General features: G+C 44.8%; 2 protein-coding genes across 8 annotated transcripts; both read right to left on the minus strand.

The window, feature by feature from the left end:
* Positions 1-24692: 24692 nt before the first annotated feature.
* Positions 24693-36663, minus strand: SPP2 (secreted phosphoprotein 2). 5 transcript variants are annotated; one of them, XM_027796731.2, is made up of 7 exons: positions 36499-36663; positions 36270-36394; positions 34783-34905; positions 33127-33237; positions 31443-31497; positions 30973-31049; positions 24693-24995 (listed from the first exon to the last, which is right to left on the minus strand). In XM_027796731.2, exons 1-7 carry the CDS (start codon positions 36545-36547, stop codon positions 24993-24995), a joined length of 543 nt encoding a protein of 180 aa, XP_027652532.2. In that variant the 5' UTR covers positions 36548-36663; the 3' UTR covers positions 24693-24992. The 5 variants fall into 5 exon arrangements, with proteins under 5 accessions (XP_027652532.2, XP_027652528.2, XP_027652529.2 ...); XM_027796727.2 differs by having other exon boundaries at positions 24693-24992; positions 36499-36662; XM_027796728.2 differs by having other exon boundaries at positions 24693-24992; positions 30973-31080; positions 36499-36662.
* Positions 36664-54573: 17910 nt separating this feature from the next.
* On the minus strand, positions 54574-103766 carry TRPM8 (transient receptor potential cation channel subfamily M member 8). Of its 3 annotated transcripts, XM_055812991.1 has the most exons (26): positions 103725-103766; positions 98231-98335; positions 96621-96694; positions 93654-93810; positions 89672-89849; positions 89142-89314; positions 87773-87947; positions 86634-86701; positions 84552-84749; positions 82151-82253; positions 81058-81176; positions 80466-80756; positions 79242-79337; positions 78270-78399; positions 75539-75684; positions 74688-74800; positions 73995-74211; positions 70316-70407; positions 69214-69355; positions 67657-67828; positions 67247-67424; positions 64410-64600; positions 61992-62091; positions 60378-60411; positions 58373-58459; positions 54574-56452 (listed from the first exon to the last, which is right to left on the minus strand). In XM_055812991.1, the coding sequence occupies exons 1-25, from the start codon at positions 103764-103766 to the stop codon at positions 58409-58411; spliced, it is 3345 nt and encodes a 1114-aa protein (XP_055668966.1). In that variant the 3' UTR covers positions 54574-56452; positions 58373-58408. The 3 variants fall into 3 exon arrangements, with proteins under 3 accessions (XP_055668966.1, XP_055668964.1, XP_055668965.1); XM_055812989.1 differs by lacking the exons at positions 81058-81176; positions 82151-82253; positions 84552-84749; ... (6 more) ...; positions 98231-98335; positions 103725-103766 and having other exon boundaries at positions 74004-74211; positions 80466-80845; XM_055812990.1 differs by lacking the exons at positions 54574-56452; positions 61992-62091; positions 81058-81176; ... (8 more) ...; positions 98231-98335; positions 103725-103766 and having other exon boundaries at positions 58372-58459; positions 80466-80845.
* Positions 103767-144179: the final 40413 nt, after the last annotated feature.

Genomic DNA, 144179 nt, shown 5'->3' on the forward strand with positions numbered 1-144179 from the left:
AACATTCTGCAGATTTCTGCAAGCAATAAATCTACTGATGCCGGCCTGGACAATCAAGAGAGCCAAAGCCTGAAGAGCCCCGTCCTACAGACCCGACCGGTCCCCTGCAGTGCATCGCTGGCTCCACTGCTCATCCTCCTAACACACCTGCTCACTCGAGTCCGAGTCACTGAACCTGCCAGCAAGGAAACAACCTTGTACCAACGTGCTGTCTGCAGGGGGCTCTCCCTTGACACACCAGCTCTTCTGGCAGCCTTAAGTTTGATAAAGGTCAAGTTTTTCTTGCTAGCCCAGCCATTTCCATGAGCTGGGCCACCTGCACCAGTGCTAGCAGAAGGAGAAAAAATCTCAAACCAACCAAAAGCCCCAAAGCCACAGGCAGTAGACACACAAGCATCTCTTCCTTCTTCCCCCAGTATCCCAACGCCCCTTTTGTGAATACAAAAATGATGTTGCCCCTGTACAGTGAGAAACAGAGCAGGCGACCTCACCTTGCAGGTACCTCCTGACTGGCAAAGGGTAAGCAGCTGTAGGCAGGGCTCATCCCTAATCTTTGAGTGGAAGACAGGAGGGAAAGAGTCCTGTAAAAAATAATTTTATGTTAATGACCTTAATGGCTCAGGTTCAGTTACCATTACCCTCACCATCCAAGTTCACATGTATTTGCCTGATTTCCATGCAGTCTCACACGGTCCTGTCTGCTCCACCAACACGTAGCCCAAGCCTCCCTTGTCACCATTTCAAAGCCCAGGCATTATTTTTTGCTCTGTGAAATGCAAGCCAAACAAGGGAAATCCAAACTTCTACATGATGAAGCAGAAAAATGGAGCTCTCCACAGACCCATGAGCCTTGCACCAGTGTGTGTCTTTTGCAAGATGCTGCATGGGACTCTCCTCAGAAAACAGAATGCAAGGAGTTTCACCACATTTCTGGCAGGTGTTTGTGAGCTTAGGGAGTGCCATTCCAGAACGTCAGGCTGCCTGTAGAAAGACTTTAACACTAGAGCATTCAATCAAGAGATTAATTTCAAAATCCATTTTTCCTAGCCCAACAGTTATCTCATGACCATTTGTGGGGACAACATAAAGTTGCTTTGGGGAGAAGGAAGCAACACAGCATCATAGCCACGGGCAAGGTACATGAATATCTGTACAAATATCTGTAATATCTTCCAGGTGCCTTGCAGGACCGGCAAGTACTGCTTAAAAGCAACACAGCCACCACCTTCTGCCACCTCTTTGTCACCAACAAAACAAGACAGGACTCATTGTTACCACGGTCTGAAGCTTGTCATATTTTCTATATTAGGGCCTGATTATTTGGTCAGCCTCAAATAGGAGAAGTTCCCGAGCAAGAAATGCCAAAGAAAGCCCATAAGGCCAGGGTAGATTTTGTCCTGCATTTATTAGGTTTGATTACCAAGGCACTCATTGTAAGGCAAGGCAGAAAGACAAGGGGTGATGTTCTCTGCTGCCGACTCCAGCACAGAAAGTGGTATTTCCTTCCCTGTGCTGCCTCCTGCACTGCTTGGCTTTCCCTGTTTGGGTCAATAGCCTGGTATTTCTGTGGGTTTTTTCCCCCGAGGCCCTTATGGCAAAGGTTCTTCAAAACTACTCTCCCACTTGCCATAGGGAGCTTAAAGGCTTTCTAACCCTCCCAGCCCACCACTTGCATCGCTGTCTGGCTGGGAAAATGATGTCTCCAGGCAAGCCACAGCAAAGGTCTGTAGATATTTCCTCCAGGAGAAAGGAAAGCAAGGGGAGGGAAACACTGATATCAAAGAAGACAGCCAGCTCATATAGGCATCTCCGTCCGTTTCCCGCTTTAAGTACACACCTGACATAAATATGCCTTGCCCTACAGACAGCATTTTAGATGGAATAGAGAAGAAAGTTTTTCTTCTCACTACTTTGCGCCCAGAAGGCCAAAATAAAAATATCCCTGAAAACAGACTGGCACAGGTACTAAACAGCTGACGAATGTACTTTCCCCCTAGGCTATGTATGTCTAAATGACATTTGATTCTGCTAATGGCGGGCTCATTAGTATTTAGAAAAGCAAGTGTGGAATGTGAGCTTATTTTGAACAAAATCAGCTCATTAATTATGAATTTTATCAACTACTCACTGAAATTTGTTCTCTTAGCACAGCATAATTGCCTGCAAAAGTGATGCTTCTGAATGAAGAAATACCACGCTACAAAATAACCCACAACCTTCCTTTTCCAGCACCTGGATTTGTTCCAGAACAGTTACAATGCTGGGAGAATCCTTGAGGTACTTTAAGCATCTTAATCAGAGTAATTGCTGCAGCAAGAAGCACCAAAGGGCATAATTGGGCAAAACATGGATGGGGAGCACTGGAGTGAGCTCGCCTGGCTGCACAGTAACAGCTGCACAGATGTGCTGCACACAGGCGCCGTGGAGAGCCGGGTCCCAGCAGGCTGCTTGACACAGAAGTGTTCCACCAAGAAACTTGTCACTGAGCCTTCCCAGATGTGAAGCAGAAGAGATACTTGGTGCTGTTCTGCCACAGCTGGACTTTGGTACAAGGACTATATGCAATACCAGGTTATACCCCGCCAGGCTATGCACAGTGAGTAAGCCAAACTCAAACACAAATGCTATGCTCATTCTTCAGACTCCCATTTAAGCGCTGAACTAACAGCAAACATCAACCGACAACTCTGCGGGGCACAGGCAGTGCTTAAAATTAGAATTATTCATAGACGCTGATTTTAATCAGCAAGCAAACCATCCCTTCTTAATTTTGTTTAACATGTACACGGGGAGGTGTACGCATACACACATGCAGACCCACCTTTACAAAGGGAGATCAGCATTTTGGTGATGGAAAGGATCGCCCTCAACAGAACAGCATCTTTACATCAGGTGCTTTGTGAACACACAAGTACGTGGCTGTGCCCTGCAGTGGGACTATTAGAGACAGCTGCGACCTTCACAGAGACCCCCCTGCAGCCCCCCCCTGCCCCGGACATCAGCACCAATCACTTATCACAAAGGGTTCGGTAAGTGATTCATCTGTATTCAAAGAGCGGGCGTTGGTCTAGAACAAACTACCTCCATCTCGGAAATAATAAAGGATATTATATGGTGTTATCCCAACAGGTGCTGGGGAATTGAAACTAACCTGGGTAACAATGACGGGGGAGTCCTGGAGGAGTTGGCCAAGACCTTCGTTGTCCGCTTAGGGTCTTAACACCAGCAAAGCCCCAAGTGCCTCGCTGGTGTGACAGCACCATTCAGATTAGGCAACTGAGAGGACGACCTTCACAGTTAGATTTCTGTTAAGACAGAAACACTGAAAATGTGCTGTGAGATTTGACTTGCCTCCTTTGTTAGCCTAATGAAAGCATTAACACAGTTGATTATTAGAGAGGCCTCAGTCAGCTGTGTTCATGACTATGTAAAGAGTTTCTGTTAATCAATTGTCAATGAACAACGATATTTCTAGGATCATTTCCAGATGCAGAGCTGTTAAAGAATATTCTCATCGATGATCTGCATTACATTTCCTCCTAATCAAGTTTCCAGTGATATTTTGATTGGGATGAAAGGAGATGCTGAAGCATTACTCAAGCTGAAAGATCTATTTGTTCTGTTAAGTGGAATCCCTTCAAATAAAAGACATTTAAATGGCATGAGAGCTGGCCACAAGGACACACATTGTGCCCCAACACGGGAGAGAAGCACAGTGGGGAATCAAATTTGAGCTGCCAGTCCTGTGTCAAGGTAGAGAACTATGGCAGTCCTTGCCTGGTGAGAGCATGAGACATAATACGTGCTAAAACGAGATAGATTCACAAAAATACCACCAGGCTACGAATACTGCGTACTTGAAGGAAGTGACTGCAGAATGGGCAGCCATCTGTGCTTGGCTTCAAATACACAGCCTGCCAAAGACTGTGATTAATGCTGTCCAGACAGATCTTCTCCTATCTGCTGTCAGCAGCGCTGTCTGTTCCAGAGCCTGCCCATGGCACTAACAACAGATGTCCCTAGCAGTTCAAAAGCTTGCACAAAGCTCCGAGTTTGCATTGCAATTTCTACAGTGTAAGCTGCGCCACTGGAAGATATGGGAAAGGTGCGCTTAAAAAAAAAAAAATCTAAAAAAATTATAAATTTTTCTTCCTAGTGTTTTAATAAATAAGCCAAAAACATCCACTTGGCATCTTCTCCACACTGGAGGAAACCTCAGCAGTTACCACCAGGTGGGACACTGAGGAGAGCAGCACAGAAAGGCAGACAGGGCTAGAGCTGAGCTGTCAGCTTGAAGTTGGATCCTCCCTGACAGACAGCTCCCAGCAACGTTCCCTACCGCTAGTTTGGTAAGATTACAAAGGCTGTGCCTCTTGGTGTCCATCTAGGATTTCTTGCAGTTATTCCTATAAGGTACCGTACATCCCATTGGCATTATTGTTGAAATATAGGAAATAATCTCAAAAATCTCCCAGGAGATATTTTTCTAATTACAGTCCTTTCAATTAATGTTTTTCAATTTGTTGACGCAGCTTCAAGCCCAGCCAGGTTAGATGATTTGTTCAAGCCCATATATCAAGCCGGCGATGGGCAGAATTAAGAATCATCTATGCCCTCCACTTGTGCTTTTCCAGTGAGAATTTCACAACCCCCCAGATAAATAAAAAAGAGAACAAAGGAAAAATCCACCACAAAACAGACAGCTGAGTAGGAAGTACATAGTCCAGAAGTACAGCAATAGCTTATGCATATTTGAAATACCCGACAGCTACAGGGTCTAAGCTGCATGAACAGGTCTCAGTAAAGACCTTCAGGGAACACTCTCAGTTGTATTAGCTCGGAGGAGCAATCATCGCAGAAGCTGTGACAACAAACATTCATATGAAAAGCCTCTGCAAAGCCCTTGATAGCTGTCAAGTTTGAAAGAAAGCAGCAGGAAAGCCAGGGGCAAGCTAGAGCTGATGAAAAAGTTGAGAGTTCCTGGAAAGTAATGTCATTACTGGGCAAAATAATTCTCTTACAATGCAGTTGGTTATTGCTGTTAATTAATAAGTAGTGTACTTAATATAAAGCTGTAATTTGAGTAGCAAGCCAGAGCATCAAACAATAAATCGGCAAGTGAGAAAGCATCTCTAGTACGTGCATTACAGAGGGGTCATTCTCCAGGTAGGCAGGTAGATGTCCAGGTTCGCCTCACCCCACTTAGGTCCTCAGGAGAACAATATAACTCTGGTGCTAAATTAATTTGAAAGGACACAAAGCGTGCCGGGGTGCTGAGTTTTGCTCCTTCCCTAGCAATGTCTCTCAGAAACCTGCTGCAAGCCATATCAAAACCCTGGTTACTGTCTGCCAAAACACCCACAGGACACACAAATCTTCCCACCGTTTGCAAGATGCCACGCTAGAAGACAACTGTAGGAGGCAAAGGTCTTAATATTGAATGAAATGAAGGAAAGAATAAGGATGTCCAAAAACTTTGCTGAAAACTCTGGGAAAGGTGGGAGCAAGGCATATAGTCCAGAGGTTTCTACCCAGCAAGTGCTTTTCCTCAGTAGGAAAAGGACTGCAGACCATGAGTTCACTTTGTTCAATGCTGTCTGGGGATCTGTACCTTAAGCATGCAACTCCCACTGGCATTTATTACAGCCTACGTAAGGTAACAAGAACATACAGCCTCCTGCCTGCTTGCCAAGCTCCTCTTGGAAAAACTGCTGATGTCTCAGGCAGATTTTACTGCCTTCCATGTAGAAGGAGCCTTAGCATAGCAAAGGTGATTTCAAGACTCCTTGCAGGCTGCTCAGCCTTCGAGTCCTGCAGAATCCAAGTTCCCACAATTACTGCTGCAAACAAACCTTTCAAAATGCCTGTCCAAGCATTTTATCACCTTGGCTGAAAAGTGACAGGTGGCAAAGCTGACCCTGATTTTGGAAATACTAGTCAAGTTTGAAGTGCAAAACTTTAGGGTAGCTTTTTTTCTGCTTTTCTGTGACTTACTGGAAAATCAGCATGCTATCACATAACCCAAAATAGAGAATTTATGTGTGACACAAAGTAGTTTCTTTTCAGAAAGCTGAAGTGGAATTGGGTCTGTAAGTGTAACAGGATATTTGACAGTCACTCCTCAACATCATTTCCAGATAAGAGAAATGATAGGTATTACAGCTTGTTAGAGCTTGGCTTGACTCATTCTTCACAGCCAGACATGAGCCAGGAATGTCAGCAAAGGATGGTGTGGGGTTTGCCCAGAGGAATCAGCATCTCCACCACAACAGCGTTGCTGACTCCAACTCAAAAGTCTTAGCATTTCTTAGTTTATACACAGGAATCAGGTTTGGTTTTGCAGGGGTAAATTGTAACTGGTACGTAACTGGGTATTAAGAACACTTCTGGAAACCAAGCTAATTAAAGGGTGAAACAGGAATTGTCAGAAACTTATATATGCGTGGTCACTCTCCATATGATCTCAACACTTTACAGAAAGGCTCCTGCCAGGAGGATAGGGAGTCCTGGCTGGAGTGGTTTCCCCTACTTCCCAACGTAACTGCAGTGTACAGAGGGACTGCTGGGTGCAAGTGATGTTTTGCCCCATTCGACAGCCACTTGTATCGGCCTTAGCAGGGTATGGCTGAAGGCAAAGAGCACTGACTCAGAATTGTGGGTTTGCTTGCTTTTTCAAGGACACAACTGACCCATACTATAAGGAAAAAGTTTATCTTGGGGCAGAACAATCCTGGATGTTGCTGAAAACAGACAACCTGTATACTTGACAGCTCTAGTGGTATTTTTGCATTAAGCCCGACTCTGTCCAGGCTATTGAGTGAAGTCACACCATTTACAGCAGCCCCTATCACCCACCCCTACAAGTCTGAGACATGAGCACTGTTTAAACAGATTCTTAATGCTACAAAGAATTTGGATAAAATTAACTACTGGGGGAAACGCCTGGGGGCTCTACTAGGCCAGACCCACGTGCTGCACACATTCGGTGTGAGAAGGCTAGAAATAAGGGAAGCTGTTACTGTGCAGACGGAGACCAGCAACTGGTGCTCACTGCCATCGCCCAGGGACTCTCACCCAGGTGGTAAGCAGCAGTTTTCCAGACACGGGGCTTCCACAGCATCTCCAGAGTCACATCCCGCACTCACGTACAGCCAAGGCCAGCCACTCCTGCGGAAAGGGTAGAGACACCCCCACCCACAGCCCAGCTCCTGTGAGCACGGCAAACCCTTTCTCATGTCACCGCCTGATAAGAATGAAATACCGGAGAAAGTGCCTTCCAGCAGCTCTGGATGGTGATGCAGTAGTAGATGTCAACGTTCACATTGTTGCAATTACAGTCTGCTGTTGATGGTCAAGGAAGGATGATGGGAAGAGAGGTTCTTCTTCTCCACTTCTGGCTCAAGCAACCAACAAAATTTCTGCTTTCATGCAGAGAATGTACAGCTTTTAACCCTGATGAATGCAGAGAAAGTTAAAAAAAAACAAACAACACATTTAGGCTCATTTACTCAAGTTTCTGAGCTGTGGGTCAAATTTAAGTGTCTGCTGAAGTCATTCTCAGGGTGATGAAACAGGAACCCTTTCTGGATGCGCAGCAGCGGCAACACTGCAGCAGCAGTTGCTCCTGCTACAGAAGGGCATGGATTGCTCCAGGGGAGCAAATGGTAAAAGGCTGTGGCAAGGATGCAGACAGCCTTGGGCTTTCACGTTTCCACCCCATGTTTTTGTTTCAGCGTCAGGATCAAAGCCATTTTGAGGAGCCACCACAGCTTCACCAGTCCTGTCCCCCTGCCTTCTTCCAAGCACAGGTCTCACTCTCCAACAGGCTCCTTGTTCAACAAGCTGCTATTCCATTCAGCCTCAATAATTTAAAATCAAAGAACACAAACAGCAGCAAACATGCACACGCCACATAGGACACGCACCTCGAGCCTCTCTAATTCAGCAAAGGCTTTGCGAGTGTGTTCAAAAGACAAGGTGGGAGCTGTTTCTGAAACTCTTACCTCACTTCAACTTTCACCTGCTTCCCATCCCTGCTCAGCGAGCTGCTCCGGATCAGCGGCATTCTGGCACGCCACATTAATTTCAGCATCTCGTTAGCTCTTTCATTTCCGCTTTTTAGCTGGATGCCAGTGATACTTTTTAGTTGGATGCCAGCGATACGGAGCGTTCACATTTACATTTGGCATGACTAAAGGGTATTCTTAGTTTGTTTTCCTTCTCCACATTCCTCCAGCTGCTGGCTTCATCTCCTCTGGTCTTGCTCTGCCCTTACTCTCTGAACCCCAGGAACCTCCAACTCACAGCAGCTGTTACCGCCACCACCACCCCTAACACATTAGCAAAGAGCATTTTCCTACAGAAATCCTAAGAAATCTCCTTCATCACAGCTGGTACAAAGTGGAAACGTCCAGTTTCCACATGGCAAAAAAACCCCAAAACAACCCACCACAAACTTCAAGAGTATTGAATCTGATATTGGCTCAGTCAAATAGTTTGAGGTCAGGATTAAACTGAAGTGTCTCCAAAAATAGAATGACTGGTTTTAAAAGAGCTTTCAGAAAGATTTTTCAAAGGTGGGAAAATTGTCAGAAAACAAGATTGTAAATGGGCTCTATCAGTGGTATTTTCCTGACTGGACACCTGCTGTTTTCTACAATTAAGCTGGGAACTAGAAGAGCTTAAGTAATCTGCCTTACAGTAAGAAAAGTACCTATAAGTTCACATCCATAGACCAAATAAAAATGTTTCTTGTGGATTTTAGAACAACCTCAATAAGGCTAGACACATCAATAGCAATGCAGCACAATAAGAGTTATCAGGGACAAGGGGAAACAGAGCGCTATATCCTCCTAAAGATCACGGCCAGGTAGTCAGGGGTCTGGGGAAGATGCTCTCCTCTAAGATGTAGGAGCTAGCTTACAAAGGCGATCTCAGGACAATTACAGATGATAGAATCTGCATAAACAGGAGCTTAACATCATTCCATAACAAAGGTCTTTTTTCATCATCTTTTGGCAGGCAGAAAGCATTTTGAGCTCTGTGAGACAGAGGTACGCATCATTTGGAGTTCGGTTTCCCTTGGAGGCTGGCTGTGAGAACTCCCAGTTCTTTTTGCTTCCAGCACTTTCCTGGTATTCTACTCCCTGTTATTTTAGCAGTACTACTGTCAAACAGAACACTCGACTGTCTCATCCAGACATCATCAAGAAGCAATTACTAATTATTTTTTCTGCTATCTAATATGCTTTTGAAGCCTTTGTGCAATATGGGATGCTCAGAGTGTGCATCTTGTATTGCACATGCCTGGTTTTCGCTCTAGGCATTTGCTGACTTTAAATCAGGGCACTGTGGTTACTCTCCATGTTTACAAATCTTTTGGAAAAGGAACCTCAGCCAGTTCTGCCTGGCATATCCAAAAAAATTCCTTCCGAACAAAAAGCTAGTCTACGTACAGCACATTGCAAACTGTGTTCTTAAAACGCTTTTTCCTGAGAAAACGTGGCTGATGGCTCATCAGGGAAAACAAAACCAGGAGGAGGGTAAAAAGGTTCTTTGCTCCAGGTACCCAGCTGAAGTAGTGACAAGTTCCGGGTGCTTGGAGGCTTTGTTCAACGAGCCATCCAATTCAACCCGGCATGATGTGACGTGGGGGCATTTAACACAGAGGATGAACTGGGGCCAGATTTTTCTGTTCTGGAACAAGATCTCAGCTGCCTGGACTGAAGCAGCAGCTCGTACAGAGAAGGCCCATAAGCAGCTGTTATTGCTGTAGTAGCTGCCAGGAAAGAAGAGAAGTGGGAGGACCACAGACTTGAGTTTGTTTCAGATACGCTAGCCTGGCTGAACTAGAAGCAGCCTATTTTTACCAGCATGGAGAACATTCCTGCCCACCCCACAGGAAAATCAGCCCTTGCAATCTACCCCCAACCCTGCTTGCAGTTGCTGGATGAGCCAAGAAACTAGAATTTCTGAGGTGGCTTTGGGCTAAGTGCCAAAATCCTGAATGCGGTTATATGCGAAACGTTAAAATAACATAAACTTGAAGTGACAACCTACTAAGCAGTCTTTAACTCTCAGTGTTGTAAAGGATTTATTAAACGCTATAATGCACGTCCAGAATGAACAAGGAATTTGAAATAACTCAGCATGGCAATCTCATTACAACCTCAAACAGGACAGTTATCAATTGACCCCCAAATATTTCACAAGAGAAGGAAGGTCAACGTTATTTACCATGTTGGACTCAGAAAGTAAAGCCCTAAGGATAAATTCATTTATCCACAGTCCAGGTTTCTGGTGCCTCAGATCACGTTCTCCACTGCTGGAGCTGCTCTATTGCCTCTGCCCAGTACCGAGGAGATGTTGGGTGCAGAAAGTGCAATTGTAAAATCACGATGCCTGGATCAACACAGCAACAGAGGCTGATGTGCAAAACGATCTCAGTCAGGCTGAGAGGCCACCACTGATGCAGGTTTAATGGGAAATGTTGCATTGGCGCGATTATTGCAGATATGGTGTATTGGGTGTAAGTGGCAAGGCACTTTACTCACCGCTGAGCCCATCGGGAAAGCTGGTGGTTCCTCTGGGATAACCTACTGAAAAATAGGCAACAAATGTCAGAGAGCAGTGAGGAAAAAAAGCGTGTGAACACCAGGGCCAGAGAATAGGGAGGGGGAAGAGGTGCAGCCCATGGAGAGAACCCAGGGCAGCGGGCGTTTCCCTGCAGCCCACGGAGGGGACCACGGTGGAGCAGATGTCCACGCTGCAGCACATGGAGGACCCCGTGGCAGAGCAGCTGGTTATTGCCTGAGGGAACTGAAGCCCACGGAGAGCCCGCACAGAGGCAAGTCGATCCTGAAGGACAGCACCCTGTGGGAAGGTCCGATGCGGGAGCAGGGGAGAAGGGTGAGGAGGAAGGAGTGGCGGAGGGGTGATGTGGTGGGCTGACCGCAGCATTCCCAGTCCCTTGGCGAGACAGAGGCCGTCGCTGGGAATGAAGGAGTGAAGTTGAGCTCGGGAAGAAGGGTGTGGGGAGAAGATGCTGTTTTAATTTTTGTCTGTTTCTCGCTATCCAAATCTATTTTAATTGGTATTAAATGAAATTAATTTCCCCCAAGGCAAGTCTGTTTTGCCCATGACAATAACTGGCAAATGCTCTCCCTGTCTTTTTCTTGACCTGTGAGCTTTTCCATCTTGTTTTCTCGCCCTGTCCGGCTGAGGAGGAGCAGTGAGAAAGCATGCAGGAGGGCGGCTGGCAGCTGGCCAAGGTTAACCCACTACGTGTGGAGAGAAAGGGACCTCTTGATCAGAAAACTGAGGTAAACCTGCTTTGGGCATGGAGTTCAGTTTTTGTCTTTCCTACCCTCTTGCCACCCCCTGCATATTATTTCATGTTAAGGTGACAGCAATGACAGCTGATTTTCCAGGTCTCGAGGTGCTCTTCTGACACTGGCGCAATGACTTTTACCTGGGAATCTGCCGGCAGCAGAACTGGCTGGTTCACTGCCACTTTCAGGGGAGCAGTTATAACTGCCTTTCACTTAAATTAAGAGAAGACAAGGTGCAGCATGCTGCACTGAAGTTACATTTCACTTGGAAAAGGTTTTCTATTTTTTGGATAAAAAAAAGTATATGGTTATTGTGAGAGCAAGCAGCTGATGAAACCACCCTGTCAATCTCTTTCAGCATGCCGTTTTATTTTGTTCTGCGCCATTTTCTTCTTATATCCTATCTCAAAAAAAAAAAAAAAGTTTGGTTTTTTTTTGCATCCTTCACCTTACTCAAAGAAACCTCAAATCACAAGTACAGTCTGGCTTCTGAAGCCAAATTCAGCAACTGCCAGGTTTCCCAGTGCCCTGAGATATGCAAGTCATATCCAGCAGAACAAAAGAAGGATGGGCAAGGAAAAGAGCACGAAGAGCAGCTGAGCCTTACCCTCTGCATTCCCAGCATCCAGCGAGCCTGCAAAGATGTGCCCTTGCAGAAGCCAGGGAATGGTTGCAGAGTAGTCTGAGAAACTGGGCTACGACGTCTCTCCTAAGGCTTCTCAGCTACCAAGACCTTACAGGAAATCAGTCCTGCAGGACAACAAGAAAGATGGTGCCCTTGTGTCACAAAATCTCCACCAGTACCATCCAAGAAAAGACCAGTGCACTTGGCTTCTGTAGAGCCCTTTTTTTTTTTCTCTGTCTCATGACGACACATCTTACAGATCTTTGGTCTCAAGGACTTTCCAGCCTACTCAGCAGCAATCCAGCATTAGATGGCTGGCCTTGATAACATGATGCTTGGTAGCTTTCCATGCCCTGGAGATTGCAGTTGGAGGTGATTATGTGGTTATTTCAGCAAGGGACACCTTTGCAGTAAAGGAAAGGCTGCAAGCTTTGGCTTTCCTGAGGACCAAACGAAGTCACACAGCTCCTCTGCAGCATCAAAGATAGCACAGATTACATGGAATGATCGTACCGAGATCTCATTTCTGTCTCTTTGTTTTCATCCTTTTATTTAAAAAAGATTAAGATTGTGTACATGGGAAAAAACTTGACATTTGGATGCATGCCTCTCTGCGTTCAGCCAGAAAGAGGCATAGCCACAGTGCCCCACTGGCGTTTAACCATAACGTAGCCCAAGCACATGGCAGGAGACACAGCAAATTTCCTCAGGGGCAAACTATTATGGGTAATTATTCACAAAAGTTCCACGAAGATTTGTAAAGGAGCCACCCAAACAGCCTGGCTGTCTGCAGGAGCGGGAGAAGGGAACGGCTCTTGTGTAACACCTCCACGGTTTCATAAGAGGTCCGGACCTGCTGATGTCAATGCCTTGCAGAAGGTCAGCCAGACTCACTGGCTCGTGACTTTGTGCTCACCAAATTAACAAGTACCTGAAATCAGCATTTAAATGGTGATGTCACGCAGCCTGAGTCCCATCCGAGCTTTCGAAAGAGCACGCACTCCCCAAAACACGGTCTTGCTGTTAAGAAGAAAAGAAACAGCAGAGGACAGACATGCAGAAATGCTTTTTTCTTAACCTTTCTCCAAGTCAGACCAGAGCTCACACCCAGCCCAGCGAGTAACCAGCACTACGAGCTCTCCAGCCACACCGTTACGTAAGAGTGAGAATACCCCACTTCTACAGCACAGCTACCCAGGACTAAATTCAGAACAGCTTTAAAAAAATCCAACTTTTAGTCCTTTGACAATCCGTTCCATGTTAGTTTATTGCCCTTGGGGAAATAAGCAACCTTCACACAGAGCTGTTTTCCCCTGTGCAGCTCTTGGAGGCAATTCAGGACTGCTAAGCTAGCTGCCTCTCTGTTTGGCAGCAAAAGCAGGAGCAGAGCCCAGGCTGGTGTTGCTCAGAGAAGTCACCCATGTCAGAAAGGGAAAGGCGGAGAAATCTGTCATTTCTGCACTGTACGGCTCCTGCACCACAGTGTCCTCCTGATCAACAACAGCTGAAGAACTGCAGAGCAAAGAGGGAGAAGAAAATCTTCCAGGGATTAAAGGCAGCCACGTTATATCTATATATACATATGTGTGTATGCACGTACATGCACATACATATTTAGCCAGCCATCCCAGCCAGTCGGCATTAACTAAGCAAAAGGTGCTGCAATTTCTGGGAGAAACAGCATCTTCCTAGTGCAGCTTTTGCTATAAGCTTGTGCAGTAGGAGGTAGCCATTTGTTAGGACGCACTAGCCACAGAAAGCCAGCACGTGTGTCCGCAGTCTGGAAATAAAGAAGTCATCTGATGGGCCCCAAAAGCAAACTCCTAATGAACAAGAGTTTGATTGGCAGTATTTTACACTGTAAACATTTGGACTGGAGCAACAGTGATGTATTTGTGTTTTTAACTGATAAAAAAAAAACAACCCTTGAGGGCATAGTTATGTCATTCCAAAGTCTGAATCCATTAATCTAACGGCAGATGCAACGAGTTCCCACAAGCCTCTCTCCAAGTTCTGAAATCTTCCCTCTCCAAGAAGTTGGTGGGGGGTGTAAACATAGATCGATCTCTTATTTAGACTGCGCTGACACAACTATCAGCATGACAGATTAGCTGTTGTTTGAACAACTCACACCAACATTCTGCTTTCCTGAAATAACTATCTGCCAGGAAAAAGCAGAATATCTGATCCCCCAAGGTTGCTACTGCTGCCATACCGAAAGCCATTGGAAGCCCAGGAGACCCAATATTCCCGATACACCCAAAAAGCTGCTCTGCCCAGGTGTTCAGTGGATGGCAGCGAAGGCAAGAGCAAATCCCAGTGTGTGAAATGAAATGCCTTCTCCTTGAGCTGCCTAACCAGAGAAAGGATGGCGGTGCAGATGGTAAATCCCAATACCGACTGACGAGTCAAGCCTCTGAGCAGGGCGGTAGCGAGGGGCAAATTTCAGACCCCGTGGGATGTAATAACACCAGTGTGAGGCTGACTTGAGGGATATGCTTGCCTTCTGGGAGATGCTGCTCTTGCACTCTTTCCTCTCCATCATTCACACCCACATAGCTCCTCTCGGTTTCTGTCTTCGGGATCCAAACAGGAATGCAGTCCCGTGATAGGCTAATCACACCATTTCATTAATCATTTATTTCATCAATCATCGTGAGCCATTTCCCTAGGGCCACCCAGCCTTGCCTACAGCTGCCAAATTTCAGGCTCGTTTCATCTCTAACCTAGTTTCAGAGCTGCCTTGTCTCCCTGCCTTTCATGTTTTCAGCTCACATTTTACTTGCACATTTGAACTGGCTGTCCCTGATCCGTGAAGTGCGGGATGAGGGGGAAGAAAAGAGGGGAGCCAGACTCTTACTATTGTTTTTGCTAAACTCAGTGTCTTGGAACCAGATGGTGGCTGACTTGTTTAATTCTACTCTAAAAGTGGACTCAAAAGAGCAAGTAACTTCAAACCGGGCAGCACTCCATGCTAGCAAGTATCTACGGGTCCCTAATAGTTGCAAAGCATTTCTTCACTGTATCTTTGTGCAGCAGCATGTCCTGTGGTTACATTAGTTGGGATTAGTGCAAGGGAAACTGGCAAAGAGTATTGGCCCATGCTAGGCACAGCCATTCAGAACATCATTTACCATCTCTGTAACGAGCACTTGCAATATTTTTTAACACATTGGGGGCTGGGGAGGTGCATTTTGAGGACACCAGCAGCACAGCAGTCACACCATACTCTGCACCCACAGGGGCAGCAGGTAAGAGATAAGACATTTGGAGAAGGACGAGAGAAAGCGCTTACAAGATGTTCAGCTTAGCCTTTACTGAACTCTGCCATACGTTATGGGCTGCTAAAGAGTAAATTTCCCACTCTCAGCAAATCACACATACTGGCAAAGAAAGATTTCATGCCTCCTTTTAGCTAGGAACTGAGAAGCAGCTCTTCCATGCAAACACAGCTCTCTTCTGTTTCTCTTTCTCTCCAGAAGGAACGAGGAGGCACAAGGACAAGAAACCCTGTCTTTTGCCAAATTGGCCCAACAGCCTCTAGATGAAACAAGCCCACCTCCATCCAACCACTGCATGTACCAGGGCTGTATAAAGGCTGGGAGATCTGAGAGCGCTCAGGGTTGGAAGGAAAAGCACTAACACCAGGTCTCACAGATGTCTTTTCCTTAAATTAACTGCCCTAGCTTTAAGTACCCTAGACAAAGAGACAGGTTTAAAACTCAGACCCGAGTCTTGCGTTTCCCTGGTTGCTCAGAGCTGCACGTTGCAGAGATCACACAGCACTCCCACCCGCCATGCTCTTGGGCACGTTGGCTTTTGAAGCCCCTGCAAGGCCAAGCCCGGAGCCCTGCAGTATCATCCGAGCACGGGTACAAATACAAAACAGATGGAGTCTCCTGCATCGCCAGCAGCATCGCCTTCGAACCGTGGCAGACCCCAGCCTACCAGCATGTCCCTGTGGAACGCCAGCCCCCTCCTCCACGTTGCTCTTCTCTAGCAAAGCCAAGACAGCTAATGCCAGTTGATGACAGGCATGAGCACCACACTGAGTATCTGTGCGTTTTGTTCACAGCGGGACCATGCAACATTTTCAATAAATAAAACTCCTAAAAATAGGACGTTTAGAGAAACTTGATTATTGCTGACTTTTTGCAGAGTTCTTTCCACCATAGTGGGACAAGAAATTCAGAAGTGCCAGAACATAGCCTATTATGCAGTGGCAGATAGCAACAAAACAGTAATTTCATTATGAAATAATCAATAATCATTTTAAAGAAGATTCATTCATGCAATTGGGGCAGAAAACCAAGGCCTAATATTTTAGCTTCAGGCTTTTGTTCCACTCCTTTTCAGTGAAAGAACTAAATCTTTGACAGTCTTTAAACCACAGGCCAACAGCAACAACACCCAACCAGTCCCTGGTGGTCTTTCCCCAGACACCCCCACTTCAGTAGGTGTATTTGCAGGCTGTGGCACGTAAGCTTTTTGGACAAAGGGCTGTGTTCTGCTTCACTGAACACATTGCAGATGCACAGATGTGCTGCTCCAACCCTCTGAAAGAGGCAGGCTTCAAACACTGCTCCTGTTCTTGTGACAGTCTCTCTCAATGCTTATTGCATTGACTCATCTATCTGAGTCATTTTCTTTCTGCTAGGAAAGACACTGTGGGGCCTGGGTTATCTTTTGATACTGCCTGTTCCAGAAAACTCACTGTTAGGACCTGTGAACTCTTTAAAACATTCAGGAGCTCAAGAAGCTGAAAATAATTCCAAATTTTTATTCCAAACAAAAGTTTATTTCAGTTCCTTCCAAGATGATAAAAAGTTTGCAATTAGTAAAACAATTCTTAGCCAGCTTAGAAAACCACACAAGTCAAAAATCCTTGCAATCAGTTCCAGCATTTCCTGCAGTCAGTGCTTCTTCCCCTCAAAATACTCTGCAAGGCCATTAAACTAAGCAGGAAAAGTATACAAATTTTCCTTAGTAGCCCCTGCACCAAAGACCGTCCCCAGGGTTTATCCATGTTTTTTCCCCCATCTAGATCTCACAACATACCTGGGAAACCTGCCTGAGGGAGATTTCCCCCCGTCTCTGAACAAGACTGCCTTCAGTATTCAAATATGCAAGAAAATTAAAGACCTTTAAAACATGCATAAAAAAAGATTATTGAGCCTTTGCTGCCCCATCATTATGTTAACTGTTGGGCTCAATAATCTTAAACATCTTTTCCAACCTAAATGACTCTGTGATTCTATCCCAGTAACCCACAGGTACCATGAGCTCCTCTCCAGAAGCATGATGTTTGTAAAGGGATGGACAGAACTGCCATCGCAGCCTCAGGGCTTGCCTGCAGCAGCTGTATTGGTCCAGTGCCATCCCTCGCTTTGTAATTTTGTCCACACCAGTTTTTGAGCTGTGACACTTGCTCACCTTCTATCTCGCCTAGTTCACTGCTCTAATACTCTCTTTTGTCCGAAGGCTTTTGGGAAGTCTAAATCAAGCCTCTGCTTTCCCGATCCATCCCAAACGCTTCTGAGCTTTCCTCTGCAGAACAGCACTGGCAAGACTTCACTACATTGCTATATGCCAGGTGGACTTTCAAGATAATTTCAATTTAAATGTTTGGTGTGGACGTGAAGCTTACTGCTTTAATTGCCAGGTTTTAATGTTTCTGGGCCCCATTCTTCTGCATAGCACCTCTTTTTGATGAGATTAAGGGCTTTTGTTTGTTTGTTTCTTCATTTAAATCAACAACCTTCAATTTGGAAGGCTGTTATTTTTCTCCATTATTCATTCCAGATCAGGAGGCTCAGCCAGCAGCACCTCCCCACTGCTCAGAAAAAGGTTCAGTCTCCAAAAGCACATAAGATTCTTTTTAAGTTCTTATTAATCATGGCCTGTAATCCCTGGGATCCTGCCAGGCTCTGCGGTTTTGCTGGTGGTCTCCTTCTTCAATTCCAAGTCTCACAGATAGCTAAGGCTCTAAACCAGTTTGGTCTCTGGAGGCCAACAAGAAACCCCAGTTTCCTTCTTGGGCTCTATTTCTTCCAGCTTAACCTCCCCTTGACTTCGTCTGCAACGAACATCTCGACCAATTCCAGGAGCCTGACTTGCTTGGAAAACTTAAGGCCCATGTTTTAAGCTTCCCTTTCTAGCACTGGTCTAACACTGGTTTCCTCGCACAGACTCCCTGCTCTTCACAGCAAACCGGCGATGCCCTCAGACACATCACCAGCACCTTCTCAGAAGCCTTCACCACACGGGGGGTTGCCAAATGCACTGCTGGCCAGCTGATTTACCTGGATTGAAGCTGTGGGAGGAATCCGCTGCTGATCCTTGGAACAAAGGCTACATGTGCTGACGATCAAGGTGGGTACGCACAGATCTGGCTTCAGCATCAGTCTGGAAAACAAACAGTTTTTGGCAGATGGGGAGGGGCACATGCTGAAGTACCACATGATCAATGAACCTGACAGGACCCCAAGCACTGTAGCTCTTGAAGAGTCCAACAGGGTCAGAGCAACAAACTGAGAAAAAAAGATACAGAAGGTTCTCCTGCTGCTGTTAGCATCACTGCCTTTCAGTAGAGGACTGACTTCCATTCTGCTTCTTCCTCACGCTAGGAAAAGTGTTTCATGTGGCTGCTACTCCTAAAGATTGAGGCTTACAGCTCAGTCAGGAAGCAGTAACAAAGTCAGGACGGGACTCAAGCGCTGCAGAGATCACTGGTGGCAAGGTCTTGTTTCACCAAGAAAGTGACACAAAGGCAGGGTGAAGAAAAGCCAAAGTAGGTGGGAAAGGAACATCACGCTGTGGGGAAAGAAGAACCAACTAAGACCAGGACAAGCACATTCAACAAGTCACTCAGCATAGTGTTTCCTCCCTGAGCAATGTTTTGGGCCACCTTTGACCGAGACCATCAGCCAGCAGGCACGTGAGGACATCATAAAGTAGGATGAGCTTTCCCCACTGATGCTGCAGGAAGAAAACTATGAGAGCATATCTCCTCGGCCAGGATCAACTGGAAGACCTTCTAGGGACATCGCGTGGCAGCTCTGAGCACTGAACCACCAAATCCCAGCAGCAATGTGCATGGACACTCATTCAGGAAAACCGGTCTGAGGTTCCAGTGGTCCACTGGTGCTCGTGTCTCCTGCAGCGAGTCCCCACTGCACCGTGACACTGAGGCAACAATTTGTCCTGGGGAAAGGGGAAAAAAGTGAGGATTTTTAAAGCCACCAGAAGATCTGAAAGGATAAAACACAGCGCCAGCTGTGAAGTGTCGGACAGCAACAAATTTCTTCCTGGTTATGCAAGGGTTAATTAGTGTACCTAATCTTTAGAGCCACTATGATGCCATTGCTAACATTAACCAGCTGCAGCGAGTGAGCTAAGCTCTTGAATAAGAGGAGAGACAGAGCTAGAAGCAAGGGTGAGGGGAACAGGTAGAAAACTAACTATAAAATTAAACCCTCTCACAGCCTTTCTCTAGCTTTCCTCTTTCCAAAGGCACCTTACGGCCTGTAGTCCAAGGCGAGGATTGGTAGGGAAATTTTATTAAAGCTATTTTGTCAAAAAGGATAAGTTCTTCATGCAGGAGAGAGAAAACTTTACTGTCCCTAGGAGTAAAAAGCGAAACCATCTTTGCACCTGGAGCAGAACTTAAACTCCCACCCATCCCCTGCTCTCTTCACCACTTAAGATCCTTCTGCCCCAAAGGTCAGGAATCAGAAAGGAAAAAAAAAAAAAAAATCAGAATAATTTGAAAACTGGAATCTGTCTCCCCTGTGCCAACCTTGCGTTTATTCAATTCTGACACCTAGTGGGCACCACGACCGGTGGGAAGCAGGTGCAGAAGTGCCCAGCACCGCTCCCCAGCACCGAGCTGGCAGGAACATCAGCATCAGGCTGCTGACTGATTCTGCCACGAAGGATGTTCCCTGCCCTTAGCACAGCTGTGTCTCCTTAAAACCCTCCCAAGCCTCTGGGTTGAACTTCCAGACGTACCGACAACTGCGATGTACCGACAACTGCGTGTTCTGTGGTAGAGTCAAGACTGGAAAATGCTCAGGTCCTGATCCCAGCATCTCACTATGAATCAGGACACGGGTTTGGCCTATCCTTCATTTCAGAGAGATCATCCAGGGGTCAGTCTGGTTTGTCACCCACCTGAGATTAGGTTGCTGACAGTAGAGTTTATGCCAGGAAATCTCCACATTCCTTCAGGATGAGCAATAACCTTCTTTCTAACATGGGCTAGGCTCCATCCAGCTTTCACTCGAGATGATCTCTGCCCTTTGAGAAATTTTTTTAGACTAGTTTCATGTAGTACTGAATCCCTGTTAGCTGCTGGTAATTCTACCCATTCCCAGCTAGACCACATTGCTGTGGGGCTACCAACACACCGATACGCATCCCGTGGTGGCACAAACCATACCAGTGTCAAGCGCTATAGGCAGCAGTTATCACTGAGCATCTATGACATGATGCCAAAAGAGAGGGTCTGGGAAATGAAATGTTGTGGCCCAAATACCACTGTGTTTCCCCAAGTGTTGACTGAAGGGCAAGAAGGGAACTGGGCCCAGTTTTTCTGCAGCATCGCACCATGGTGTTACCCTTCATCCCTATCGCACCATGGGAATTCCTGCTCAGGCACTGTCAGCATAAAAAATGTTGGGGTGTACAAAAAAAAAAAAAAAAAAAAAAGAAAGAAAATGCATATAAAAGGATTGGTTCTGCCCTGAATGCAGATTTTACTGCCTTTTCACAGAAAGTAAGTAGTCAGCAGTTTCCCTCCTTCCACAGGGACAAACGGAGGTGCTGGAGGTCTGCGTAGGACACGCTCGCTGTATGCAGGGCAGCTCTCCTGATGCTGCTCCGGCCGCCGCAGGCAGCTGTGGTTCCTCCTACTCATTGCCCAAATTATTGCACATGTCCAAATCAACACAAGTCCTCACTTCTTCCCTCGCCCTGCAACTGCTGCAGATGCTCTGCATTGAAAGGGTAAGCACGTTTTTACCTTCTGGTGAGGCAAGGCTCAAACAAACCACCACAAAGTCCCTGCAGGCAACAAGCCCCCATCTAACACCTCATGGGTTTGTCCCTTCAGACTTTGCTCCCTTTTTTGCTACCCCGGAGTTTCCAAACAACCTCAAAATGTACAAGAGGAGAATTTCTGCTCTGCACATTCCCTCCACTGCAAGTGGCATCCCTAAGCGGTGCTCTGCATCTTGCTGTTTGCAGCATTCCTCCTTTCTACCCTACATGCAGAATGCTGATGTCCATTGTACAACGCAGAAGCCAGGTGGCACGTCAGCTCACGAACCCCAGTGTAACACCCCGGTTCTCACTTGGCAGAGGCACTGTAATAGCTTGGGAAGGGTGACCATGGATAACATCGCATGCAAACGGCGGAGTCAAAATATTTCTTGGTGGAAGCGCACAAAAAGGGCTCGATGATAAAGTTCTCCATTTCAGCTTGCTCCCCCCCAGGGAGCCTGTCAGTGTACTTGGAGGCTGGGAGTGCACAAGCGTGAGGACGTGGCTGAACACGAACAGAACCAGGACCCCGGCAGGGTTTCAGGCTTCAGGCGCAGCGAGGAGACATTTGCTCTTGGACGCAGTTGTGGTATTTCAGACCAAACTCTCAGACATGGGAGTTGGAAGGGAACATCCGTAGCAACTATCATCGGTATGCTGGAGCAACAAGCGCTCAAGTCAGCGATCTGAGACCACGAAAGACTTGAGTAATGCAGACAAAGAAAATACAACTCTCTAGTGGCAGATAAACATCTGCACAGCAGATGCCACATCAGCATCTAGGTGTTACACACAGCAAGGAGCTTAAAGTACCTGTAATCTATTTTTGCTGGGGGTGGGGGGAAAAGTGTTTTCTCTGCTTTTTTGTAGAGAAGTGCGGATGTGATCAGCATATAGGTGTCCCAGGTATTCAGGAGAGAGCTGGCCTTTTGCTGCTTTCATTACATCTGTCAAAGGGAGATGTTACAGCCCGTGCATGTGCTACGATAGTGCCTGCAGACAAGCTCCTGCCCTCGGTCCCAAGAGACATGACTGCAAACTTCCACCTTCTGAGAAGTTTTTGCTTGTGGGACACCTGTCTTAGCAATGCTAAGAGATCAGGAGACCTTTTTTTATATGAGGGTCACAGCTGGAGGTCACAGGCAACCTCAGTTTTCATTCTGTAACAGCAGTAAGATTTTTTAGCTCAGGCAGTGACGGTGAATGTATAATAACCTGCATGTCCACACATTGCCAGCCTGGCAGCGTATCCCATGAGTGATGGAAACCACTGCAGGACCAGAACCCTGCCAGTGAACATCTGTCCACAGAGGGCAGATAAGGTAAATTAATGATGCTGAAAGTAGCTTCCTGAAGGAAAGTGGTGCTCCACTCTTGTTTGTGTACAGATGGTTATTTCCCCAAACACACTGCACCTGAAAGAGCAAGGGACAGGCTCTGTTCATCAGTCCAGCACCAGCTAGCCCGTCCTTACTTCAAAGACAAGTTTTCTACACCAGGTCTTGAAATCAAACTCCTCAGTCTCTTCTGTCTCTTGTCCCTGACGTACAGAACTACTATATAAGGGTTTTGTAGCAGATGCTCCCCTCCTATCCCACTGATGCAAGGCCTGCCACTGCTCTCTATCAGAAAAATCCAACTGCTTTTAGGCTGAGAGAACGGCCTGTTCGGAACTGGGAAAAGCAAGAGTGAAACAGGGAAGACTACAAGCACAACTGAAGCTGGCTCATGTGTCAGTCCACCTCATCCCTTCCAGGAGACAGTGTCTTAGAACAGCCCAGGAAGTTCTTCTGCTCACCACACCTTTGCCCTGGACCAGAAGACATACATGTCTACACGAGAAGACAAAGGCCACTATCACTTGAGCTTAGAGTTTTGGAAAGCAGCTAAGCTGGTTTTTTCCACCAGTTTTTAAATGAAGAATCATCATTCTACATAAAATCAGCACAAAGGTGTGAAGTCACCCCTATTAGGAAGAAGATGCTCAGCAAAAATTACTCTGATGCAGCAGAGAAACAGGTGATGCAAGGACTCTGGAGCTGCGCATTCACAACGAAGGCAGGAGTGATGTTCCTAGTCCTGTTGATGCAGGCAAAGCAAAACCACCTAGAGGAAGGTTCCCCTGCTGGCTGTAGACCTGATCAGCACCTTCCACCTCCTTCTACTCCCTCCTGCTGCTACAGATAATCACCAAGGGCTCTGACTGCATGTCTCATGCTTTTGACATAGAAATCCCTACAGATCATGTTACCTTGCTGCAATCAGTAGGGAAAATTAACTGAGTCAAACTGCATGGGAGAGTTGCTTTAGAAACAAAAACCTGTTCATTTGCAAAGAAGTGACCAGTTGTGCAACTGATAAAAAGCCAAGGATCAATTCTGCAGCTCCTGTGACTGCCACTTACTGCACAAGCCAGCTCAGTACCAGGGCAAAGCTGCAAACCAAGCCAGGGCACTGTTGGGATTGAACAGGGATGGAAGCAGATCTTAAAACCCAGCTGATCCTTTTTCCTAAAGAAGACATCTTTGTTATGTCCACATGTTTTCAAGATTTTTTTCAGCACTAAACAACACTATTGTATTCCACAAAATACCCGACTAATCGGACTGTTTCTGGATCAGGAAATTCACCCATTATTTTGATCTAGTTTGGCACAAAGCCATCAGGAGCATGTTACAAAACACCTGGCTTGATCTCCAGTGCTCAGGCAACAGACATCTCCTGCAGAGGCCTCTTCCCTGCCGGACCAGGGAAACAGGGAAGGAAAGACATAGAGAAAGACAGGGAGAAAACCACATTCAGTCCCAGAACTGCAAACTCCTCACCTGGTTTCTTTCCATGGTAGCCAGGAGCGGTGGAAAGCCATGCTTCATGGAGCGCTTGGTGAGAGGAGAACTGTTTTGTTGGGATTTTGGCATCGAGTAGGAGGCAGGGAATCAAATCGCCCAGGCAGGTTGGCTGCAACAAGAGTCTCCAGTGCACAGTTCGAAGTGGGGTCCGCAGCTTGGTCGGGAGAGACTCCCCGCACCACCGGGCTGCTCAGTCCTTATAATCCTGCTGATCCAGGCGCCTGCACGACCAACCCAGCTGTTATCCCAGCTCCCTACAAAAGAGCTTTTCAGTGACAGCTTCTATAGGAACAGCTTCTGTTGCCTACTTGCAGGTGACTTGCCTAGGTCCAGTGGGGTCACACCTGCTCTAGGTGAACTAGGCAGGCATAGAAGCACAGCCCTAAAACCAGCTGACACCATAACCAAAGAGCAGACTCGGTGGTAAAGCCTTAAGAAGCAAACATGAACACCCCCAAACTGCACAGCAGCCTTTCCCTTCCCAAAGGGCTGCAGGGTGGGCTCTGTTGCCTGGAGTGGAGAGAAAGGGACAAGGCTGATAAGACCTGTGTTCCCAGGAGAGGGACACATCAAAGGTCTCTTCTAAGCTGCCCTTGTTGCAAAGACCATTAGCACCTGACAATCACTGTCATTAACTTCCCTTGGCTCCCCACATTAGTGGTCAAGTACCCATTAAAGCTGACGTGGGCTAAAACACAAGCCTTTGGATTTGTAGCGAGACACCTTATCCACAGCACCCCAGAGAAAAAGGAATTAAGTACCTTTGTTGGTTTGAATGAATTAATAATTAGTGATAAGCGTTACAGAGAATCACAAGCAAACGGAGAGTAACACAGAACAAACAGATGGAATAAGGATCCTTTAATAGCATCATCATGATCTGGTACAACACATACTGGACACAGGTTAGGTGTCTGACAGTCCTCCCATTGAGCTCAGAAGGCAGATATTGTCTGCAGAGCACAGGCATTGAGTGCCTCAGGAGTTCATCCGATGGCCATTTGACATTACAGCAGAAAGGGTTCAGGGAAAGACTTGTCCCTTCATTACAGAATAGTTTTTCATGAAAAAGGCGAGGAAATGGCAGCATCAGGTTCTTTCTTCCCATGCTGAATCTTTGAATCTTGATTCTTCTCCTTCTCCAATCTACTTTAAAAAAAGGGAGGGGGAGAAATGTCATAGCCCAAAATTTGTCTCATACTTCACAGAACTAAGCAAACATCCATGGCCTTGGAAAAAATGTATTCCACTTCACCGAGTTGCTTATTAATTTGATTAGCATCAAACTCACACCATGAGGAATCTGTAAAAAGAAACCTGCATATGCAAAACACTTTGCATGTGCACAAATGTCATGTCAATTGCTAATTAGTGTAAAAATAACAGGGGGGGGGGGGCGGGGGGAAGAACCAGACTGCTAGAAAAATTAACAACAGTGAAATAAGTAACACGGGGTACAAATCAACACATACTGTAAAGTCTCAAAAGCAGAAATGGTTGAGGCTATAGGCTGATGTATGGTCTTCTGAAAAACATATCTGAATTAAGAGCTACAATATGCAGAAGAAATCTGAGATGTGTTTTTCTAAGGGAACATGTGACTGCTACAGCAGTCTGTAGCCCACACTGTATCTTCAGCAAGTTTGTCACCATGGCAACCCGAAATTTTTATGTAAGACAATTCTGTTGGTAAAATTTTAGGGATAGATTTGTGCCAGAAAGGAGCGTCCACACACTTGGTAGTGATAGATAGAGCAATCCTCTGAGAGCAGCTTATCCAGGAGCGCCTGGGTCCTGCCCAGCCCTGGAGATGGGGGATGCAGGCCAAAGAACCAGGCCTGGCTGCTATGCTCATCACTGGGGACCAAGTGTCAAGAGAAGAAATGGGAACAAGGGAAATTCCAGCTCAGTTTAAGGAAAATCTTCCCCCAGGAGTGAGCGAACACTGAACTGACACTGAACCCAGAGCCCAGAGAGGGTGAGGGATCTATATCCTGGGATATTTAAAGCTCAGCTACACAGCCTGATGAACCTGGTCCTGCTCTGAGCCAGGACTGGACTTCCAGGGGTCTTTCCCAACCTGCGTGACTCCGACAAGTCATTTCTAGTGCTTGCAAACACAACATTGAGCAGAAGGCTGGAAGACAGCCGATAGCCCTTTCTGTTTCTCCAGTGAAGTCCTCTTGGTTTTCTCCAGGAATTAGATTAAGGGGCTTGCCATCAGGCTTTAAAGACATAGTAAAGTCTAAGGAATCATCCAAGGAAGTCTAAGGAATCTGCATCCTCCAGAAGCAGGAACGATGTCCTCAGTGCAACAGTGGGTCTAATCTTTCAAAATAGATCCAGAAGAGGTGGACAAAAGGCAAGACAAAAATCACTGCTGTTCAGAATAGCAACAAGAGATTGTCACAACGATTCTCCTCCCTGCTGTAACTCCTCTTCTTCATCCCCACACCATGACCTGGCCTGAGCATGAGGAAAGATCCCGCCTAGGTCTTTTTCAATTCCAGTCCTTCACCTCTGAACAGATGAAAGTACGTTTTCTTCCCTGCTAGAGCGTATCACAGATGCTAGGTGACACCAAGGACTGTCGTAGACAGACTCCAAGGCAGAAGGAATATAATGGTAGCCTGTCATTTCTTCCATGTTGCCTAAGTGATAAATTGCTCTAGTTCTCACTCTCAAAGCTGATCCGATGCGGAGCTCATGCACCATGCAACAGATCCCATTCTGCAGGGATTTTGCTTCCCTCTGATGCTTCACTTTTTTCCCCGGATAGCAATAAGCTGCGTCCTGAGAACTGCAGAAAGTGGGGTGGGTGATCGGAGAGGAAAAACCAAAGACAGAATATATGAAGCCATGAGAATACAAAACTGGAACTAAAATCAAACAGCTTCTTAATGAGGACACTGGGTATAAACTTCTTCTTTCCTTCTTTCTTTCTTATGCACCCTGCTCCATTATTATTTCTATAGAAGACAGACAAACAAGCATCCATTTCACTCTGAAGGTTGCATCCTGAATTTCTTGGGTATGAGAAGAGGCCCAGTGTTGGCAATTATTCTTCCACTGAAAATAAAAAAAATAATCCCTAATATTCAAGGATGCCAGACTATTCACTTCTCTTCCGCAAAGCTGCTAATCAGCTTGTAACAACTGCCATCACCACATTCCCACAGCAGTGAGCTATGCCAGGTGAGAACTCAGTTGGAGAGTAATTTTAAGTAAAACGTCGAAAACTCGAGGAGGAAATCACAGCCCCTTGGCTTGATGCAGAAGGAATTTGATTGTCTGTTAAAAAACACTTTCCTTGTGTGATTAACGACAGTAGGAGAAAATCAGCATTCACAATCTCCAGCTATATTGCAAGCAAAGGCAAGAGCTTTCTTCTTCATTTTCCTGTTCAAGGAAATGAGGCATTGCTGGTGAGACTCCAGACATAAGTTATAGGCTGGGCTCCACCCTGCACAAAAATACAAACTGCCTTAGGCGGTTGATTTTGGAAGAGCAGAGTGTTGGGGCCCTTTTCTTTTGCTTTCTGGGGTTCAAGGTGATAGGTTAGTTTAAGCCATTTTTTAGGCTTCTCTTTGCAATCCAGAGCCACAAACACCATTAAGCAGATTCCAGCTTCATGGAATCCGTAATTCCTTATACCTGTGCACGCTCAAAAAGTCTTCCCTGTTGTGTGTGTGCCGAGCAGCATCCTTTCAGAGCAGGAAAAGATGCTCTTCTCCCCAAGAGAGTTTCAACAGGGGATCGACTGCACGGCTAACATGCCCTTTGCTGGCACTCTGGCAGCAGACACAGCTCCAAAAAGCTCTGCACACACCTGGCAGGCCAAGCTAACTAATGACCTTAACTCTTGTTGCAGGTTAAGGCTGTTAACTGGTGATCAGCTATTGTACAGCAGCAGCTGGCTCTCCTGCTGTCACTCACTCACATGCCTGTGCTATTTTTTGGAAAGACTGGTCCGCAGCATGACATGTGAGTTTTACAATCTCCCCAGTTCCGGAGATGCACTAGGAAATAAATCCAGAAAATCTGATTAGGGCTTGTCGCTGAAGTAAGCTCATTAATCATTGATGTGGTTCTTTCATATGCAGTTTGCTAACTCCTGCAGGCACCAGCAGACTGGTGGGTCTAAAGACTGCAGACTTGGAAAAATTCTTTATAAAACAATTGTACTGATTTTTTCCTTTTGAATATTTATCACATTCTAATAAATAGAGCCACACAGTACCAGTGAGATCATTTAGCCTAGCTTCTTGCATAGAGTCAGGCATAGGATTCCCCTGAAATAATTCCTGTAGGATTCCCCTGAAATAATTCCTGTAGCCAAAAAGATAAGAAGATTTAGTTTAAAAAACATAAAATCCATCATGAAAAACTCTGCCTGCCACTTGCCTTAGTAATTTTTGCAGCAGTCAGTTGCCCATACTGTTGCATAAAGAAAAGAATCACACTTCATTTCTTACCTGAACTTGTCTAGCTTTACTTGTCAACAACAGGTTCTTTGAGTAAGAGATGAAAGTCTTCTGTTATTAAATGGCTGTTTCCCCAGCCTTCCCCAACATATTCTCAGCTAAACTAAGCCAGCTGAGCTACTGCCATCTCAAAACACAGCACAGATTTCCCATGCCCCCCCAAACACTGCCATCACAGTATGGCTTGTAATAATGCCAGCCACAATCACACAGGTGCCAAAACACAGGAAAAAAGCACAATGAATAACTTTCCCTGGCCTTAAACACATGAAATAATTTGGATGTGTGTGGCTCCAAATTAAACCCATGGATGAAACCCTTTAATTCTGGATACAAGTGAAATTGAGATGTAAGACTTCTCTCCAGACTTGGCAGCTAATAATAAGTCAAATCGATAAAAACAAGAGAAACAAGGAGTTTTGAGGGGGTGTGAAATTCTCCCTTAATCTCCTGATATATCTGCCTCTGAGATGTCCAAAACCTAGGACACTGGTATGAAACACAGCTCTGTAAATCACTTATAATCGATCTTCGAGAGCAAACAGAAAATATTAAGGCTCGAACTGCACATGATTTCAAGAACCTTAAATTTCTCCCCATTTGTTTCATGTTCTCTTTCAACAAGATTCTGCAGCTTGCTTCTGGTTTAGAGATTCATTAGGCATTAGATACAGGAACACAAACCATTTGCTACTACTGTTTAATGGGGATGGCTCCTCTCAAGAGCCAATTTGTATTTTCCAAATGCAAAGAAGAGGATGTCTCCCCATTTTGAGCACATAGAGCTCCTTCCCCACAACTTTTCTGGAGGATCAGTTGAAGAAAATTCAATCCATTCACCCAGCTGGACTGAGTTTGGTTTGCAGAAGCCAGAAATGGTCAGGCATTTACAAAATTTGCCCCTCTCCTCTCTGGAACAGAAAGTCAACCTTATGCCCCTCTTCAGTAAGGCTCAGCCTTGCCACACCACCTCCTCGGGTGAAAGGTACCCAGCGGGACGCAGTGCACACGAGAATGCCGTTGCAATCTGCCCAAGGAAGTTCCAAGATATTTAGAAATGTTAGAAATTCCTGTAAGAAGAAAGGCAGCGATCGAAACAGTCTAATACCTTTTCTAGCTCGTGGATAAACTAAAACAGCATATGGATTTAATGAAATAATTTTTACAAAGTCCTGACCCAGCAGAATGACCGAGTTTTCCTTTCATATCTAGTTTCTAGGAGAGTAGGGGGTATGTCTCCTTCAGCATATATAGGTTACCACGGATATGCTTATGGGTAACATGTGTTAGGTTTTGGTGAGTCATCAGTGCTAAATTACATCTAAAACCGTCTTGTTTCCAATGCAGCAGGCCTGAATTGAGCTCCGCGCACATGGAGCTCGGTTCTGGCACTCTCTGCAGGCACAGAGACCTGCTAATGATACATCCCCCAGCCAGCCTGCGAAACCTTTTAAATCACAAAGACATCGCGCTAAGTGATTTCCTCTTCCTTTCCCAACTACTTTAAAACTGTTTAGCATGCCAAAGAGTGATCTCCCTTCTGTGTTGCTGAAACGCTTTCAAAACCACTTCCCTTTAGATCAGCTCCACAAGATAGCAGGAAAAATAGCAGCAGCAACCAAAGCTGCTCCCACCTCGAGCCTCAGAAGCAGGTCAGCAAAGGTGGTGCGTGTAGGATAGGCCTTGCCAGCTCCAATGAATCAGGAGTGCATCTCATTATCATCCCCACTAATTGGGCTCCAAACATCTCCTTCAGCTTCTCTACAACAAACCCTTGCCCTGGGTAGACTGCATCTTGGTTCTCCAAGATATCTCACTACCACTTTCATTTCTTGTCTGCAGAACTGTGCAGCCTCGGGGCTCGGTTGCGTTAGAGTCGGCACAAAGACGTGCCCGTTCCTCCAAGAGTTTGAAGTATAAATAGACACAAGAAGCCACAGGTGGGAAAAGAGCACGAGCACAAAGGTGGTGGGTGGCTTGCTGAAGGACTGAGGCACCCAACAGCTCACCTGTGTCTTTGCCAATACACAGCCAGGGCATGTTTGAGATCCCACAGCAAGTGATAAACCCCTGCAAAGGGCAACCAGTTTGGGTAATGTCCAAATGTTCATGAAACATTAGATAGAAACGTATCTCTGCCAGCCGAGAGAGATGGAGGCAGAGCTGTCCCATGCCAAACTCAGGCCGACAGACTGATTTTCTTGCACACCATTCATACTATCTGCACACCAGGACAGTGGTGCTCACGTGAGTATATGGGATGGAATACTCAAGCGTGAGTGAAAGCTGTGAGCTCTGTAGTTGGGATGTCTTTCTCGGCGTGAAGCAACAAGAAGAAAAATCAAAACTGTCTTCTGCTGCCTTGACAACCGGTCAGAGCCTTGTTCTGCGAGCCCTTCTGTACGCACAAGAGGTTGCCACCCCATCAACATTTGTCAGTGGTGCTGATAGTGCTGTTTGTGTCCCTGAATTTCCCCATAAGCAAGACCTACAAATGCCTAGAGTAAAAAGGTTTTTAACATGTTCGCAGCCAAGAGCCATGTTCCCAAAGAGGTCCTCTATCCTGAGCAGTTGCTTTCCCACCCTGCCGCAAAACCTGCAGACCTAGGGTGCATAAAAGCTACGCTTCAAAGTGTACTCACCCAAACCATATTATTCAGTCTTGTCATAGCTGAAATAGCTGGGTTGACGCCAATCTCCATAGCTGCCACCTCTTCTCCTTGAAGGGAAGGCTTTAAGAGCAAATACATCTTTTAAAAGAAACACATGCAGACACACATGATATGCTTTCGAACGTGTGTTCATTCAGCATTCTGCACAAGATCAAGACAACCTCAAAGAAGCACGTGAGCACTGGTTATGAGACCACAAATCTGGCAATCCAGAAAATGCCTACACAGAGTATGCAAACCTCAGCATTGCCCTAATTTGCAGCCTAATGGCCTCATCGCTTCCTTAATGAGACATGCTTCTACAAAGGAAAAAGCAGCTGGCCATGACCTGAGAAAACTGCTGGTCTTCTATATTTTTTTTCTCCCTCAGACAGATGCCCAAACAGATGATCCAAAGGGCAAATGTGCCAGGACAGCCCAGCATGGCAGAAATGGCTTACCTTCTCTGTGACTGCTGCCTCGCCTGTTGGGGTTCATTATCGGCATACGCATCATCTGTAAATTAAAGACGTTTCTTTAAAAAGCTCATCTGTCAAGAAGCCCACCTCTCCTTCATTTCCTCAGGTACTGTGTGATTGATGCCAAACTTCATTTTTAATTTCTCTGAAAACAAGGTTACTGCTGATACTATTGCAAAGCAGTGATGCTGCTAAGGCAGCCTGCAGCTGCAGGTAGGCTCTCAGGTCAAAGTCTTCCATACCTCACACCTTACCTGGCCTTTCTCTAGCACAGATACAGCCAGATCCTGGAGAGCAGTCAGTCTGTTGCAGTCACACAGGGAACCTCTGACTCATTTACATTTATCACAAATTACTCTTTTTAAAGCTCTCTATCCTCTTCTTTTGTTGGTCTCTATCCAAGTACTATGATCCCAGACTCAGCCAACCACAATTCCTTCTCCTATCCAAATCCTACCAGCGCTACGGGAGCTACACCAACACCATCCACCACACTGTGTCAGCCAGGCTGAGATCCCTTGACCTGAGTTACAGCTCTAGAGCAAGAGCTACGGTGCACTTGATGCAGCCCTTGGCAGAAAGAAATACTTCCCTCTTCCCATGCAATAATTCCCTTTGGCATTTATTCCTTATTAACATTGCAGGAAATAGATTCCCCAGCAGGAATACTGGCAGCAGTACTGAATTTTAAGTGATGGTTAAAGAAGACTTGCAGGAAGATGTCTTCTTGTGAAAGCGAGTGTTTATACCGAGTGCCCTATTAAACAAGAGTTATGCTTAACCCCCAGAGGACAGACCGAACAGTCAAAACTGTTCCGTGGTTCAGTACTTCACATGCAGTCTTTCTGCTCTGCAAATCAAGGCTTCCTGTGGTGCATTCACTAGCCAGCTCTAAATAGATTCTCAACAACAACAACAAATTGCAAGCTGATTTGGCAATTCAAACCAAGAGAAGGTGACACAGAATCCTATTTGCTTCAAGTTATTCATGTAGTGGCTTGTGCTTTCCAAAAATAAAAGCTGTCCTCTGGCACCTTGCTTGTGAAGTTGTCTTTGTTCCCTGCAAATTCCCCAAGCACAACGCCCACTGTAGATGTGTAAGTGCAGCCCAAGTTCAATCGTCAGTTCATGCAAAATGTGGACACCGGCATGATGTGTCCACAGCAGCTAGCAGGAATTCCCAGGTTCGGTCAGCATTTGGTCACACCTTAAAACCCAAGAGCTCAATAAGGGAACACAAATCTCAGCAGAGCAAATGTTCTTCAGCTATACCATGATGACATGCTCAGCTGAGAGCTGGGTTTGGTAACAGAGCCAGAGCCATGGCTATTTGTTTCTGCCCAAGACGTGCCACTCGCTGTTCTCCAGGCACATACTCCACGTGTTAATGAAGAAAGAGTGCTGGAGCTGGGGGCTGTGCCAGCCTGCCGCAGAGATGCACACTCTCCCCAGGCATCCATCACGCAAGGTCAAGCCTCTCAGCTGATGGAAAGTGAAGCATTACAGGAGGAGCTGGATTTCAAACCACAGTCAGTCTCCTGATCAAAACCTCCAACCGCAACAGGAGTTGTTCACACATATACACCTGACTGCCTCTTAAAAGTGGAAGAGCAGAATTTTCACTCCCCCAGGCAGAAAAAAATAAATCATTTTCCTCCTTCCTTACCTCCTCGCTGCTCATTGACTCGGAGCTGGATGTGCCACGATGGCACTGCACCATAACATTCGAGATCAGCTCGCCGGAGACTTCCACAACACTTCTGCAGGAAGCGGCTGGCTGTAACAGATCAGAATAGAGCAAATCTCCTAGAGCAAAGCTACAGTACAAACCCTCTCATGGCAGTCTCACCGGGGGCTGGAACCTGTACAGGGATTTTAAAAAACAATTCCAAATGGAAGAAGCTCAAGCAAGATTATACACCCAACAAATTATCGGAGCAGGCTGCAGCCAGATGAATATATTCTGGCAGCATACGACTACACACATTATTGCTCTGCAATTGCATGTTAGCTGTATGAAGCCTTGAGCCTTCTCGAGATAGAAGAACATCTCCAAATCTTTTTCATGGTGCTGGCACCGCCAACCACCAGAAGAGTTGTGCAGGGCTATGCTGACAGCAGCTCCAGCTCTAGAAGTTAAGCTGCCTTTAAAGAAATTGTCTCTACCAGCCTGACAGAATCTCTGGCAAAACCTGCACCTGAGTCTGGAAAAGAGATCCTCACGCTATCTTTCATACCGTGTTGCCCCAAGAAGAAAAGAAGAGGGATGGCATCTGTTTAGGATCCAGTGATAAATTCGCAGAAGCTAACCCTCACATCTTTAAAGAAAACCTAGCAACAACCATCAATTCCATGTCGTCCCATCTACATGCACACACAAGCTGCTTAGCTCAGAGTAGCGATACTCAATGAGATATTTACCATGAAGACATGGGATAAACTACCTCCTAAGGTAGCAGCATGACTCCTAAGCTATGAGGAAAGCCTTTGTGCCATCTGTTCAGTGCCTTCCCAGAATCCCTCCTCTACCATGAAGATGGTGCCCAGGAAGGGCAGAAAAGTTTGGCAGCCATTCACAGAGGAAAAAGAGGTGAGAAGAGTTCAGTCTGGAGCAGCGCAAGCAAGCAGGGATAATCTCTGTGGAAGTCTGACACACAGTATGGCATCACGGCACACAGGGACTGAAGAGCTACTCCACATGCTTTGGTAGTTATGTGCAAGCTGTTAGGACACGACCACTCAGAAGCTTGCAAAGGGAACCAAGTTTTGGCAAAAATAACCATGCACAGAGAAACCCAGATTAGAAGATAATGTATTTACACCAAAGCCGGTCATCTAAGAATCAGAGCAGAGCAAGAGCTATATCAACAGCCTGTTTATTCCAGGCTGAAAAGAGAGTTGAAAAATCTGAAAAAAAATCAGCGCTGTCAGCACAGCATGGGAATCTGCACTACTGAGGGAGGCAAGCCTTTATGCGGGGTCTGGATGCACGATAGACAAAGGCAGGTCAAACATCAGGTTTTCTACTCTCTTATCTTTGAAAAGAAGCCATACCTGTCCCAAAAGACACAAGTGCTTCCACCGCACGCTGCTCCAAGACACACTATCTTTTTTCAGCTCGCAGCTCAATTTCCCACTGGCCAGGCAGGAGAGTTGCCCAGCACTGACCCTTCCCACCCAACACCCGCTCCATGCCGCAGGCTGTACGGGTTTGGGGTTTTTTTCACAAAGCCAGTCATTCTCCAGCACCAGTAGCGTTCCAGCATGTCCCGAGAACACCTTGCAGGGAGCCGGGGGTCACATTCACACCAGAAGCACTTACCACGAAAGGTCCCATTTTGAAGTCGCACGTGAAGGGGTCTCTCCCTGAAGCTTTGGTGCACACAGTTTCACGAATGCTGAACCGCAGCTCTAGTCTGTAAGTATCACTGTCCAACATGTCAACCTGGTAAAAGGAAGGTCAATGCAACGTATAATTAGCGCCTGTCATTATTCCATGCCCGCTACACGGCAAGCTTGCTTCTTTGTCAAGCAGAAGACGACATAAGGGCATTGTGTCAGTGCCCGATTTAGAGCAGATGGCTGTGTGAGAAAGGTGCTTTACTGTGCTCCGGAGTTAGGCTTTTCGGCAGATTTGGTAACAGCAAAGGAACAGCTTTCCACAGGGGTTTCACTTGGAACCCCGTAGCCGTTGCAGGATGCTCCCACTGCTCGGGGTCTGCGAGGGGGCTATAGCTGTCAGAGGTAGATACAGCATTAGCCCTGCAGGCTACCCCCCTCTTCTGCAGGACCCAGGGTGCTAGCAGCTCTGCTTTGGATATCTGGAGTGCTGGGAAGTCTATTGCAAACACATGACTTGGAAAGCAAATTATACAACTTCAAACAACTGAATTAATTCAGTATATAGAGTCACTCCTTATCAGCTCAGGCACCTCAATGGGCAGTGTGCATGCAACACTACAAGCTTTAGAGAGTTTGGTGGGTTTTCTTGACACGTTAGGATTTTCTTTTCTCCTTCTCACAGTCTAATCAATGCTTTAGCTCAAGATGGGAGACACACACACACGCAAAAATACAATCAAACCCAGAAATCAAACAAATTCCTACTGCTTTCAAGTACTTTTTTTTCCCCTTCCAAAATAGATTAATCCAAAAGTCATCTTGTCATTCATTCTTGCAGAAGACTTGATACATGCCATTTGCAGAAAGAGAGTAGTGCTAAGGATGTTCAGAAACACGGACGTGCTAACTCTGAATTAGGAAGCTTTAACTCCTTAACTCTGGGTATCCAATATAATTCTTAGCAAGGCAAATTAAAACAGGTATGTGTTTCCTGCCTGCATTTACACTCTAACAGACTCAAACCAGAGTTGGTGTTTAGAGACAGATGACAAATACAGATTGGAGAAAGAGTCCTGAACACGTTTGGGGTGGCACTTAATTAGCAGTGCAGACATTCGACTGAGACCTTCAGATGAAGCAGGTTACTTTATGCCCAAAGCAAAGCAGTTAGCTGGAGACACTTAAACCCACCAGTTTTGAACAAAATCTTACAAGGTGTCTCTCAAAGATTTCTATTCTAGGGGTAGAAAATTTGAAAACTGGAGGTATTTTTAATTACAAACCAACATACAGAGAATATTTTGGTTCCTAAAGCCATAACTTCAGATAATACCCCACACCCACCCTCTTCCAAGCAGCATCAGAAAACTCCAACTAAATCTGGGTTTCCAGGGTTGGGTGAAAAAGACTTTTTGATCACAGCAAAACACATTTTAGGTAAAGGTTCTCCATCGTCTGTGCACTTACTCTTGTGACATGGCTCCTGACCACACCGTAGAGGTTTGTCCCCCATGACTGGGAGTTGATCCTTGCAATGGAAGCATTGAGAGCCTCTTCTGTGATGGGGAGCTCATAGTCGTACACTGGAAACCCTGAGGCAGAGGCACAGCTCCGTTAGAGGTTCACTGTGGTCTCATACTTTTCCTCCCTAAAGCACCGTAAGAAAGAGGATACAGCTCCGTTCCGAGCAACTTACCCGAACACAAGAAAACACTCAGTGTGAGGACAAAAATTAAGATCCTCATAGCGCCTTTCAAAATCCTCTGGTCTTTCCCCTTTCTAAGCAAGGATTTCCAGTGCCTGTTCCATTCCTCTTGTCTTTATATAAATGCAGCCTTGATCCTACACCTGACCTTCCCGTGTCCAAGCTCTGCTAAAGCCATTGCACTTTAAACAGAATTGATCTGAGAGTAAATATTTGCTGCCAGATTTCCTCCATTTAGCAGTAGTTCTCTGATAAGAGATGGGCTGCAGTGCCTGTTTCCCAGGACTGCAACTAGAAGGAAGCACTGAAGTCCCGATATCTCCATAGCCAAAGGCAGAATCTAGTTATTTTGTTCGCTTTTAGCCATTAGATTTCCCTGTGGCAAGTCAACTCTTCCCTTAGCTCCAGACCCAGCACCTCTGTGTCCTGGCAGCAACTAGAATCACTTCCAAGCTGGCATTCCCCAAGGAGGGGACAACTTCCCAGCGTGGAATGGGAATCCACCCACGCAGAGCCATCAGACACTACCACCGTGCAGGCCAAAGCATCCCGCAGAAATCTCCTGGACGCGAGGCAGACCCTCGGGACACCGGTCTGGCTGCCTTGCAAGCTCCTGGGGGCTCTGCTCTACATGCCAGAAGAGCTGCCGCATTGTTCTGACCGTTACCGAGCCTCAGCCCACCTCACCAAAGAAACGAGTGGCTATGGACATTTGGCTTCCCCGTCAGATCCCCCTGATGATCAGGCTTCAGATTCAGCACAGAAATTAATGGGATTTTTGGAAAATTATGGCCTGAATACATTACTGGATACATAAGGAATTAAAGGAACGGGTATGACACCTCAGCTCTCGGCTACCTGGAGCCAGACCGCACCAGGGCCAGGCGTTTGCTGTACCCTCTCCAACACGTAGCACTCAGCTCTTGCAAGCCTTGCTTTGCAGATACAGGCCATGTGTCTCATCACTGTACCTCCAGTACCCCACAACTGAGCCACTGAAACACTTCTAGTCAGGTTCAGGGATGCAGCTGGGTGCTTAAGTGCCTAAAGGCCGTCCGTGGGAGCTGGGAGGGAAACTGCTGCCTTCAAACAAATTCACCCATTGCTGACTGTGTGCAAGGCAGAGATATGTCTAACCATGCCCATTTTGAAGATCCCCTCTGTGACATTCCTCTGCTAACCTTCAAATCACAGTTTCACTTGAATTGTGTGGCACAGGGTCATTTTAAGAACTTCCCAAATAACAAGCACTCGAGGAAAGACATGGGAGGCATGCAATGTACCAGGGCTCAGGGTTAAACAGCGTAAAGTTGCTTCCATTTGTAAGTTGTCAGGCTGCAGGATGGCAGGCGATCACCAGGTTGTACCCTGGGGGAATTTGACTCCTTGGGTGACAGAAGGAGTTGGGTGTCACTCACACTGCAAGTATTTTAGGGCAAAGACCCACAAAGGCGATGCATTTCTAAGACACGCCAGAAGTCACTGCCCAGGTGTGGGCCTTGACAGTCACTGGATTCATTCCCCATTGTGGCTGCAAGATCCTAGAAAAGAAACCCGTTGAGCCAAAAAGTTTGTGCGCCAGCTGGTAGGGCTGCACAAGAGCACAGAGACTGTGCTAGGAACAAGCCATGCCGGGGAGGGACAAGCAGACACTGTGCCAAACAGGAACCTCACCGGGGCCACGTCACTGTCCCATACCGCACCACGTGCGTGCCACCCCGCCCGAACACTGCTTTGAGAGAGGTGGATGTGGGTGCCTATTCAAAAAAAAAAAAAAAAAAGGGGTGGGCATTTTTAACCAGCCAACTTGGATTTCAGCATTGGGAACACAATCAAAAACACCTATTGAAACTTTGCCCAGGCAAAAGCCAGAGCCTCCTCCGTGCGTCCATTTTCCTTGGTCACCGCAGCTGAAGACACTCTCTCCTGGCTCTTGGACACGCTCATCGGTAGCAGGGTCTGCCCTGCCTGCTTCCCAGTCCTCCCTAACTGCTGCCTGTGCGATGGGAAAGCCAGTAACGTTATTCTGCAGCCACAGCCATGACAGAGCACTGCAACATGGAGGATTTAAGCCGAGATTCTCAAGAACAGAGTCTGTTGCACTATGCCCAACTTTCCTGCAACCAGAGCCAAGACCGGGCTGCCTCAGATCAAGGAGGAAACCTTCCAACGCATTGTTTGACGTGATTCTTAAGTAATTTCTCTGCAATCAATCGTGCTGCTGCTGTGGTAATGAAACACCAGAAATGAGACGGCTCAAGCCACTTGGATGGAAAGAACTTGGCATTCAGAGCCCCAAGGTCCTGTTGTTTTCCAACACGCTTCACCGGCTGCTTTGGTAGTTTGGATAACATTTAGCTTTCAACTTCATCCCTAGAAAAGGAACCATCTGCCTGTTGTGTGCTGGGACCAGTTAATATTCCACCAGAATTCGAATACGTAAAACTGCTTCCTAACTGCAGAGCCACAGCGTTGTAGCCAGTCCGACAGTAATTTTAACTATTGAACCAACCACAAGATTTAAAGATTTTCCACTTAGAGTAGCTACTAGGAAATGCTGCCAGCAGGACTGTGGCAATGCTGAGTAGGGCTTGAAAATAAAATTGTTAAGTGAAATGAAAGGTTCTCTGCAGAGCTCTGGCTTTGCTTTGTGGTGTCCAGAGAGCAGAGATGTTTGCGATTCCACCTCTCCCAATCCTGGCTCATTAAGTCTTTAATGAACTTTGTAAATATTCCTCCAGCCTCCCCACAGATACATTACACACTTTCGTAGATTCATGCTACAGCAAAATCTGTTTCATCCGCTGTCCATGTCCAAGGTGCATTTGGATTGAGGGTGCTCAACCCAAACAGAGACTGGAGCTGCAGAAGAGGTAGAGACTGGGAGTGGGCAGGATGGGAATGGGGAGAAGGGAGAGTCTGTGGAGAAAACAGGCTCGGGCACATGCTGGCAGGAGGAAAGGCAAGTCTGAGCAGGGTGCAGTGTTGTCCCCACTCGCAGGTGATGCACCTCCATGAGTATGACCTGCCTAGGGCTAATGGACCAGGTGCAAACACCAAAAGAAGGATGGGGTGTTTTCCTTTGGGCAGAGGGCTGAAAAAAAAAAAAACATTCTTGGGAAAACTCTGCTTTCAGTAGATTTAAGCAGGGGAACCAATTTTATATTTTCAGACTCAAAGCGCCCCAAATTCTGGGTTTCTGAGGAGTTCCGAGGTTTTCACCACACCCTCTTTGCACCAGAGACTGTAACTGAAGCACCAGGTTAGGAAACACCACTAAAATTTGTGAAGAGCAACTGGAATTCCTCCTGAAATTCAACGCTTTGCAAAAGGCCTTTGAGGTCAAATTCCTGAACCCAAGACACTTCAGTTCTTGGCATATTCAAGAGAAATCTGTTTCATCTGTGCTGAGGAAACAACGAGCATGGCCTCACAGACAGACAACATACTCTTGAAAGAGCAAAGCATCCTTGCCTTCCTCTCAAGACCAGCTGGTGGCACCTGCTGATAAGGACCCTGCCGCAAATTCCCAGGCACTAGGCGCCATTGTGGTGAGCGCTGCTGGGGCACACGGAGAAAGGACAAAAGGTGAAGCCTTTGCCTCAAAGCAAAACCCAGGCAGAACAAAATGAAGGAGGTGTGAAAAATGAGACCACAAGTGTTTCTGACACATTGCCTTCTGCCTTCCGCATCCCCAGGAATTATAAAGGCTTTCACGCGAAGATGACCCAGGCACCACTGGGAAGAAGCCACAGATTTCATCTGCAGCTTGATGAAGTCTTCTCATTGCAGCAGCAGCAACAGAGCTCACAATGTCTCTGATCAGGATAACGTGTTTTTTCCCCAGATTAATCAGACTGCGGAAGTTTGAGAAGACATTTTGAGAATGCTTGCAGCCTAGACAAAAAAAAGTATATGGCACATACATAGTCATCTTTATGGAAAGGACAAATTTTATAGTTAAACCCTCGGGGATACAAAACCTCTTGAAACTTGAGAGGGGGCGAGATGAAAAAAGACTCTTCACAGTTTAAGGACTAATCTTTGACTTCACTACCAGCAGGTTTCAGATGCCAAGCACCTTGGGTCAGAGGGAGTGGGCTGTACCCAACTTAACCCACACAGCAAACAGATACGCGCTATTTAAGAAAAGAGGAAATTTGAGACCTTCTGTTAGATGACTATTTTCAGACCACTTTCACTCCCAACAATCAAGTCAGCTCTGTTCCCAGACAACTGGGAGAACAATAATTTGTCTTTGTTAGTGAAATTTTGATAACTACAAGATGTGTTTTCATTTAAAATGTAAATCATCCAGCATCATCACAAGCCTGTATGCTGAGAACAGTCTAAACAGCAACCTAGGCACTGAGGAGCTATTCCTGATGCCTTGTTTCCTGGACATTCAGATGACAAATGAAAGTTAATGATGTTCCTTCTGATAAAAGAAAACCCAACTAAATTCAAAGCAGCATGTTGGTTTGGTTTTTTTTTTTTCTTTTTTCCCTAGCTCTAGCAGCATGGCATTAGCAAAACCAAAAAGCCCCCTGAAAGTTCTTTTCCATGGGTAACTTCATCACACATGCAGAAGACTGTTGTATTGACATCGGTGGAGACAGGTAGGAGAAAGGTTTCTAGATTTTGCTTAGACTAACGGATGCTTTGACACCTGATCCATAGTTCATTGACATCAACAGAGACTCGGTTTTGATTCCCTTCAGATCTTGTCTGCATGTCCCTTGAGAAACTAGCAGACGATCTTGCAGACACTGCCCACCGGCTGCTGAATGTTCTCCAGCCCTTGACCACCTGGGAACGAGAATAAGTCTTTATTATTCCAATTGCTTTCGCACGCTCATGAGAGGATACCCTCTGCCATGCTGGCTGCATTTCTTAACCCCGCATAGAGCTTTCCACTGTTAAGGACCTGAAGATTTGGTGGTCAAGAGGAGAGTAACGTAAAGACAAGCGAATATAGTGACACCTCAGCTTCCCACACCTGCAGCATTAAGGATGAAACCAGTGGCATTTCATACGTCTGGAGTTTATACCATGGGAAGTTTCATACTCTGCAAGTTCACCGTTGCTCTGGGAGAACTCTGGGACAACTCACCGAGTCGTTCTATGTCAAGACTGAAAAGCTCTATGTCAAGACCTGATGTCTTAGCAGTAATTTTAAAAAGATTAAAGGAAACATTTCAGAAAGCACACAGAGGGGCAGTGCCTATCCCCTTTTGCACTGCACTTTGGAGCTGCACCGTACACGCCAGTCCAGGGAACGCAGCCGAAACCCACACAGTTTCTCCTGCTGTTGCTGGAAGTGGACTTTGAGAGTGAAGCAACAGAAAGCCCTCATAAAGGCAAACAAAACCTCAATAACACACATTAGATGACTGTTCTGAAACATCACAAGCTGCACAGAATCTCAGGGGGTCTCACTTTATTACTTTGAGCCTTTGAAACTTTAAATATTTATATTGCCTGTGCCTGCCAGGTCAGCAGTAATAGCTTTTACGGTGTCACTGGCACAACTTTGTAGCTGATGCAAGGCAAACATTACCTCCAGACCCAAAGATCGCCACCTGAAAAGCAGAAGAGCTTTATCTGTTTTTAAATCTATTTTTTAAGTTTTGCTGACCATACAGATAATTTTCAAGGTTTTCTCCCTATCTCATCCCTCGGGCATGTTCTCAGATAGTTCTGCTGTTATATCCTTTTGCATTCTTAGAGAAAGTTACTTGTAATCACCAGTCAGACAAAGTCCTGGTAAAACTTGAAATCCTGGGTGAAACCAGGCAAAACATTCACCTCCTACTTCTCAAGCCACCAACTGCAAAGTACAGTCACCAGTGTCATACCCTGTCCCTTGTGAGCTTCATGCTGCCATTTATTGGAAGCGGCTTGCCCTGCTGAAGTAGGCTCAGCCTTTCTGGTATTCAGCCACATTACCAGCATTACATTTCCACGTTGTTTCAACCTTAGCCCTCAGCATTGGTGTAATTCAACACAAACACTGTTGTTTCTGGCTGCAAGTCATGAGAAGGTGTGTATCCAGAGGAAAGAGTCATGAAATCTTAGCATAAATTAGTTTAAAAACTAGTTATTTCTTCAAGTTGCAATCCTTGTCTCAGTAAAAAAAAAAATCAGAATATTTTTGCAATTTCCCACGCGTTAAGATCCATGACCAGAAAAATCAGAAGTCCAAATTTCAAGGATTCTCGAATACCAAAGCTGTCATTTTCACGTTTGGTTGAAGAGCAGCGATGCAAGGTTTTAGACATTAGATTAAAAATAAAATCACTGGTGGCAAGCTCAAGCTTTAAATCAGCATATATTTTAGATAATTACTTTAGTCAGGAAGAGCAAACCCAAGAATTACCTAAACAGGCTATTCCAGGCACTGTTTTGTCTCACGTCCTACACAGCAGCAGCCAGGCATTTAACAAGGGATTCAATAGTCTCAGGGCATACATGAAACCACAAAGACTTCAGCTGCTGAAAGGGGCCAGTCTGGTGCCTTAGGTTGGGCTGTACAGGGGTAAGCTCAGAATAAATGGTCTTATAAAGGCTGAATGCACATACCATGTCACATTGGAAACTCCTGTTCCAAGTTCTGTGAGACCCCAAACTTCAGCTTTAACCAGCTGGTATTTTCAAGTGAGCTCGACACCCGTGGGGCGAAATTTAAAGATGCGTTAGTCCAATTCTTTCCCAAGTTGGGAGCAAAAGTATGATTCTACTCAAGTTCTCAGCTGCTATGCAAACATCACAGCATTGAAGGTTTAAGTCTCCAGTGTAGCCTTACATAGCCAGAACACCAACTGCTCAGTCACAAGCTCAGCATCTTTATTGCCACTGGAGGCCCTGGGATCGTGCAAGTTCCTGGTCCCAACGTTAGACAGTCCATAGGCAGTAGAACAGGCACTGACAGAGCCAGAGGCGCTCTCCTTTGCTAATAAAGCCACATATAAACGCATGACTGTGATAAGCAGCTCCTTCTGGGGCATCTCAGCACAGAGCAAGCTTAAGACAAATAATTCTATGACATAATTCAATGCTGCCATTGCAAAGCATCCCTTGGCCACAGCTGTCCCAGCGCTGCTGCTGCTGCATCCTGGCCATTTAAAGCCTTCATCCACAACTGTTGTATGCCCACAGTTTCCCACACAGATGATCCATGCTGCAGGAGCTTCACTACAGCTGCAGACCAAACCCTGGCTGTGCCGTTGGAGGCTGCCACCTACAATGAGGAAGGAAAAGGAACTCTGCAAAGGCCCAGCGTTTACACTGATGTGAGCACAGCTGGAGTCCAAAATCTGACTGATGCTCCTATAGTCTGTGGCACCAGAGCTTCTGCCTACACAGAACATGTGGGGTACCCCACAGGCCCAACATACCCACCAGAAAAAGAAATACTTTCTGCAGCTGTGAAAACCTCTTGGTATTGCAGTGATGGATGCAGCAAGTGGAAGACCACACGGGATACACCAAGGCGAGCTGCAGCTGTGTAGTAATGAAACAAAGAAAACCCCAAGAAATCACTTCTGGTCCCGGTTCAACAGATGGTGCATAGCCACAGTTATGGTAAAAAAAAAAATATAAATTCAAACAACAACAACAAAAAAACAACCAAACAACAACAACCCCCCCCAACATTAAAACAGAAAACAAACAAAAAAACCCCCTAACCCCCTCAAAAAAAAATATCCCCCCAAAACCCACCAGCAAAACCAGGGATGCAGACAGCCCTTATGTTCGTTAAGAGACAGACCTAGAAAGAGCTCAGTGGTGATCATACAACTGAGCTCAGAGGCACTGACTGCAGAAGTTGTTTACCTGAGACTACAGAGAACAAATAAATGCAAATAGTAGAAGAATGATTGGAGAAAAAATGGACAAGGACAGAGCACCACAGCATGCCTGTCTCGTGGTGAAAGCAGACCACATGACAGAAGCCCTCTGCAAACGCACCTCTTGAGGGGAAGCCCTTAGAGATAAAAATCAGGTACCCAACACTCCTCCTCATGCATGAACATAACTCCAGGCAACCGGTAAGCACAAGCACAGTTAGGAGTGGTCAGGAAACTCAGGAACAGCTTGGTAGCTCCTTCTGCTTTATCTGACCTATTCTGGATCCCACCACCAAGCCCCGTGTCCATATCAGCCCTTTCCCCCAGCACCAAGAACACCACAGATCCTGCCCTGCCAGAACAGGCACGGCACGGACACCAGCATCCACTGTTAAAAATTTTAAGATACAGCTACATGGTGTTTTTAAGTAAGACTCGATTACTTGGAACAATTAGTTTTATGAATTCATTCAAGGGCTGTGCTTGGACATTTCACAACTGCTTAAATGAAACAGCCTAAAAGGGACTTGTCTGGCACATTTGCTGACACTTTTCCCTGCGAATCGCTGAGGGCCATGCAGGTGAATCAACTGAGTACAAGCACATTGCTCTCAGAAGAGATATTATCAGCCCAATCTTATTGTTCAAGCCAGGCTACCTAAGCTCACATTTTACAGCCGACAGAATTAAAGCACAGCTCTCTCAGACACACCCCAAACCCAGACTCCTCAGGAGACTGGTCACATTCTCCTTACAAAGGTAAATCCCAAGCAGTCTAAAATTCACTTTTCACTTTTACGTTACATTCTCTTTACCAGGAGCATACCTCAGCTCTAGGAAGTCTTGTTCATGAAGGGATTCCCTGTTGGCATCGGTACCCTCCGGTCCCAGCTGCCATCTCCTACCTGTGCTGTAGCCTCCTTCCTCCTGTCCACCCATTACACAGTGGGGAGCAAGTGGCCTGGCCGCTAGCCTATCGGCAGCCGGAGCACAGAGCACTAATCCTGTGCACAAGCGACAAGGCACAGAGCACTGTGTGCTACAGACAGACAACGGTGCTGGCCAGCTGCTTCCCACATCTCGCACCCTCCTTTTTGATAGACCCCAGCGGGTGCTGGTCCTCTCTCCCACAAGGGGAACAGTGTGTCCCAGTTACAGCTACAGGAGGAGCTTCAGCTGCTCAGCAAGTACAGCAAAGGAAAGCAAGGCAAGATGTTCTGGAGTCCAGTCAACCACTAGTGACAACCTGCACCCGCACAGAGGGGGGAAATAGTACCAAGAATAGCTGCCAGACTTCTTATGCCTCTCTCATTATAGATTTATAGAGCAGCTCAGCTCCAGGACCAAGGCAGAAAAGGCCTGAGCAGGACAGCCACGGGGCAACTGCCACAGCCCTCTATGCCATCAGTCTGCCCTAATTCAGTCACTATCACTCAAGCAAGAGCCATCCAAACCCGACAGAGCTCGATGTCCTGGGCAGGGGGCATGGACCAGGCTCTCTGGGAGCCCAGGCAGCAGGGTCACAGCAACAGGCAGCACTCCTGACAAACCCCTGTACCCTGTGGCCCACCTGGGGACCCAGAGCAGACCCTGGCTGATCTAGTCAGGAGGCACTTGGCTCAGTCACCTCTCTTCTGAGGCAGAGACTCTGCAGCACTATCTTAACTTCCCGTAGTTCTGCTGTCTCCATCACCCCTCCTTGTCCGTGCATGCACACAAAGCTTACAACCCCACCTCCTGCAGCTGTACCACAGGAGCAGGAGTTGAATCTGGGTTCCCTATCATGCCACACAGCTTTTGCACCCAGTCGACAAAAGCTAACTGACCCCCCTTGTTCAGAGTTACTGCAACGCTTCTGCCTCCATTCAGGCTCAGAGGAAACCATTCAGATCCTTGGTTTGATTTCACAATAAACTCACAAAAGTTTATCTGCAAGCATCTATCAGCATCTTCAAGCATCATTCACCGCCCCCTTCAACTCCGTTTCCAGCCAAACTGAGCAACCATTTCCAAGTGAACTCTCCGTTTCATCACTTGCAGCCTCTTCCTAAGTATATAATTATTTGGTCAAGTTTGTTTAAACATGCAGCTTGCTGTTCCAAATCATAACTTGCTAGGCTTGGCTGGGATGGAGTTAATATTCCTAATAGCAGCCCACATAGGGCTGTGGTTCAGATTAGTGACCCACAGGGTGTTGGTAACACCTGGGTGTTCCAGCTGTGGCGGAGCAGTGCTGGCACAGCATCAGCGACTTCTCTGCTTCTTATGCTGCCTGCCAGCAAGTGGGCTGGGGATGGACGAGAATAAGGGAAGGGACACAAGCAGGACAGCTAACCCAAACTGACCAAAGGGATGTTCCATGCCATGTGATGTCATGCTTAGCAATAAAGCTGAGGGCAGTTTTTGCAAAGCAGCCATTGCTCAAGGACTGACCAGGCTAGTGATGAGTGATGCTTTTGCATCACTACGTTTCCTTTGTTTTTTGGTTTTTTTTTGTTGTGTTTTTTTTTTTTTTATCCTTCACTTATTAAACTGTCTTTATCTTAATCTAGAAGGTTTTTTTCTTTTCCTTGCTTTTGCCCTTCCCATTCTCTACCTCATCCCACTGCAGTTGCTTAGCTGCCAGCTGGGGTCAATCTGCCACAGTCACATGCATCGTGATCCATCACCAGCTGTGTGATACTGCCCCTGTTCCCTGAGTGGCTGCATTTAGCAGACAAACCCAATTGCAATGGCCAGCTTCAAGAAAAAAACACACAATTACTTTTCCTGACATACTAAGCACACAAATACCTAAGGGCATTCACACTAGCAAGATGCAATCCCATGGTGCTGGCAGAAAGCACAAAAATACACATTAACATGAGAGCAGCCCTTTGGAGAAACATTTTGGGGTGTTGGTGGATGAGAAGCTCAGCCTGGGCCAGCAACACGCCCTCACAGCCCAGAAAGCCAGCCGAACCCTGGGCTGCACCAAAAGCAGCGTGGCCGGCAGGTGGAGGGAGGGGATTCTGCCCCTCTGCTCCGCTCTGGTGAGACCCCCCCAGCAGCGCTGCGTTCAGCCCTGGGGCCCCCAGCATAAGAAGGTCCATGGACCTGGTGGAGCGGGTCCAGAGGAGGCCACGACGACCATCAGAGGGCTGGAGCCGCTCTCCTGTGAGGGCAGGCTGGGAGCTGGGGTTGTTCAGCCTGGGGATGAGACGGCTCCGGGGAGACCTTACAGCAGCCTGCCAGGGCCTGAAGGGGCGGCAAGGAAGCTGGAGGGGGCTTTTTACAAGGACGTGTGGGGATAGGGCAAGGGGCAATGGCTTTAAACTGAGGGAGGGTAGGTCTACATACAGATATTAGGAAGGAATTATTTACTGTGAGGGTCTGGCCCAGGCTGCCCAGAGCAGCTGTGGTTGCCCCATCCCTGGCAGTGTTCAAGGCCAGGCTGGATGGGGCTTGGAGCAACCTGGGCTGGTGGAAGGTGGCCCTGCCCGTGGCGGTGGGGTGGGACTAGTTGATCAAGGCCCCTTCCAGCCCAAACTGTTCTGTAGTTCTACAGAAAAGCCAACTCGAACAACAATGACAATGCTCCTGAAGCATCTCCTGCAGCATGAATTACTCAATAATTCAACAGTCTAGTAGTGCTGGAGTTCCTCTGCCTCTGGAGGATTCAGTGCCTGGAACAGCATCAAAGTCACCACTGTCACCGGTGACTTCTTGCATCCAATTTGCATGTAGGTATTTGCCCTGGCATTTGGGCATCAGACCCTAGAAAGCCAAAAGATTGTAGAAAATCATAGAATGGGTACAAAGACTGTTGTCTTCAGATTTGTGGATGTTATAGTTCAAGTTTATGCCTCAGTGATCATTTTCAGGGCTAGCAGCAAGCTTTTGGGTTTTTCTTGTTTTTAAGTAGAGATTCCCAAACTGCAAGAGGCAAGGACTTAAGGGAAATACGCTGTCACAGGTCTTAGAGCAAAAGTTATCCAAAGCAACAAATTCTATGTATAGAATTATATATTGCACAGCTCCAGCAAGGTGGGAACACTTTGTGTGTTCAAATTTCTCTAAAAATGACACTTGTAGGAGACAGCTATCGAGTGTTCCCGATCTAAGCTCATCAGCAAGCATTTACAGAGATGAAGTTTTGCAGTTACACTCTGGCGTAAGCACCAGCATCCTCCCAGCACACCTCTGCAAGCCAAGCACCAAACACTGCACAAATACCCTGAATACTTCATAGATCAAGCTCTACACCGATACCAGTCACAAAACAACAACAAAAAATATGTTTCTAATGTCCAAACAAACCCTCTTAGAAATAACATCTATTTACTCACTATTTTATGAGCAGAAAAGATGAAGTCTGTGAATAAATTATGAATTAAAAATTAGCCCTTTCTTTTAGAAGCTGGGTGCACTCCAGCCAAAATGCTCCATGCTGGAGAAACCAAGAAACTCCCCACCTCTAGCAGTTCTGCTGCAGTCAGTGCAGCCACGTGGTTACAACCTCATTCCGCATTTTTGCTCTGGCTGAAGCCATCCTGTATTTATGAATCCAAGACTTCACAGAAAGCAAATTTATTATAATCAAGGTTTAATTACAGCCCGTGATTAATTTTAGAAATTACATAAATCCTTTTTCACAATACCTGCATACCAGCCACCAGCCTAGGCAAGCAGAACACTTTCAACCTTCGCTTACTCATATATCCTTGCCTAAGCCAGTATTTTTAACTGTATGACATTTTAGTGTCTCCCAGACCAAGCCCACGCTGCAGATAAAGCACAATGTTTTTCAGCTATTTATCATGAAGAGCAAATCTACATCTTTCAAGTAAAATAAATACTTCTTAAAAAAAACCTCACCACCATGTTATACGATGATCTCATTAATATTCCTATTCACAAGAAAGATTTCCTGATAGCAGAAAATTCATATCATAAATTAACAGGGAGATTATTAGACGTACATGTTTCTTAGTTGACAGCTTTACAATGTTGTTATTGGAAATACATTAACATCCTACACAAAAAAAAAATTATAGGAATGGCATAAAGGAAGAGCTACTACCCACTTGTACCGGGGATGCAGGGAAATAACTTGACACAAAGTTGCCTTGAGACAGTATCATATCAATGTTTAAAATCAAATTAATAATGGAAAGGCAGGAGACAGCCAGGGGCAAAAACATGTAAGCCACCTCCTCTGTGAGGAAATACAGACTGGTTTATTTATAACACCCGGCACTGCTTTTGTACCGAGATTCCTATGGCAGGGTCCCACAGCACACCTGCCCCTCCTGGCCAAGGGGCATCGGCCAAGGCATCGCCCTCTCCTCCAGGAGCCCCAAATATCAGCAGTGGGGCACGGTGCCTCCTCCCGTCCCTGCGGTTCTCCATCCCATGCCAGGGTCCCCACCCCTGGGGACAGATGTAGGACATTTCCATAGGAAAGCAACTTGTACCACAAAGTGTGGAAGGCGTCGGTCAGGCTAAGGGAGACCTGGCAGGACAGGTATATCCTGAATGATATCTGAAGGAACACCATCATGCTTGATAAGTAGGTACCCACACTAGCTTAAAATTAGCCGCCTCAGCTTCCAGGACAACCCAGTCTTGACCAGCATCCACATAGGGGTTTTGCTGGGACCCAGGGTGACAGGACTGGCTGTCTAAAAGCCAACGTGGTACTCCTGGCACACCCACAACAGCCTAGTGTCATCCTGAAACCAAACCAACCCTCACATGTCAGCAGGGAAGAGCAAGCAGCATTCAGCTCCTTGTGGGATGTCTAAGCTGTGCTCATTCAAGAACATGTGCCAATTTTAAGGTCTGCTAATGCCCAGCAGTAACAGCTGCCCAAAACTCCTACCTTGCTCTCCTCAAGATGCACAGAAAGGGCCAGTGAGCAGGAAGCTTTGGGAGCCAAACCTTCCAACCATTTCCTGAGGCCAGGGACACATCCACATCAGCTGGTGCCATACAGAAGACTCTCCCAGGTTCATGGCCCATGCATCTCAGCTCTGTGCTGGCCCTGGGACACAGCAGCTTCCACCAAAGGAGAGGCTATGACTAACACTCCATCTGTCTGCAACCATCTTGTTCTGCATAGAGGCAGCAGCACGGGCATAGAGAGATGAGGCGTCAGAACATCATGACACCAAATTCGTGTATCCCCCAGCTTAGACTGGCATCTAAAGTAAAAAGCAGGATAGATCCATCACCTCTTGGGGCACAGCAGCAAAAGCCAGGTAAATGCATATTGCCATGGATTAAAAAAAGCCTAATGAGATAAGAAGTGTCTGGGTAAAGGCCTTTTAAATCACAGCTCTCACTGCTGTACCGAACTGACCATGTCCCAGGAGCTAGGCAGCCACCGTGACAGTGTATTTAATGTTAAATAATTCACTGGCAACAAAGCAGTCATTTCACTTGGCAGGATTTCTCTTGTTGTGACACAGGTTGGGTGTCCCTCTTGCTCTGGGGCTCTCAGTTGGACAGAGATGCTCCTGCTCAGACCTGAGCTGAACCTTGCTGGCAGGTGCTTGGGTTGGACCATGTTTGGAGTTGGTCTCTGCAGCAGCAGGGAGAACCCAAACCTGCTCGTCACAGCAGCAGCTGTGAACAGCCTTCTCCCTTCCCCTGCTGCTCTCTGAACTGCAATGGGCCAGGAGTGCAAGGACCTCAGAGACACCCAGAAAGAGACATTTGTACCTAACTCACTGGGAACTTTTGGAGAAGGACTCTCCTTGGGAAGCAACCCCCTTTCCTCCAAAGGGTTTTACCCAGATCAGTAGCTTTCTTGGGGAACAAACCCAGACACATAAGGAACTCTGGCAAGACTGAATTACTCACGGTCCTTTCAAAACAGACATTCTAGCTCTTACTTCTCCAAGTGTGTTTCCAGGTGTAGGTTCACACTTAAAGCCCCAGGCCCTCTGCAGACACAAGCTGGCTGATATCTTTGTCACATCTCTTGGCTCCTGCCTCCAGTCGTGAAAGCAAAGCCAGCCAGTTCTCAGTGAGAGTCCAGATCCCTATTCCCACTGGATGCTCTTCTAAGCAACATCCAGGACTCTGCTGTGCATTTTGCTTGCTTGCTCTGCTTTGAACAGGCTTTGGACAATGGAGCACAACCTGGCTCAGATCTGGTGTCAGCAAGCCCCAAATATTGGTGGAGGAAGAAGCAGCAGCTGTTTTGCAGTAATGTCCACCACTAAACCATGTCCCTAAGCACCACATCTACACAACTTTTAAATATGTCCAGGGACGGTGACTTTACTACTTGCCTAGGCAGCCTGTTCACATGCTTGACAACCCTTTTGGTAAAGAAACAGAGATCTGGCTATAAGAGAAACCTGAACCTGGATGGAGATTAAGATGAGAAGCTTTTGAATGTCCAGGCAGGGGCAGGAAATTTTGCCTTCAGGACTGAGCCCTTTCAGATGAAGGATAAGCCCACACTGCAGCAGAGTCTGTGCTTTTCACTGCTTGCAGCAGTCTCTCTGTGACATCCCAGATCTCAGCTCCTGGCAAGCAGCAAACTTCCCTTGACTGTCTATCAGGCTGGCAGATGGGCACCTCAGTGCCTCTCAAGCCAGTCACCCACTAGTAGCGCTTGATGCTTCCTTTTGCAGCTTTTTGTACATGCTACCAGGGCAGTTTCTCCCTGTGAATCTTGCTCATCGGTTTTGTCTGCTAACAAGGCTTCATATGCTACTGGTTGCTATGTATGAGGAAGGGGAAAGAAGCAATATCCTGGTCCCACAGGTCACCAGAGACCATGGCACCTCCTTCTCCAAGGCACTGTCTTCTGCTCTTGAAGCTTTTTGTCCAGTGGTCCTTGGAGGTCGGTGCCAAAGGATCCTAGTACTTCTTCTTGCAAAGTTTTGAATAACACTCTGTTTCTCGTTCACCCTCTCTAACACAGCGTAGCCTGCTGATTTTCTCCTGCAGATCCTCTACTCGCTGCCCGAGTGACCCCACCACAGCACCCCTAACACAGGTGGAGCTTCCACCCTCCTTCACTCACCCAGGAGGCGGTGTGCAGGCACAGCCCTCCACCTGGGCGGCAGCATCCCCAAAACAAAGCTCTGCCTGGGTAGCCACCTCCACTCACCCCAGGCTATCCTGACCAGTGGCTGATTCCTGTCTGCTGTGGAATGAAGTACTTGGTACTTAAAAAGTAGCTGTGAAGAAGGCACAGACCCTCGCTTCAGAAGGACCCACACAGAGAAGACAAGGGGCAATGGGTAAAAGTTGCACTGGGGGAGGTTTCACATCTGTGGTGCTGCCCTGGGAAGCTGGGATGACTGCTGCTCAGGGGAGGCCCTGTCTGCCGAGATTTGTCCTTGGTCACCCAAGGTGAGACTGCCCTGCCCTCTGCTGCTCCCTGCAGCAGCAAGGCAGGAGCCGTCATCCCAGCTGGGCTCCTGTGCAATGAATGCTCACTGCAGCTCCAGCTGCTGTTTTGGGATGGTGGCCTCAGCTGGCTGGTGGAAGGGTGGACAAGAGATGAAACAGCAGTTATGCTCAGCAATAAATACCTAGGAAATATACAGGCAATAGCAGGAATAAAGCTCTAGGACTTGCAAGACCAGCATTCCCTTGCTTAGCACACCAACCCTGTGTGGAGAAGGCCTTTCTCCTAAAATCCATTGCCAGCTTTCTCCTCTGCAGCGTTGAGACCCAGGTCAGATGGAGAAAGATCCTCTTGCACTTTTGAAGGTGGCAGAACCTTCCAAAGTGCAACAGACTCTACTGAAGGACTTTTCCAACCATGAACTGACCTTCCTCCTTTCCATCTCTGCGCACAGCACAGGGGGCAGAAAGGCACGCGTGCTTCAGGGCCCAAGTTTTGCACCATTTTGCTTCCACAAAGAAAAGACGCAGATAAGGTGAAGAAGCTGGACTGCTTATTCATGGAAGACCAAGCAAAGGAATGAGCTAGGAACAGATGAAGGGGCCAGGCAGGGCCTGAAGGCTGGAGATGTCCCATGGGCAGGGAGAGACCAGGAGGCACCCAGCCTTCCACACACTCAGCTGTGCCCAGGATCAGCTCTGCACACAGCTCCAGTAGCACAGAAAGCTGGGATGTGGAAGAGAAGGTCTTCTCCTCTGTGTCCTCTGGAGCGGTTCTTGAAGCACTGCTAGTCAGAAACTGGATGAAGGCTTCCTTCTCTGCAGCTCCTAGGATGAACAGGGCTGGAGATGGAGCAGCTGGTGTCATCCTTTTTCCCTTGAAAGGCTGGGACACAGAAGAACAGAGCCAAGGTCAGCACCCAGATCTGCAGGGACCCCAGGAACCCCTTCTGCCAGGGCCACCCCACCCAGCTCTTCCCATGGCCAGCAGCAGAGTCCAACAGGATCAGCCGGAAGGTGCTGGCCACGAATACCCCACATTCCCCTGAAATCTCTTTGCCCTGCCCACACCACCCCTCCATCCATGCAGGGAGCAGAGCCCTCCCCAGCCAGGACAGGGATTGCAGCTCCCCTGCCCAGGGGTTTTCCTTCCTCCCCACCAGCCTCCGCTGACACCCTGCTGCCCTCACCCTCGACAGATGATCCAGAAAGGGTGGCAGGGAGTCCTGTGGGCAACCTGGCCCCACGTTGGGTGGTCTGGGCTCCCACAGCCACTGGGACGTACCTTATTGCCAGTGCAGCAGCTGGGGCCCAGATAAAGCAGGGCAGGGAGGGACCCCAGGTGGCTCACCGAGGAACCCAATGGCCGCCTCTCTCAGGGACTCCTGTAGGCTCTGCAGGTGCAGCAGGGGCTGGCACACTACTCATCCACTCTGCTGCCATGCTGCTTCAGCTGGGGAGAGCGTGAGGGGACGGAGGGAAGGGCTGGTGCAGACTGTCCCCCTTGGCCCTGCACCAGGACTGGCCTCCTCTGCCAGGACACCCGAGATGCCCAGCCAGCAGCCGGCTGGTGTCAGGGTTTGGAGGGAGCAGAGGGCTGGGTGCTCCCCAGGGATCTGTGGTGCCACCCCGCTGCCAAAGCCCAGCTGGGCTGGGGCTCTGTTGGCACCCCTGGGTGTGGGGAAGGAGAAGACACCGTGGGGCCACATGCCCAAGGGAAAGGAGCATGTGTGGGGTACAGGCTGGCAGCAGCGACGGGCTACAGCGGTGGGCAGGGGCAGACTCCGGGGTCTTGAGTCTTCATAACATGGGTCAAAGTTACATTCACCATTTTACAGGAGAACAGATCACTAGAACTACTGGCAAGTTCACTGCAGGTTTTATCTATAAAAGGAATAAACTAAGGAGTACAACGTTCACATTCAAGACATACAAATGACATAGGAAAAGATTTCTAGAAAGGAAACTTATCTCAATTTACATTGCAAGCTCACTGCCATGGAAGTCAATGAAAGCCAGAGTCCTTCATAAACATTTTTACAGGAAAGCACACATATTTCCACATGTAAACAAGTAACGCTGCTATTGGTAGTGCTATATCTCCCAGGGTCGTGTAATGCACAGCTTACAATAAAGTTAGGTCACATGAAGCAGGAAGAAAAGAGCCGTAACCTTTCTGATAACCCCTCATTACAGTTTTCCCTCTAAAACTATTCCATTTTCAACTGCAAAGACAAGCAAAGCAGCAGCTCTAATGAAAAATGCACGCATGTGCTGGCCTCCCCAGTCAGTAAACTGCACCTCAGTCAGCTGCACCCTGAAGTGGAAACATCCCCCACGTACAACAGGGCTCCATATCCCTGTACTGAAGCAAACACCAAAACACACAAGAAAGTCTTGCCTTTACCATCTCGGACAGCAGACACGAACGGAGCATGCTTGTGTGCACAGAGGCAGGCCTGCGGGCAGGCTTTGGTTTCTAGCCAGGCAAGAGATGTCTGTCTTTGCACCGGTCAAGGTGACTCACCTGGGAAATGTTCCACTTCAGCCAGAATTCCCCTTCCACCCACTAACTACTCATCTGGATGCCTCACGTGGCACCCATCTCAGCACCCATATATATATATATATATTCTGCCTGACAGCCCTCAGACCAGCTGCAAGTCATAGTAAAGCATATGGACTATGATAGCCATTGCCAGGCAAAAGGAAAAGACCTAAGCCTTCAAAATCAAACATCTTGGCAGACCATTCCTAGATGCCGGGGATGAAGATGGATACAACGCTTTGCAATGTAAATAAATGCCATTTCAAGTGGCTTCCCTTCAGCTGGTAGCGTACCCAGTTATACCACACAAAATGCCACAACACTCAGCTGCTATTTTAGACAGAAAGCAGAAAGGGCAACCTCAGCATAGAAAGCATCGCAATATTTAAAACCGGCCATCAATCACTGCTTCGTTTCAAGATGCAAACATCCACAGACATTTGAAAAAGTTAAACGAATTACAATGCTCCCAATACACAAATTGTCACTTAAGAAACCAGCAAGGATTGCACACAAGGCCTTCAGAAACACTTTTTAGATTAATTAAGTCTCTCCCATGTGGGGTTGTAATAGCTGAGCTTCTGCAGTTCTAGGTGGAGTGGGAAGGATTCCACACGGTTCACGTGAAGTCTGAGATGTGGGTGCAGGGTTGAACCAAAGGCTGTCTTCCCACCGAAGGATGGGGCTGAAATACGTTCTGTCATGCCAGCATTACAGACCACAGCAGGGCTGACGGACAGACCATGCAAGTAACAAGCTAGGCCTGGCTACTACATGAAGGAAAGGGAAAGGAGATTGATTCATTAAGACAAGCAATTAGTGGCTAAAGGAAACCCACGAACCAGCCCCTTTGAGTGAAACTGAAAAGCGAAGTGATTTTGGCAGTAGCAGCAGCACTCTTGGAATTAGGAGTGCTTTTTAACAGCAGCTGACAAGAACTAATTGCTGCCATTGAACATTGGGGAGATGAGGAAAAGGGAAAGCTTGAGTAACATGGGAGGCCAGCCAGGAGATACAGTCATCTACATGTTTTACCACCATTTTGCAACAAGCAGAAAGGGCCGTTTCATCAAAAAAAAATAAAACCGGAAAAAATCCTAGTGAGTCCTGCTGAAACATTGACACTGGTGGATCAGTTACCGTTTGCCTGGTGGTTACTGTCAGTTCAGAGAAATTCCTCTTGATGAATCAGTACCTGTGTGAGCAGAAGAAGAAATTTTAGAGTAGACTTCCTAGTCTGCCTCAATATTTTGCTTTTATCCTCATGACATTGGCTTGGAAAACTGGATGTCTTGTACAACACTTGGGATCAAGGAGCTCTTTGCAGCACCCATCCAGAACAGGGTGTCTTAGTGGAGTAGCAGAGATTATTAGTTGTCAGGAACTGAAAGCACCTGCATGCAAAGTGTACCTGGAATGGCTAATCCAGCATCTCCTACTGAAGACAGTCAGCACGGATGCAAGTACTCCCTTTCAGATGAGATGGCATAATAAACATGTTTGCTACCTGTGAGACACTAACCCCTCTGTTCACACGGTGATGTTAGTACTGTGGACTTCTGAGGCTCAGCTTCAGAGTCAGGACAGCTCGCATGCGAAACAGTTCTATCACACCTGGGATACCATATAGAGAGTTTGCCTGGCATGAACTGGAAAGGCCCTCCATCATCGCAAGGCACTTATTATCTATAATGAGAGGTCATTTCCACAAACTCCATCATAAACAGGTATCTTCTCTTCCAGGCTAACTGTAATTCATTCACCCCTTTCTACAGACTACATTAAGACTTCCAGTTCCTCTTGTCACTGTTCTGAACACTCTCCAGCCACTCCATCACCTTCCTTGAAGCTTAGTGCTAACACTGGATTCTGTACCCAACAGAGGATTCGTTGCACTGTGAGCAGCAGGATTACTTCACGCATCACAACAAAACACTAGCTATTTAATATTCCATCCCATTTCAAACACTTTTCTGTAGAACCACCATCTCAGCAGATTTCCCCTCATTTCATGCCTGTGTAGCCAGTAATTCCCAGGTGACTATAAGATCTGCATTTGTTCTTAGTGAATTCCAACTTCTTTTTCAGTCAAACCATAGCAACCTTTGAACTGAGCCGGTGCCGTTTTGAGCGGCGTTGGACTAAATGACCTCCATAGTTCCAATATTCTACAGCCTATTCTGCAGGTAACTTGGCATTTACTGCATCCAAGAAAAAGCCCAGTAACTGGTGATCCTTGTAGATTTTATTAGGTGGTAGCAAATTATTCATAAACTAAACAACTTCAGGTCAAGCAAATATGAAGTTATCCCTGAAAAATGGTGAGACAAGTGATCCAGGAATGTTTGGCACAGGTACAAGTTGTCCTACAGAGAGAGGAGCCAGCCTCTGATGTTCAGGCTGATCAGATTGTTCCGGATTATCCTTGTCAACAGCTACGCTACTTAACCTGGTGTCTTTAAAGACGACAGCATTCTCCGCATCCATCAATATTCTGTCTGGCTTTCAGTTCTTCTGCAGAACTTGATGGAAAAGGACACAAGGTTCATGACTAGACACTGAACTGCAGCTCTGCAGACTTTGGGTCAACCCTTCACTCTACAGTTTATTGTATAGGACACAGGAAGGCTAAAGCAATCCACCATATCACCCCACTTTGACAGTGGGAAAATAAACCTTATTCCTACCCACAACGCTGTCTTTTCTACTTGGCTTTTATATTCCTTGAGTTAAAATGAACCAAGTAAAGCATCCAGCACAGCAGCTCCCAATTTTCCACAGGGATTCCAGCACAAATACAACTGAAATAATCTTGGGCTATTCAGTTTTTCTAAGGCAAGAGAGCAAAACAAGATATTTTAAAACGTGCCAAAAATGGTTAGAAACACCAGATGGAAAATTGTATTTTTCAGAAAAAAAACAACCACCAAACACAACAAAAAACCCCACAAAAACCGAGGAAGAGAATATAGGTCTTACTTCTTTTCCAATATTAGACAATATCAATACAGGAATTAATAATTGATACTAACACTTCTTCCAGAGACATATCAATTTAACACCACAAATGCTGATAACTTCCTGAGGTCAGAGAGTGAATTTCAAGAGGACTTACCCTGCTCAGGTAGCTGTTCTTGGACTTCAGCCGCATTCATTTGATTTTGCTGGAAATCTCTTTCAGAAGGCCTTTCAAATCAGACAGCTTAAAAATTAAGACAAAAATAACAGAAGTTTTGTTTACATCAAGTCAATCTAACACTCATTCCGATAGACGATCACAGCTTGGGATAATGAAAAAGAAAAGAACAAAACAAGCAAGCAGTAGTAAATACCTTGAAATACCCTAGAAAATACTGTACAACATCAGCAACAACAGGCATAAACCCCCTTACCTGAACCCCTGCCTCCCTGGCTAGCCTGTGGACACCAGCCACTACTCTGAAAGCAATAACCGACAGCTTTTTGTATTCAGTAGTCACACTGCGGTGGCAAATGAAGCAGCATTAATATTGTTTTCACAGGAAAGCAATGCTAATAAGTAATATAAGTAACGAGTAATTGCCTCTCCAAATGTTATACCAAATGCAACAGTGCTTGAAAGGACACTCCCACTTACAGTTTTCATCAGTGCAATTAATGCAGTGTGCCCTACTGCACACGTATTTCGCCTAGTTAACAAGCAGGCATCACGACAGATACAAGCTTCCAACCATACTCCATCTTTAAAGCGGAGAGTGCAGATCAGTGGAGTTTTGCGGAGCATTCATTCTGACACACGGAGCTGCCCTCAAACCCCCCCTGGGCCATAACTGGAGTCCAGTATTCCTCAGGACATCCACATCAAGGTTAAAGAAAAGTTTACCCCGTGATCAAGGCTTGTGCCTAGGGCTCAGTTATATCCTCGGACTTGTTTTTAAGGCATCATCTCAAGTGAAAGCCAACAAGATACCTCTGGAGCTGCTCACTCAAGGACACTGCTCCTAAGCACTGGCCTTAGTACATTTCTGTCACTAAAGCTGAAGGCATGAACAGACAAACCAGCTTGCAGTAAGGTATTCCCTCGCAGACTAAGAGGCACAATTTAGGTACTACTTTTCAGTCAAGAATTAAGGTTATCTCCCTTTCAGTTTCAGGAGGAGCATCGCTAGACACACACTTGGTCGCTCATCATTTCCATTTCAGTTTTGAAAGCACGCTATTATTTTGCAGTCCAAATTATTTGGCAGCAATCAAAATAAATATTTTGAAGTATACGTGGGCCTTTTCACCCTTGGACTTCTAAAAAGTCTGTTCACACCAAAGCACTCCCCACTTCACAGGCAAAATACGCAATTCAAACCACCCTCAAAAAATACCCATTGTGAAGGTCTTCTCAGTATCACAGTCCTAAAAAATGTGTTAGTATGACAGTTCTGATAACTATGTGCTTTCTTTTTTTAAAAAAAAGTGCTTCAATTTACTAAAAGTAAATTGCTAGCTTTAGATTGCTTCAACACAGGATGCTTCTGTGAATCAGATGAAAATTGGTCAATTTAATTGTAATTAAAGGTCTTCCTACCCTACAATATATATAGAGCATCCTTTGTTTACCTAGCAGGTGTTGCCTGTGCTATCCGAAGCACCACCAGGCTTGCCACAATATAACTGACCTGCCACTTCATTTTATAAGCAGAGGCTAAACAACAACAACGACAAAGGATTAATTACCTCATGTCTTTAGCACTAGAAGCTAAACTTGACAGAACACGTGTTGAGAGGGGTATACTCGTAAGTATGCAATGTCCTTTCTTCCTATTGGTGTATCACAGGCTTGTTACACAGCAGAATACTGCAGTTTTGTGAGATAGAAGTTTTTACTCTATTCCGTCCAATAAAGAATACTGAGAAAACACTACTGCGGTGCTACACAAGTATCTTTCTTCTTCATTTTCCAGCACAATACGAAGCCACATATGGAATCAAAGGTGCAAAGGAGCATATTTAAAAAGCCCAGTTAAAATGGGTCCTTTCAACAGTAACAAAGACTTCACGTGACTCTTGGTGATGTTAATTTTCCTTCTGGACCACTACCCACTTCACCAGATAGAAGCACACCCCGCAGAGCAGTCAAACACAAGTACCTTTGCATCCAGTTGTCTGAATCGATGCACCATCCTGAAAACAGAAAGAGGACACAGAAGAAAGGGCTGAGTCCAGGTATTAGAGAAGCCTTGACTAACCCTCCTCCCCTCTTTGCAAAACTGTGCGGAACTGCTTTGCAGAAGTCTATCTGAAGCTAAGATATCAAGTTCTCATCTTTGGCCAAAAAGTGGTGCTAAGGCAGTCGGAGTCTGAAGCTGACAGAAGACTGACCGCTTCCCCGAGTAGTCAGAGGCCAGTCACAAAACAGACTGTCTGCAGACACCCCTACTTGGGAGCGCCAGTGTTTCATCCTCCCAAGAAGGCAGGGCTGCAGGAGGTTTAGCATTGTTTTTATTACAGGTATATTAACATATGAATTACTGTTAGTGCTGTGCTATTCCATTTTCCTTGTCAAGACACTTCTGCTTCCAGTATAAAAGCTATTTTTTGTGTGTTTGGCTTCTTATCCAATGCTTACTGCCTCCGGGCAGTCTTAATGTAAACACTTACTCGTGAACAGCAATCTCCAAAGCAGGGGCAGAGGGGCATAAAGGAGTCTGGTCTTTCCTCCCCATTCTCATCAGCTCTTCCCTTACATTTGATTTAGTGAAATATTCAACCTGCTGGAAGCTAGCTACAAAATTAAGCCATCATACACAACAGGTCACTGTTCTGTTTTCTAGCTTTCTTTATATTTCTCCTTCCTCTCATGCTATTACTCCAAGAACAGAGACAGATCCCAAAGATAAAGTGTCGTGAGTTGGTACCCGAAGAAGAGTAGTGCAAGTCACCAAAGTTCAAAACCCCATCGCTTCAAATAGCATCTTCCCCTCCCCAGAGACCTTTCCTACTCATGGCTCTTAAGTACAGACCTCCTTATAAACTGATGCTGTGGGAATGCTTGATATTCCAGGTCTAACACTAAATATTCTCTGCTAACTGCATAATCATAGAATCATTTAGGTTGGAAAAGATCTTTAAGATCGCTGACTCCAACCATTAACCCAGCACCGCCAAACCCACTGCTAAACCATGTCCTTAAGTGTCACATATACAAATCTTCTAAATAACTCCAGGGATGGGGACTCCACCACCTCCCTGGGCAGCCTGTTCCAATGCTTGACAAACCTTCTGGTGAAGAAGTTTTTCCTAATATCCAATCTAAATTTCTAATGTTACAAAAGTAGTCAGTTACAGCACTGCTTTCTTCGATGAGATCTCAAAACACTATAGGAAGACAACATTTTCTCCTCTGATGGAAAAATAGAAAGACTCCAGTACAGAAAGGTGAAATCATTTGAAAATTACTGTGACAGCATTTGGAACAAGTGTTTAATACATCTGCCCAGCTACTGTGTGCATAATATACCATTATAACCTTTGCAATATTTCCATTAGCATTTTACCAACCTAATCAACTAATTCTGCAGACGGTCTGCAGCAGCAGACAAAAAAACCCTATCATTTTACTTAAAAATAAACAGGCATATTTATGCTGGACTTATTTATCTACTCGTTAGTATGTAAACATTTAGAGCGGCTGAAAACTTGCTTCCACTAAAAATATTCAACAGAAAAGTTAAGAGAGCGAAGACAAAGAAGGGCAGACGTACTCTTCTGATGAATCATTTGCTTTGGTATTGATTTTGACAAGGTAATTTTCCTTCATGACAGCTTCCCATGCCAGAATTTCATTGTCCTCATTTTTTGAGCCTGGGAAACGTATGTGAAGAAAAACAACAGCACTAGATTCAGTTAATTTGTCTTTCCGATGCTAAAATGTAAAGAGCCTGGGTTAGTGCTTGCATTAAGTGGCTAATGATTCCCTTTCTCTGCATCCAGAGCATTTGCAGCCCCACTTCCCAACTGTGACACAGCTCTGACAAACATGACATTAACACATTCTACTGCATGCTCCTGGCATCCAGAGTTAGTTAAAAAAAGAAAATATGAACAAAAACCTTAAGAAGCTCCAAAAGTCTTTCTGGATTTTTTTTGAGTTTCGGTTAACACAAGTGCTTTGTGGAATGGCAGCCACATCAACAGGCATAGAACATACCAGAAAGCTCCTACCTGGGTTTGAGCCTTCCATTTGTTTCTACACTATCCCATATTGGATCATTAAGAGTAACGTTTCAAGGACCATGTTATGACTTATCATTGAACTAGAGCATTTCTAAATTATGAAGCATTGACTTCTCTAAAAAACATCTCCTGTTGATGGTGTAAATTAAAGTGACACAAAGCAAATCACTTTGAGGCATCAAAGTCCTCCAGGATGCTACTTCTGCATTTTATCCTGTTCCAACAGGACAGCACAAACCAAACTGGTGTTAATAAACAAAAGTTAATGGTGCCAAGAGCAGCCCACAGCTGGCAAATGACTGAAGTTCCATTTCTTCCATCCGGTGCTCCTCTGCCCTCACACAGCCTGTTATTCTCCCAGATACCAACAAGCATTTAAGCACCCAAGTCCCAACCATTTCCCTAAGAGGGAAAAGCCAGGATTTTGCAGCAGTCAATACATTAGTGTGCTTTCTCCGTGCAGTTCTCAGTTCCTGTCACCAGCTCAGCCACTATCATATTCTGGCTCTAATGAATTCTTCCATTTGCTTTTAGAACTGCAACATTAACTGTGCATCACTTGGGCAGAAATATATGCTGTTGAGCAACATCCCCAGCAAGGAAACCAAACAGGTTTTGTTTTTTGAATGGGGCAGGCAAAACAATTTAGTCAGTGCTAAGGAATCTCATACCCCAAAGCAGGCATCTTTCTCCTAAACTAACGACAAATCCAGCTTGTGCTGCAGGGCAGCAGTCAGGTTGCTGATGGATGGGAGTAAGTCTGTCAATTAACTCAACATATCCTCTCTCATCTGCTTCTGAATGGCATTTAGGAAAAAAAAAAGAGAGAAAACACACCATTTGTTGGGAGGGGAGAGGGAAATCTTGTTAAAACAATTCATATCTGTGCCCTCTGACAGAGTAAATAAAGGGGAAACAGCTAGAAAACTGACTGAGCTGATTCTGCATTTTTGAGGCAGTTTGCCCATACCCAGAGGGCCAGGAGACATCCTATTATTCTCTGTCAGTCACTAACAGGCAGAAGAGCCTTTAAAGACAATTTTCCTGTACTAGGCTTCCCTAGCAGCTACTAGCTGTATTAGCTGGGAGATTGTAACAGAAGGACAAAAAGAAATGCAACTCCAGAAGGAAGAGTGGCAAGCAGAGGCTAAGTCCACCTCTTGTACTAATTACCTAAACATTCAGAGCATGCAAGATCAGGGATCTCTGCCACTGGGTAACAGCACAGGAGGGATACACTACCAGATGTTAACGACAAACGGGATGGTTTACATTTTCCATGCAGACCATGAAGATAACTTTCAGCTGCTGCAGGCTCTGAATACATTTATTCAGTGCTTAATAAAAAAAACCACCCCAACCCTTTCAAAAGCTAGGAAGCAGCATAGGTAGCCCTAAACTGACAGGATTAATTTGAAGACTTCATTGATGTTTTAATTGATTTACGTACGTGAGGTAATTCTACCTTGAAATGGCTTGGACAAGAAAACACTGGGTAATTCTGCATGGTACTGAAGTAGAGCAGGTCTCACGGTACAAAACAAAAGCTCTCTAACCAGACCGAAACCAACGCTACTGGGGACCGGGGATCACAACAATGCTCAGCTGAAGTTTTAGCATAAGGAGTTAGAAGTGTAATTCTCCAAATCCCAGAGAGCACACCTTGAGTACTGATGAAAGATTATGGCTGAGAAGCAGCCAGGGGCTTTGATCTGAGTCTTACTGAAAAGATTTCCAGCAATGTAGTGGATTTGCATTCGATAGAGAACATGAATAAGCTGCTCCTCATTTCCAGTACAACAGCCACCTCCTGCAAGGTCTACATCACCCTCGAAGATTTCCCACCAAAACACGAGCTCCTGCTTTAAGCACAGTATGCCAGGGAAGGGTTGCAATGCACCTGCCACAGAGCTGACATGTAGGTAGTAAGGAATAATCCAACTCACAACAAATAGATGGCTCTTTGCTTTCCTTCTTACAGCAGCATTTGAAACATTTCCTCATCACCATGAATATGTAAGCAAAGATGACGAAAGGGAAGGGAATAGTCAAACGACTGCAGTATTCTTGGACCAAGAAGTAACGCTGGAACTTCCACACCTGGTCATTGTTCTCTTGTACAGATCCAACAGTGTAACTAACAGGTGGAGAAAGAAAATACATACCGCATTAGTTTTTCACCAAAACCTCCATCAGAACCAAATAACACAGTGTTTCTCTTTATTATTCCAGGGCATGTTTTTATGAAGTCATCCTGGAGCTGGTAATTTTTACCAATTAGGAGGTTATTGAGTTTGTACTCCTTTTGAGAGAGAAATTTGAAAATGGAAGGAACTAAGACAATAGAAAAAAACACCCTGAAGTTACAAATACACTGGAAAAAATACTCCACATATTTTCACCACCTTAGCTCCAGGCAATTTTCTTCCAGCCCAGACACATGAGAACCAGATACTTCTTCGCGAGATACTGTGTCTCGTTAATTCATCAGCTAACTCCTTTCTAAGCAAAAAAAAAAACAAAACCAAAAAACAACGAACCCTAGAAATAGAGCATTTTAAAAAAGTGAAAAGCTCCTGAGATTTTTAGTAGAGGCATTAAGAATGCTCCAGGCATGGATCAAACCTACTGTAGTAAGCACTGTACAAACCCAGCAAAGCAACAATCACAAGAGGAAACAGCTCACAGACTGCCTGACCTTTCACTGCTGACAATAAACAGCAGATGGATGCTTCCAAAATGTCTGTGGTGAGATCCTAACGGACCCTTATATGAGACAAGCTAAAACCTTCACCTGGTGGAAATTATCTTTTGTTTCAGAAGATAAATACAATCCTGAATTTCAGAAGTATCTAAATACGATATTCACCCTTTTCAATTAATGGATTCTGGATGCAAAGAGAAAGCTGGGTTGTCTGTTGTTTAACATATCATTGTAATTACAACGTAGACACTGATGGGACTAGTGTCTGATAGCCATCAGCATCATTGAAGATTGACAAATACTTTGTACACACTAAGCACAAGAGAAGCGATCGCAGATTTCACACATTTCCAACTGCATCATGAAAAAACCATCTGGGATTGCCATTTGCCCACTGGGCTTCCCGACTTCAGCACAATCCAGCACTCCTGCTTAAGCTGTTCAGTCTATTGTTAAAATGAGCTATGAAAAACTCAGAGTGTTGTTAAAGAACTCATGCTGGTCCTTCCACTAAATAAACTGGACTGGCAAAAACTAGGTTTTTACTGGCATAACTGTATGCACTAGAGCGTTTATCATTAGGTGCTGTTGAAGTAAGTGTTCTAACAAATACCAAAGGCTTCTATGGTAGAGCTGGCTTACTGCTATGCTTTCCTTCATCAGTATGAATTGCTTTCACCTCTTCTGGGGGGTACAAGCATTGTCTGCTGTCCCCAGGTCCTGTGGAGGTTAGGAAAACAATACAATCCATATATATACCGCACCAGTCCTAGCTGTCTTGCCAAAAATCACATTTCTGTCTTTGGAGTCCAGCTCAGCATGGGAGGAAAGGTTCAGAGCACAGGGGAGAGCAGATCCCAAAGCTGAGGCGTTCTTAACTCATTATACTAATACAGCTCATCTCAGGCCAGGAAATATTGGCACCGTCATTCAGAAGGGAGATCCTCCTGAGGCAAACCAAGAGTCCTTAGCAGTTCCTGTAAATACTCCTGTTGCCAAAGCAAATTCCTGCCAAGCCTGTCACTGCCAAGGTATCATCAAAACACACAAAAATAAACATAGTGGACCTCAAGAATGATGCCCAGGGGTTGTATGTATGTTTGTTATGCTGCAAAGGAGTGTAAAGCAGAAAAGAAGCCAGGTTGGGAAGGAAAACAGAGACACAGCACCGACCCAACTGCATCCACAAGTCAGAAGTGAGACAGGAGAGCAATGCACTCCCAGCCTGATATGAAGGACTTGCCGTTACTAACAACTCTGTGTCAGAGCTTGAAGTGTAAACAGCAAAGATTTCTGGAAGAAGCTGAGGAAACTTTCTTCTCCTCTTGCTGGTCCCAATGCAGTCAATATGTATTAGACAATGTGCGCAACAACCACCATTTTTATTCGGCAAAGCAGTGCTGGCTGTATGATGCAGTCAGCCATTACTAGCACCACATTTCAGGTGTCTGATCCAGAGGCGATAGCATTTTTCAAGACAAAGTCCTTTTGTATGTCCCAAGGAGATGTGGCCCATTGCCTGTCATGTAGGTCAAAACAATAAATAGCAGGTCCACCAGAGCAATAACAGATCATCACACAGCAGTTATGGCTAATAAAACCATAGAGTCAATAAAACAAGTTCTCCATAGAGTCAATAAACCAAGTGCAATAACTCCTTGTTTATTCAGTCTAACAGGTCAGTTCTGACCAGTTCATACTTGGTAAAGCACTGGCCCAGCTGTCACCCCCACTGGGAACCAGAGGGACTTGTACTAAGTCCACTGTGCAAAGGATGAAGTAGAGAAGCAGTAAAAGGACAGGCAGCAAACCATCCCCAGGACATGGGGATTTTGATCAGACTGTTGTGAGAAAAGCTGAGTAACATTGCCTTTGTTCATCTTCCCACACCATACCCTTAACTTGAGAGCTCTGTTTCAAACAGGGAACCCGCTCCAGACCACTCCCAGCAATTCCTCTGCAAAGACACAGGCAGAGTCCAAGACCCAGCTTCCTGCTGTTTTCCAGGACTTCATTACCTTTCTCAGAGGCATACTGGTACAGAGATCCCAAGGAAGCGATCGCTCCTTTATTACGTACCCAAACATGGCCACGAGCAGGTTCACAAGGAGGATGTTAGTCGAGAGCATGTAAATGCAGACAAGGGGAATGGTGATCCACTCCGGGAAACGGGGCTGGTTGTTGGCATCTAGCTCCACACACAAGGGCTTGGACTCATTCCCAGAAAAGGTGCAGCGGTCAAAGTTGTAGGTGGTACCTCAGAGAGTGAGAGTGGAGAGCAAAGAGTGAGCCCTCTCGTCCTCTTACTGTTGGGTCCAGCCCCAGGTGCTGCCACTAAGGACAATACATGTAGCCACCTCCCTCCCCATCAGACATGAAACCTTGCCTCCTTGCTGCTGAGAGGAAAGGGGTCAGCATAGGACTGGACAACCACTGAAAGGACAGAACCTTCCACCCATCTGGGAGAGGTTCCCCCAGAAGATGCCTACCATCAACATCATCGGGGTACTGGCCAAACATAGCCAAGTATGGCTCGTAGATAACAGATCGAAATATCCACTCCCAGCGGTGCTCATTCTTCCTCAGGATGCCTTGTCTAGCTACGCCAAAGGCCACCATCCACACAGCGAAGAGGAAGAGGAAGAAGAAGACATCTATCATCTGAGAAAGGACCACAAGCAAATGCATCAGTGTCTCATTGCATGCCTGTTGCAAGCCACACGTGGCTCTTTCTCCCCATTTTGATGTCAGGGTACCATTTTAATGCAAGTTTTCAGATCACCGCTCCATAAATTTAGTCACCGACACACACGTGCAAATAATTACCATTCCCACTCAGACACCTTCAAAAACATGCACACAGCCATAAAAACCAAGGCACATTTCAGAATATAGGATATGCCCCTGGCATCAAACAGGCCTCACCCACAAAAGCCAGGTCCACATACAATGACTATTTATGCACAACTATAGCTACAGACCCCGCAGCCAAGCATCAGGTGAAAGCAGCCACCACTTCTGAAAATGCCACTCTGGATGGCTTCAAACCAGTATTTATAGTCCAGACACTCTGGCTGAGTTTCATGAACTTCCAGCTCTTGACAGTACACAGATAACTGAAGACTGGTAATATCCCAGTGGAGCTTCCCCTTTTGTTGCAGACCCACCTCCACCAAGATCTGCCCTTCCACTAGCCCCAAGCACCTTCATGGTTAGACTTACTAAAAAAAATTCACCCTTTTTGAAGGCCAAACAAGAGAAAGATGGACAGGAGACAAGCCTGTGTTGTTGCTTGTGTATCGTAAGGCACTGTAGGACCAGGTAATCTCTAGACTTCAGCTTTGCAGCAGTGGTACGTGGCAAAATAAAGGCTTCCTAGGTAAGCTGCAGACCACGCTGTTACTCCCATTGTCACCACACAGCTGGCCTTTAACCTCCACATACAAGATTGGCTCCAGGTGACACATACAAATACGAGCGGACATACCCCTGCTCTCCAGCGCTCTTCATTCCCACACCTACAGTAACACACATTAATCTACATGGAACCCCATTCTCTTCCTGTGACCTTCCCCAGCCTGCCAGCAAACACCCCCGCCAGGCACAAAGGGCAGGATTAGCCCAGCCACTCCCCGAGAGGCTCCTGGCCACCTGCTTCTCCAGTTACTTGTGTGATGGATGCAATGGAAAACAGAAATCCTCCTCCTACGCCATTTATTGTCATCTTTGGTGAATGCTCACGTGAGCGACACGAGTGATGGAATACACCACTGAAACATTAGAGACATGGAAGACAAAAGCTACCAGGAAAGAAATTTCCTCTTCTGTTCTTCAGCCTGATCTTTATTCTCTCCCTGTGCAGAGGGAGAGAAAAAGGCCCTGCTCTTAAGAAGACCCTATTTAAATCTTAATTAATCCTGTTTAGCAGATTTAAGAGAAGGTGAGAACTTGCTGCCATCATCAGAACAGTGGTGATTTTCACTCTTGAGGAGAAAAAGGTGTCACATCATTTATTTACACTCTCTTGAATAGCTGCCAAACCTTACCATCCTCTGCAGCATAATAATTTTGGGTCCTAGATTCCTGCTAACTGTGAAAATATGGATCAGCCTCAGAGTAAACACTATGTAGTCCAAACAGAAAATGACTCTCCCAGAATACCAAGAGCTTTCATCAGATGAGTGAAGCCTGATGGAGACAGTAAAAGAAAATGAATTCAAGCACTGGGTAAAGCATGCAGAAGTCTGGTAAAAGTACAATGAAACACTGAAACGAGGAGTGGAAAAGTGAGTAACTGGAAAACAGCATAGCTAGCCAGGGCCCCATGCCCTCTCCCACCCGCTCCCACCTGATGACTGGTGGCAGAAATGGGGAGCGCACACCTTGTTTACACCCTTCCTATCTTAGCTGCATCATCACTGTCTCCCTCTCCCCCTCTAGAACTATTAACAGCAAAGAAATCTTGTACCTTTAGCACAGCCCTCCAAAAACATCACAGTGCAATGACCACCAGAACTAAGCTACAGCTGACGGAAAAATTACACTGTAAAATGAGTTTCCATTGTTTCTTTGTCATGCTTGTTAAATCACCCATTCATGTAAAACAGCTTACGTGAGCTAATGAGTCTGTTAGACTATTGTAGGTAAAAGGGCAGTCCCCTTCAATAAAACACATGAAAACTCAGCGTCCACGTTGCCATACTAAATAGTCAATAAAAGGGAGCCAAGGAAAATCCCAAAGAATTCTGCCTCTGAGATATTAACTATCCTACCCTGCAGCTTTGCCTGATATGCTCTGTATAGCCAGTCTTGAAGGCATTGTCACGAAACCTAAGGCTATTTCAAATGTCTTTTTCTAACCATTAAAAAGAGCTGTCCTACTGGCCCAGAAAACTCTGAATTAGGAAAGACGCCTTTGATTCCAGGGATAGACTCAACTTCCAATAAACACAAAACAGAAAATATTGCATGTGGATATTCCCTAGTTAGTTTATTTCTTTATTTGCTTTTACAGATTTAGAGTCAAGACTTGCCAGTATTTGGGGCCTTCTTAAAGAAGAGGGGGTTTCATGAACACATTTCCTACAATCTCATTACAGGTTGCTGTCAAAACCCGGAAAGCAAGCCACAGGAGAAGGTATTACTCACCTGAACACAATCCCTGCTATGAAGTAGAAGATTGCTAGTGTATCCATAACATTCCACAGATCTGAGAAATACTTACTGCCGTTCATGTACCACTGGGAAGGAAAAAGAGCAGAAAGTAACCACCACACAGCACTGGCCAGCCATGGGGAGCTCACCCATCTTCCCCTTATCTCTCCCCACTGAATGCCCTCATGGGTAAACATACCGCCCATTGCAATAGTAAGGATTGTTCCCTTGTCCTATTAATTTTTTGTCGCACCTAATAGGTACACCAGAATCCAGATCGCTTTTAATTTCCCCCAAAAGAGTTTTCAATTACTGGCAACACAGTTTTGCTGTTAACTTCTAACAGGGTCTTCTATGGATCAAGACTTTCTGTGTTTGGAGCTCCTTAACACATTTTCTCTGGCAGTCCAGATGCCCTAAGCTAACACTATTGCACTGGGACCAGTTAAGCACATGGGCGGCAAACACGGCACCGCAGTATGAGTTACTGTGCTCGAAGGGCATAACCCAAGGACACGGGTGCTTGTGCGTGGGGAGAGGAAGGAACAGTTCTGACAGCAGTCAAGACTGACGTACACGTGTAATACACAAGCTGCCAGAGGACCTCGGGGTAGATCATGGAACGCTCCAGCAGAACACCTGCCAAATGGGTCAAAGGAATCTTGGTGTGACCCACTACAAGCAGATCAAACACTGCGGGCAGGCGGGAGGGTCGCCGTCGTGGTGCAGTTAAGTATTCTGGCTTCTCTTTCTTCACAGACCTCATTCAGTTATCTGTCCCTGGCTACACGCACACGCTTTTGATCAAAGATGCATATTTAATTTATTCCTTTAATTACCTGGCTCTCTATTTCTGAATTGCAAGTCTAGTGAGAATTTCTGCCTATTCCCAGGCTGACCAGCACTACTGCACCCTGGATCCAATGTTCGTGCAAGAGCCAACTTCTGGATCTGACTCAGAGGCGACTCATTAGGACAAGTAGCTTAACCAGGAGAAACCTCTGCCAGGCATGAAAAAACAGACTTGAGTCCCTGATGATAATTCTTTTTAGTTTTCATGGAAATAATCAAGGCTTAGTAGAGTACTGATCAGTGAATCTCTCTATAACTGACATATCCAAAGCAGACAATTCTGCTCAGCACTTTTACAGGAAACAGATCAAGGGGAATTTTCTTCTAAACCCAGAAGAAGCTATAAGGAGAGCCCCACCTTGCTATTCCAGTTGCACAGTTGTTGCATATTCTTCATGTGATGGGATGCATTGCTAAAGACGGACAGTTATGACACCTACTAGGGTGTCAGCCTCGAGATATTACCAGAAATTATTTCAGCATCTTGGGACACCTTCCCCCACACCTATCTTACTCCTTAAGGTACCAAAGATTCAACACTGAGTAGGGACAGCACGTCTGACACCCAGGACATGGGGTTGTCTCTGTCTAGTAACTCCCTAAACCAAAGGTAAGTCATCTTACTACACAAGACAGTGACGTGGTGTTTTATGTGAATGGCCAGACACATACGGCCCAAATGCCCTTCACAAAACAATGACCATATTGCTGCACTACAGCTCTATTAAATGCAGAAGGTTTAAGTCTGATGCCTCTTCTATTAAGGGCACAATTGTGGATGGATGAAAAGAAACGAGTTCTGGTCTAAAGCAGAAACAGAGAGAAAACAGAGGCAGATGTGTGTAAACAAGTGAGAACAACCAAGACCTCAGTGCAGTTCAGTCCTTCAAATATCAAGCAGTTCCCACGCTAAGAGTGAAGATGCACAGAGGTTCTGTCCACGTTCCTTCTCCATTTGAGGAAACGGGGCTTTCCTGCACAGCCCAGAAGTCTACCCACTCACCTGGCTGGAGGCTACATCCACGTGGCTAAGAAGATAGCAGGAAAAAGGCATCTCCAATTTCACTATTGCCATGACAGCTCTAAACAAGATATAAGAAAGCAGCTCTGGCTAGTTAAAAATATCTAGGACCATCAAAACTAAAAGAGAGCTGAGCCAGTGGCTTACAGTTCAGATACGGTGTAGTTCTCCTGAAGGGTGAAACAGTCTGCTTTGAATTTGGAACAACATTTAGCAGCTGCCACCCCCACAGACACACCGCTCTAACTAGAGGGCTGATTTCACCCCACAACCAGTGACATGACTGCAGCAGCAACAGTGAGACCCCAGGCAGCCGTACTTTTACTTCTCCTTGGATGTGAAAACAAAACCTGAGGTGTGTCTTTTTAAAAAAAAAATATTAAAGAGAAAGATCTTATTTTGACTGCAGAGTTAGACCAATGCAAATAGAATCTACCACCAAAGAAGCCAGGGAGATCCTGAGAAGCTTAGAGGACTGGGACACTGCTCTGTGTACTGCTCCTTAGTAAAACAGGTTTGCAGCCAGGACGCTGGCTTAAGTTAACTTTAAATCTTCAATAAAGTCTCTGTTTTAGCTATCTCCAACTCCCACAATCAAATTGGTACAGTCTGGCCACCAGCTGTCAATGGCATTACTGGGATCTGAAGCTGTTCTACCTGCTCAGAGTAGTGAGAAATAGTGACAATGGTAGGAAAAAAGGTTTCTATCCCTAAGGCTTTCCCCAGGACTTTTGCTGGGTATACACGGGAAGTGCAAGGACAGGTCCAGAGACACCAGAACCTAAATCAGCAGAAACAAACACTCCATTAGTGTTTCATTGCAAAAGTGTCTTTTACTTTTCCCCCAATTTCCTTTAACAAGTAAAGTTGCCTTAAACAGGGTACCACCTTGACTATTAAAAAGGAAAAAGACCACACAGCAAGTTAAGCACAGTAACATCAACACTAAGCAATGTCATTTGAGCTCATGTAAGAAGTGTTATTGCAGGGTGGTCTGATCCAGCAGATCACCCACAAACACTCATGTGGAGACTAATTTCTTACAGGATAATCAGAAAGCAGCACTGTGCTGAAATCACACACTCATTTCTCTCCGATTTCCCCCCAGTATCTTCCCCCTGTTCTGAACGCTGACTGGGAGAGACCAGCTTGCCTGAAAACCACTATATCTCATAAGTCCCCTTACATAAAAAGTGAGAAGAATATCAGCTATGTGGCTGGCTATAAAGGCAGTCCCACACACTGTTCCCACACCGTACCAGCAGCGCAGGCAGGCCAAAGCTGGTCCTCGGGACTACGTGAAACTACCAAGAACTGTATTTCTGATTAAAAAATAAGCAGAAATACATAAAGGTATGTTGCTCATCAGTCAGATAAAGGGGGAGGGGGGAGATAGGGAGAAGAGAGGCAGGAATCACTTAATCTAGAGGTATGCACCCAGACAAATATGTTAAATCTCGTGTATTCTCAGGTGCTTTGACAGCCCAAGCCAAGCATTCCTCAGAAATATCTCCACTGGCATCAGCCTATCCACACAGCCTCAAAGATAATACACATTCCTCTTGGTGCATGAGCACTGCAGCTATTGAGGCACAAGCAGCATTTCAACATGGCAGGGAATAAAATAATTAACTGTGCCTTAAGTTGCCTGAGCACATCTCCCAAGAAGTGGATCCCCTGTAACTTAGAAGCAGCCTGCACTGCCTTACGCTACTAGGTGGGGCGGGGGGTGGGGTGGGTGGGGGGAAGCACAAGCCTTTTAAATCTAGCACTAAACACTTTGTTTGCATCGCTGCCTACTTGTCTCACTTCATCACAAAGCAGAATGAAGACCAGCACATAAAGGATCATCTCCAGGACAGTAGGCTCCTTCTGGAAATCCATAAGCAACACGTAGGCGAAGAGCAACAGGAAAGCGATGTAGAAGATGACATTCCAGGAGAAGACCACAAAGGGGGAGGTGAAGAAAGACACATAATACAAGAAGAGTTTCTTACTCTTCTCCACAGGCTTTTTCCTGAGGAATTAAAAGAGGGAAAAGGTCTCAAAGCATAGCTTTTATGCCTGGAAACATTTGTGCTCTTCATCAAAATGAAAATCTGAAAGATGCAAAGTCTAGCCCAGGCCATCACTGCAAAAGTAATGCCGTTCTGCAACCACTGACTTCAGGCATGCAAGTAAACTGGCACATATTAACTCCGGATCAGAGTGAGGACATGATCTGTTAAAAGCTCATTCGGACACTGAATACCTTTATTTGACAGTGACTGAACACTGGAATAGGATTCCCAGGGTGGCTGTGGCGTCTCCATCCTTGGAGATATTCAAAACCCTAACTGGGCACAGTCCTGGGCAACCTGCTCTAGCTGGCCCTGCCTTGAGCAGGGAGGTAGGATCAGATAGTCTCCAGAGGTCTCTTCTGGCCTGAATTGCCCTATGATTCTATAATTAATTGACTTGCTTTGCTTCTGCTAATAAAAGCCAGTTGATTACCTGAATGAGATGAAACCGCACCCTATTAAAGGGAAAAAGAACAGGCACAGTATAATTTTCCAGTTCTTAGTATCTCTTGAAATCTCTCCATACCACTGCTTGGAAAGGAAATTCTGTAGGGAAGAAGAATATATCCTCGTTTGTTCTAACAGTAACAAAATAACGTAGGAATGCTATTCCAGGACATTTGTTTTGCTAAAAAAATACCAACCCAAAACTTTGAGATTTCAATCAAAATAACTGGGATTCCCATTTCAACAATACAGAAAGCTTTCTGCATCAGTAACAGGGTACTGGTTCCTTAATCCAGCCATCCTCCAGTCTACATGACTAGGAGTTCAAAACGCGGCTGAGCAGGGCTTGACCTGATTTATAAGGCACTTTATGCTGGGCAGTACATCCACACTGTGCATACACAGAAGTCACCTCAGGCAGTCTTATTCATCCAGCTCATTATGGTTTACAGCTCTAAATCAAGTCTACCCTTCCTGGCTTAGCATTTGTGGGCAAATCAGCTACCTCCTTTTTCAAGGAGAGGAGCCACACACCCCGTGTCCCCCACCAGCCCCAGTCAGTGCTCTCTGGGATGCATTTCACAGCACTGCAGACATTGGTTCTGTGAACATGCTGCAGGACACGGCTATGCCGTCACCGTGCAAGGCTCAGCATTCACAGGGCTGGGAAACCTCTCCCAGAGGTTCTCAATTCCCTGAGGACAATTCCTGAGCATCGGCCTTTCGCAGCCTGTTTACATGGATGTAGCAGTTTCATAGCAAGAACTTTCACTTTTTAAAGTGATCCAGATGACAAGAGTTACAATAATCTATGCACCTCCTTTTCACTGACATTACCTGCACCCCTGGCTGTGCAATGAACTGCTGGTCTTTAGCTTCCACTGCTAGTTCCAGGCAATTGCTCCCTCCCCAGGCTTCACAGGAATAAGTCAGCAGCTGCTCAGCTAGATCTTCGTCATTGCTGTAGCACTCTGTGAACAGCTCTGCAGGAAAGAGGCAGCCCCACACTGAGCTCCAACTTCAGACTCAATCCCCCACCAGCTCAGGTGCAATTGTCTTCAGTGACTTCCAAAGCATATATTTATAATATTAAAGCATTCAGACACAAGAACATTTTCAGCACGATAAAACAACATGTGCATTGCTTTACAATCCCATTTGCATCTATTAGGCTTTCATACAGAATTCATGTCTGGATGGAAAACTGTGATACTAAATCAGCTCACACACAGATAGTATCGAGTTCTGCACTAAAAAAAATATGAACTTCTCCTACTGACTCACTATACCTGCTTGTTTCATCTTCTTTTCATTCATTTATCACTGATCTAGTGACTTACAGGCAGCCGCCTCAGTAGCCCCACATCAACAGCAGGGCTGAACAACAATATCAGAATTTGATGCTTTTTCACTGGGAAATGCATTGCAAACATACTTGTTTTAGAAAAGCCATGAGCATCTTATTCTATAGATTTTTGCCATTAATAATGCACATAGAGTGAAAAATTACTTCTCTTTCCAGCTTTGGATGTCTCCCACTCAAAAGCAGTTCTGTTGATGTATCTGTGACACAGCACAACTGCCCCGAAGAGTGATCCAACCTCTTATAAAACACACCAGCCTTCACTAGAAACTCTTCTCTCCAACAGTGCATTTTCCCAGTCATTTCACAAACGGCTGTTACCATAACTGGGAGGATGCAGACATACAGCAATACCTTTGGCTGGTGTTACTGCATACACTGCAATATGCAGAGAGATCTTAATAGACAGACTTCTATGGGACCCATTCACCTCTCGGTGTCTTGCTAAAAAAAAAAAAAAAAAAAAAAAAAAAAAAAAAAAAAATCAAGCCTGAGGGATGTAGATACTTTTAAGAAAGCCTATTTAAGCAGTTTTCACCTTGCCAAATAGGAGATACTTTCTGGTAACAAGCAAGATACTTTCAGTGTGGCCTTGCACCGTTCCTGAGTGGCTACTGAAATAGCTTTGCTGATGTACACACAAACAAAAATAAGGCTCAAGCTCCACAGGTCAATCTAGTCTCCATTGACTCCAAAGAAGGAACAAACATGGTCTGCTTTCAGGAGCGATAAAACAATATCCATCTGTAGAGATTTAAGTTTTGGCTAAATGAAGCCATGACTGAACTGATTTGTTCCTGGTGGTAACACCACCTCAATGAGAAGACTGGACTAGAAGCCTCCAGGATCCCTTTCCAGCAACGTTTCTGTAGCGTCCTATTCAACCTGCAGGGCTACTGCACTTGACCTGTCAGCTAATCTGACTTGTGGTGACAGCAAATTGCTGGGCAGCAATGCAGTTACAGATCCGTTTTCTGCACTAGGCAAGAGAACAAGACCACAACCTGTAAATAAAGCCCCAGAGACAATACTGTGTCGCGTCTTCCTCCAGGTTTAGAAACCAAGGCGCTGTACCACAGGGTACACCACAGATAACATTGTCGGTTCGACAAATTAATCCCTGCTCTGGTATCTGCCAACTGTGCTGGCTTTCATCTCATTTGCATGTTTCTCTGAATAATTTGCAGAATAACTAGACACTGAGGAAATACCAGAATTATTGCTCCAGAAAATGGAAGTCCTAAAAAAACCCCCACCAAAACAACCAACCAACATCAAAAAAAACCCCCATCCTCCTGCTCTCCTGTCACCCATTACCCTCATTAAATAAGAAACTATTGGTCACTCTAGCCCATGAGATGCAGAGCTCAGCTCTGAATCACTGACAATATTTGCAAATAGAGAAACTGAAGGTCATACCAAAAAAACACCCAACAACTGAGCTAGATTCTACATTCTCAATGAGCAAGAGCATCGTTTGCCGTCTTCAAATAAGGAAAGTATTATGCTTTTGCAGTTCAGAACTTCAGAATTCAACCCGCTTTTTACCCAAAATTTATTCTGACTCCCCTCAAGTAATCCTGCAAATTTGAAAGGTGGCTCTTCTCAATCTGAGTATCACCACCCATCATGCAGAATGCATCTCTTGTGCTATAGTCCCCTTCCTATTTCTGGGCACCCCTCTTCAGCCTTGCCTTTAGAGCCAGGTAGCTTTGCTTCCCAATGAAAGAAATTCTCTACCCCCCAAAAAAACCCCCACAACACTCACTTTTGGAGGCAAGCTGTTCAGACAGGACACACAGTTTCTACTGGGAACAGATGGTGTGGAAGAGATTTCCAAGCAGCAAAAACACATTTTGACATTAAAGGGAAGCATTTAAAGTTGGTTATCTAGTTTTCTAAATAAAGCTTTCTTTCTACTTCCTTTTGAGATGTCATTTCTCTTTAAAATTCAGGCTGGATTTCTGGGCAGCCAGGATAATTGAATGAATAATCTTGCCTTGCATTTTGCTGAACAAAACCAGCAGGGTTATCAGTTTTGCTTTGCACAAAATAATAATAATAAAAAAAAAAATCACTATGCAATCCCTGGTACACACCAGACCTGGAGATCATTAAAAGAAGTAATGGTCCAAGAAACGAAACAATTTCCTGATCTCTGACCCCTCCTGTTAAATCTCTAAAGGACTTAAAGAAGGTGCTTACCTACTGCTCTTGTCTCATACTCATTAGCGAGCTCCTCAGACTCACCAGCAGCATTTATATCATTCTTCACCTTTGCCATGCTTTTCAGGAGTTTACTGGCCCCAAGAGCTGCCAATGTGCAACCTCTGGTCTATGGAGAGAGAGTTAAGTCACGCAAAGCCCTCTGCAAAGGGAATGTGATATACTTTTTAAAATGTATTCGCCCTTTTTTTGCAGCTGCTCAGTTTCCAGTCAAGACTGGCAAATGAAGATCCAGTTCCACAAAACAAACTGTAACCGTCAGCGTACTGGTTTGATTAACAACTTTGCAACTAGTTTGGAAAGGTGTTGTGTTTAGTAGTCATATATTAGCTTTGCATCTCTGGCTGAAGACTCACAAAAGAGGGTCTGGCGTCTCACAAGCTCCATTACTGTTTTCACTGTCCACCAGTCTGGACCAGTTGGGTGTACCCAGAACTGCCCAGACTACATTAGTCTATTCTACTCAAAATGTACACGTGCAGGGAAGCAGCACTGTTTTGGACACACAGGTCAACGTGAACAGGGGCATCCATTAGCTTTACTTGCATAAGCCTCATATTTAGAGCCTGTGAATTATGTATTTGATACAATCATCATTAAATGTAATTCTTAATCAAAATTATAAATTATTTCAATCAAATACCTGGGATAAGAACACATCCATATTGTGGAATGGGTGGGAACTCGCATCCAAGCTTGAATGTAGATAAGAACACACAACTATAGGTACCTGCTAGCTTGGACTGCTGACTCAGCAATGACCCTGGGAAAGTATGAAATCCACACCCAAGCACAAAATGGGTAATATTAAACCTACTTACAGACTCATCTAGCAATTATCTCTTGCAGTTTTGTGTCTGAACATGGATCCAGCGCCTTCAAAGGCCTATAAACCAAAGACAAGGAATGCCACTGTACTGTTTGTAAAGAGGAATAAATAATTCAACTTACTTGCTCCCAAATGACTTTAGACAACTCTTTCTTGTTCTGAAGAACCGACCAAATAAACAGAGCTTGCAACGGGTGCCTTGTGATAGGACACTCATCCTGAACGAAAGAGCAACAACTCCTTAGACCTAAGCTCACCAAACCGTTTTCAACTGGAAGAAATCCTAGCCTGCCACTCTCCTGCTTTTGTATTTTCTTTCTTTTACAGCCAGCCCACTGATCCTCTCTCCTGCCTGCCTAGCACTTGTTACACACTAACGTGAGTTAGGTTATATTTTATATTCACATTAAAGCCTTACATTTTGATGTGGAAGACTCAGCTTCCCCGTTTTTCCTGAAGCTGGCATTAAAGGACACTTGGGTCAAAGTCACTTTCTGCTTTAACCCATGAGCTTCAAAATAGCCTCGTTCACAGCTTGACTCTGTGTTTAAGTAACACAGATTAACATCCTCTGGAAGGAATACTAACTTTACACCAGTAAGTCTTTTGTGTTTAAGCAAGACCCTGAATTTCACATAAACTTATACAGAGAGGAATTTTTATACCACCATCTTCTTTGCATTACAGCAATTAGCCCCTTGGGGATAGCAAAGCCATCACGAAATGACTCCTGTACAACAAAACTTTTAACCGTCACAAACTTTGGTGGAAACTCTCAAAATTAAGCAGAATCTTCAAACCAAGCTTCCCCCAAATGTCACGTGCTGCATTGCATCTCTGAAGTCAACAACTGATTTCAAAAGTTTCCTATCCAATGCCTGAGGTCCAGTTCTGAAACTCAGATCTGGATCTGATGTTTGGACCTACTGTGCTGCGATAACTAAGAAGCCTAGTTCTACCTGGCAATGAAATAAAGTCCAGAAGGTGCCTAACATCCTTGCAGCAAGCAAGGTTTAAGGTACAAGTGTCTGTACCAAAAAATAAGAGCCCAAATTCCTCACACCCAGCTGGCACCTCTTACCAGACTCAATCCATACCGGTATAAATTACAAGCATAACTAGAGCAGTAATTGCTCTAATGGAAAATATTTTAACACCACACCCAAACTCACCCATTTTTCTTGTAGTTAAATGACCCCTACATGCATTTGTAAAGCAGGGCAGTATATTAAATGTAAACCAAGGCTGAGACCATTAAAGCAAATCTGCTATACCAGAAGCAAAACATCATTTTTGGTTTTTCCTTGCAGGGGATGAACAGTGGAATCAAGATGTTCACCACTTACCGAAAGATGTATTTCCATCTCATCCTTGTTATTTTTGTCATCTCTTTTGAGACCTCTTCGGAAGTCTTCAACCATCTTCCACACAAATGTGAGGAGGGCATCATTATAGGAGTTCTTTGCAATCTGCAGGTTCTTGAACACCAGGCTGCTGAAGTTGTTTGTGTAGAGCTCTCTGAGGACCTCTGTGGTAAGGAACTTCCTCAGATTCAAGCCATTTTCCAGGAAAAGTCGGACAAATTTGGGCCTGTCTTTCACCAGGGCTGTGAACATGACATCCTGTAGGTCAGCAGACTAGGAAGAAATGGAAAAGCAAATATTAGGGAGCACGTGAGACACGTAAAGCTTACTTAAGGGCCTGACACATGTGGCTAACTGCCACATTTTCATCAGGGTCAGTTTTTTCTGTATGCCTTTGTGGGATGGCCTAGAGTATTTCTGGCATGGGCAGATAACCTTTGCAATCAGTGATGTCAGTGCAGAGGAATAGACACTCTTGCTTATCACAGAAGCTGGGGTGCTGAGATAGTGGCCGCTGTCCCAATGTCTCTCTTCCCACTGGTCCCATGTCACTGTACTCAGAAGTTGTCTGTACCTCCCAGTTTCGGTCATTGGTGAAGATCTCATCACTGGCCAAGTCCAACTGGTTCCACTCCAGCAGCAGCTTCAGCTGCCCGTTCCAGTTATCCCTGTCATGTTCGTTGGTGCTGAAAGCTGCAGAGGAGGAACAATGCTCTGGGTAAAAGACCGGACACAGAAGAGCTCCTTGGCATACTTATTTGCCTCTGCTTTTCACACGTTACCTGACAAGACCCCTGTCAAGTGCATGAGTCTGAGGAAAGGCACATCTTCCCGACTGGGTCTTAGAGGATGCTGGGGGCATAAAGACGTATTTATGGCCCAACATAGGCCACGAACAAGCAGCTAGGAGCACCTCATCAACCAAAATTAGAACAACATTTCCTCCAGGCTCCTCAGTGTCCTGCCTCCTTTAAACAAAAGGAATTCTGCAGGACTCCCCATGAGGCCTACACAAGAAGCGTAACGAAAAGCTGTAACATTCATAGGTTTTCTCCATGCACAGGCAGGTAAATTAGGCCAGCCCAGCAACCTCCACCGAGAACCAGTTCTGCTCTGCTGGAGTAGTAGAGGTCCCAGGCCTGAATTACTCATGGCAGCAAGTTATTGGGATTTGAAAGTTAGCAAGCAGCCCTACACGTTGACTGTTAATTAGCCGGATACTTCTGTCCCTGCTGAAGGCCAGTCAAACCTCTTCAGCCCACATATATACCAAAAGATACTTAATTTTACATTGCAGCATGCTGAGTAATCCACTTCTGCAGTATAATCAGAAAAGATCCTTTGCTTGGCTTCCTGACTCCCTGTTGTGTGCTACTTTCAGAGATGCTGTACTAGTGTCCCCAAAGCTCTGCTAAATGCCTTCCCAGTTATCTGGACTGGATTTCAATCTCACCCAAACTAACAGATCCCATAATGCTGCTGTAGCCTGTCCACATCACTTTGGACAAAGACAAGGTCCACACCGTGGCAGAAGCCTAACTTTAGAAAGATAGCACTGCTCCAAGGAAAGCTGTTCTAGAAAGTAAAGAGCCACCTTTTGCCATCTATTAAAAAAACCAAATGCACAGAAACCCCAAAACAACACAGAAAAAAAAGCAATTACTTGCCTTTGTACAGAGCAAATGAAATGGCATTGCTCACAATTTCATCTCCAGCTTCTTCTATTTTGATAACTGTCAGTAAATGAGGGTTCTCAAGGACTTCTTTGATCTACAAAAAGGAAAAGTTCCATTTCAAAGCAACCTAGGCTGTTTAGTAGTTGATCTCCCGGAGTATCTTTAAAAGAAATTTCCCATCACATCATAGCAAAGCTGCTTCTCATCAGTCCTATTTCTACATACAGTTAAAATTTAATCAAGTCCAGATAGAGGTAGATAATGAGATTTAAAGTTGAAGTACAAGATTAATTATCTTCCAAAAATACAAATAACTGTGATTCCCCTATGCATAACCAAAAACATAGAGTCTCAGTAATTAGAAACTACTCATAAAGAAAAAAGATTGTGACAGCACAAGTTTCAACAAATGTCTAGCAGTTTATGAGAGAACAGTTTCTACCTCCTAGTGCTTTGTCAAAAACAGAGATCATTTCTCCCATAACCAAACCTTATAAAGTTACTTTCATTCCAGCACATTGAGAACAAATAATCTTAGCAATCCTTGACTGCAGGAAGAGGTACACTCCAAGGCAGCTCAGCAGAAGCTGTGAGGAGTGTGGCCAGGTGACCAAACAGGGAAAACCACCTCCAGCAGCTCCCCACACCCCATGCAAAGCTCCTTCTGCAAACCAGAGGCTCACGGTCTGCTCGGAGGGCAGCTCTTTCTCTTTAGGTTTGGATACCACAGCCCCCAGCCTCAAAGTGCAAATTCAGACTCAGTTTCTGCAGGACTCTCTCTGCAAGAGGCCATGCCCCGTTCCTGCACTTTTTGTTGTAAGCATTGAGGCTGGAAGACATCGCTGAGGACCCAGTCCAAGCCTGCTGCTCAAAACAGCCAAGTGGAGCAGGTTGCCCAGAGGAACTTACAGGTTGTCCCATGACCTCACTCTGCCAAGCTCTGACCAAGAGATTTGAATTTACCACAAACAATAGCTGCTTAAACTTAAAACTTCAGTAGCAGAAGCTTGCTTAGTTTGTACCAAAGAAAATACACACATAACTTTGAGTATCGGAATTCCTTTCTGGGGGCTGCAAAAAAACTTGCAATAGTACATTCATTTAAAAAAAAAAAAAAACACAAAAAAAACAACAAAAAACCCACCAAAAACCAAACTAAAAAAACAAAACATCTTCCATCCCCCATCACAAACTTTGAGGTTTGAATATGCAATCGCTCCCCACGCCCTGCTCCCCACTGTGAGCGTGGGTAGGAGATAATTAACCAAGGGAGGAACACAGAATCAGACCCCAGGATAAAGCATAGGGCAGTTAATTGAGAAAGTCAATTAGCTCGAGTTAATGGATTGTTCACTGAGCTGAAGTGTTCTTGGAACTAAGACTTCTGAAAAATAACAGGACACTAAGATTTTTCTGGAGCTCCATTTTGTTCTATCCCTGTTAAACAGAGCAGAAGTATATCTAGAAACAAGTCCACCCGAAGGTCAGATAACCAGAGTTACAACAGTCTCCTCAGACCAGCCCAAGCAACCCAAGACAGCAGACACTCTCCTTACTTCTCCAGTTTTCCCAGCCTCCAGAAAACTCTTGTAATAAACAGTTCTATATGGGATCGCAACAGTGACTACCATCCTGAAGGCTCTACAGAGGCAGAGGTCAAAGAGGCAAAAAGGAGCTAAAGAAAAATTTGCTGGTGCATGCAGTGTTGTACTTTCAGCTGCACCCCATGTACGTGGTATTATTACGTCTATACAGAGTCCCAACGAAGATGGTGTAGGGACGTTACTATGGTGAACAAAAAAAAGACCAAGTCCTAAACATCCCACCCCTAGTCTGTAAGGGAGATATGTCCTGCCCAATATCTTAAGGAATGTGGGAAGAAAGACAAGAACTTTTGAAGAAATGAGAGAATCTTGAAGTGGAATTCCTACAATCCGAGAGTCTGTGGGGTAGCAGCAATAACCCTTTGCCTCTGAGCAATTCAGCAGGATTGAGCGTCATGAGGCCTGATTCAGCAAACATCCAATTTCTCTACCTTCACAAAGCACACAAAGGAATCGCAACATGAACCAGCACATCAGCCAGTGCTCCAGAGGAATCTCAAGCACCTGGGGAGTACACAGTTACAAAACACCTGGCCTTAGCTCTCCTGTACCTTGACACGTGCTGTCTTTCCAAAAGATGACAATCCCCGCTCCTTTTGTTCCAATTCCTGTAAGTTACAGGACTTTGGAAATTTTCTTTTTTAAATCCCCATGGATTTAAGGAGCCCCAGACAACCTATAGGTATCACCTCCTGATCTGGAAGTCACTAGCTGCTCCCAAACTCCTGTTCCTTCTACCCTTCTCCTGCTTTCAGCCCTGCTAGCTCCCTGCAGTAGCACACACTTACCCACTTGATCCAGCTTTCCGTCTCCTCCTCCGAAAGCCTGGAAATGGTACGAGGCAGATACCTGAGCAAGCTCTCCTTGACGCATGTAGAAGCAAGAGTGCCTTCTGCCTCCATCAAGCTAGCAATAACATCAGCGATCCGGCCGGAGCCTTCCACCACAACACAGGGAATTTTACTCTTGATGGCCACGTTGATAGACTAGGGAGCCAGAGAAGGAGAGGTGATCACCTCAAACATGACTGTGTTGTGAGAGCCTACTATTTAGTAAGAAAGCCTAGAGATTTTATGTTTGCCTTAAGTGAGAAAAACAGAAAAACCTGTGGTCCAGAGCAGCATTTTTATTACTGCCTGCTGATAGCTCACCAATGCACAACTCTAAAAACAGCATTCACTCAACAATAGAGGGCTGTGAAGAGCCCTACAGAAACTGAGGGACAGAAATCACCATCTGCCAAATTTTAGAGTTGATTAGCAGACCAGGAAAATAGCTAGTAAGTATGTGTTACGTATCATTTCTTAACAGTGGGTTTGAGGCCTCTCCATACATGTAGCTACAAGGCCGCCCAACTAACTATGCTGCATGGCACATAGAAACGGCTCCTTCGGTGACGGCCAAATCCTCTCTTACTGGCAGTTTGGAGCTAAAAGGAAATGGACGTGTTCAACACGTCATTTTCAGCAAAGCTTTGCTCCAAAACCTGAATAGATGCTTCATTTCAGCTTAGGAGCTCTGATTAACACACCCAACTCTGCATCTGTATTCACCTGTAATCTACCTGTGGGCAAAGCTAAAATTAATCACGCAAATAGAACTGAAACACCCAGGAAACATATAGGGAGGCTGGGATAATGATCTGAAGTTTCACAGAGTGGTTCAGACTAATTTAATAATGTCACAAATGAAGTGGTAACAGAGACTCTGCTTTGGATTCACATTGTTTGTCATCCTGAAAAGCAAAACAGTTTGATTAGCCTCAATATTAACAGCATAGCTCTGATACCAAGATCATCTCTTCAAGATAAATCATTATATATACTACCCTGCTTCAACTTCACTGTCTCAAACACTGACATACTCTCTTCATTGTACCTACCCTTTTGCCAAATCCAAGCAACACTTTTCCCAGCTCTTTCTCAAGGTCCTTCAGCTTAGTCTGCATCAGCTCTTCTTCTTGCTGTTAGAGCCATCTCATCCTCACTGTTACTGTTCCCTTCCCACACAGCCTGACTGCACATCCCCTTGCTTTGAACTCCCCAGTGCCAGGTCCCTTTGCTCCCTCAGTCACACCCTCTACACTCCTGCAGGATGGAGGGGGAAGTAGCAATCCTGGTTTTTAACACCGAGACAGATCTAGAAGTCATCTCTTTTTTCACCCCTTCCTTAAGTGTCACTTAGACATCTTGTTTCAAGAAACTTCTATCTTCTCCATTCTGTTTGTCCTCTTCCTACCTGTCATCTATTTGAGGATGCTGCCTGCTCCCTCCCCTTCTGGGCTTAGAAGGGTCAGAGTCAGCAGGACCCTCCTGCCTTGTTCAGCTGGCTAGGTTTAAACTAGGTGCAGCCCACAGTTCTCAGGAGCAGCAATCACAAGTCAGTAAGAGCAAGCTTTGGCCTGGAGTATCTCCAGCATAGTCAATATTCCCTGTATGTATACAAGAAAGCACTAATTTCCACTGACCATGGTCAAGCCAAGTTTTCCCAAACCGCAGTTTAGGAAATTTGTATAAGAAGGATCAAGAGCTACATGGCTGACAGACTTCTGATTGCTGCTCAAATAAACACAAGAAACAAACATTCCTGCTCTGGATTTGTTAGGGAAGAACTGAGACAACTGAACTCTCCAAGCCAAGGGTTTTCCAGGATGTCAGCCTGAGGTAGAAACTTTGCACAGAAGATTTTGACTGAAAAAAACTTCACGAGCTTAAATGAATTGCAGGCAAGATCCTTCTATAGCAAATGCTGGGCAAGCTTCAGTAAATACGAAGACTGTCTACCAAGTTGCTTGTGGAGTAACCTGTCTGAAGTATCAGAGCGATGTCCCTACTGTCACTACTGGAAATCAGTAAAAGAAATAAACTTACTTTCAAGGTCTCTTTCCCTCCACCTTGGGCAAAACACACAATTGGAATCTTCCCACCATAATTAGATTCTGTGAAACATGCCAAAAGGAAAAAAAAAAAAAAAAAGATTCAACCCATTAATGCAGTTTAAACAACTTATTTTTCCAGAGTACAATGAAAGAACTTCCAAGCAATTAATGCAAACACTCTGATACTAGTTTACTGTTGATTTTGCCAAATCTATTAACGGCCCTTCCTATTTTTAATGAAAACTCAGTTTTGCCTAACATTCTGTGTAGCTAGCCTCAGACAGTCTTCTCCAACACATGCTTTTTTCCTCCCAACAATCATAATTTTAACTAGCTCCAAAGTCCCCAAAACACGATTTTATTGTGTTTACCTACTGATTTGACCATTTTGAGTCTAGGGGCAAGGTTTTTATCAGAAGTTCAAGATTCAGAACATCTGACTTCACATTTTCGATTATAAAGGAAAGCTAAGAAGCCCATAATTTTAGGAGCTAGTGTTTAAAAGACATACTAAGTTTCATAATGACTCTGGGTGCTTCATCATGACTAACAGCAACTATGCTTCAGTTGAGGTACACAGTAAAAAAACCACCCCAAAACACCAAAAAGCCTCAGTCAAAACACTCTTCAACTCAGAATTTCCTGTCAAGGCTTTTGATTTTTTTTTTTCCATTTTGAGAAAGAAGGGGCTGAAATAAATTATTTAGGAGCATGCTGCAGATGGATCAATCACCCTCTCAACTGAATATTTTGGGAAAAGCCTCATTTCAGCTCTCATGTAGCTGTGCTTCAGCTACCTGGAATTCAGTGCCAGGTAGGAAGTAGACAGAAAGGACAGCAAGCCCAGCAGGAAAGGAGGGAAGGGCTGTATGGCTGAAATCGTTCATTTGCCACGTCCCAGAGAGCTCTACTGTGACATGAAGCAGGAAGATGAGGGGAGGGGTATTGCTCTGAAGGGGGCTGGTTGTCCCTGAAAGTGCTGAAGATGCAATGCAGTTACTGCATCCCTTCCAGTTCAGCATGCAAGGGATGTTATCACTACTCTTCTTCCCAGAAAAGTCACTGTGCGTCAGCCCCAAAGGACACAAGGGCTAAGAAGGAGGAGGTTTGCAACCTGATGCCCACACCTACCTGGGATAACTCGCTCCGAAATGTACTTTTCTAACTGAGTTCGTACTTTTGCCTCTATCGTTGGGTGCCCATGGGTGCCATTATCAACAAGTAAGAGATGGGTGTGATTATTATCCAGGCAATACAGGGGGTCTCTCTTGAGATCATCCATTATGTAGTGAGCCAGGTAGTACCCCTGGAAGCACAAGCACAGCATTTAACAGAGATCCAAGGGCAGAGCATGCACCAGCCTTCAAGGACAAGCCAGTGACAAGCTCAACCCCTAGCCACCAACTATTCCTCAGTAGTTAGGAGTCTGAATTTTCTGACTCAAGGCACTGCTCACTGGCAGTTCCAACAGCAGCAGAAGACAGCGGGAAAAACCCCAGGCAAGAGCACAGCATAAATATTTGCATAGAAACTTTTCTTCTTTACAGAGCGGCCTGGTGTGTGATGATCCTCTCAACTTCACCTCAGCCCATGGAACAGTGGAAGTTATTTGCAACAGTTTAGTCCTTTCAGAGGTCCAGTTCTGCAATGCATGCTTCCTTCAGCTACCACAAACATTAAATCTGTGGCAAACTCACTTTCAACACCTCCCCAGATTTTTTGTAGGTTGGAAGGGACATCTTGAGATCATCTAGTTCAACCCTCAAACCTCCTCAGAACCCTCAGTAAACCAAACTTTTATTTATCTAGCAGGATGGTTTTTAGACACGTTCTACTGTGTCTAGTAGACAAAAGACAAGGGGAGCTATGCCCATGTTATCTGGCAGGCAGAACAACAGCATCAATGAGCAAGCTCCTTAACAGTAGCAGCAGGTACAATATGTCTCAGCTCATGGGAATGCCCACCATGGGCGGGCGTGCAAGGATTTCACAGCAGCTAGAATAACCATGAAAGAAGTTATTCCCTAATGCAATGCCAGATACGAAATTAGAGCAGCTGAACCTCCACACACATGCTAAGCCCAGGTGAAATCCTTCCCACCAGGCCAGATGTGTGTGACCATCCTGAACGTGAGAACGCTTCAGTTTCCTCCTGGTTCTGGGAAAAGCACCTGATGTTCTGTCTCACTGCTATGTATGTTGAAGAAAAGCTAGCCCCAGGTTGAATTGTTCAGGACACAGTAGGTCAGGCTAAGTAGACAGATGTGCTTCTACACAAGCACTGCACTGGAAAGCATCCTGCTGAGGTCTGCATCGCCAGACATTGAGCAGAGCTTGACTGACCACTCAACTCGGTCATCACATGGCTGATAACATCAGCCTACCACAGATACCGTCATCGCCGAGAGCAGCGGTCAGTCAGGGACATAATCCATACAATTGACAGCTGAGCCTCCTCTTAGTTCCCCCTCTCTCCCCCCCGCCGATACTTGTTTCTTACATCATTGTCACCACTGCGAATCAGACTTTCTCGGTTGGAAATCATGCCCCATGCTGCTATGCCAATAGCCACCACATTCTCCTCTGAGCTCCGACTGATGGTGTTGTCTCTGACCACTTCCCCGATGTACTTCATCAGTCCATAATGTGTGCCTCCTGTGAAAATCCAGGCCCCTGGGGGACAACATTCAATAACCTGGGGAAACGTAGCGGAATACCCACCCTCCTAATGCATTACCTTTGAGATACAACCACCCAATCCCCTCTTAAGATCTTACCTCAGAAAAGGCATTTATTCTTCAATTAAACACAAAAGATATGCTACACAACTGACCTTAGGTTATCATGGGCATCCGATGGCTAGCTCTCAACCCTGTCACTTCCAAACTGTTACGTCACATCTGCCCCAAGGGCACCAGCCAAGCAGGAACAAACCAAACGCTCTGCTTCCCTGCTGACCCTTCGAGCTGCTGCCACTCCAACAGTGTTACGCAGCAAGAAAATAATACAGACACATATGCAGGTCTTTACCTTTGGACTGGGCAATGTAGATCAGTCTGCTGAATATCTTGCGCATCCGGGGCTTGAGCGCAAAATTCTTTGCGCCCCCGGTGACAGAGATGACAAGGTTAGGGGTTTTCAGGTGCCAGTGCTGGGTCATCAGATCATACAGTGTTTCGGAGTCTGTGTCGCATGACAAACGGATGTACTTGGTTGAGAGAAAATAAGAGAACAAATACAGCAAGAGATAAATAGTGATAGCTAGCAACAGACCAGAAATTACATTTTCTTCTCTAACGTACAGTCTTATTCCAACAACCAGTTGAAAAAGGGTGAAGTAACTGTGAATTCTGTTTCTTTCTCTAAAGCATCTTTATCCTTCCTCTACAACTAGGCACCCAATCCACCTTCTGCTCAGAGAAGGCAAAAGGACTGACCTTGGGGTTCAGAGGACCATTGGAAGGATGAACAAACACCAAGGAAGTTTACAGTATAACAACATTAACAATAAATAACAATGTTATTTATAGCTGAGATTATGGATTAATGGTAGCATTGTTCAAGGTGAACTAGTAACAATTACAGTTGTATTTTGATTACACTACTAAAGCCTTAATTTAATGAACTACAAATTCCAGGCTCCGTTTGGATGGTGTCCCTACATAACATATATCCATAAAACATTTGAAGTATAATATATAAGAACTTCCGCAAATATGTAGTAAAGCCTGAACACTGTATAACAATGCCAAAAAGCACACTAAAAAGATAATCTGACTTCAGATGGACCTACTACGTCTTCATTTATGTGAAAGGTCCTCTGACTTTTTCTTGCTATGCTATTCAATAGGCTCTTTACGATTTTATCACTGTTAGTAGTTTATTGTGATGGACTTTTGGAAGACCATCACGGCTATACAACCCATATCAGGGTATGAAGAGGAGTAACATGGACCTGTATCACAGGGGATTTTGTGCAGATTGCCCGATATTTGCAGGAGAGCAAACCCAAGGGATTGGTTGGAGGAATAAATGTCCATTTCTTGAGAAGCATTTAACCTGAACAAAAGCACATGTTTATTCCAGAACAAGTTCCCAGGAGCAGTTATTGCATCTGGGCTCAGAACAGCACGTCACAGAGGAAGTCTAGCAGGCTCCAGCAGGTACACAGGAGAGCTAAGGGACTCCCACAGCTTCTGCTCTAAGCAGCATCAGTCACATGGAGCCTTGGGTGTTTTTCAGGAGACGGTCCCAATAGTAGTGGAGCCACCTACCAGAAAAATTAACTGCTTCACAGAGCCAGTAAGCCATCCCCACAGCAAATCTTGTTAGCTCTGTAGTTAGAAGGCAATTCTCCTAAACCCTACTGATACACAAAGTACCTGGTATCTGTATGACTGCCTTTGCTCCATCAACAAATTAAGGTTTCCAGTTGAATGACTTGCTGTGTTCACCTAAGAAGTCATTTTTATCTTTTATATGGTGCTTGCTTTAGACAGATGCTGAAGCTGAGCTGCCCGTACAGCTTACGTCCTTCTTTCGTACATCTCGGCGCATAATTGCAAACACACCTCGGTTACACCTAAGTTCCATTCCATGCATCAGCAACTACACCTCTGGCGGTTGCTCCCGGAGCCCTTGGCAAGGCTCCACCGGAGCGGGCGACCCCCCTCGGGGCCACCACTCGCCTTCTCCGAGGTGCAACGGTGCCACCTGCTGGTACAAGTGGCTGCTGCAGCCCGACCATGCCCCATCCGACCCTCGCAACACGGGCGATGCCAAGCGTTTCGGAAGCTGAACTCAGAAAGGTATTCGGAGAAGCATTTCTCAGATTGATGGCTACCAGAGCATACAACGCAGCTAACCGCAACGTTCTCAGATGTCACAGGACCTGTGCAACACGGCAGGAAAAGGAGTGCACAAGCAGGACTTCGGAAGCGTAGAGATTTCACTGGTCTGTTCACACGTAACATTCCTGCTCAGAATTTTTTAAGACTCATCTGGCCTAAAAAGCGCAATGCAGGGCATAAAACCTCCCATCCCTCGCTAATAATAGCAATTCTGGTGTTGCCTTGGGTTTTATGTCCTCCCCACTGCACATGGGATCAAGAGAAAAATATTGTGCAACGTTTAAGACTAGCAGGTGCCTTGCAGTACAGGGAGTGAGAATGCAGAACAAAGATTAACTCCAGCCAGCACGCTAGTGGGATGGATTAGGCGACTTACGTGCAGTATTTGAACAAAGTATGCTCTCAAACACACACAGCGGCCTTAAGAGTCTTCATGAAACAACTATGGGCACACAGAAACTGGCTTCCAAGGCGGGAAGGGGGACACAACTAAGGAAAGAACATTCAAGCTTTGAGAACTCAGAAATGTTGCGAAGAGTGAACCATTTCTTCTTTCAGTAAAGGTATACAGCAGCTTACAACACTGCAGTATAAAACTAAAATATGCACATCAAGAGATAGGTGAAGTACTTGGACCCATCCAAGCGTGATTCAAACCCGTCAGTCTTACTTCCCACTGAAATGCCTCTTGTTTCTGCTACTTTGCATAAAACAAACCCAATTAATTTACATAGCATGCTCTGATTTTCCTCATTGATTTTGATTGTCACAAGCAAGCTGCATTAACAGTAAATATCGGTCATTTAGAAAAGGCAGATGAGCTCAGCTACATGTGATTCGTCACACAGTATCAGAATAAATCAGAAACAGCAACATCAGCAGTTTTCTTCTTTCCACGCCTCCACTGTCCCCACACCAAGGAAAAACACGGGGCGGGGGGGGGGGGGGGGGGGAAGGGGGGAGGAACCCAAACCAAACCTCTGAAGTGCCACTGATACCTTAAAACCCCACTGTGAATTTACCATCATCGCAGGATCTCCACCCTAGCAAATAATCAGAACTGGTTATGGGCCTGAGCAACCTGGTCTATGTGGATATGCTTTGAGCAAGAGTTTCGGCTAGAAAACTCCAGAGCACCCTTCCAAACAAAATTACTTTAATGAGGATGTGGGACACGCAAGCCCCATTCCAACATCCCACAACATCCTTCAGTGTCCAGCCTAAGGCCTGAGATATGACTGTACACCCGCAGACAGCAACGATCTGCACATAAGGCAATATGGGTCAGCAGGCTCGGTAGGCAGGCGTTAGAAGACATGTTGTGCAATCTTAAAGCCATGACAAAGCACGAGTGATGATTTTATGGAGCAGCAAGCAGGTACTGAAGAGTACAGATCCTCCAAAGAAAGGTCTTACATCCCTACAGATATAAAATCCCTATGGCTGTCACCTCATGGATCCTGCTGCACCTTCAAAGGCAAAGCATGTTACATGTGCTCCTGTCCAGAGAGCTGTACTGGTGTGCACCCCCCACCATTTTCTTTCTAAAGTGTAAGTTAGTCCACATGGGGAAGGTGCAACGTTCCAAGAAACAGCCTTGTCTTGGCCTTAAAGTCAGACTGTAAGGAACAAAGCATCTTAATCAGGACCTTGATCATTCAGGCACTTAATTCAGGTTGGGTTCACTGATAAAGATGAGTGAAAGGGTACTAAGTTGTTGCTCAACACCATGACATTTCCATCCAGACGGGGACCACAAAACTGCTGCTCCAACTGCACATGGATACAGTCACTGCACAGAGTCCCAGTGAGAAACATTCAGAAGGGTATTACAGGCCAATTGCAATAAAACCAGTTCCGTGAAAAAAAGAAAAGTAAAATTCACTCATTCTTCTGCCATGCCTGGAAATCTCTATTTGCTCCCATCATCAGCCTATGAAACAAACAAAATAGAAGAAACTATTCTTTGTTTCCTATTTTCAGGGCTTGAGAAACCAGCTTGTCTCCTTTGTAGCATAACTCCTTCCATTTCCATTAGAACAAAATAGACTTTAGCTGCACCTTCCCTGCTTTTCAGGGGCTTCCACTGGCATTGGGTTCAATACTCTGAATACGGTGCACCCAACAGGTGCCTGATGGATACCCTTAATACAATCACTTACCTTTCCTCTTTTTCCCATGTTTTCAAACTGAATGTCCCCAAAGGCATCAGTAGGAAGCTCCTTAGTGTGCTTCTTGTAGTTCCATTTTTCGTTGCTATTAATCTGGGTGCCCTCTACGTGTTGATTTTCAGGGTATCCACATTTACATAAGTTACCCCTGAAAGAAAAACGAATAGACATGAAACCCCACACTTACCATCCTGAGCACAGAAAAGTAAGCTCCGATATGTGTATTAACAAGGGACAGAAAAAACAGCTGACACCACAACTTCTGTTCAATCTGGACATTCCCGAGAAGCGTTACTCTGCAACAAACCTGGAGCTGGTAGAACACAGGGTGCCTGCAGCAGCAGTCATATCGAGGGCAAAGCCTGGGAGCAGGGCTGTGCCAAGACAACAAGCCTAGTGGCAGGTGGAGCTACAAACCCAGCTGTACGTGGGACTCTACTTGGATTTGCTGCCTGACAAGTTAACAGCTAAGAGGAACCAACCTTCAGCTGAGACCAGCACTTAATCACGCCTCCTGCCCCTATCATCTGCTTCTGTGCAGCACCAGGCACCGAGCTGAGTTCATCTCAGGAGCCAGTCTGTGCCGAGAGATCTGCCGACACCTCTGGATGGACCTCACCTTTGTGACCTCTTTCACTATCACAAACCAAGTTAGCTCGCCAGAAGCTTAATTTGAAACCCTACAACTATGCACAGAAAAGAAGAAAATTAACAAGAGCTTGTCATCAGACAACACCGGCAGCGACCTCATCGGCTGCTAACCTGCGTACAAATGGTTTCTTTCACTTTCTGTGCTCTCAACCAGATATGAAGAGGTTACTAAGTGTAATTGTTTTCCATGCAAACCCAGGGCCTGACTGGTGTCCAAGTGCGTCCAAAGCATAGTCACATCAAGATGCATGTCTGGTCTCTGAGCAGATTTGGCAGGCAGTTTCCTGTGTTCCCAGCACATTTCCCACCCCCACCCCACTCGCCTCATCGCATGTCATGGTGTGCGGTCACTAACAATGCCCTCTCCACCAACACTGAAATTGCATCAAGGGGTGGAAAAATCTGCAATTTTGTTATGTGGGACTAGATGGGAAAGCTAGGAAGCTAGGAGAACTCTTTTCCTAGGAAGAGCTGCAGCACAATCCATGAAATCTTCCATATATCCTATATCCCTGCTTCCTCAGAGGGCATGGAGAAGGGGTAGTTGCTTATGAAAGACAGGACTGACAACTGCAGTCAGCAACAGCAACAGGAAGGAACAAGTGTGGCCCCTACACTCTAAGTCAACAAGAAACATCAGGTAAACACTCGCCCAGTGCTAATTTTACTAACAGCACAAAAATGTAGATGAAGAGGAGAAGCAAGAGGAGCAATGCTGTTAACAGCACTGTGCAATCTGGCAATATATGGGGGGTGGGGAATTAAAAAAAACAGATGCATCAGTCCAAAAGGATTAATATGAGAACATGAATTTATGTGCTTACAGAGGCCTTTATGATTAGCTTGCAGCCTGCAAACATGAGACTGAGAAATGCCCTCCTGTGAAGATTGCTGTAAGGGTGAGTCCCAGTGTGCCTCTCTGAAGGACAGAAAACTTACATGGTTTCTTCCACTCCACTATAACTTGCAAATAAAAGCGGTTTACCTTAAAAACGGATAGACAAAAAACCCCAGCAAGTATCAACTTGCAATCCTTTCCCAGTGGGCTTATGTAGGAAGAGAAGCTGATAAGAACCAGCTCTCCCATCTTTTGCTGGTTCTTTGCCAGACATCCCATTTTAGATGACAGAAGAGGACCCTAAGTAAGACTTTCTGAAATGAGACTAATTTCCTTCCCTCCCTCCCCCTCTCTCCAAGGCATTCTTCCTCCCAGCTTCAGAGCAGAATGGGGTTACTGAGAGCCCTTAGAATTCTATATTAAGACTTCTGCAGCTGCTTTAATTCTATCACTGTTCTCCTGAAATTGCAAAAAAACCCAACAACCCAAAACCAAAACAACAACCAACTATCAAAACCCAGAAGCAATGTTATGGTCCTCAAACTTGCATTGCATAGGTATTTGTGCCTGAAAACAGAGCAAGTACGATATCCTATCTTAACAGAACATCAGCCTGAGCAAAAAAAAAAAAAAAAAAAGACTGCCTTTCTCTGCTGTAAAGGCTTGCGCCTGGAATTTGTGATTTGGGTTTAAAATGAAAAAAATTAAATTATTCAAGCTTCTGATGCATACCTACGTTGTTACACACCAATGCCAGTACTGGTACTGCATTCCTAAAAGCACGTCTATACTGCCACAATTATGCTTCAGATAGGGGATTTGATATCAAATCCCCTTTCAGAGCTGCTGGAAGACATGCTGACAGAATCAGCCCCTAGTTTTGCATCAAGTTACTTGTGGACTAACTGAAACTGATACAGTTCCAGTTTTACACAAACTCCACAGAGTCTAGAGCAGTGGCCTCCAAAGAGGGGAGCATATGACATGAACTTTAAAAAAGAAAAAGTATTTATTTCATCTTTCTCTCACCCTTTTTAAATTGCTATTTTTGTGTATGTTTTCCAATGTACATAATATTATACAGTAGTAGATGTATATAGTTTATAAATAAACATACATTGAGGGGTATGCTAAAAATATTTTTCTGATGGGGTGTGCAATCAAACCAGCATGGAGACCACTGGTCTAGAGCTAGGAGAAGCACTCCAGTGTCTGTCCAGCCATCAGACTTCCAGCTTTTGACCACCACTGCAAAATACCCTAGGCATAAGCAAACGAGCCAAACAAGTGACAACAAAGAGTTGTACAAGTGAGACTGAGGTGAGGTTGCACTGCCAGATTCAGGCTCCTTATAAAATCAAAAAAGTTTCCTCCCCACCTAAACCCCACCACACGGCTTTGCAAACAGAAATACTCTCAAGCTCCCAGCCCCCCACACCCGTAGAAAAAGAGAAAAAATATTTACTTACATTGACTTGGTGTCTTTTGTGAAAAAGACACACTCTCTCTTCTTAAAGTTTTCTTGGATGAAGTTGACCAAATCCTTAAAAATATTTTTAAAATAAAGCTTATTTCTGACAACTCATAAAGCAGAAGAAACCTCAGCAACAACACAGTTGGTTTAAACACAAAGAAAATGGGTGCAAATTTGTAAGTCTCCTTTCTCAAAGCGGATGGTGGAAGGCAATTAGAAAGCACTGATGGGACCTAACAGGACACAAAAGACTACTAAAAATCACAAATAGGCATTCCAAAAAAGCCCCCATGTCATACTAGTATTTTTATATCTATCAAGCAAAATATATACTCAAGAGGCAAAAGGTATGGCTTCCCCCTCCAAAAAAATAAATAAAATTGAGCATCCAAACAGATTTGATGCCCTAAGAGCTGCTGGAGAGCCTATTTGAGTTCCAGTTTTTAATCCAAAAGACCCACCTAGAAATCGTTTTACTTGAATTCAGTGGCACAATAGAAGCAGCTGTAAACTACACAGCATTTCCAAATAACTTACAGCACTAAAAATATTTTTCAAATAGTGGTCAAGTGCTGTAAACACTGCTCAAAAGCCTATGGTAAACACTGTTTCTTCCCAAGAAAAAAACCCAAAGACATCAACATCCTATTGGGTAGGGGCTATTTTAATTCAACAGAAAAAGACCCCAGTAGAAGACCTGGATAGAACTTAAAATCATGCTTTGTGTGAGCTTAATAGAATGCAAAGTCTCTCCACCTTGTTTAACCATTATCTCTCATATTAACCCTAAAACTCCACAAGCGCAGGGGAAGCTTTCGAATTTAGGCAACGCAAATTCATTCCTAATCTGCCTATAGGAGCTAGGAAATGCAAACAAAAATCTCCATTGCTGATAAAGGGTTGGAGGGTTGGTTTGGTTTTAAGCATAGCTTAGATTTGCAAGGCAAGATTTAGCTTGGGATGAAAAGGGCAGACATGCAGCTGTAGTTTAGTTTACCATTTGCACAGAACACTCATAGTTAAACAGAAGTTAGAGGAAGTTACTCCAAGTAGAAAAGTATAACGTCCAAAACAAAGACAATAGAAGAGAACATAATTAGCCAGTAAAAGCCACAATGATGCAAGACCAAAAAAATAAAAGGGAGGGGGAACCACTTGCTAAAGACCTAAGAGTGAGTCATTAGGCCTCTTACAAGCCCATCAGAAGCAAGAAATCTGCCAGGCAATCACTGTGATCAGCAAATCATTGAGGTTTGAAAAAGATGTTGAACATAATTATATGTTGTCTGCCTTTGCCTTCAAGTTGTGTGAAGAGGTTGGGGTTGTTCTTTAGAGGCAGAGGATTTGTGTCTAACTGAAACGTGAAAAAGCATGTTAAAACATAAATGACTAATAACGTACAATAAAAAGTTACAGGGATCAAAAGGAATACAATGCATACTTAGACTTTCACTACTGCTGGAAGGGTCAGGGGCTAGGAAAACTTCTCCATAAAGGAAAACTGGCAAATCCATCATCCCTCTCCTGATGTGATGCAATTCATAACCACTGTGGCCCACTCCCAAGATAACACCCAAGCTTGTCAAGAATGCAGCAGATACTCACAGCGTCACTGCAGGACACATCTGTGCTGCGAGACATGCTGGAATAGAGGAGCCTGGAACTCTCAAAATTGCCATTTCTTCGGTGCCGCATGGTGCCCATAGAAACCTGAAAGAGCGTGGCAGAGGAGGAGCTGATGAAGCAATGGTAATTTCTTTTAGTAGGTAAGAAACAGCAAGGGTACTTAAGTGCCCTAGGAAGGCAAGGGAGATGTTATTTGTATCCAACATAAATAATTAGGAAGTATATCAATTCCTAAAACATGAAACTAACATTCAGAGAAAAATCTTTTCTTTCACACCACAAAGACTTTCCTCTTTCTTTCCCCACTCCAAAAAGAACTCCAAGTCAACATGCTTTGAGAAAGGCGCATGCCTTACACACCATCCCATTCAATTCATTGCCATATCTTAACTCTTGCCCTTCCCATCTCTGATGCTCAGGACTTGTGCTATTCAGCGTTGATACACAATGAGCAGTCCCTAATTCAGTGTCTTTACAAAATAAAGGGGATAATATGAAGAAACATTTCAATCAGCAAACTGGAGTGTAAAAGGTGAAGAATCTTAGAGTAGCTGCAGCACCTGAACATGATCCCTCAGGCCTCTGTCCACTCCTGTAACAAGGACTGTCAACATGTGCAATCTGAAGAGTAAGTGGCTTTAAAGTTTGTTGGATCCAAAAGTGAAGAAGTCACCCTTGGAAGCAAACGCACTTCAGTTGCCCACTAGAGCAGATACCTGTATGGGCATCACTTTGAAGGAGCATCACTTCATTTGCACAAAAGCACAGTGCAAAAATTTATTTATGCTACAGCAAATATTCCCATTCCCTTCATGTTACTTCATGAATAATACTGGAAAAGGTCTTTTCCTGAAAGGAAGGCTGGCAGGCAGCTAACACAGTGAGAACAAATTCTATTTCTCCTTCCAACACTGTTTTTCTCTCTTGCCTTTTCCTCTCACTGTGTACAGTGGGCTTGCCCCTTAGGTGATACTGCCACTGTATGGCAAAAAGCATCCCCCCAGAAACAGGAACATGCATTCTCCAGCTCTGATGAAGCATCCCTGTGTAAACATATTTCTGAGATCAAAAAAACAGCAAGTGTGAAACAATTTACTTGGGGCACTCAACAAACTGGGAATGGCACAGGCAGCAAGAAGGTGTAGTCTTAAGTAGAACGATGGAGTGTGACGTGAGCAACCCCTAAAGCAAGAAAGAACAGGCAGGTTTTCACAAAGACATGTACATTTATACTTCACAGTTATTTTAAAAATACTACGAAAAACATTGCACGTTGAGGCGGAGCACAGTTGACTCAGTGTTGTTTACTGTGCATGGTAGAAGTCCACAAATACTTCCCCCAAATTCTTCAGCGTGCCTGGGATTTCAATCACTCTTTTTATCTCTGTTGAGTGATGGAAGAGCACAAAAAAAGGCTCTGTTCCCCCTTCCCACCTTCTGCATGCAACAGGAATGATTTAAACCCCAGAAAAAGCAAAAACCTGGAAAGTACATTTCATTGTGGCTAGATACTGGGGCCCAAAGAATGGTAGCATTGGAACTGGCTGCCTTGGAAAGAGATGGAATCACCATCCCTGGAGGTATTTAAAAGACATGTAGATATGGCACTAAGGGACAGGGTGTAATGGTGGACTTGGCAGGGCTATGTTAACGGTTGGACTCGATCTTAAAGGTCCTTTCCAAGCTAAATGATTCTATAGTCGTATTGCAACCTGAGTAATTGGCGCGTTGCAGTGGTCCCAGCTTCTGAAGTTCTTTAAATCTTATTTATTCTGCACTAATTTAGTGTTGTATGATAACAGGATGCCTAAAACGGTACCTGCACTCAATTCAGGCACAGGTTTTAACTTGACCACTTGGAACCACGACCTATGGAAAACCAGTGTTCACCAAAAGCTTGGAAGAACAAGTAAGTGTTACAGGGGAACGGAGTCTCTCAAAGAACGGCCAAGAGCACAGCATTTCACACAGACCTGGCACTACTGTTCCACGGAAAGAAAAGCCTATTCCAAAGTCAGGGCTCCCTGCAGAAAAAGGCAGGCAGGCTATACACCCTCTGCAAAACATAAAACCAGAACAGTTAAAATCCCATCTCAGGCCTCCCAAGCCAACACTGAGCTAGCTTGCATGCCATGGGAAAATCATGTAATATTGCAATTCAGGCACAAACCTAAAAAGCTGGTACATGGTCTGACCATCTGGTTGCATTTCATGTGGACTCCACAGATACCTGAGCTTCTAAGAATCACACCACCACCCACAGACCCCCACCATGGGCGTTTGGGATTCTCAGCCCAGAGGAATAATTTAAAAAGCCCACTCCTTTTCTTTGAAAACCAACAGCCTATAATCTCTTCACATCTCTTCATCTCCCATAATGATCTCTCCCTCAAATTTCACCGTTGAAATAGATCCAAAAGTGACTTTCCAAAACATGTGCCATTGAGAGCTACAGTTGTGTTGACCTAAGCCTTTCACAGGGGAACTCTCTTCAGCTGCAGATAAATGTCAGGCTGTACACACTTGCTCAAGGTCTCAGGGACAGTGGATCTGCCCCAGACCAATTTGTTTTCTCATTCAGCACTGCAGAAAGGTGTTAGGCTGTTTAAGTAGAAGCTGCAGAAGAAAACAGACCACGCTCCTACTCTGAAGTTTATCATCTCCTTTGCATAATTCTCTAGCACTTCCACCTCAGAGCAAGGACAGAAGTCTGGCAAGCTTTACACCAGATTCAGGAAAAGGCTTTGTAGCCAACTACAACAGCTCAAAGCAAAACACTGGAACGAACTGACCTCCAAAGAGGCCACCAGTCTGGTTGTGCCCTGCTTCAGATCCCCAGAACAGAAGCGTGCCTTTATTTGCCCAGGAACTGCAAGGGTCTGTAGAAGGAGCGAACGTCTGTTCCTTTAAGGGTACCTGCTCACGGGCCTTTTCAACACAAAAGGAGGAAGCCATAAACAAGATCATGCAGAGAAGAAAATCTGACTGATAGACAACAAAGGAGTGATGAGACCCAAACCTGATATACCACAATAAGGGTATGTGGAACGGGGCAATGTTTGTTCCAGTGAGGTTATCTGATGAGGTGGGCTTGTCAGGTGGGATGAGAGGGAAGCCATACACAAAATATACAGAGGCTCAAACCTAGCAAGCAAACATCATGGAGACAAAGATAAGAAAAAACACCTTGTCAGTCAGTAATTGATGAGTTAGCCAGAAGCTTTGTGCAAACTCGGACTTTACAGCTGCTGAGGATGTAAGCTGAAGTTCAAGGATGTTGGAGGGGGGCCAGTGGAGCCCTGCCAGCTGAGGAGGGAAAGGCAGACAGGGGAGAACAGAGGAGGAATTAGCAGAAAGGGGTATAAAAGGGACCCTTTGCACATGAAACAGGGCTAGTGCACTTGTCTGGCTGAGCCTTGCACCTGCACCTGATCGCTGCAATCTCTCCTGTCTTAATAAATTATTTCTTAACTGTCTGGGCAGGGGTGCTGCGCAGAGGGGCTGTGCCAGTGCTCAGAGATCTACCAATATATGAGTGCCAGTCAACCCCGAGAGTGCCATGCGTGTGCCCTGTCTCCCCTGGCCCAATGGGAAGGGGGCCAGTAAAGGAATATGAAGCACTAGAAGCTTGCCAAGAGCAGCCAGGCTACCATTTCTGCTCACTGCTTTCCCAAGATCATTTCAGGGCCAGTAGAACCTCATGCTGGGTAGCCATGAGAGTTCCATCAAGGAACCACCTATGAATTATTTAGGGACTTGGCCAGCGCCACTCGTTCACTGACAGATGCAAGCCCAAACACTGGTCTTCATAGTCTGGTCAAATAGTCTGGCTTTACCTTCCCTAAATTTGGGACCACCCATTGCCTGGCTGTAGGCCTGCCTGAATTTTCACAAAGCCTCCAAATGAGTCCAGGGTCCTGCAGGTAATGACCCCCTTTCCCTGCCTGACCCTGCCTTCAGCGCAGATCAGGAAGGTCCTGATAAATAAAAAGTGCTCCGTCAAAAGACTAGTAGCTCTCACTGCATTTCCAAACAGGGCAAGCAAGCTATAAGACGAACAGCTGACTTTGCTGCTATGACAGGTTTCACTCAGCACCCCAAACATTTTTAGCATCCTTCCTTCCCTCCCCAGGCAGGACACGAGCTTTGCACATTTTACCTAGCGCAAGGATGTTTTCCTGGCATGAGCTAGAAGCAAAGAAGCAATTAACAAAGCTTTAGCAGTTTCTCTTCTAGGAGGACACAGTGCCAGAGGAATTTAGATGGCCACAGCCACGAAGCAGTCATCCTGCCCTCATGAAGTGCTAGCTTTGGTTAGCAACCAAGGCAATGGCTGAGAAAATAGTCCCCAAAACCACCAGATTGTTCAAAACAAAGTAAAACCACACACCCACACCCTCCACCGTATCACTCATTTCACTGAGGAAAACCAGCATCTGCATTGGGGGACATATTTCTTAACAGCCCAGAAAGCAATTCTTAGTTCACAAAATTGATTTTTTTAATGCTGTAATTCAGAATAAATTTCCACAGGGGGAAATACATTTTGGTCAGGAATCTATGCAACTTATTTATTGACAGAGGTTTACTTTAGTTGTTGATCTGTTTAATAAGTTAACACCAGAAAAGTGACTATGGACGTAACTGAGAAGATTAAGAGGAAACAAGGGCATTAAATTATTCATTCAATAGAGTAAAGGATTTCAAGTTTGCCTTGCTGCATTTGTAAATAATTTATAAGAACGAACACGTTGCAAACAAAGTAAAAAAAGTTAGCAAGGGTGCAAAGGAATTCTGAAAACCTTGGACTTATTTTTAAATTTAAGTTCTGAAGAGCTGCATTGATACCACCGAGTTTAGCTGATTTTTGTAAGCAAATCTCATTAATTCTATCAGTGTTAGAAATAACACAGCAACCGTGCACACTTTAAAAGATGTGACACAGCCACAGTCTACGTAACAGGCAAATTAATTCATTTTCTATTGTATTTCCAATCCATTAGGTATATAAGAAGACATTTTTAAAGCATGGACTACTGCATTAAAGCATAACTTTAAACTAACATGTTTTTAGAGTAATAGCCATTAAATAAACACTAGAATAATCCTCATACTATGACTTTCACAGCATTTGAAGCAGCATATTCCAAGGAAAGTCTTCAGCTCAGAGGTGACTAAACGGAGAAGTGACAGTAAAAATAACTAATTCTGAAGAAAATTTAATGAATAGGCTTTTAAAAAACCTGTCTGCAACTGACAAAGCAAGACCAGCTTCCCCTCTAAGAAAGCAGTCAGATAAATCTAACCACTATTTGCACTAACATATTTCTAGCAATTATGTGAAAGCTGTCAAAAAGAAAAGACGTTACCAAACTTCAGATGCACAGCTACCTCAATTTCAGCATATTAAAAGTATATACTCTTCAGTACAGCAAAAACCATGCCTAAACACGTACCCCTGTAGAACACTTACCAAAGTCTCCAGAATGTGCCCCAGCAATCCTACTGAAATCATTACTCAAAGAGGAAGGTTTTGATATACTTTGGCTTGCAAAGCCCCACCTTTTTTATCTGTGTCATGCTTTCCTTTTAAGGGAGGGCACAGAGGAAGAGATAATGCACGGGAGCAAGCAACAGCAGGATTATTCACCAATTAATAACGAAGGCACACATAATTGCAGTAGGGCACAGGAAATAACAGTTGCAGGTTATTTCTATGAGAACAGCGATGTTTTGGTCCCACCTGCTACCAAGGTATTACAAAAACTAGAAACAACACTGCAGCTAATTTACACAATCAACAGCACTATTAGAAAGCCAGAAGTACAAGAAAATGCTTGTGGGAATAAATAATTAGATATTAATATACCAGAAGATAATGAAACAGTTCTAAAATCAACACTTATTAACATGATTTACTACAAGGTTGTTGAAACACTGGTGAGTACAACAGAGGGCTTTGCAGCTACCGACGGTTTGACCCAACAAAAACCTTGCTCTGTTCCCTAACTTTTTGTTTGACACTTATCAATGTAATCTGGTTTTCTTCGGCCTTTAAGTTAAAGCTATTGACTTCGGCAAGAGGAATTTCTATTGCTGACATTCACAGTGCCTCCTTGGAGAGCCAGACTGTTCCCAGCCCACTGTCCTTGCAGAAAGCAGAACTTGGTGTGCTGCTGGAGAACCTTCTACATCCTTGTAGTGACCCAGTTTGGGCAGATATCGCCACCCCACCAGCCCAAGCACTCCCCCACAATCCTGTTTTGCTTTGCACTGCAGTGGATGAGCATGCAAGGAGAAAATACATCCAGCTCTGAAGGGCAGAAGCTTCTAATCCATGAGCAATCCCAGTGCCAGAGAAAAAGAACAAAGGCATACCGTTCAAAAAGCTCAAGACAAAACAAGTTTGTGTTGCAATTACAGATCTGCTGTTGAAAACACAACCGTTAAAACCAAGCTGAAGTGTTTTGAGTTTCTGTTGATGGTCAAAAGCTCACAGTGATATTTCCTGGTAATCGGAAGAGTCTCTAAACTGTTCAGGTGTGTTCTGAAGCATGATCCCAGAGCACCCAGAGTAGGGAACTCTGTGCCATGCACTGGGCGCCCTCCGCTCGCCCAGCTCCAGGCTTTTCTCCCTTGGAAACCAAATGGAGGGAATGATGCACATAGGAGTCTGTTCCCAGTGTGCAGTCAGTAGGGTAGGACACGTAAGTGGATAGCCACCAAAAAAAAGCTCAAAAAGACTCCTGTAGCATTTTTTTGTAAAAGTAGGAGTGAGAAGTCTCAGATGCACTTTTCCCTCCAGTCACAGTGAGGCAGGTGCTGCTGCTCTGCAAGGACTCGCAGCACGAAGGACTAATCAATCCTGATAAGTTATTCTGCCAAGAGACGCTGGCAGAAGAGGGAATAGAGCTGGAATTTTCCAACCTGCAGCCTGGCCTCAGAGCAATCTTTCCTTTTGTGATGGAGATAGCTTTATCTACCTTCCAACTCACATTACCTTGGCATATGCACATCTGCATTTGCACGAGTTTTTACTTAGAGGCTTAACTTCATACTGCAGCACCTACCAGCTGTGTGCCTGCTCTGCAATACACACTGCACACCAGCAACTAATAACTTAGGAACAGGCAGCTGCCGTGTACTTCACTGCTCCATTTTCTTTCCTTCTTGGCTTGGTTGTCCAATTGGTTCCACTATGAAATAAGTACCAAATGGACTGTAGGAGCTTAGACATCAAACACCACTAGGATCACAAAATGGTAACTGCACAAAACTAAGTCTTAACTAAAGCCGTAACGCCTGTAATTTCGTACACGTGTCTCCACTTCCCCTGTCACATCAGAGCTATTATCACACAAAGCCTACCTTAAGCCGATAGTAAAAAGCGGTTAAGAGTTTAAACTATTGGTGGCTATTGCAGTTTCCATTTTATTTGCACTGCCAAACTGTCACAAACATTTTCTCTCATTTCCTCACTCAATCCAGACCCCACAACATAGGCTACAGGTTCACCATCCATCAGAGAAACTTCTCCTAGAACTCCGTACACCAGGGACCTTGTATTTAACGCAGGAGTCACCACCATCCTGCCTGCCTCTACCACACGTGTTCAGCCCAAAGACATTACTCATCCAAGTGATCCACGACTGCTAAGAACCACTCAGAAACACATCAAAGACGTGCAGCTAATCCTAAGAGAGAGATAAATCACTTCTATACATCTTCTGCCATCCTATTTCACAAGAACACAGAGCTTTCAGGGACAGACAGAAACAATATGATCATGCATCAATACTACTGACGTACTGAACATGAATCTTTATTGTGGTTTATAGCTGCAGTAAGTCCCTCAGTCACTACCCTGTGAAACCAGTCTGGCTGGTAACAATAAGAGAAATTAATGAATACATAAATACTCATTAGTTCAGTCATCTCTTAAAAAAAAAAGGAGCTGCAGAGCTGGGGAACAAACTCTTCTGCGTGTTTCTCTCATGCACAGCAAACCTGGGGACCAGACAGATTTTTGGGGCCACTTCATGGCTCTCAGGTGTAGCAAATTCCTCCATACCTCAAGTAAGAAACGGGGCACCCTGAGCATAAGTCAGAGATGCTCTCCAAACATATCAGGAAGTTTTAGTCTACCTGGGCAAAGATGGTAAATGTTTTCTAAAGATAAAAGCTCTTCCATTGGCGATTATTCACACTTCCCAGCATTCCTGCAGTCTTGGTCTGAGAATACATATGCAAGTATTCCAAACCTACAGGAATTACATTAAATGCACTAATATTTACTGCATTCCAGAAACATCAGGTCTGTCTCCACCAGAAAATTTCACTAAGAATTTACCAAATGGCACAGAATTTGCCGTCTCCTAATTCACATGAAGTATAGAACTCCAGTTTTGGACTAAACAAGAGGTGAATATTTGTGAACTATAGGAAAGGGGTTATTGTGGATCCTGACCAAAAATGTTATGTTTCTACGATCAGTGAAGTGAGAGCCCTTATCCTCAAGATCAACATTCAGAACACCAGTGTCATTATCTATGCAGAAATGAAAATACAGCGAGCACCTGTATTACTAAGACATGGAAATTCACATAGATATTAAATTATTGTCCATTGTACTGGGAACAGAGAAAAAAAAAAAATGTTTCTGCACATCAGTAAGCCTTATGATCCTTTAAAAAAAAAACGTATAAACAAGAGAGCATTTAAGGCAAATGGTGCCGAAGAGCTACAGGGATTTCTTAACCCTGCAGCCTCCACTGTGCAGAAAGCCAGGTACTATGGGATTCATTTCAGTGGTTGGCAGTAAATCACTTTCTATCCCATCACCTGAGAGCTTAAGAAGGGCTTTTAAAGGTGAAAGCAGAATTGACAGTGAACCTGTGAAGTTAACCAATATATCAATTATTTTATAAAGTTTCTGCGGGGTTTTTTGATTGTTTTTTGTTTGTTTTCTTAAGTTAGTCTCATTTCACCACTCCAAACGAAATTTTTAATGCCAAGGACACTGTCACAGGCTGACAGCATTAAAATCACCACTACTGGCCATGAAACCCTTTTTTAGGAACAAGGTTGTTTTGGCTAAGCTTTGAGCCATACGTTATTAACCCACAGTTTAAAGACAACGTCTTACTGGAGGTTTGTATATGGGGTTTCACAGCATAGCCACCACAGAATTTAATGGATTAAAATATTCTTGGGTCATCTGTTCCCACCTGAAACTCGGAGAGGAGCCCAAGCAAAAATACAGATAGGTTTTGCAGCACTATAGAAGCATGATGGATCAAATAGTCAAAAAGGCAAAATACTTCTGCTGAGTGCTAATCACCACCATTCCCTAGTCTAAATTCTCCCCATGGATCACCAGAGAGAGCAAAATGCCAAATACTGTCGTAGAACAGCCAGGGTACTTCGTAATTACAGAAGCTAAAACAAAGTGTCACATGGAGCTTCACAAAGAACATTTCTATCACAGAAATCCCCCCGGATTTATTTTGCTTTGGCTGCAAGCTGTTAACACTGTTCCTGTTTGAGCAGGAAACACACTGATGCAGTTGCACACAGAAGTTCATTTACTCTGTATGATGTGCGTTCTGTACCCCCTTTTATCACTTGCTATAAAAGACCCACTTTTTCCCTTTTTATCCAGACTGCAGAAACTCACCTCAAGCAGGGGTAACAGCTAGCGTGGCTCCCTAGCCTACCCTTTTTATGTAGCGATTTCGGATTCATAACCACTGGGAAGAACAAACCCATCCCACATCACGTTTCCAGCTTAGATACGGCATTTCTCAACAGTGTTAGAAGAAGAGGGAGAGAAAGCGATACAAATTATTCAACGTGAACTAGAATACTTTAGCACTTCTCAACCTCAAAAGCACCTTGAATGTCATTAGCATGAGCACAACAAACCTGAGGAGAAATAAAGATATTATCTGCCATTTTAACCCCATGCCCTTTGTCTCCCTACCTCCCCTGCTCCTTAAATGCCCAGTTGTTCTCAGCGAAGCAGAGAAGTTCTCTGTGTCTTTTGCTATTTCCCAGCTCTGGCCAAGGAGAGCATCTGAAGCTGCTGCCTGGGTGGCAGGTCAATACCCTAGCAGCAGGCACCCCAGAAAAGCATTGAGATCAAGCAGAGGAAGCTCTTCAAATCAAGCAAAAGGACAAGGATAGGCTTCCCCGCCACCCCTTTTTTTACCAAGAGCAGACAGATCTGACTCCTAGTCCTGTGCGTGTGGACCACTGGGATGCACATTTTGGATAATAGACAATTTGTTGACTTCACTTCTGGTTTATAGGAAAGCTCAGTAAAATGAGGACCTGCAGAAGGTATTCTTCACTGCAAGGAAGGTCAACAAGACTATTTGCACTACAGCAGAGTCCAATCTGAAGCACAGATGTGGTAGGTCCCATTACAGTACAACTTTGGCAACAAAAACACAGATAGCAGAGCTTCTTTGGGGTTTGGATATTTAAGAATCTTGGAATAGCCTAAAGAGCGCTTCTCTGGGGAGATAATTGCTCAAGAGACATGGTTCTGTGACCAGGCAACACTTTCTGGTTACCCATTTCGTCCTGTGTTCAGGAAGGCAAGCGCACTGGCTGGAGATAAACGAAGACACCCAGCTCCAGTGATTCTTACTCATTTTGAATGGAAAACCTTGTAGAATAGCATATTTCCAGCTGGCTGCTCAAGTCACAAGGATTTAATATTAATTACTGAAAGCAATTTTGTTATTTTTAGCCATTTTCCTTTCCAAGGTATGTAGCAGAATATTCTATCAAGTCTACAATGACACGCTAAAGGGCACGCTAAAGAGAACAGAACCTAGTGCAAAATGGCAACATTTTGGCAATATACAGGTATTTGATCTGTTCAAAAAGGGATTGTTGACAGAGTCCAAATCCATTAGAGGCACCTCGTATTAGTCTGTGTGTCCAGTTAGTCTCATTTAAAGAGGACAGCCTCCTAGGCAAATGGAACTGGGACCTCTCGAAGATAGAGACCTAGTGTTATGGAATCTTGAAAGCTGGGTTACAACAGAGCAGAAAGCTGTGATCCTGCCCTCTCTTATTACCCATCCTGCTGTTTCACAAGCATTTAAAATCTTTTTTAATTTAGGTTTTAGGAATCTAAAACCTTTAATTTAGATTCCTAAATGCAGACACTTGTATTTACTTTGAGAGCACACTGCATCTGGAGAGCAATGGGTGAAACTATTCCAATATGCATGTTAGCCCAGAAAGCTTTAAAAGTGCATTTTGGTGTGAAATATTAATAGGTATGAACAGAACACTGTCAGATTCTTTCTGTAAAAGCCCTAGAAATAAAAGAAATCCACCAAAAATGATTATGTAATTTTCAGCTTATGAATGTTCAGAGTGACTAGCAATCGTGCACCTCAGGCTTTTATGCACTTAATTTGATGGAAACGTTCTGAGAAAGTGTTCATCAAGCTTTAAAAATGAGGAGGAGTGAGGAGATTAAAAGCATAGGACACTTTAGATCAGCTAAAAAAACCCCAGAACACACAAAAAAGAGATAAGCAAGCCCCTAGCCTCACACATACTAGTCGATTGAAGACTGGCTCCCAGTTTCAATGCAGGAGGCTCACCAGCTTAGCTTTGCTACAGCTACGTGGATTTCTTTAAATTCAACTAGGATCAAAATAAAAAATGTGCATTAACCCAAGATAACCCAGGTGACGAGTGTCACAGAGAAGTCTACTGCATTTACACAGCAGTTCTTTAAGGTACGGGCTTGGCAATGAAAGCTGTCAAAACTAAAAGCCAAAAAATTGAAAGTGGTAATAATTTCTCTTCACATTGGCATCAAAACTAAACTTCAGCAAAACCGCCTTCTTTAAAAGGAGGCATGCATACTTCAGTAGTGAAGTATATTTGAATATATCCAAAATGTTTAAGAAGAATATCAAGTTCATTCGTTTTTATAAGGCTCATTGTAACATTGCTGCAAGATACAGAAAATTTCTTTAGTAATAACTGGTACCACGCACTGTTGCAAAGTTCATAACTGAGACACGCTAAATATTTTTCTATTTTGAGGGGGGGGGTTATGCATAATATTCATATGCCTATTTTGCATGCACTGAGATCACACATATAAAGCAAAGCTATATTATATGGCACAAAGACAAGTGGTAACACTGAAGAAAAAGCTTTCACAAATGTTAATTTAATTAAAAGAAACTGCTCCAGTGAAGAAGTACATCTGTTTTTACAAAGACACATTACTAAAGTATGCTGTCAAATTCATCTAATCATATTCTGTCAAAATGAACATATGCTTGTGACTATTTCAGTCTCCATTCTCTGGAAACTGGATGTAACATGCAAACCTCATACATCAAATTTCACACCACTACGTGGATAACAGTGTGTGTCAGCAGCAGGCATTTGATTATCTCCCCCTATAAAAGGTACACTTAATCAAATCTCTAAATACATTCTCTTTGGTAAAATGCCCTTCATCTATGGAAAACATAGAATCAGTCTCACATAAATGGGAAGGTACCTCTAGAAGCCCAGGTAAATCAGAACTGAGCAAGCTTGACGAGAGTCCAAGGAGCATCTGAATGATGCTCTTTGTCATATGGTTTGGTTTCAGGTACTCCTGCAAGGAGCAGGGAGCTGGACTCTATGATCCTTATGGGTTCCTTCCCATTTGCGATACTCCGATTTTACGTATGGCTCTATCTCAGAGAACATCAATCCCACAACCTCTCAAGACCGTTTTTCCCCCATGTTTGACCACTCTTGGGCTGATTTTTCCCCCTTAGTATCTACCTGCAATTTCCTTTGTTCCACCTTAAGTCCATTGCCCTATTCCCGCACATCTCTGAGAAGTCTGGACCCATTCCCTCTACACCGTCCCACATTAGGCACTTGCAGACACCATTAAGATCCCCCCCCCAGCACCTTTCTCAGCTTAGCTTTCCTCATGCATTATGTGCACCAGTGTGCCCACCCCAGGCACCCTGGTGGCCTCTGCTTTGTCTCACTTCAGTACATCCACGTCTTTTTTGTACTGATGAGCTTCAAGCTGGACACAGCACTCCAGATGTGACCTCAAAAAAAAAAGCCAAATAAAGAGGAAGAATCACTTTGCTGGACCTGCTGGCCATACTCTTGCCAATAGACCCAGGATGTCATTGGCCTTTCTTGCTCCAGGGAACTCTGCTGACTCATACTCGACTATTTGGCCCACAGATTCTTTCACCTTCAGATGCAGCTAAGGACGTTTTTGTTAGCCTAGGACAGGATTCACCAGAGAAGAGACCAATAGCATACAGTCAATTATATACCCCTAGTATAGGTGCAAGCTTAAGTACAAACTTGGTAATTTTAGGAACATACCGCCTATTACAATTCCTTGACCAGGCTGACCAGGGATAACTTGTCCAAGTCCTGTTGCTTTCTTTTCCCGCTGTCCCTTTTTGTTCTGTGGCAGCAATCATCGACCCCATGGAGCTAACATGAAAGCTGTGCCAAGAGAAGCGCTCAGCTGAGAAGCGTGGTTGGAAATGCAGGTCATCCAGAGTGACAAATTTAGGGTGCCCTGACTTGATGAAAACTGCACTTCCAACAGCAGGTACTGGACTACTGATTAACAGCACAGAACAGATGTGGGCACAGGCTAAAATCACTTACCAGTCTGTAGTAGCTGTTGGAAGTAGCCCAGGTGCACATGCTGCTGTTGTAAAGGAGTAGGACTGTCAAAGACATGGATATTTTTTACTTTTTCCCAATTCAGCCACTGTCTGGAGGAACCCTAACTTGCATCATTCTCAAGCCCTTCTGTGTAACAACACAATTCCATGGAACATTTTGTGGGAAGCTGTTACCGGCCCCAAGATGCCCTAGGATTCCAATAACCAGAGAGATAACACGAGCAAGAAGCTGGATTTATAGTTAACCTAAGGCTGATAGGCATAAGAGAACAACATCAGGCTCTCTTGAGGCAGAGAAATCAATTTCTTGGATGCTGGCAGACACCCGTGAAGGCTGTCCATGTAACCACAGACAGCAGCTGCCTCTGCATTGTAACAGCCTGACCACAGCATCCCACACTCCGCCTGTCCCATTTCCCCACAGACCCTCCACGATACCTCCCAGTGCATAGTACAAGTACAAACAGTAAACACATATCTTAGGGTACTCTACAGTGACAAGAACACATCGCATGTTGACACCTCACTTGCCAGTGGTTCTATTTAAAACATGGTGATTCCTGAACAGACCTGATGAATGAAAAAAAAAAATATAAAAACAATCAGATAAACTCCCTGCTCATTAGCCTGCCAAGCCCTGCATGTTTCACAAGCAAAACTAAGAAAGGAACAACTTGACAAACCACTCTTCACACTTGCTTTGGGTTAGCGAGCTTTAGCAAGCGCTGTATCTTGTATCTACAGTGGCCTTTTGCTTAAGGAATTGGATTGTGGAGCTACAAATATCTCAAATCACCTGTGCTATTCACCCCAGATCACTCTGAACAACTTATTTTCTAAAAAAAACATAGTGATGAGAGGCTAAGGACACCCTTCTGTTTTGCAGTACAGAAGTTGGGTTCAGTCACGCTTGCTGAAATAGGAAGTGATGAAAAGTGGCAAGGAACGCAGAGAAGACAAACAGAATACAGGAACCCTTGCCAAGTCAACAGGAAAAAAATAAATTAAAGAAATAGTCACACTCCAGGCTTGAGGTGGGAAAACCTGACTGAATTACCCAGTTTGAGTGGTCTTCACACAGAAGACCTAACTCCTCAAGCCCTCTAAAAATGCTTTGCATTACTCAGTATTTTGTTCTCAGCCCAGCTGCTGCTGGAAAGTCAGTTTGAGAAAATTAGGAGGATGAGAAGAAATTGCTTCCAAGAAATTCAGTTCAGATCAAAGTCAGCGAGAACTGTCCACCAAGACGGGAATGTTCAGAAAAGTTTTGAGCTCAAAAGTCTTAAAATAAGCAGCACTAAAGGCTACATTAATAGACAGAGCTAGCAGCTCTGACAAGAATTTCAGCACACAGGGAGAGGCAAAGAGGAAGAGATATAGTCAATGGAAAAAAAATCCCTTAGAGGCTGAGGTCAGACTGATTAAGACACTGTTTCAGTCAATATCCACTAAAAACCATAGTTGAAAGCAAACAAACACTAAATATACTTTTTCAGAGTCTTACAAGGAAAAGACTCATAGAAAATGTATGAAGAAGCTTCCAAGTAATTATAGATTAGCAAAGGTATACTTCTTTCATTGACCATTATTTTAATTAATTATTAATCAGCTGCTTCTGTCAAGCCTATGTGCTTAAAAACACCAGGCAGTCTGTTCTTTACAGGAGTAGTTTATAAATTTGATTTTATGTCCATCATGCAACACTAAAATGAAAGTGATTTAGAATAAACCATGAATTTGATACACTCACACATTTAATAATTCTCCCAAGACCGTAAGGACCTTGGTGTCTGGGAGTTGGGTGGCTCTGACAGACTTTAAGGGAAAGAACAGCACAAGACCAAGGTCAGGCACAAAAGTGAAGTGCATAACATGTCTGTAGTTACACTTCTGGAGAGCTTCTGCAGACATTGCTGATTCTGAGACATCCCCTGGACTTCACACACAAGAGTGGAGAAGAACACAAAGCATCATTTTCACCAGAACAAGATTGTCTAGCTACAGTCACAACCAGCAGCAAAAAGGGACCAGAAACACCCCTCTTACTCTCCCTCTCTCCCTTCTCCGAGCATATATCAGTTCTGACAATAAGTGTCTCTAGAAGGCACTGGTATTGCATAGAGAGTACACGTTTCTCATAGGGGCTGTAACTTCTCCAAGTCTGGTCACATCTGCCTGTCTTCCAGCATGTCTATAGCAAGTCAGCAGTACAAAGCGTTCACTTGTTCTTTCCCCAAGACACTATATTTATTAGGTTAAAGATCACCCAAAGTCCCAGGACCCAAAGTTTCCTCCTAAGGACAGCTGGTAGGTTTAAAGCATGCTAGATTTACTCTGTGCTGTAGCTATCCTGGTCCCTCAGTAACCTGCAGTGAAGCCAGAACAGCGCTTTGGCTTCGGCGCTGCCATCAGCCTTGGTCCCAGCTGGAAGCATACCCTGAAGAAAGTTCCACAATACAGCCGTAATACTGAACATGGCATCATCTTATGGTGATCAAGATGGGGGCTGAAAAAAGGCAAATATTATCTTCACTTCATCTCCACAGTTAAAAAAAACGCACCAGAACAGTTGCTTCTGTGATGTCCATTCTCGGGGACAACGCAATTCCCTTTGATGCTCTCCTAATTTTTCTTATCATTATAGTTACTCCTACAACTAGAACAGACTTTAGCAGAAAAAGTTCACCACTCTCAAAGCTGAAGGGGAGCCAAGCATGCCTTCAACAAGGATCTGGGCCAGCTGCCGACAGACTATAGAGCCCTGAGGGCAGTCAGGGTCATGGGGTGTTCTCAGTTCTCTGGGTGAGGAGAAACGGTACGAGAAGGGCACCGATACGCAGGTCAACAAGTGGTTGCGGAGCTGGCGTTGTTTTTTGTATCTGTGACCACAGGACACTGCAGATCAGCTTCTGTGTAGGAGAGATGGGATCCACCACCAAGTGGGGAAATGGTATTTTTGCCAGTAGAGTGGGGGAATTGGTAAAGAGGGCTTTAAAATAGAAATAACCGGGGGGAGAGATAAACACCAGCAGCACTGTGAGGGAGTGACAGACAGGGCCAATGAGTGAAGGCAAAAAAAGATATTTTTTAAAAAACGAGCAAACCTGGTCAGTCACACCAATTGATGAAGGCATGTGCGTGTGAGAATGCTTACTCCAGTGAGATCATCCGGCTGGCGACCCTGTCAGCTGGGAAACCAAGGGAAAAATAGGGAAACCAGAAACAAAATATATAGACACAGACCTGACAAAGGTACCATGGAGACAGTGACAAGAAACAAACCTCACCAATCCCACTAATTGATGGGCTGGCCAGAAACCACAGGCACCACTTCCAGCAAGATCAGCATGAGCCAGCAATGGTGTGTGTCCCAAAAAACAGCTGCGGGGGGTGGGGTGGGATTAGTGTGAGTGAGGAGTCAGAAAACTGGCAGGGGAACAGGCTTATAAATAGAAACCAAAACGTGAGCAGAAGTTTGCTGGGATTAACCTCCCTGCTTGCAAAATCAACCGTTAAGACCTTTAGGCTTGGCAGACTTGAGGGCAAACTTGGCCTATAGGTAAATAAGCCATTTGATATTTCAGTTACCTTCCAGGCCATTCAACCCTAAAGTAAGCCTGTGCATTCAAAAATACTTTAAAATGCAGATAGGGCAAGGCTGAAGTTCTCCAGGCTCTTTAAGCCAGAGAGATATTTTAAATGGATGATTACTGAAGTCTGCAGAATTTGCTGTGCTTCTTAATACATGGCAAATATCAAGAACTGTGAGATTAAACAGTACTAGTGCTGGGCTAATTTTAGCCAACTATTTCTGAACAAGAGTAAGGGTATTACAATGAGCTCTTCATTACAATTGCAAATCTTTCAAGGACTGTCAAATTTTCCAAGGTTCAATGGATTCCTACCATTACACCAAGGTGTCTCACCCTCACTACCCTGTGGACACCTAGGACCAAATCTCTTTTTTTGCCTGTTTCACTGCAGTTACAAAACACCACAGCTTTGTGATTCTCGCCGCCTCTACGCAAAGTCTGAACATCCAGGTCTACGTTGATTTAAGTTTGAGGACCTCGACATAGTTGTAGAGTCTTTGTCTGGGTTCACACCGAGAGCTGTGTGCTCTGAAGACTTTTTAAAGATAAAGCATATAACTGGGCACTATAGACGATTTGAGAAAGCCTAGAGCGGGTAGCCATTCCACACAGATCCTGTGGCAAACAGAGCTTTATAGCTAATCCTCTACAAAAAGCTGAATTAAGGACAAAAATCCTGATATGTTGCATAAATAAAATTAATCTCAGCACACAAAACAGCAAGACAGCTCTATTTATTCAACCTCCAAAGGTAACCTGAAGTACCACAAAACCTGCCGGCTGTATCGAAGTGCAGCAACCGCCCAGTCTTTAACTGGACTGTCCCGATCCACCAAGGCACCAGCAAGCCTACAGTCCCTAGTGAAGCTTATTTATCACAGAATCACAGCATGGTTTGGGTTGGAAGGGACCTTAAAGATCATCTAGTTCTAATCCCCCTACCATAGGAAGGGACACCTTCCTCTAGACCAGGTGGCTCAAAGCCCCATCCAGCCTGGTTTCCGAACAAAGGTGATCACAAACAAGGCAAACCTTCTGTCCCATCTCATAAGGGAGGATCTCCAAGGAGTGAAGAACCACCCAGCTGCAGCAGTGAACACCTATCACCTTTTTGTCCTCCTTCCCTCCATGTATCTTCTTGCGTGCCACCGATGTTGTAGGCTTTAAGGGGAAGGGAGTAATTGTGCTAGTTCCTCATTTCTCCCTATTTGCAAGGTGGAAGCCACAGCAACGTTAAGATGAAGTCAAACACACCTCTGAATCAAACGCTTGCACACACAAACTCTTTCACCTCTCTGAGCAGTAAATCTTGGAGCAAGCAGTAACAGTAATCCTTCAAAGACTTGCAAGTTTTCAAGCTATTAGCACTGGTAACATTTTTGGTCTCAAACTCTCACCAGAACATACACACCCCAAAGACGTGGCCCTGAATTTGATGAATAACTGCAATTATTTGTAATGAATAGGCCTTTAGAAATCACAGAAAAAGAAAGGCTGCAGAGTACACTGACAGATGAGGACCATTGAGACATTTTACACAGAGCTGTGGAAGGGAAATGAGAAGAGTAAGAAATATTGTTAAAATATAAGAAGGATATTTAATACAACTTCAAATACCTAGATTATAAATGCATATACCATCTGCTAGCAATTTTTTGAATTTCAAAGAGTCTCAATCAAGTCAGCATCATTCAGCTTTTCACACCGCAAGTGGCAATATTAGAAAGATCCGTTCTAAACTTTCACATCATCTTCAACTCTTCAGCTTCTCTACTCTACCAGATGGCTGAAACCACAAAAATAAAGCATGTGTTTGAAGCTGCCACTCCCTAATTTCTGAGAGAATATATTCTCGATCAATTGAAAAAATAATGAAAACATTTATGATTTCCAGCTTCTCTGAAACTGCAGAGAAAGGTTTTCACTCTAACAACTTGTATTAGCTAGCCTGGAATCTGCAACCAGCAACATTTAAAAAGTAATTTGAAACTGAAAGAGTACTTTTGGGGAAAGTGTCTCAAATGTCAGACAGATCTATTACAACAGCTCTTGACAGACTAATCTATAAGCCTTTCTTTTTTAGTGTGATATTTGTATCGATTTTTAAAATAGCAATCCCATTATTACACATTAACAGCATGGATAAGCATCTCTCAGAGTATTTAGTATTACAACAGGATAGAGAGAACATGAGGGCAGTAATTTTCCATCACACAGAAGGTGAGGTTCAATTGTGAAAGGACGAGCTTAACATTTGGTATCTGAAAATAAAGTCCTAAAGCAAGTTTGCAGCCCAGAAGCAGCTGTACTGACCTTTTTTGTTACCAAACCAACCCCATACATGCTACTCCGCTCTCTTCCCAGCGGTCAGCTCCAACATCTCCCTTGCTTGCTGCACTGCCTCTCTCTCACAGTCAGTCATGGAAATTCCCTTTCTAATGCATCCAGTTAGGGAGCTGGGGAGGGGGCTGGGGCACAAGGCTGATGGGGGGAGGCTGGGGGCACTGGGGGGGGTGTCAGCCTGGAGAGGAGGCAGCTCAGGGCAGACCTTCTTGCTCTCTACAACTACCTGGAAGCAGGCTGTAGGCAGTTGGGAGTTGGTCTCTTGTCCCAGTGACAGGGCAGGAGAAAACATGTCTTAAACTCAAGGCTTGGGTCCTTCAACCACCAGAAACGTGCCATGCCAGAATCACATGCAGAACCTGAACCTGCCATCCACTGCCACCATTTATAGTGCACCATCTTAATGGGGAGGTGCAGTCACGGGCTGTTATCCGTTCAGGTTGATAAACTATCGGATAGAAGGGATTATCTAAGCACACACACACACACAAAAGAGCACGCTGGTGACAGTTTCCACATGACATCTGTTTCCAAATTCGGTCACCCTGAGTGGTCACAGCCTCACAAGCAAACAGCAAATGTAAGAAGGATCTGAAAGGTGCCAAGAAGCAGTTTAAGGAAGCCTTTTGATGGACTTTTCAAAAACCAAGAAAAGCCTAGGGAAAGTGTAAGGAGCAGGCCTGAAAGAATAGGGGGAAAAGTGTAATCTGCCAGACTGCAAGGGATTTCCTCCATAGGAGGATGGCTACTGAAAGATGGGCAACCTGGGTGGATGCCTTTGAGGCCCCTGGCCTTCCCTCCCCATGGAAAGGAAGCCCCATGTCTGCCCCATCTGTGGTCTGGGAGCTCCTGTCCCACATGCTCCGTGACTCCATCCTAGAGAGGCATGGCACCTCTCCACGGGGCTGAGACAGGACAGCCTTCCTTCCTGGCATCAAACGAAAACAGTAAATGATACAAGAGCCACCAAACATGCAAACAGACTTGGTATCTCCATCACACAGACCAAAAGGTGGGAATACACCTTTCAGGCATGCGTAAGTACAGCAGATGATGGGCTGGGAAGAGAAATGCCAGCTCCCAGCTACGTGTAAGCTACATGCAGCAACTGCATCAAGGGGAGAGTTGCTTGGCTTTTTTAGTGTGCCTACTAAAATTCAGGATACTATGAAATCCCAGAGCTGCTAAATCAGAAGATTCCTGTCAGTAGAAAAAAATACCTTGACTCTACTTTCACATGATAAATTTGTATTCAAGTCCAGCTGTGCTGGTACAGGACTATAAAGGTTCAGAACACCACGCAGAAAAATTCCAATGGTTTGTAGGACTTCACACTGTCCGGAAATAACAGCAGATGATTTGCAGGGTGTACCATAGCCATGCACTTTGCAGCTCACATCTCACAGATGGCACACAAGCTTGCCAGCCAGGCATGAAGCAGAATAGATGTGCCTCACCAGGTCCAGGCCACCCAGAGGCAGCGTGCTGCATACATGCCTTTCCACAACCTCCAGTTACACCAATTGCAAGCCAACATTTTACCACCAGCATGAAACAAGCTGCCATTCCTGACGTACTTTCCCAGATGAGCATGGAGCACCAAACGGTGCAAGTACTAGGAAGACACCTAAGGAGGGTAGTATGGCCCGCTAGGCTTCAGCCCCTCCTGCTCCTGCGCCTGCTGTCTCCCAGGCACACCTCATCCCTGCGTGCACTTCCCTCCCTTTCCCCTCAGACCATCCCCACTCATGTCCTGCAATTACTTTCTCAAAGTCCCCTCTTACAGAAGTGGAAAAGAGTAACGAGAATGGACCTAATCGTTGCTCCAGCTTCTCTTGGGTGGCAAATAACCCTTGAATATCAAGCTGGAGACAGCCAGCTTCACACACGGACATCCTGCCTTGTACAGCTCCAGCACCTCCCGCCTTGCTCCTGCACAGTTTAGCAACTAATGATCCTACCTCTGCCGAATGCAGCTGGAGCGGCTGGATCGCCTCGGAGCCTGTGCTGGGTCTGACTGGGACAGAGTTTATTTTCTTCCTAGCAGTCCGTATGCTGCTGTCTTATGAATTTGTGACTATAACAACATTGACAACACACCGATGTTTTGGATATCACTGAGCAGTGCTTGCACAGCAGCAGGGCTGTCTCCTTTTCAACTCTGCCCCCTCAATGAGTAGGTTTGACATGCACAAGAAATTGGGAGGAGACACAACCAGCACAACTGACCTGAAATGACCAAAGGGACGGCCCACAGCATGCAGCATCATGCTCAGCCAGGAAGGGGGGAAATATTTTACTCTTCCTATTTTGTTTCCCATTCGGCTGAAGGGAAGAGGAATTGAGTGTGCATCTGTGTGGTGCTTAAACCACAGGATGTCATTGGGCTCCCAGGTCTTCCATCCTCTCTGAGGATGCCACCTACCATCTAAGTGCACATCAGTCCACATTCAGTGGTGTTCCCTGGCATGTGCTGGTTGCAAGGGGAAAAGCCTTGAGCTTCAGAATCTGACGTGCAGAAACCTATTGATAGAGCTCAGAAATGCTCAGAGATTTTCCAGCTAATCTTCCCATTAGGGCCCTGTTACATAAACCCCCCAAACTTAGGGTCAGAGGGATATCAATTTGCTTTCTAAATGGATTCTGTGCCCTTAAGGGTGCAGACCATAATGGAAAAAACCAAAAACCCTCAAACAGGTCATGTTCTAGAAAGATGATAAAAACCACACCATTAAAGCAGAGATTTAAAGACAGTTACATTATTCTACAGATCTGATTCTGCTATGAAATATCTGAGGGCATTACAGAAGTTCAAATTAGCCCCTCCATCTCCATCAAAGAGGGTTTGCATAGGCTTTGCCAAGAAGAGTAAAGAGTTAAAAAAAAGATTAAAGAAAGAACATTCCACTGTTTCCACAATTATTCTTACAGAGCCATGGGAAAGAAGTGGGGCAGCCAAATCATGCCCAGGGAACTTCTTGCTGTGCAAGCTTACTGCCACGCAGAAGCCATGGCTGCTGTCTTTTAGAGGACACCTCTCATATCCATTATTTTGATTTCACTACACTTCTCCCAGGCCTGCAGAGAAGAAAGCAGAATAGAAAAGGGAGCTGTCCCATCCCATGTCATACATGTTTGAAGCCTGAGCTACTTTCCGCAAAATATTTGCAGCAAAGACTATCCAGCAATACATCAAATATCCTGGAGACACAGCAAGACTTGTGAACAAAACATCTCTTCCTGCCCCCCACCTTGCCACTCCCCTGTATTCCCACAGTGCTTACAGCCAGGCTGAAGTCTGCTCCCGCTGCTGAGGAGCGCCACATCTGCTCTTAGAATCTGATGGCCAACAGTAGGGTGTACCTCTCGAGAGAAACACACCAATAAATACATTGGGAATGTAAATAAATTGTGAAACACAAGGGATAAATGGCTTCTGGAAGGAGCAGCAAGGTGTCACAAGACTGAGGTAAGCTGGAACAAAGAGCAGTCTTACTCAGGTAAAACTGTTTCAGCAAGTCTTCAAGCTGTTTCTCAACAGAGCAGCACTAACAAAATCAAGTTGCAGTTTGTCCCCGCTGCTTCTGCACCAACTGCTTTTGTAACTAAGAGCCAAAACTGTTTTCAAGTATCAATATTTAAAACCCACCTAATTCTTACATCCGTATAAACCAACATGCAGAAGAAGACAAAAAAAAAAAAAAAAAAAAAGAGGCTTCAGCGCCCCATTAAAAAAACCAAAGCCCCATTAAAAAAACCAAAAAAACAAAAGACACAGACAAAAAAAGACCCCAACCAAACAAGAATCACTTTTCTAAATACCATTTTGACCGCCAAGATCCAGCCTCCTTTTTGCCACTAGATGTCCCACGAGTAAGAGGAGAAGCCGAACGGGGAGCACTGTGGGAGCCCGTACTCAGACGTTGCTTACAACGTAACCACGGCGCAGGGATACACGCCGCTGTGTTTACATTACCTGAGTAATTAGCGGCTCAGACACCGCAGTAACGGTACGGATGCAGAATATGTGATGCGAAATTCCTGCTGTGGTAATCCTTACAGACCGTGAAATATGTAGCAAACTCCAATGAGCAGCATCCCTTAAAGATGTAGCCTGTTGTGGGGTTTGGTTGGTTGCTGGGTTTTCTTGTTTGTTTGCTTGCTTTTTTGGGTTATTTGTGTTTGGGTTTTTTATTATTTTTTGTGGTTTGGGATTTTTTTGTTTTTAAAAAGCCTTGTTGTCTGCACTGACTACAAGGCATATACAGGTTTAAGGAGCTATTCCACTGGAATTGCTGAGCAGTAAGCTAGTTGTAAGTTGGATTTTCAGTCCAGCTGCTTTGTACTCCACGACATTATTTAGCTTAGTAAAAGCTTCCTCAAATTTTGGTAAATACAAAAGGAGAAATACATTAAGATTCTTGCTTTATTGATATATTCATTTAACAGTCATATTGGTGTTATATTAGTTATTAATCCCATATTCAGGTTGTTTCTACTCTTATTATGTAAGTTTTAAATAGAATACAATTCTAGCAGGGAAGCATTATAATGAAGGTACTTCCAACATGGGAACACCACAATTTGTTGATGCTTGCTTCAACATTACAATGAATTATCAGAGGCTAGAACTGTAAGGTATCATTTTAAAATCTATCTATTAGAGCCAACATTATAAGGAGAGAAGTGTGTAGATAACTGTATGTATCTTTAGATGCTGGGAACTGCAGGTGGTGGAGCATCAGACTAAGCCTCCAAGCTGTGCACTGAACACCGAGCAGACCCCATCCATAGAAGGTATTTTCCCATTTCAGTTATTTGAAGTAGTATAAGATTTTCTTACAAGAAAACAAATTATCCATTGTTTCTCCAGTCAGACAGACGCCATGGTCACATGAGAACTTGCTGCAGCGTGAGATCAAGGCAAGGCCAGGCAGATGGTATAATCGCAGCTGCCCGCGGGCTCCTCTCGTCAAAGGAGGTGGCTATGACGGCACAGGCCTGGGCGGACACAGGTTAAATATTACATGGATCACCGGCTCCTCCAGCATCTTCACATCAGGATTGCTGCAGAAAGTCTGTTGAAAACACGAAAAATCACCTCAGATTTAAGCATTCTGCTGTCCACAAAGGCACAAAAGATGACAAGAGGGAAGAAAATTACCCTTCTCCACTGCGACTGCAACTACTCTAGCCTTAAAAAGCCTCTTCTGTACTCTATGGCTATGGGCTTTGTGCCACTATTCAGCAACCCCCGGGCCCAGCCATTCAGCCAGTTGTCAAATCTACCTTACTGGTCACTTACCTAACCTACACTTCATCACCGTGTCTATAAGGATGTTGGGGGGAAACTACTTCAACCTCAGTAAAGCCTTTGATGCTAACCACCACCCGCTGTTCTTCCCTCACCCACCACCTAGTCACCCCATCATGGAAAGCTATCAAGCTGGTTAAACACAACTTGCCCTCCATAAATATAGGTAGACCACTCCCCACCAGTTTCTTGTCCTTCATGTGCCTGGAAATGGTTTCCAAAATTAGTTTTGTCACCTTCCCAAGGACTGAGGTGAGAAGCAGATCAGCCTGTAGCTCTCCAGATGCTCCTTCTTGACCACAAGAGTGATAATTACTCCCTCCCAGCCCTCACAAACCTCTTCCAGTCACCATGAACCTCAAAGGCAACCCAGAGCGGCCTTGCAATGACGTCAGCCAGCTCCCACAGCACCCATGGGTGCATCCCATCAAGCCCCATGGCTTTATGTTATGTTCAGTTTAAATGCTCCATAACCCAGTCCTCCTCCATTGAGGGTGTTTTCCTTGGCAGAGCACAGCAGTGTCCTTGTCCAGGCAAGAAGCTTCTCAGCCCTGCCTGGCCCTCTGTCTGTCTTTCAGTGGACCCCAGAGGCCACATGCCAAAGAAAGGACAGAAAAGACAGCCCAAGTGACAGCAGAAAGCTCAACCCCAACTCAGTCCACAAAAGAGTAGAAAGCACTGAAGCTTCACTTGAACTGGTCAGCCTGTCATAAGGCAACAGAATCACATCCCACCGCCTGCACAGCCCTGTGTACAACAGATATTTTCTGCTACAACGAGTGTATAATTTCAGTTCAGCGCGGACATCAAATATTTGACAGCTGTAGAAATAAAACCTATTTTTGTTTCACAGAACAGTCCCCTGATTTTGCTTCTGTCACCACTCATATTTCAGCCCACAAAATGCATTGATAAAGCAAAGGAGGAAATATTTTATTCATGAGCACAAAGCCCAGCTGAGTTCTGAGAAAGCTTACTGTTGCTTTTAAGGTGTCCTGTCTCAAGACACTGAGCTGTGCTCAATGGCATCACATGGAAGGTGTCAGAAGTCCTCAGAAGATACACAGCCAACTGCCAGTGTTTGAGAAAAGGCTTCTGATTGTCAGGCTGGAATTTTGTCTCAGCGCTATTGTGTGTATTCTAGCTGTTTGATCCAATTGTAAGAGATGACCAGCTAAGGATTAGATGAGAAGGCAGCCAAGGAAGGGAGCTTTGGGCCAGGACTCAGCTGTCAGATGCCAAATTACACAGTACAATGCACTTGGTAAACCTGGATTTATTTCTGCAACAATTATCTTCAGCTGAGAGTCATAGCCATAGTAGATAAACAACTCAAAAGCATCTTCAGCTGAGGAGCTTTGCTCTCAAAAGACTACCTACTGTCAAAACACAGTTATGCTCAGAGAAGTCTCAGACTTCATTGAATTGGGGTGCTGACCTACGTAAGCAACAGAAAAGGCTGCCCATTATATTTTGTCCTTGCTTTTCCAACTGAGACTGAGAACATTACTTGAATGTGGAAAGTCAGAAACCAGGACTTCATTGCCTAATCAATATTTATCTGTGAAAGCATTTCCCATTTGTGCAAGCTTGGGGAACGGCAAGCTTTCCAGGTAGCATGAGAATATGGGAGGGGAAAAAATAATCAATGAAGATACCATGGAAAAGGATGGCTGGGCAAAGAACCACAACGATCAGCCCAGCACACACTACAGGACCCCGATGGTACCTGTAGCCCTCACTTGCTCTGAGCAGCCTCACCAGAGGCTCACCAGTCCTGCCCAGGGGCTCCCTCCCAGCTCAGTGCTGGACATCCAGTCTCGGCCTGAGCTATACACTAAGTGTGCTTGTCTGCAGCCCTGCCTCTGGCCCCATGTCTCAGGTGGCCCCTGGGACCCTCCTCTGCAAGGGAAGAAAGCAGTTTGGTGTGCTGTGACTACAGGAGCAACACGTCCAGTGGGGTGTGGAAGCAGAGTGCGATGAGCCTGCTGCGTCACAGCCCACAGGAGGAGGCATATCAGGACAGGCAAGGTCACTTTGCATCTGCTGTTCCAGCACCACAGCATCTGTGACAGCCAGGCACAAACACAGCCCTGGCAGCCTGTTGATCCAAATTCCCCCTGTGCCCACATGAGAGCAAGTAGCAGAAGACTGGCCAACAGCTGGGGCTCCAGCACCGTGCTGCGGTACAGTGCCTTATTTGCTATAAGAAAACTGGCTGGGTTTGTTTGCACTGCGCATGCTAGCATATGTAACTACTAGATCAGTGCCTTACAGACAGAATAAAACCACTGTATTTGGTAATAAGAGGAGACTGAATACATATTTTTGTCTCTTGCCTAGATATATGCTGCCTCTGCAAGATGAATGGAGAAGCAGGCAATGAATCTTTTGATAAATATTCTAAAGTTTGTACCAACACAACCCGATGGAACGCATTTAAGTAGGAAAAAATACATACTTTGCATTATTACTTCCTTATGAATTAGCACAGTAAGAGGACCACAGATTTGCTAGTTGAACTCTTTTGAATAGTGTTATTTAAATTAAGTGCTTTAGTTACGTTACAGTCCCAAAAGCTTGATGGTTTTACCCACATTTAACTCTCCCCCTACCTGCAAACACCATGTATTTTAACAAACAGTAAATTTCTTCAATGGATTATTTTCTCTTCAAAGATAGCACCATGTGTCAGGGAACATCACTGGTTTGGCAGTCCTTAAGCTTAATTCAATTTAATCCACCAGCCCCAAACCTTATTTTTTCTGATTTGGTCAACATGTGATTTGGCTGAAGGTGGAACTATTTGAGTACATGTGTTAACACACCTGTGAAGCAGATGGCATTTTTCTTCCCCAGCTGAGACAAAAAAAAAAAAAAAGTATTCCCCTTCCCAGAACAGTAAATGCAATCCCTTCCATGATGCCACCCTCTGGCAAAAAATGCATTTGCAATATTAATGATAGCTATTTTTGTCCTGTGGTACATTCAGTCCTAGAAGAATAGTGTTGTCTTTTTTTTTTTTTTTTTAATTACTGAAATTTTTTTAGAACTATTGAAAATACCTTTTCAACACAAGTGCTGTAAGCTAAGGGAAAGATCCAGTAAACTGACCAAAATAAAAAGAGGGGTGTTCCCCTGCAACCAAGCTGTGTGTTTCTTCTATTACTTCTTCATAAAGATCAACATATAGTTATCTGCACAGAGAAAACACACATTTGTAACAGGATATCCAAGGCAAACACTATTAGAACATATGTTTCGCAAGCTCAGAAGTTACAGGAAATAAGTGGCCGAAGCAGAAAGTTAATGGAGTAAGGAGTTTGTTTCGGGGACGTCTGACCAGAGCCAGATACAGCACAGAAAAAAATGATCCTGTCTGGGGGTCTCTGTCCTGTACAATGCATGAGAAGCAACTCAGTCAGGACCTGCTTGAATTTGCTATAAACTTTGGCACTTGCAGGTTACCCAAACTGAACTAGAAGGAGTTCCTGTGGCTAGGGGGCATTGCTGGCTGCGGTTACAGCTCCAATCCAGGTTGCCAGCAGGAACACCAGCAGGTCTCGCCTGAGTAAACAAGGAAAGCATTTCCTCAATAACAGACAACTAAGCAACAGGGTTTTCTGCAAAGCCAGCTACAGCAAACATACATTAAGCAATACTACACCATCACTCTCTCAACTGCTCCACTTGCTTTTAAGAAACCAAAACATAACCTTAAATATATGACCCAGCAGTGGAGCTAACAGCTGACAAACATGACACCACGCAGACATTATGTCAGCAGAAAAACAGTCTTTCCTTCCAGATGAAGAGCCACCGGGGGAAAATAAGAGCTTCGTATGAAACCAATTACAGTGAGCCCATCCAGCTGAGGGGCGAGAATTAACCCTACCACGCCACATCATGTCTAGCACAGTGGCATGCCCGTATTTCAGAGCCATACCCTCAGCTGCTCCACCTAGAAGCACTGCCCAGAAAGCTGTCTGAGGGTAAGCAAAGCAGAAGAGAAGGAAACAAGCGAAATTTCTTTGCACTAGAATGAGGAAGTCGGCGGCTTTGCTAGAGTAGCTCCATACAAACTGCTGGAGACATCAGTTTAGAAAGCTCTAGTTTCCATCTTGACATCATGTATCATTTTGTGAGGGTAGATATCTCACTGGACCTCCCCCAGCAGCCACAAAAACCTTATAGCCACTTCAGCCTCCTCCTCTCCCAAACCTGTTGTCCACCAAGGGAAACATGAAGCTTGCAGCAACTGCTAGAAGTCCACCTCTTTCAGCTCAGAAGCTATACCAGAGAGGTTTTGGGAAGCCTGCCCAGTGGGTCAGGAAAGCAGTTAGGTTTCACAGCTTGCTTTACCTCGTAGATACTGGCAGCTCACACACTTACAAGGGGATGGGAGATTCCTATTGCTTAACACTATGTGGTCTTCCCAAAGAGCTGCGCAAAACCGTTCATGCTGAACTAGGAATGACAAACACACCCTCCAAGTTGAGGAAAAAAGGCAACTAAAAGGCACACAAGTGCCAAAAAGGCAGGGTTCTTTTTTTTCCCTGTAGGAAACTCAGGCTGAAGCAAGGTTTAGCTTTGTCCCGCAGGTAGCTGTGGCTTGAGCAGTAAACGCTCTGTATCCCTATGGAGCTATTATTCAGTCCCTTGAATTCTCCCAGTTTACCCCACAAGAAACTACTTCTTGAAATACCAGGCTTTATGGTCACATATAAGGCTTTGAAAACACAAGGTCCTTTCCGAGCTAGTCTAACAAGCACCCCGATAGAGATGCTTTACCGCATCACAAAAAGCAGTTTGACAACTGCCTCCCATCTGCATGTCTTTAATATGAGGGAATTCCCATGCATGTAGAGCAGTAACAACAATAACTAAGCAGGGAAAAAATACATGCAAAGAAGCTTAATAATAATAAAAATAATAATAATGTCCTTCCATTTAATGCTCTCCCTTCAAATCTAAAACTGGACACTTTCCAGTCCACTTGCACTTCTGATGGGCAAAACGAATTTCTGGAGAGCTTTCTTGTTCCACATAGCGAGGGATTTTCAGCTTTTGAATTTTTGTATTCTCTCTGCCTAGAAGGAGAAAGAAATTGAAGTATGCACAGCCATATTACTTTCTTAGGAGTATTTTAAAAAGACAATGGTAATATGATGCTATCAGAGGACAATATAGAAACCAGACACCAGTTGCACCTACTTTCTTTGAACCTGATGTTACAGCTACTCACATTTGGAGCCTAATGGTCTGTGATAAAAATGAAACCAGACCTCAGAGCCAGAAGCCTACACCCATCATTATGGGCTGCTTCAGTCACATGGAATAGGGTAAACTGACCCTATGTAATCAGAGGGAAAGTCACTTTCATCCACCCATCGTGAGATACCATTGAATTGGGTCTTTCCGAATCAGCGTTTCCTGGCCAGGTCAGGAGGACTTCAGCAGGTGCACACTTACCTTCTGAGAGACTTTAGGTATCTCAGTCTCAAAGACAGACCATACTCAAGCAATATAATTTTTCCAGTTCTAGAAGTAAGGCTTTCTTTCCAGAGGGAATCCTCTCGCAAATACCTGGGCGCAAAGCTCCTCTCTCTGACAAAGGAAGCCTCGCACTATCAGCAGAAAGTAATCCAGGGCCCCAATCAGCTGAGCCGATGTAATTGCACACAAAATATATGCCGTTCAAGACTGAACCCAGCAAAAAATTTAATCTCAATTATATGAACCTGCACACAGGTTCCCTGACAGTAGCCTAAGATAAAATTGCAAATATCTCCTAGAATTATAAGGACAAGACTGGCAGTAAGAGTAGCTGTCACTGCCAGACCAATTTATTGCATTCTTTCCACTGCTTTTTCATTTTCTTTTTCCATAGATAACCCAGAAATATATGGATATATACTCTGAGAGTTAACTAAAACATGAGCAAGCTATGTCTGCCTTTTTACTAGCGTTCAAGACAAATCTCATCTTTCAGGATTTGAAGTACCACCTCATGCCAACTTCCATTTACCTGGAGTAGATCCACTGCATCCAAAGCCCACAAGGGTCTGTAAAGGTAGATGTACCCTGCTACCTACAGAAAAGCAATCTGAGCATTCAGGATTGTCAGAGTTAGCATCTCCAAATGCACAGGTGCTTCACGTTTCGTATTCAAATTCTTGCAGATGTGCCCAGCTACATGCTAGAGACACATGCACCTCAATTCTAACACAGGTTCTCCCATTAGCTAGCTATGAGACACTCCAGCAATTGAAGTCTTGTTTCATTCATACTTTAAGTCTCATTACAGATATGTCATGCAGAAAGTACATTCCACTGCAGGTCCCTCATGCTAAGAAATCCCAGCAAGCACTGCTGTAAATGAAAATACATTTACTGCAGGACTATGTCCAGGGAACACTCTCTGCTATGGGCCTTGGCCACAAAATGGAAATGGAGCCTACATGAGCGAATGAGAAAATTTACCAGTGCCACGATTGTACAGTGAGAATTGTAAAAATGGCCACCTTAGTGTCACAAACAAAATAATCCAACAGACAATAGCAAGCACACAGCAAGACTTCATTCTAGAATTAAAAGCTCCAACACCTGCTAGGCTTTAAGTAACATGTAGTAAACAATAACCCAGGTGTTACAGGAAGAACAAGCATTTACAAATCAGAGTCGATGTGGTCCAACTGGCTTACGCAGAGGTACTGTGTGGTGATTGTTTTCTCATTAATTCTTGATCTCACACTGCACCGTAATTCAAGAGCAGTCTGGTGGCACTCCCATCCTGACATCTCAAGGCTGCGAACCTTAGTAATCTGCACAAACGGGCTGACAAAGAGCAACTCCAGGAGCCTGGACCAATTTAAAGCCACAAGACATAAAATTTACAAAGCCGGAGTCACGCTGTGACAGCAACGCATGCATCCACTTCTGCGCAGGTCTGGTGCAACAGAAAAATTCACATTCTCCTTGGGGGAAGACCAAAATTCAGAAGCATGCTACCAAATCTCAATGCAGAGTCTAATTATTCCCCTGGCTTCTAGCTCATGTATGAACACAACTTGCAAATATAGTTTTCATCCTAGAATTACATGCACCAGATGAAGCTCAGGGACTATTCTGGGAATCATGGTTCCCCACGCTTACAGTGTACAGTATCAACTTGCAAATTTAGTTACATTCAAGAGCCGAGACCTTAATTTGGCATTTAAGCCTGCTGCATTTGCTTTGCTAGTTTTCCTATTACTGTTGTGAATAGAGTCTGTGCTCCTACATAATTAAGAGCAGCATAATGCCTACTGAGTGTTTCTAATTTGCTAGGCTGCTTTTTCATGCAAGTGAAAAAAATGTAACCAGACGTTAGCAAGCAAGAAGCAGAACACCACACACACTGCTGCTGCTAGCAATCTTCAGTTTCTGCTTTTGAGTAAAGACCCAAAACAACTAGCAAACTGCTTCACTGTTTAGCCTTGAACTACCTTCAGCAATCTCAACTCAGCTTACACTTTGTCTTACACATTTCCACGGCAGTATCAAGAGAAGACCATCTAGATGGTTCAACAAAGTTTCAACACACACACCCCCTCCTCTCCACCAAAATAGTCTAACAGAGCAAGAACCAATTGCTATCAAGCTCAGAAAAACATGGACATGAAAGTATATATTTTCATCCTATATTTTTGACAAAAATGGCTTAAATCAAGGGATTTCTTTGCACTGAAAAATGAGCCCACCCTCTTCTAGCCTTCAATTTGAAACAGATACAGAGAGGTACCATGTCTAACAAAGTGAGCTGACATCCCTGGCACATGTGTCTGTAGATGTCTCATCCATCTGCTTTTGCCCCACAAATGCCTCCATGGCAATGTTCAGTGTCTAATGCCGGTCCAGCCCCTGCAATAATTCCTGATTTCCCAAATTAAAGAAAAAAAAAATGAAGAGATTCAACCTCCCATCTCTGGGGCTGCTCTTTCCTTTCAGATGGGTATGCCAGTTCCCCCCAGGTACTCTGCTCCTCATAGAAATTCTCCCAAGAGGCAATCTCGTCTTCTTACTCTCCTTCCTGCTTGAACTTCTTTAATAAGCCATTCCCTTTTATGAGAATTCTTTTTATCCTTCACTTGGTTTTGTCCACGTCTTCTCCCTTCCCCCCTTTTCTTTACTGTCAGGGAAAAAAAATAAATGTCTTCACCTAGAGTTAAGACTTCACTAGTACAGCTGCATTTAACAGGATTTTGAATTCTGCAAGATGCTCTGGGTTGCTGTGGACAGCATACCAAACCAAGCCTTAATAAAGCTAGGAGCAAAATCCTGACAATACTATGAATTCAGAACCACACACAGAGACCCTTATACGCACACTGCCTCAAATAATTCACAGGTACTAGCTAATATAGCTGATGTTTTAATGCAGCAGTGAGATTTTTTTAGTCCAGGAACAGAAAGCAGCTACCGCTGCGTGTTTATCTTTTGGCAAATGTTCATTCCCTTCAGTATCAAGCAAGCCTCTAACTTCCCTGATAACAAGTCTGTTGTTTACAGCAAACATTTGCACAGAAGAATTTAGCTTGCATCTGAGGTCAGACTCTGGTAGGTGTTTATTAGCACAACTACAAACAGCTGAAGGGATGTACAGCAGGTAATTCTGACTTTATTTTTCTCTGGTACGAAGCAAGCAATACAGAACTACGTAGAATTTTAAATGCAAGGTTTCATGTTGTTCCCTGTGAAAGTGAGTTTTATCTGTAAAAAAAATGAGTAAAATGACGGCTAAAATGCTTCCAGCTTCATGAGTTTTACCAAGGAAATGGATCTTCCAAGAAATGAAAGAAACCTGGCACCAGTTGTCTAATTAGCACAGCTGTTTTGGGAAAAGCTCTCACGGCCTTGAACAGCAGCCTGAAAAGCAGCTCCTGTGCCAAGCTGGAAACCCAGAGTTCATCAGTAAAGGAACCCCAGGGGGGTCGGACAAGATGACCTCCGGAGGGGAGGTCTCCTCCAACCTCAGCCAGTCTGTGATGGCTCACGGATGGAGATTCAGACACTTTAAGAGGTGAAGCAAACACCACATGCTCCAGGAAAGCAAACCAAGGAATTTATTCACTACTCCCTTTAGGCAGGCAGATGTATAGCTACTTCCTGGGAAGCAGGGCCTCAGCCCATGTAACTTACTTGGTAAGGGAAACACCATAACCATGATCATCATCACACACACACCCCTGCTTTCCTTTAGCTTTCATTGCTGAGCACAACATCACACAGCACGGAATATCCCTTTGGTTGGTTCAGGTGAGGTGTGCTGCCTGTGTCCTCTTCCAGTTTCTCACCCAGCCTACTCACTAGCAGGGGCAGAGCAAGAAAAAGAGCTCTTCAACGCTGTGCAAGCACAGCTCAGCCATAGCTGAAGCACTGCATTAGTCACAAATCCAGAACACAAGCGCCGTACAGGCTGCTGTGAAGAAAATTAACTCCATCCCATCCAGACAGGCATCATTACCTTTTATATTCTTTACACTTTGTTTCTTTAAATACAGTCTAGTCTCACCATTCCTTTTATATTTAATCCCTGTGCTTTCCAAATTAATATTGGTACCACAGTCCCTGAAAAAAATTCCACCCCAGAAAAATCTTTAAAATAATCACTAAATATCTTTAGCACTGATTTTTCAAGATCACTGCAGCTGCAATAAGGATTCCCCTGCATGTCAGTGCTTTTGTGCTGCACCTTTGGCAATGAGCCTGTCCCTAAAGCATCAGCACAGCAGTAACTACCAGCAATAGCCACCTTCCTCACTTGGTGGAGGTCCATTAACCTCAAAGATGAGCCTCTAGTTCAGTGTCAGTCCTCAGTTGCCCTAAGCAGCCCCCACCTGGGACCTCCACCCACAGACGAGGGCTGAGTTAAAGCAAAGGTGTGTGCTGTGCCCATCTATAGCACGTCTGGCTAACTTTGGACTTACATCGTCTTTGTCTCCAGCCTTGTCCCTGACCCCACCTCCTGCTGCTCATGGCTTGACCCAGTTCACCCCCTCACCTTGCCCGAGGCTGTCAGCGGACCCCGTTTCAGCAGGTAGTTCCCTGCCACGGTCAGAGGCTGCAGGACCACAGCTTGGGGGTGAGGGCACTGCCTCACCAGGATCCCTCTTGGCTCCTGCTCATCCCCTGCACTCACTACTCACTGGCACAAGTTCTTCAATCACCATGCTTCAGTTAGAGGTTCTTTAGTTTAAGCTGCAGTTTAGTACAAAGGAAATGCCTCAGACCATCCCTAAACTAAACGCTTCTATTTGCCAAAGGCAGTCACGCTTGAACTAAAGCATGACTAAAGCATCACTTCCATCTGAGAAACCTTGGGCCCTGCAGCCGCTATCTCCACACATGTTGTTTGGAGGCTGATGGGGCCAAAAGCTCAGGATTGCTTCTTAAGGCACTCTTCCCAGCATTTAAAGGGCTTTAGCTCCTGGAAGGAGGGCAGAGCGAGGCTGCATTTAGCAGGCCTTCACGGAACCATCTTACTTGCAATGAACTGTTGAACTCTCTAGCTCACAGTGATCGATCTCACCTGACAGCCACTCTGGTGCAACAAGCCAATTAAATCCCCAGGGCAGTACTCCTTCTGGCTAGGGTCAGCTGTCAGGCAACCTGCCAGCCTAGCAGGGATTTGCCTTAATATCTTCCCATCCCAATAATGCAATGGTTGTGAAGCAAGCAGGGATGTGCCAGATTCAGTGCAAAGCTTGTCAAAGTACGTCTGACAGCAGGCAACAAAGGAAGGACTTTCAATCGCTGGAGTGAAATAGAGCCCACTTCCATGTGATTCCTTCAGCCACCCCCGAATCTTATTATAATAGCTCTTTAACTGTAACCCCAACTATGCACCCTTCCTCTTCTGGCAGGCTGAATCCTCCTCTGCACTACAGACCGAGTCTAAGCAAAATTAAATTGTTAGAGTAAAAGCAGCCACAAAGCTATCCTGCTCCAGCAAACAGCATCACCATTCAATATGTCCATCGCAGTTCTGAGGGCAGCTTTGTCTATGGACAAACATGCATTTCTGTAACCCTCTTGTCTTTAACAAATGTATAAAGGCACATTTGAAGCAAGGCTTCCATACAGCACTCGCCCCTGGGAAGAGGATGAAAGAACAAACAGCATGTGACAGATGTTACTCAGTCACCTAATGCATTGCTGGGATGGCACTGGGGTACCGTTGCAGCAAGCATAGCCCAGGAGTGCATGAAACAAACAGGTTTGCTGTTTTGCTTTTCATTTCCTACCCAAGCTGCAGAAAAAACAACTGGGAGAACTAACTGCATTAGTCACAAATGCAGACACTGGGATTTCCAGGACTTGAATGTCTCCCTGCAGCAAAACGTGACAAGATCAGGTACATCATGGCCCAAACAATTACTATGATCCCCCACAGTGAAATTGTATCTTCAACCACTGCATTCAGTCACTCAGCATGTGTGACGCCAAATGTTTGACTGGGTAATTAGGACTCAATCTTTTATATTACGGCAAAAACAGCCCCCCTCCCCTGCCAAGCTAACACGTTTCCTCAGTCAAACATGCCTGAACTTTTAATTGTGGTTTGAAAGTGCTGAGGGCACAGGTTTAGATACTCCTTTTCAGGCTCTGAAGTGATGGCATACCTTTTTTCACCATTAAGTGTCTACATTTACAAACAAATTCAGTGCAGAGCTTTGGAGCGTGCTGTTTTAAGCCCTTCACTGGAGTCAAACAGATGAATCAAAGGGTATTAGTGCCTTCGTTTAACAGGGCCCAACTACAAACCAGCTGACAATGCTGCTGTCAACAGACTCATCATCCTTAAGAGTGGAGGAAGCGAGTTATTTTTGCAGAATACAGCAACATACTACAGATAGGCCTGAGTGAGGACTGAAGCTAGATAAAATAAGGATTACAGCTTAAGGGAGACTGTCACTCCAGCTAGAGAGCAGCCTGGTACTTCCCATATTGCTCCATCACAAAAACACAGTTCAGCATCTCAAAAGGTGTTATATTTGGGTTGGTGGTCTTGCATCTACTTTGGAACCACTAAAAGTTGAGACCTCCTGTTTTACCACATTCCAAGAATGAAAGCAGCTTGCAAAAAAAGATTATGTTTTTAAGCCCTGATTTGGTGCCATTGCATATATGTAGGAATGGGAATTTAAGATCTGTACTGTTCTGCGATCCTTACAGAGAGCTTTCTCCACAGAGCAAGACACAGCACACTGCAATGGCACCTCAGAAGCCCAGGCTCCTCCAGGTGCATCAGACCTGCTCTTTGATTTCTACCCTCATTTTCTATCTAGCAAGTCACAGGCATCCTCCTGTAACTTGCTCAGTAGCTCTTAGACCCAACCTAGAAGGGTCTGCACCTATAGGGTACTTGCTCTTCCCTGGGATCCCAAAGCTTCCCATGTCATTTACCCCACCAAAGTCAATAAGCAGAGGATGTTCCCAGCAGTAGATGGGGGCTGTCTGGAAAGAAGGGCTTTTAGGCTTGGAGCTATTCAGCATTGGCATCTCTGTCAGTGGGACAGACCTTTGCAATCTTTCTCTGAGGCAGTAAAAGAGCCCAACATATTCTGAGCAATATTGTTTCTTGCTCACATACCGTCACACCCCAGTGCCAGGGAGGCAGGCCTGAATTCCTCACGCAGATCAGTCTGTGCTTGTTCTTACCTTGTTTGCTTCACACAGATGCCATTATCTTTGTTTTCCTTCACTGAGTTCCTGCTATTTTAGCCAGTCTTTTCGATGCTTTTGCTAAACTCTGTCACATGTCTGCCTTGAGGAGGAGCAAGTCAACATCACCTATGCCAGCATACCCGCCGCTTGAATTAGGAACCTGCCAATGAAGCATTGCCAGGGGCCACTTCAGAAAGTTACTAAGATGTTTTCTTCTGCACTAAGATCAGTCTAAGCTTTCTGGTCCAGAAAAATAATTCCCCACCTAGAAAGATGCTTAGCTTCTAGGTCCCAAATCCTGAGTCAAGCCGGTTTAACTAGTCCTGAAAGAGAACTAACCCCTTTGTGGCTTCACCTGGACTGACTCCAGTATCCCCTTGCAATGTAACACCAGAGTAGATGTTCTCACTGATGGGCTTCCTTTGCTTCCCTCATCCTCTGCCTTCCTTGGAAATCCAATTACATTTTTCTTCGTAAATCCCAGGAACACCAAATGAAAGTCACAGCATATCTATGTGACAAACCAGCCCGATTTCATTCTAATATTCTATTTTGTTCTTAGCCTATTGGAGGACATGCTCAACAGATTGCTAGATGTTTCATCAACTGCACACCAGCCTGGCCAAACAGCTCAGCTTATTGAGTTGGCAGCAAGGTCTCCCTTCTCATAGTTCCAAGACTGAAATATCCGTGCCTCTTGACTGCAGGATTTCTTAATGGTGTAGCCTTCCAGCTGCTTAGGATACATGCTCCAAGAAAAGCACCCACTGGTGCTTTGGCTGAGAGGAGCTCCCTTATAGCCAGTCCAGAGGTTTTTGGACAGCCTGTAATAAGCCACAAGAGTCAGGCTCATTACAGCTGCAAATGTACAGCTCTAAGTGAAGCACAGTACTGGATCCCGGTCCTATTTAAACTACTTCTATAGGCAAGAGTAGAAACAAGTCCCTTCCACTTCAGCATGTTTAAGCTTTCTGCTCTAGCTACTACACATTTACATTCATTAAGAGATGGGAATCATGGTGGGAATCTTGCACAAATGCAGAACAGCAAGTTCCCCAGCATTTCAGCTGCGGGCTCAGCTCAATAAGCAGCTCACATGAAAGAGCAAGAGGCAGAGCCCAGCAAACTGGAAGTGAGTTGTTGTATTTTGTCACTTAAAACTAAAACTGATGAAAGACAACACAGCAGACCAGTGCCCCAGCATGCCACTGACTTGTATGCACCTGCAGAGTGGGAGTGGGGGGGAAAAATATCCCTGACCGACCTATCTCTCCACCTAAACAAAGGATGGGAAACTAATGAGGAAAGGAGTTGACCACCGTCGTACAAACCAGAGCTGCCCGAGGAGACAGCAGTATCAGGCAGTGGGACAAGCAGTGCATCCCACTGTCTTTTAGCCACTAGCATTCTCCTTTACAGCCAGGCCCCTGGCTGCCTTTGCTTGAGAGACATCAAGCCTGTCAACTGCAAGTCCAGCTTGCACAGTGATTACTCAAGAGTTATTACATTGAAAGCAGTTATTTGTGCTTAGCCACACTTAGGCACGCTACTGGCACATGCCAAAGCAGAATAAAGAGCTCGGTATAGTCGTCATATACACATGCTCTGGCTGAAGTGAGGAGTTAAACTCAGTCTATCCTCCCACAGAAAAATACGTTAAGACTGATGGTTCATTCACAGCTACAGACAAAAAATCCACCACCTTAAATCCTGGGAACCAGGTTAACTGGCAGAGACTACAACAGCTCAGCTAAGCTATTGCTCGTGCTGAAGTACAACAAACTCCACTGGGTACGATCAGTGCTGAGCACAGGATGGCCAAGCACTGCTAAATGGAGCTTTTTTTTTTTTCTTCCTTCCTAACCCCCCGCCCCCCCCCCCCCCCACCTCCTTTTTTTCTTTTCCCAGCCACATATTGGAGTCACACTGGATTCTCTATTCCCCTATCTGCAGGCTAAAGAATCATGTCCAGTGTATACCAGGGAAAGGCTTTCATGTCTAAAAGCAGATTAAAAGTCTCCTCTTCCCTCTGGCTTGGGCACAGCACTACACAGAGCTTACTCCCCCCACCTCCTTTATTACCCAATAGTGCATGTAAAAGAAAAAATGTTCAGCTTGGCCACCATTATTTGTAGCAATTCAGGCCCACAAAAGATAAAGAAGAGGATTTATGCTTGCCTGGGTACAGATGTTAAGTGATATAGTACTGAGCCCTACTCAAAACACACCTGACACAGGGCTTAAAATATTTCTTAGTACCGAGCTCCAAATCCAAGCTGTGCCAGTGTTATCAAAATCCCCCTAAGCCAGTTGGCCTTTCATAGAAGTCACTCTCTCTAGGTTTAGGACAGGGACAAAAAGTTAGCCCAGTAAGGAATTTCAGATACACTGGGCCACAGAATTACTTCTGTCCCAGACATCATTAAAAAAAGATCCAGCCAAATATCGGATGCATGTTTAAATCCTCAAGCAACACTGTGCTGGAAGATGAGAGCCAGGCGGACGGGGTTAGTCAGTGCCCTTACCTCTGCAACCTGGGCTGTGAGCTCCCCTGCCCACTTTCTTTTCCTTTATAATAAGCATTCTGACCTCAAACTCAGCACACAGATGTTGAGATGAGAAAATTCAGACCTCATCACAGTCGGCTTCCTCCTTCAACATACAGCACTGCCAGTGAAGTTTCTCATTTTAGCTGTTCACCAAGCTAGGTTTTCTGTTATGAGAAAACATAAGCAAAATCCTCAAAGACCATGCACTCATAAAGACCATAAGGGTTCACAAACCTGTGGCCACACGTTTAAGTGAACAACCCATACGGATTTAAAAAAAAAGCACAAAATAATTGAATAATAATAATAATACCCCAATAGGGAAAGCTGATATAGTTCATTGCTATTCGTGCTGTTGAACAATGAAAACCTCAGTCTTTCCTGTGGATCTGATGATTCTGATTTAAAACCCACTTCAACAAATACAATTCTAATGACACTACTGGGCAGACACTGTCAAGTTTGATCAGTGCTTGCAACCTGTATTTAAATGAAGTTCTCATATCCAGTTAACCAAACAACTTATTGAGCTAATTCATTGATACGCCTGTTACCACACTGTCACATAGGCTATGTTGGTATTTGAAAAAAATATAACAGTTGGCAGCCGTTTGGGGTGTAGTCCATGGAGCGTCTTTTCTTGTTGGGTTTATACTACTCATTGCACTGTTACAGGCATGTATCACTGACGGTGTAAAGGCCTGCTCAGAGCCTACTGAATCATACCTGTGAGATACTCCTGCTTCAGGAGGTCTTGCTTCAAATCCCTGGCCCACACCTGATGCAACCCAGAAGCACAGTAACTGCACACTGTGCAGTCCAATTAACCTGCAGCTACTTTTGCTGACAAATCCTATGCATCAGCTCAGAAATTCTGTGTATTTTTAATTTTTGTAAAACACTTGTCTAGCTATATAGCTTAAGGATAATGCTTTTTTTGAAAGGATCTATTTTGAGCTCATCTTTATCTTTCTCAGGTAAAGAAAAAAATACTTCCAGAAGCCCAGTTGAGCTACATTAACCTCAAATTTTGAACTGCTTCAGATCACTATGTTTCTGCAGGCATGTCATCAACAAGATTTTTGTTTTCTGCCAGCCTGAAAAAAGCCCTGCTTAGTTGAACTGGATTGTCAATGCTTCCCAAGAAGATTTAAACTAATTATTTTTGATGGCAAGTGGAGATAAACAACAAAACCACTATATTTTAGTGTCAAATGCACATGCATCCTGCTTCAAAACCAACTCACCTCCAGGGAGCAAATCCCTGTGAATGTAGCAAGACCTAGTTTTCAAATTCACTCAGTCAGCAGCTTCTCTTCTGAGCTCACAAAACAGAAACAGTTTGGGGCAAAATACATACTACCCAAGCTCTCTTTTAGCAGTTCAGTTGTTTCCGAGTAACACTTGCAGACTCATCAGGTCTGTGCCATTCAAATTGCAAATGACTGGAGAAGAGGGGGCAGGGGAATATAAAGCCTCGCTAATTGTTTGAAAGGTTTACAGCTTCCATTCACATTGAAGGCTTATAAAAATTGTTTGATTCAGCCGCATGTGACTTATTTGGCATAGTTAATTTTAATATTTGGGACCAGATAGGAGATTGCATCACAGCCAATAGAGGCACCTTTATGCCAAATATGAAGGGGGTCTTCAGATACTCAAAACAAAGTCCATTTTCTGTATTTTATATCAAGCAAAAGCAGCACTTACAGTAGAAGCAAGGCCAGGTTGCTCTCTATGGCTGAATCTCCCATAGGATGAGCTGATGTGAAGATACTCTAGATTCCAAAGGAGCTCTGGGCCAAATCAATCCCCTGTGCACTTCCCGGAAAAAATACAATGCAATAAAAAACTTCATCGCACAAAGTGCCAGGAAAGTTAGGCTTTGAAGCGCAGCCTCCCTGCTGCAGCGGTGCAGACAGACAGAGCACACAGAAGGAAGCAGAGACCTGACCCTGAAAGGTGCTCTTCACCCTGCAGGTAGATAACTATGCGCAAAGATGGATGTGGGAGAGTCGCTCCAGACCACAGTGAAACATCTGTCTGGGCAACAACTAGGGCGGACTTGTAGAAACAACATCTCCAGTGCAAGTACAGTAGATAAAGACACATCTAGGACACCACAAGAATCACACTACCCAGGCTGTCTCTCTCTCTGCTGGTAAAAGTCCACATGGAGCCTTATCCTCCCTGATTATTTCACTGCAAAGCAACCACACTCGGTTTCCAAGGGTTAGATATATTTAAGTCATGCCAACACAGATTACGCTGGACCACTAGCATCTTCCTGAAAGAATATTGCAGGAACTTTTAGATACTAAGAAAGCAATCAAGCCAGACAGGTAACCTTGCAACTGTGGAGATACAACTGCATCACCTACCATATGGAAGACAATTAAGAATAATTTCACAAGGTCAGAAAGGAGCAATCCCACAGCTGCGTACTATTACACTGACATAAATTACAGCATTCAAACTGCAACACACAGTTAAGAGCAGTAGAGCTGAAGTTCCAGCTTATAAGGTTCACACCCACCAACATTAGCAAATACTTGCAAACTATGTGGAAAGTTTATTGAAATAACCTGTATATGTGAATTTGAGAAGAAGAAGATACTGGTATCAGAGGCATGGGGTTGAATCATAATGAACAGCTAGATGCAAGGATTAAAATGAGCACAAGTGTAAAGCCAACAGCAGTTTCTTCCTTGTTCCTTTCACCTTTGTTTTTATTTCCATGACAGAAGATTGAGATCATAATGTAAACAGAAGATCGAGACTGCTAACAAAGAGTACCACAGGCTGGAGTCTCGTTCAGGCACAGCTGACCAGAACAGTCACCTCTGCAGTCGCACTAGCATTCACAACCACCTCTTGAAGGCATTACTTCTCATAGCATAGTATTTACTACAGCAAATGTGTTGTGGGAGGGATGCTATTTAAATGAAATCTTCAGTTTCTAGAGGGAACAGACAAATTATTATTTGGAAAATGCTATCTACCCCCTCTTCCTACCAGTTTCATCCCTGTGTGAAACCCCCCTTATTCATCAACTTGAGCCCACCACTAAGACTTCTTGACACTGTCACTGAATGGATCATCTTGTGTTAAACAGCTGCTGTTTTCTGCCACTCCTACACAAACTGACATAATCACAGCACAACAAAACAGTTGTTAGAAAATCTATGACTGTCCCACCACTGACAGAACATCTAGTCCACAAAGATGCAGAGGTAAGTACAGAAAAGACTATCACATCTCACGTATGAGTACAGGTGCAAGGTGCTTGTGCAAACTCAAAGTGCTCTTCACCTTAAAGATTTTGTTTTAAAGTCGTTTATGGTAACCAGCCATAATTCACTGTGACCAGTGAGCGTAAACGAGCCTTCTTAGCAGCATTTTACATTCTTCAGACTACTAGCTTCATCAGTGGTAGAAAAGGGGTCAAATATTGGATGCGGAGTTTGGTGGTTTATTCAGGTCTAGCAGAGTCTCTCATGTTTTCTGATTGCAAGCGAAAGCAAGAAAAAAGGGAAAACAGATTCCCTGTTGTTTCTGAAGGGGGAGCGAGGAGAGCATGGTTTTAGTTTCTTGCTATGCTGCTCTATTTTTAATTGGCAATAGATTAATCTTCCCCAATTCATCTGTTGTGCCCATGACTAAACAGTGAGTGATCTTTGTCCCCTGTCCTGGTGAGGGAGCAGAGTGATAGAGTGTCTTGCTGGGCACCTGCTGACCAGCCAAGATTAATCCACCCCAGGTGAAAATGATGTTCTAGCTAGAAATGGAAAAAGCAAATATATTGCTTGATGAACAGCTTGAAGAAAGCTGTTCACCCCAGGGAAGAAGGCTTGCTAAAGGCCTTAAAAAGCAAAGATGTGCCAGAAGCAACTGCCAGTCAGGGGGTTTATTCTGGAGTCTGTACAGAAGAGGGGCAGTCATACTGCATACATATAACTGAGCAAGAAAGGTAGCTGATACGTTGTCTTATCAATGAAACGGGCATTGCTCCCACGTCTGTAAGGGATTGCCTGCTCTTGCCCTCAAAGGGGAGTATATTGCACAAGGGAATAGATTAGCTAAACATAAAAAAAAGCAGCTACTTCCCCAGCCTTGGGGGAAGTACTTGGTTACGTTGGCAGCTCAGCATCCTACAAGGTTCAGTTCATCTCTTCTGCAAAACTTGTACAAGAGAAGCTGGCTTAGCAAACTGCAGAGGCTGCTCTGTGCCAACAGCAACAGACAAGCTGTGCATGTGTATCCTGGGGCAGAATCCCAGAGACCAGGAAACAACTCTCAAAACCAACTCTCAAGTGGGAGGAGAAAAAAAAAAAAAAGAATAAGAGGAAAGTGTAAAACTACTTAATCAAGCCCTGCTGTCTCATTTTCAACAAGAGACAGAATCAGGGTACAGGTAATATACAAAACAGTTAGCAGGCAGCCAGACAAAGGTTAGAGGCAGGGGAATAGTGACCATACTAGCAAGGATCCATCGCTATAGTCTACCCTGCTTCAAACACAGCTGTGTGCAGCTGCCAGGACAATGAGCATGGGACATACATGTTGTTATCTGCCCGGTGTCTGAGCTGTGACTAAAATCTATACAAATAGCAGTACAACTATGTGAAGACTTATAAAGAATCGGATCCGTTGCATGTTTGCAGAAGGGCAAGCGATGCAGCTGTCTGGCCAAGTTTCAGCAAACCCATTGCCCTTGCTGTGCAGCATGTCAAAGTGATCGCATGTGTTTGCGATGAGCTCTTTGTCCTCTTCACAGCCAGTTTTACTCTTCATGCATAGCAGTGAACCAAAGCCCACATACAAATTTAATTCATGATAAAAATATGTTTGCCTGCATGGTTTAGTCATACTTAATTTCATCATGTTTTGTTCCATTGGAAACAGACAGATGGAGCCGAGTTTTGTCCAGTCACTTCAGTTTTGCTAAATTTGGGAATATACAGCAAGAATAGCATTTGCGCATTAGCACAAGCAGAAAACTGGAGATTTTTTTCTCCCTGGTACAGCTCTCATTTGCACAAGATGTGCCACAGAAATACAGAAGGATGAAAATAATTCCAGGAACTATGCTGCTCTGAAAGCCTTTTCCAGGCAACTTACAATCAGCCATCATATAGCACTTGCTGCAAAACATCTTGCCAAGTGGGTGTGTTGTGGTTTAACCCTAGCCAGCAACTAAGCCCACACAGCTGATCACTTGCGCCCACACCACACACACAGTGTGATGGGGGACAGAATCAAAAGAGTGAAAGCGAGAGAACTTGTGAGTTGAGATAAAAACAATTTACCAGGTAAATTAAAAGCTCTGTGTGCAAGCAAAGCCAAACAAGGAATTTATTCACCACTTCCCATCGGCAGGCATGTGTTCAGCCATCCCCAGGAAAGCAGGGCTCCATCACAGACTTGGGAAGGCAAACACCACCACTCCGAATGTTCCCTGCTTCATATGCTGAGCATGACACCACATGGTGTGGAACGTCCCTTTGGTCAGTTGGGGTCAGCTGTTCCAGTTGTGTCCCCCCTCCCAACTCCCTGTGCCCCCCCCAGCCCACTCGCTGGTGGGGTGGGGTGAGAGGCAGAAAAGGCCTGGGCTCTGGGTAAGCACGGCTCAGCAGTAACAAAAACATCCTTGTGTTATCAACATTGTCTTATCAACATTGTCTTCAGCACAAATCCGAAACATAGCTCTATCCTAGC

This window comes from Falco peregrinus, chromosome 8, assembly GCF_023634155.1.
Source record: "Falco peregrinus isolate bFalPer1 chromosome 8, bFalPer1.pri, whole genome shotgun sequence".
Classification (NCBI taxonomy): Eukaryota; Metazoa; Chordata; class Aves; order Falconiformes; family Falconidae; genus Falco; species Falco peregrinus.

Bases quoted from the DNA above. Each gene is read 5' to 3' on its own strand.
- TRPM8 (XM_055812991.1), bottom strand. From the start codon at position 103,766: ATGATTTCAGTAGGATTGCTGGGGCACATTCTGGAGACTTTG. The intron at 89,850-93,653 runs GTAAGTGATTGT...CTCTCAACCAAG, and splicing joins ACATGGGAAAAAGAGGAAAG to TACATCCGTTTGTCATGCGA. The intron at 58,460-60,377 runs GTACTTGTGTTT...TTAATTTTTAAG, and splicing joins TCAGACAACTGGATGCAAAG to CTGTCTGATTTGAAAGGCCT.
- SPP2 (XM_027796727.2), bottom strand. From the start codon at position 36,547: ATGAGGATCTTAATTTTTGTCCTCACACTGAGTGTTTTCTTGTGTTCG. The intron at 34,906-36,269 runs GTAAGTGCACAG...TCCTTTTACCAG, and splicing joins TCAGGAGCCATGTCACAAGA to GTTGACATGTTGGACAGTGA. The intron at 33,238-34,782 runs GTAAGTGCTTCT...GATCTGTTACAG, and splicing joins TCAAAATGGGACCTTTCGTG to CCAGCCGCTTCCTGCAGAAG.